Source organism: Lolium perenne, chromosome 6 (genome assembly GCF_019359855.2).
Source record: "Lolium perenne isolate Kyuss_39 chromosome 6, Kyuss_2.0, whole genome shotgun sequence".
Taxonomy (NCBI): Eukaryota; Viridiplantae; Streptophyta; class Magnoliopsida; order Poales; family Poaceae; genus Lolium; species Lolium perenne.
This window is the reverse complement of record NC_067249.2, coordinates 210,548,729-210,692,907: the sequence shown is the minus strand read 5'-3', so window position 1 is coordinate 210,692,907 and position 144,179 is coordinate 210,548,729. Positions and strand designations below refer to the sequence as shown.

Sequence of the window (144,179 nt, the reverse complement as noted above, 5' to 3'; positions counted from 1 at the left end):
ATGCTATGTCTAAGGATGTAGTTGTTGATTACATTACGCACCATACTTAATGCAATTGTCTGTTGCTTTGCAACTTAATACTGGAGGGGGTTCGGATGATAACCTGAAGGTGGACTTTTTAGGCATAGATGCAGTTGGATGGCGGTCTATGTACTTTGTCGTAATGCCCAATTAAATCTCACTATACTCATCATGATATGTATGTGCATGGTCATGCCCTCTTTATTTGTCAATTGCCCAACTGTAATTTGTTCACCCAACATGCTGTTTATCTTATGGGAGAGACACCTCTAGTGAGCTGTGGACCCCGGTCCAATTCTCTTCTTGAAATACAATCTCTTGCAATATTGTTCTCCTGTTTTCTGCAAACCATCATCTTCCACACCATCCGGTGAATCCTTTGTTACAGCAAGCCGGTGAGATTGATAACCTCACTGTTTCATTGGGGCAAAGTACTTTGGTTGTGTTGTGCAGGTTCCACGTTGGCGCCGTAATCTCTGGTGTTGCGCCGCACTACATCCCGCCGCCATCAACCTTCAACGTGCTTCTTGGCTCCTACTGGTTCGATAACCTTGGTTTCATACTGAGGGAAACTTGCCGCTGTACGCATCACACCTTCCTCTTGGGGTTCCCAACGGACGCGTGTTGAACGCGTATCAAGCAGCTTTTTCGGCGCCGTTGCAGGAGATCAAGACACGCTACAAGGGGAGTCTCCACTTCTCAATCTCTTTACTTTGTTTTTGTCTTGCTTAGTTTTATTTACTACTTTGTTTGCTGCACTAAATCAAAATACAAAAAAATTAGTTGCTAGTTTTACTTTATTTGCTATCTTGTTTGCTATATCAAAAACACAAAAAAATTAGTTACTTGCATTTACTTTACTTGATTCATCATGTTTCCTTTTAATTTTACCACAAAAGACATACCGGTAGGACGTGGGTCTATAGTTGGGAGAAATAATATAGAAGAATTCTTCAATCATGTTAGTACCATTGAAAATTTTGAAGATAGACACTTGGTAGACCTTGCGCCTACTTATGAAATTGCTGCTGCGCATTTAGTTCGCCTGTTGGAAACTAAATTTGTTAATCTTAATCCTATAATCCAACACATGTTTCTCACACTTGGTGATATGGAAGAAGGGGAAAAGAAAGATTTTGTTTTAGAAACCCTTCTTAGAGAATTTGGTGGTCTAGCAAGAGAAGCTAGAAAGGTCTTTGCTAAATTTAATATGCTTGGTTCGCATACTAATTTTGTTAGTCTCCTTGAAAAGATGGACATGGATAGAATAAGATACACTAATAATATTGATGATGGTGGGGAGATCAAAGCACCAATACCATGTAAGCTCCTAGCTATGAATGATGCACTAGAAAATAACTATGCTTGGCTTGTTCCTGAAAATCTGTTTGATGAGAGTAGCACGCCTAAGACTAATGAAAAGGGAGATGCTAAAACTTATGTATCTAATATACTATGCCTGGTTGAGAAAACTCCGCACCCCGCTGAGAATGCACCACCCTTCGATAATACTTGATACACACTTTCTGCGCCTAGCTGAAAGGCGTTAAAGAAAAGCGCTTATGGGAGACAACCCATGTTTTTACCTACAGTACTTTGTTTTTATTTTGTGTCTTGGAAGTTGTTTACTACTGTAGCAACCTCTCCTTATCTTAGTTTAGTGTTTTATTGTGCCAAGTTAAGCCGTTGATAGAAAAGTTCATACTAGATTTGGATTACTGCGCAGTTCCAGATTTCTTTGCTGTCACGAATCTGGGTCTACCTCCATGTAGGTAGCTCAGAAAATTAAGCCAATTTACGTGCATGATCCTCAGATATGTACGCAACTTTCATTCAATTTGAGCATTTTCATTTGAGCAAGTATGGTGCCATTTTAAAATTCGTCAATACGAACTGTTCTGTTTTGACAGATTCTGCCTTTTATTTCGCATTGCCTCTTTTGCTATGTTGGATGAATTTCTTTGATCCATTAATGTCCAGTAGCATTATGCAATGTCCAGAAGTATTAAGAATGATTGTGTCACCTCTGAATATGTTAATTTTTATTGTGCACTAACCCTCTAATGAGTTGTTTCGAGTTTGGTGTGGAGGAAGTTTTCAAGGATCAAGAGAGGAGTATGATGCAACATGATCAATGAGAGTGAAAGCTCTAATCTTGGGGATGCCCCAGTGGTTCACCCCTGCATATATTAAGAAGACTCAAGCGTCTAAGCTTGGGGATGCCCAAGGCATCCCCTTCTTCATCGACAACATTATCAGGTTCCTCCCCTGAAACTATATTTTTATTCCATCACATCTTATGTGCTTTGCTTGGAGCGTCGGTTTGTTTTTGTTTTTGTTTTGTTTGAATAAAATGGATCCTAGCATTCACTTTATGGGAGAGAGACACGCTCCGCTGTAGCATATGGACAAGTATGTCCTTAGTTTCTACTCATAGTATTCATGGCGAAGTTTCTCCTTCGTTAAATTGTTATATGGTTGGAATTGGAAAATAATACATGTAGTAATTGCTATAAATGTCTTGGGTAATGTGATACTTGGCAATTGTTGTGCTCATGATTAAGCTTTTGCATCATATGCTTTGCACCCATTAATGAAGAAATACATAGAGCATGCTAAAATTTGGTTTGCATATTTGGTTTCTCTAAGGTCTAGATAATTTCTAGTATTGAGTTTGAACAACAAGGAAGACGGTGTAGAGTCTTATAATGTTTTCAATATGTCTTTTATGTGAGTTTTGCTGCACCGGTTCATCCTTGTGTTTGTTTCAAATAAGCCTTGCTAGCCTAAACCTTGTATCGAGAGGGAATACTTCTCATGCATCCAAAATACTTGAGCCAACCACTATGCCATTTGTGTCCACCATACCTACCTACTACATGGTATTTTCCGCCATTCCAAAGTAAATTTCTTGAGTGCTACCTTTAAAATTCCATCATTCACCTTTGCAATATATAGCTCATGGGACAAATAGCTTAAAAACTATTGTGGTATTGAATATGTAATTATGCACTTTATCTCTTATTAAGTTGCTTGTTGTGCGATAACCATGTTCACTGGGGACGCCATCAACTACTCTTTGTTGAATTTCATGTGAGTTGCTATGCATGTCCGTCTTGTCTGAAGTAAGAGAGATCTACCACCTTATGGTTAAGCATGCATATTGTTAGAGAAGAACATTGGGCCGCTAACTAAAGCCATGATCCATGGTGGAAGTTTCAGTTTTGGACAAATATCCTCAATCTCAAATGAGAAAATTATTAATTGTTGTTACATGCTTGTGCATAAAAGAGGAGTCCATTATCTGTTGTCTATGTTGTCCCGGTATGGATGTCTAAGTTGAAGAATAATCAATAGCGAGAAATCCAATGCGAGCTTTCTCCTTAGACCTTTGTACAGGCGGCATAGAGGTACCCCTTTGTGACACTTGGTTAAAACATGTGCATTGTGATGATCCGGTAGTCCAAGCTAATTAGGACAAGGTGCGGGCACTATTAGTACACTATGCATGAGGCTTGCAACTTATAAGATATAATTTACATGATACATATGCTTTATTACTACCGTTGACAAAATTGTTTCATGTTTTCAAAATCAAAGCTCTAGCACAAATATAGCAATCGATGCTTTTCCTCTATGGAGGACCATTCTTTTACTTTCAATGTTGAGTCAGTTCACCTATTTCTCTCCACCTCAAGAAGCAAACACTTGTGTGAACTGTGCATTGATTCCTACATATTTGCATATTGCACTTATTATATTACTCTATGTTGACAATATCCATGAGATATACATGTTATGAGTTGAAAGCAACCGCTGAAACTTAATCTTTTTTTGTGTTGCTTCAATGCTTTTACTTTGAATTATTGCTTTATGAGTAAACTTTTATGCAAGACTTATTGATGCTTGTCTTGAAGTGCTATTCATGAAAAGTCTTTGCTATATGATTCACTTGTTTACTCATGTCATATACATTGTTTTGATCGCTGCATTCACTACATATGCTTTACAAATAGTATGATCAAGATTATGATGGCATGTCACTCCAGAAATTATCTGTGTTATCGCTTTACCTGCTCGGGACGAGCAGAACTAAGCTTGGGGATGCTGATACGTCTCCGACGTATCGATAATTTCTTATGTTCCATGCCACATTATTGATGTTATCTACATGTTTTATGCACACTTTATGTCATATTCGTGCATTTTCTGGAACTAACCTATTAACAAGATGCCGAAGTGCCGATTCTTTGTTTTCTGCTGTTTTTGGTTTCAGAAATCCTAGTAACGAAATATTCTCGGAATTGGACGAAATCAACGCCCAGGGTCCTATTTTGCCACGAAGCTTCCAGAAGTCCGAAGAAGAGATGAAGAGGGGCCACGAGGGGGCCACACCCTAGGGCGGCGCGGCCCCCCCTTGGCCGTGCGGCCCTGTGGTGTGGGGCCCCCGTGCCGCCTCTTGACCTGCCCTTCCGCCTACTTAAAGCCTCCGTTGCGAAACCCCCAGTACCGAGAGCCACGATACGGAAAACCTTCCAGAGACGCCGCCGCCGCCGATCCCATCTCGGGGGATCCAGGAGATCGCCTCCGGCACCCTGCCGGAGAGGGGATTCATCTCACGGAGGACTCTACGCCGCCATGGTCGCCTCCGGAGTGATGTGTGAGTAGTCTACCCCTGGACTATGGGTCCATAGCAGTAGCTAGATGGTTGTCTTCTCCCCATTGTGCTATCATTGTCGGATCTTGTGAGCTGCCTAACATGATCAAGATCATCTATCTGTAATTCTATATGTTGCGTTTGTTGGGATCCGATGAATAGAGAATACTTGTTATGTTGATTATCAAAGTTATATCTATGTGTTGTTTATGATCTTGCATGCTCTCCGTTACTAGTAGATGCTCTGGCCAAGTAGATGCTTGTAACTCCAAGAGGGAGTATTTATGCTCGATAGTGGGTTCATGCCTGCATTGACACCGGGACAAAGGATGAAAGTTCTAAGGTTGTGTTGTGCTATTGCCACTAGAGATAAAACATTGATGCTATGTCTAAGGATGTAGTTGTTGATTACATTACGCACCATACTTAATGCAATTGTCTGTTGCTTTGCAACTTAATACTGGAGGGGGTTCGGATGATAACCTGAAGGTGGACTTTTTAGGCATAGATGCAGTTGGATGGCGGTCTATGTACTTTGTCGTAATGCCCAATTAAATCTCACTATACTCATCATGATATGTATGTGCATGGTCATGCCCTCTTTATTTGTCAATTGCCCAACTGTAATTTGTTCACCCAACATGCTGTTTATCTTATGGGAGAGACACCTCTAGTGAACTGTGGACCCCGGTCCAATTCTCTTTACTGAAATACAATCTACTGCAATATTGTTCTACTGTTTTCTGCAAACAATCATCTTCCACACAATACGGTTAATCCTTTGTTACAGCAAGCCGGTGAGATTGACAACCTCACTGTTTCGTTGGGGCAAAGTACTTTGGTTGTGTTGTGCAGGTTCCACGTTGGCGCCGGAATCTCTGGTGTTGCGCCGCACTACATCCCGCCGCCATCAACCTTCAACGTGCTTCTTGGCTCCTACTGGTTCGATAACCTTGGTTTCATACTGAGGGAAACTTGCCGCTGTACGCATCACACCTTCCTCTTGGGGTTCCCAACGGATGCGTGTTGAACGCGTATCACTCCCCCAGATTCACGGAGACATGAACCCACTATCGAGCATAAATACTCCCTCTTGGAGTTACTAGCATCAACTTGGCCAGAGCATCTACTAATAACAGAGAGCATGCAAGATCATAAACAACACATAGACATGAATTTTGATAATCAACATAACAAGTATTCTCTATTCATCGGATCCCAACAAACGCAACATATAGAACTACAGATAGATGATCTTGATCATGTTAGGCAGCTCACAAGACCCGACAATTAAGCACAATGGGGAGAAGACAACCATCTAGCTACTGCTATGGACCCATAGTCCAGGGGTAGACTACTCACACATCACTCCGGAGGCGACCATGGCGGCGTAGAGTCCTCCGGGAGATGATTCCCCTCTCCGGCAGGGTGCCGGAGGCGATCTCCTGAATCCCCCGAGATGGGATTGGCGGCGGCGGCGTCTCTGGAAGGTTTTCCGTATCGTGGCTCTCGGTACTGGGGGTTTCGCGACGAAGGCTATTTGTAGGCGGAAGGGCAGGTCAAGGGGCGTCACGAGGGGCCCACACTACAGGTCGGCGCGGCCAGGGCTTGGGCCGCGCCGCCCTGTGGTTTGGCCACCTCGTGGCCCCACTTCGTCTCCTCTTCGGTCTTCTGGAAACTTCGTGGCAAAATAGGACCCTGGGCGTTGATTTCGTCCAATTCCGAGAATATTTCCTTACTAGGATTTCTGAAACCAAAAACAGCAGAAAACAAAGAATCGGCACTTCGGCATCTTGTTAATAGGTTAGTTCCAGAAAATGCACGAATGTGACATAAAGTGTGCATAAAACATGTAGATATCATCAATAATGTGGCATGGAACATAAGAAATTATCGATACGTCGGAGACGTATCAGCATCCCCAAGCTTAGTTCCTGCTCGTCCCGAGCAGGTAAACGATAAACAAAGATAATTTCTGGAGTGACATGCCATCATAACCTTGATCATACTATTTGTAAGCATATGTAGTGAATGCAGTGATCAAAACAATGTAAATGACATGAGTAAACAAGTGAATCATATAGCAAAGACTTTTCATGAATAGTACTTCAAGACAAGCATCAATAAGTCTTGCATAAGAGTTAACTCATAAAGCAATAATTCATAGTAAAAGCATTGAAGCAACACAAAGGAAGATGAAGTTTCAGCGGTTGCTTTCAACTTGTAACATGTATATCTCATGGATATTGTCAACATAGAGTAATATAATAAGTGCAATATGCAAGTATGTAGGAATCAATGCACAGTTCACACAAGTGTATGCTTCTTAAGATGGAGAGAAATAGGTGAACTGACTCAACAATAAAAGTAAAAGAAAGGTCCTTCAAAGAGGAAAGCATCGATTGCTATATTTGTGCTAGAGCTTTGATTTTGAAAACAAGAAACAATTTTGTCAACGGTAGTAATAAAGCATATGTATCATGTAAATTATATCTTACAAGTTGCAAGCCTCATGCATAGTATACTAATAGTGCCCGCACCTTGTCCTAATTAGCTTGGACTACCGGGATCATCGCAATGCACATGTTTTAACCAAGTGTCACAAAGGGGTACCTCTATGCCGCCTGTACAAAGGTCTAAGGAGAAAGCTCGCATCGGATTTCTCGCTATTGATTATTCTCAACTTAGACATCCATACCGGGACAACATAGACAACAGATAATGGACTCCTCTTTTATGCATAAGCATGTAGCAACAATTAATTTTCTCATTTGAGATTGAGGATATTGTCCAAAACTGAAACTTCCACCATGGATCATGGCTTTAGTTAGCGGCCCAATGTTCTTCTCTAACAATATGCATGCTCTAACCATAAGGTGGTAGATCTCCCTTACTTCAGACAAGACGAACATGCATAGCAACTCACATGATATTCAACAAAGAGTAGTTGATGGCGTCCCCAGTGAACATGGTTATCGCACAACGAGCAACTTAATAAGAGATAAAGTGCATAAGTACATATTCAATACCACAATAATTTTTAAGCTATTTGTCCCATGAGCTATATATTGTAAAGGTAGAGGATAGAAATTTAAAGGTAGCACTCAAGCAATTTACTTTGGAATGGCGGAGACATACCATGTAGTAGGTAGGTATGGTGGACACAAATGGCATAGTGGTTGGCTCAAGTATTTTGGATGCATGAGAAGTATTCCCTCTCGATACAAGGTTTAGGCTAGCAAGGCTATTTGAAACAAACACAAGGATGAAGCGGTGCAGCAAACTCACATAAAAGACATATTGTAAACATTATAAGACTCTACACCGTCTTCCTTGTTGTTCAAACTCAATACTAGAAATTATCTAGACCTTAGAGAGACCAAATATGCAAACCAAATTTTAGCATGCTCTATGTATTTCTTCATTAATGGGTGCAAAGTATATGATGCAAGAGCTTAAACATGAGCACAACAATTGCCAAGTATCACATTACCCAAGACATTTTAGCAATTTACTACATGTATCATTTTCCAATTCCAACCATATAACAATTTAACGAAGAAGAAACTTCGCCATGAATATTATGAGTAGAGCCTAAGGACATACTTGTCCATATGCTACAGCGGAGCGTGTCTCTCTCCCACAAAGTGAATGCTAGGATCCATTTTATTCAAACAAAACAAAAAACAAAAACAAACCGACGCTCCAAGCAAAGTACATAAGATGTGATGGAATAAAAATATAGTTTCAGGGGAGGAACCTGATAATGTTGACGATGAAGAAGGGGATGCCTTGGGCATCCCCAAGCTTAGACGCTTGAGTCTTCTTGATATATGCAGGGGTGAACCACCGGGGCATCCCCAAGCTTAGAGCTTTCACTCTCCTTGATCATGTTGTATCATCTCCCTCTCTTGATCCTTGAAAACTTCCTCCACACCAAACTTAGAACAACTCATTAGAGGGTTAGTGCACAATCAAAATATACATGTTCAGAGGTGACATAATCATTCTTAACACTTCTGGACATTCCACAAAGCTACTGAAAGTCAACGGAATCGAAATATCCATCGAACATAACAAAACTGGCAATGCGAAATAAAAGGCAGAATCTGTCAAAAACAGAACATTTCGTATTGACGAATTTTATCGAGGCACCAGACTTGCTCAAATGAAAATTCTGAAATTGAATGAAAGTTGCGTACATATCTGCGGATCACTCACGTAAATTGGCATAATTTTCTGAGTTACCTACAGAAAATTTTGCCCAGATTCGTGACAGCAAAGAAATCTGTTTCTGCGCAGTAATCCAAATCTAGTATGAACTTTTCTATCAACAACTTTACTTGGCACAACAAAACACTAAACTAAGATAAGAAGAGGTTGCTACAGTAGTAAAAAACTTCCAAGACACAAAATAAAAACAAAGTACTGTAGTAAAAACATGGGTTGTCTCCCATAAGCGCTTTTCTTTAACGCCTTTCAGCTAGGCGCAGAAAGTGTGTATCAAGTATTATCAAGAGATGGTGCATCTACAGCGGGATGCGGATTTTTCTCAACCATGCATAGTATATTGGATACATAAGTTTTAGCGTCTCCCTTTTCATTAGTCTTGGGCTTGCTACTCTCATCAAACAAATTTTCAGGAACAAGCCAAGCATAGTTATTTTCTAGTGCTTCATGCATTGCTAGGAGCTTACATGGTATTGGTGTTTTAATCTCCCCACCATCATTAATATTATTAGTGTACTTTATTCTATCCATATCCATCTTTTCAAGGAGACTAACAAAATTGGTATAAGAACCAAGCATATCATATTTAGTAAAGACCTTTCTAGCCTCCCTTGCTATTCCACCAAATTCTCTAAGAAGGGTTTCTAAAACAAAATCTTTCTTTTCTCCTTCTTCCATATCACCGAGTGTAAGAAACATGTGTTGGATTATAGGATTGAGATTAACAAATTTAGTTTCCAACATGCGAACTAGAGCAGCAGCAGCAATTTCATAAGTAGGAGCAAGATCTACCAAGTGTCTATCTTCAAAATCGTCAACGGTACTAACATGGTTGAAAAATTCTTCTATATTATTTCTCCCAACTATAGACCCGCATCCTACCGGCATGTTTTTTACGGTAAAATTAAAAGGAAACATAATGAAATAAGTAAATACAAGTAACTAATTTTTTTGTGTTTTTGATATAGAGTGCAAGACAATAAATAAAGTAAAACTAGCAACTAATTTTTTTGTATTTTGATTTAGTTCAGCAAACAAAGTAGTAAATAAAACTAAGCAAGACAAAAACAAAGTAAAGATATTGGGATGTGGAGACTCCCCTTGCAGCGTGTCTTGATCTCCCCGGCAACGGCGCCAGAAAAAGAGCTTGATACGCGTACAGCACGCGTCCGTTGGGAACCCCAAGAGGAAGGTGTGATGCGTACAGCGGCAAGTTTTCCCTCAGTATGAAACCAAGGTTTATCGAACCAGTAGGAGCCAAGAAGCACGTTGAAGGTTGATGGCGGCGAGATGTAGTGCGGCGCAACACCAGGGATTCCGGCGCCAACGTGGAACCTACACAACACAAACCAAGTACTTTGCCCTAACGAAACAGCGAGGTTGTCAATCTCACCGGCTTGCTGTAACAAAGGATTAGATGTATAGTGTGGAAGATGATTGTTTGCAGAAAACAGTAGAACAGTATTGCAGTAGATTGTATTTCAGTAAAGAGAATTGGACCGGGGTCCACAGTTCACTAGAGGTGTCTCTCCCATAAGATAAACAGCATGTTGGGTGAACAAATTACAGTTGGGCAATTGACAAATAGAGAGGGCATGACCATGCACATACATATTATGATGAGTATTGTGAGATTTAATTGGGCATTACGACAAAGTACATAGACCGCTATCCAGCATGCATCTATGCCTAAAAAGTCCACCTTCAGGTTATCATCCGAACCCCCTCCAGTATTAAGTTGCTAACAACAGACAATTGCATTAAGTATTGCGCGTAATGTAATCAGTGACTACATCCTCGAACATAGCACCAATGTTTTATGCCTAGTGGCAACAGCACATCCATAATCTTAGAGGTTCTCTCAGTCCCCCAGATTCACGGAGACATGAACCCACTATCGAGCATAAATACTCCCTCTTGGAGTTACTAGCATCAACTTGGCCAGAGCATCTACTAATAACGGAGAGCATGCAAGATCATAAATAACACATAGACATGAATTTTGATAATCAACATAACAAGTATTCTCTATTCATCGGATCCCAACAAACGCAACATATAGAATTACAGATAGATGATCTTGATCATGTTAGGCAGCTCACAAGACCCGACAATTAAGCACAATGGGGAGAAGACAACCATCTAGCTACTGCTATGGACCCATAGTCCAGGGGTAGACTACTCACACATCACTCCGGAGGCGACCATGGCGGCGTAGAGTCCTCCGGGAGATGATTCCCCTCTCCGGCAGGGTGCCGGAGGCGACCTCCTGAATCCCCCGAGATGGGATTGGCGGCGGCGGCGTCTCTGGAAGGTTTGCCGTATCGTGGCTCTCGGTACTGGGGGTTTCGCGATGAAGGCTATTTGTAGGCGGAAGGGCGGGTCAAGGGACGTCACGAGGGGCCCACACTACAGGTCGGCGCGGCCAGGGCTTGGGCCGCGCCGCCCTGTGGTTTGGCCACCTCGTGGCCCCACTTCGTCTCCTCTTCAGTCTTCTGGAAGCTTCGTGGCAAAATAGGACCCTGGGCGTTGATTTCGTCCAATTCCGAGAATATTTCCTTACTAGGATTTCTGAAACCAAAAACAGCAGAAAACAGCAACTGGCACTTCGGCATCTTGTTAATAGGTTAGTTCCAGAAAATGCACGAATGTGACATAAAGTGTGCATAAAATATGTAGATATCATCAATAATGTGGCATGGAACATAAGAAATTATCGATACATCAGAGACGTATCACACATCCAGAACCTTAGAACTTTCTGTCGCTGTCCCAGATTTAATGGAGGCATGAACCCACTATCGAGCATAAATACTCCCTCTTCGAGTTAAGAGTAAAAACTTGGCCAGAGCCTCTACTAATAATGGAGAGCATGCAAGATCATAAACAACACATAGGTAATAGATTGATAATCAACATAACATAGTATTCTTTATCCATCGGATCCCAACAAACACAACATATAGCATTACAGATAGATGATCTTGATCATGTTAGGCAGCTCACAAGACCCGACAATGAAGCACAATTAGGAGAAGACGACCATCTAGCTACTGCTATGGACCCATAGTCCAGGGGTGAACTACTCACTCATCACTCCGGAGGCGACCATGGTGGTGAAGAGTCCTCCGGGAGATGATTCCCCTCTCCGGCAGGGTGCCGGAGGCGATCTCCTGAATCCCCCGAGATGGGATTGGCGGCGGCGTCTCTGGAAGGTTTTCCGTATCGTGGCTCTTGGTACTGGGGTTTCGCGACGAAGACTATATGTAGGCCGAAGGGCAGGTCAGGAGGCATCACGGGGGCCCCACACGCTAGGGCCGCGCGGGCCCCCCTGGGCCGCGCCGCCCTAGTGTGGCGGTGCCCCGTGGCCCCACTTCGTCTCTCCTTCGGTCTTCTGGAAGCTTCGTGGAAAAATAGGCCCCTGGGCGTTGATTTCGTCCAATTCCGAGAATATTTCCTTACTAGGATTTCTGAAACCAAAAACAGCAGAAAACAGCAACTGGCTCTTCGGCATCTCGTTAATAGGTTAGTGCCGGAAAATGCATAAATATGACATAAAGTATGCATAAAACATGTAGATATCATCAATAATGTGGCATGGAACATAAGGAATTATCGATACGTCGGAGACGTATCACTGAGCACTTGGACTTCATGCTCTACCAGACTCAGAAGGACCTCGACGCCACTCGCGCTTACGCGAACCAGACCCATGCTCACATCATCGAGCAGGGTGAGGCGATCAAGCTACTCAACAACAACCGCAAGAGCCTTCGCCAGCAGTGTGCCAAGAAGGACTCGACGATTGCGCGCCTTCGCGCCAAGATCGCATCTCTTGAGGCCACTGTCAAGGCCCAGGAGGATCAGATTAGAGAGCTGGAGGACAACGACGGAGGTATCGACATTCAGGGAGGAGGAGCCTTCCGGAGCGACGACGATGACTTTGAGGAGGACGAGTTCACCGAGGAGGAGGACTACGAGTTCCTAGAGGCAGGACCTGACGACTACGTCCCGATCGACGTCGAGGATGAGGAGTAGTTGCACTAGTTTCACTTATGTGGGTGTGAGTTGTATCCCGTCCTTTGTATCGTAGCATGAGAATGGTTCTTAAAGCCATGGTAGTATGTGGGTGTTAGTTTGTACTATGTGATAAATGAATGAATGTTATGTTTGTTATGAAAAGATTACAAGTTTCAAATGTTCTCAAACTTACTCAAAACAAACCATAGAAATTTTCCCTCTTATCTCATGATCTTCTCTATCTTCAGATGGCCCCTCCCAATCGCACCAATGATGCGATGATGCAACTGCTGCAAACCCTGCTTGCCGACAGGGAGACAGAAAGAGCTGAACGTCAAGCCAACATCACAGCCTTGCAGAACATTGCCAACCAAGGCCCTGGAAATCATGACCACCCAGGGTCCAAGCTCAAGAACTTTCAGAACACCAATCCTCCGGTGTTTAGCAAGACTGAAGAACCCCTCGACGCCGACGACTGGCTCCAGACTATGGAGAACAACTTGGAGGTAGCCGGAGTGGAAGCCAATGAGAAGGTCTTGTTTGCAACCCACTATCTTGTCGGACCAGCCCGCGCTTGGTGGACAAGCACCCGTGCCATGAACGGAGGTCAGTTCATGACTTGGGAGGATTTCAAGCTCAAGTTCAGCAAGTAGCATGTACCCCCGGGTCTTATCAAGAAGATGAGGGATGAGTTCCGTGAACTGAAGCAAGGTCGCTTGACGGTGGTAGAATACCGCGACAGGTTCCTTACACTGTCAAGGTACGCCCCCGACGAGACCGACACCACCGAGAAGAGGCAGGAGAGATTCCTGAACGGACTGCATGATGAGATGCAGACTGTCCTCGTCAATATCCCCTTCGCCGACCTTGAAGCCCTTGTTGACTCCACCATCCAGATGGAGGGCAAGCTGAACCAAGCCAATGAGAACCGCAAGCGTCGTATGATGCACCAGAGTGGGTCTAGCAATGCCCAGAAGTATCGCCCCAGCTCAAGCGGAGGTTTCACTCCGAGAAACAACAACAAACCCCCGATGCAGAACTCGCACCCCGGTTATCAGAACCGGAGTGGAGGAAACTCCAAGCCAGGAGGCTACAACAACAACAACTACAACAACAACAACCACAACAACAACAACAACTACAACCGCGCTCCGCCCAGAGCCCCCAACAACAACAACAACAACAACACCAACACCGCTCCCAGGACCGAAAACAACGCCATTCCCGTTGCGACCAAGGACAAGGCCACCATCACTTGTTATGAGTGTGGTGTAGTGGGGCACTACTCCAACGAGTGTCCCAAGTGGCTCGCCAAGCTCGCAGGCAACACCGCTGCACCTGCTCAGCAGCAACGCCATGTCTCCACCGGCAAGAAGTTCGCCCCCAACAACCCCAATAACCGCAACGGCCGTCTCTACCACATGAACGCCGAAGAAGCCCAGGAAGCACCAGATGTTGTACTGGGTATGTTTTCTGTCAACCACATCCCTGCCAGAGTGTTGTTTGATTCCGGAGCATCTCATTCTTTTGTCACTGAAGACTTTGCATCAACAAGTAAAATTCAACCCATCAGTTTGAAGCATGTTATGATAGTTCAAATCCCCGGATCAACCACCAAAGCCAGAAAATTTTGCAAAAAAGTACCCATCAAAATCCATGATGTAGATTTCTATGCCAATCTAATCATTCTGGGAACCAAAGGTTTGGAAGTCGTACTAGGAATGGACTGGATGTCAAAACACAATGGATTGATAGACTGTGCCAAGAAAGCCATCACCATGACTACCAGCACCGGTATCGTAGTAGAACATGTCTCTGAAAGACTACCCAGAAAATTCACCTGCAACCAAAGTGTATCCAAGCCAACTCTGGATCAAATCAGGGTCGTTTGTCGCTACCCTGATGTGTTTCCGGATGATCTACCCGGTATGCCCCCGGATCGGGATATCGAGTTCATCATCGAGTTAATCCTCGGAACTGGACCTATAGCTCAGAGAGCCTACAGCATGAACACAACAGAGCTTGTGGAGCTGAAGAAATAGATAGATGATATGTTGGCCAAAGGTCTGATTAGACCTAGTGCATCCCCCTGGAGATCCCCAGTTTTGTTTGTGGACAAGAAGGATGGTGCCAATCGTTTATGTACTGACTATCGTAAGCTTAACGATGTCACCATCAAAAACAAATACCCCCTACCCAAGATAGAAGACTTGTTTGATCAACTAACCGGAGCCAAAGTTTTCTCCAAGATAGACCTTAGAACTGGATATCATCAGCTGAACATCCGAGCCACCGACATTCCAAAGACTGCCTTTACCACCAGATATGGGTTGTATGAGTACAATGTCATGTCATTTGTATTAACCAATGCCCCCGCTTATTTCATGAATCTCATGAATAAGATCTTCATGAACTTTTTGGACAAGTTTGTCGTTGTCTTCATCGTTGACATTCTTGTATAATCCAAGTCCGAAGAGGAACATGAACAGCATTTGGAGACTGTCCTAGAAACCCTTAGACATCACCAGTTGTATGCCAAGTTCAGCAAGTGTGAGTTTTGGTTGGAGGAAGTAGGATTCCTGGGACATATCTTGTCTGCAGGAGGAATTGCCGTAGATCCCACCAAGATCAAAACCGTTATGGAATGGCAAGCCCCAACCACCCAAACCGAGGTCCGCGCTTTTCTTGGATTAGCCGGATATTACTGCAGATTTGTAGAAGGCTTTTCGAGCATCGCTCGACCAATGACCCAACTGCTAAAGAAGGACAAGAAGTTTGAGTGGACTGACAAATGTGAAGCGAGCTTCCAACAGCTCAAGAGTAGACTGACAACAGCCCCAATCCTGATCATGCCAGACATCACCAAGCCCTTTGATGTATATTGCGACGCCTCCAAGACTGGTCTTGGATGTGTGCTTATGCAAGAAGGCAAGGTTGTATCCTACCTTTCAAGGTAGCTAAAACAACATGAACAGAACTACCCAACCCATGACCTCGAGCTTGCAGCCGTGGTCTTAGCCTTGAAAGTTTGGCGTCATTACCTCATGGGTAATCGATGCGAGATCTACTCCGACCACAAGAGCCTGAAATATATCTTCACCCAGAAGGAGCTGAACATGAGACAACACCGATGGATCGAATTGATCAAGGATTACGACATGGAGATTCACTACCACCCCGGCAAGGCCAATGTGGTAGCGGATGCTTTGAGTCGACTGCCGTGTCAGTTGAACTCCATGATCGCAACCGAGCAGCCCAGCCTGTATCAAGAGTTTGAACAGTTCAGACTTGAACTTGTTAGTGAAGGATTCCTAGCCAGCATAGAACTGCAACCCACCTTGGTTAGCCAGATCAAGGAAGCCCAGAAGGACAACGCTAGCATCGACGGAATCAAGAAACAGATAGCCGCAGGAAAAGCCCCCGGATTCACTGTTGATGAAGCCGGAGTTCTTTGGTACAAAGAGCGTCTCTGCGTACCATCGGACTCAGACTTGAAGCAAGTCATCCTGCAAGAAACCCTTGACACCCTTTATTCCATCCACCCCGGAGGTACCAAGATGTATCAAGACCTGAAAGAGCAATTCTGGTGGCATGGAATGAAGAGAGAAATCGGCAGCTACATCGCCAAGTGTGACATCTGTCAGAGAGTCAAGGCAGAACATCAACGACCCGCAGGACTGCTACAACCACTGCAGATTCCAGAATGGAAGTGGGACTCCGTAGGAATGGACTTTATCACCGGACTGCCCAAATCCTGCAAAGGCAATGATTCAATATGGGTAGTTGTCGATAGATTGACCAAAGTCGCCCATTTCATCGCCGTCAAGACCACATATCAAGGCCCAAAGTTAGCTGAACTGTACATCTCCAGAATAGTCGCCCTGCACGGAACCCCGAAATCGATAGTGTCAGATAGAGGATCACAGTTCACCTCAAGATTCTGGCAGAAAGTGCACGAAGGACTAGGAACCCGTCTGAATTTCAGCACCGCCTATCACCCTCAGACCGACGGACAGACTGAGAGAGTCAACCAGATATTGGAGGACATGCTGAGAGCATGTGTACTGGAGTATGGATCCAAGTGGGAAGACTGCTTACCTTACGCAGAATTCTCTTACAACAACAGCTATCAAGCTAGCCTGCATATGGCCCCCTTTGAAGCCTTGTACGGAAGGAAATGCCGTACCCCCCTGAACTGGTCAAAAGTTGGAGAAAGCCAAGTCTTTGGACCAGATGTTCTTCGTGAAGCCGAGGAGAAAGTGCACAAGATTCGCGAGTACCTCAAGACGGCACAATCAAGACAGAAGAGCTACGCCGACAAGAGACGTCGGGAGATGACCTTCGAGATCGGAGACTTCGTCTATCTCAAGGTATCCCCCTTGAAAGGGATGCAGAGGTTTCAGCTGAAAGGAAAGCTCGCACCCCGATATGTCGGACCCTTCAAAGTTCTGAGTCGCCGAGGCGAAGTATCTTATCAACTGGAGTTTCCAGAAGAAATGTCGGCTGTGCACGATGTGTTTCACATCTCACTCCTCCGGAAGTGCCTTGAAGTCCCTGAGAAGACCGAAGTGTTCAAGAACATCGATCACCGATCGGTGGATATCAACAAGGACCTGACATACCGCGAAGTACCGATTCGCATCCTAGAGGAAGCTTACCGAACCACCCGCACCCGAAGCATCAAGTTTCTGAAGATACAGTGGAGCAATCATACCGAAGATGAAGCCACCTGGGAACGCGAAGACTTCATGAAGAAGGAGTACCCAGATCTCTTTAGTACCTAACTTTCTTTTAGATCTCAGGACGAGATCTTTTGTAAGGGGGAAGGGTTTGTAACATCCCAAATTTCAATAAAAAGAAAGTTAGAAGAATTCCAGAAAGCAACATTTGCAAACCAACAAAAACTTTTTAAATTGCATATAGTGACATGCATAGGACTTGTGCATTTGAGTGATATGCCATGATGATTGCTATTATGTGTATGTGCTATACTCTAAAACCCTAATGGGATCATGTGAAGATCACCAACCAAATAAATCAAAAAGAGAAAGAAATCAAATAAAAGAAAAACCCTAAAACCCTCACATATGGCTTATGCCATTTTTATAAATTTTGACCCTAGACCATTTTGGTCTTCACCATTAGTTGAATAATGTTACTGAACACTTATTACAACTTTTGGAATAAAAGAAACACAAATCAAATGAATTTCAAACTCAAATTTGGATCACATATGATAATGGTCAAATCTGCCATTTTTAGTCTGATCACTACTTTGAGCCCCTGCAATTCAAATTTTCCAAACTAAACTTTGTCAACTCTTTACACCTCATCCAAGAGCACATCAAGGTGAACACTTTTTGTAAAGACCACCATGCCAAATTATTTTTAGATCAAATACTATGCTCATCCAAAGTTGGAACTTTTTATTAAGTGGAACATTCTCACACTTAGTGATTTTTGCAATTCTTTGAATTGAACAATTCCACCACCACCTCTCATCTTCTCTGGTCATTTACAACTCAACTAAACACACACATTTCAAATTGGGCAACCATTTGAACTCACTCAAAAATTGGACAAATTTGCAAATTGCAAATATGGAACTATTTGACACTATTTCAAATAGTGATCTACCCAACTCTAATCTACCCGAAACTACTCTACTTGGTCCCCTTGTCCCCTTTCTCACTCAATGCTGCATAGCAACCCTAAGGGGAGAGGCTAGCCAGCATGTGCATGGCCATGCCGGCCATGTCGCCACCATGCCGAGCCTCCCCTCTTCTCCTTCCTCTCCTGCACTGGCCCTGGTGCCAAACATCGCCACCGTGCTCTCCTACACCTCCCTAGCCAAGCCACGGTCCAGCTCGACGCAGACCATCGCCGGAGAATGCGCGCCAAGATCGCGCCAGGATGCCGCTCGCGTCGCGCGTGGACACTCCGCAGACCACCCTGGCCACGCGCCGTTCCACCAGCACGAGCAAGCTCTGGCCCCTCTCTCAACTCCTTGAGCATCGCAGCGCCACTTCAGACCCACCAGACACGCTCGGAACCAAGACCCTGGACCGCCGCCGCCGGAGACGACGACACGATCCCGTGAACGCCGCCGCCAGATATGGAAGCAATGCGAGCGCCACAGACGTCGCCCGACCATGCCGTCACCGCCATTAGCTTCGCCTGGACTCGTAGACTACTGCTGCACCGTTGCCTAGCCCAACCGCTCGCCGGAATCGCCACGCGCATGTCGCCCTCGACCCTGCCCCGCGGCACCCCAAACCCTCTATAAATACCGAGTTCCCCGAAGCAATCTGAGCACACCACCAGCTTCTCCTCTCATCCCTGCTTCTCCACGACCAAACCACACACCCAATTGACGCCGGAGCAGCCCCAATTTGGTGATCGGAGCCGCCAGTACCCGGAGATCGCCGCCGTCGATTGGAGCTTCCCCACGCCTCGCCACTACTACAGGCTGCCTCGCCATCGTCTACCACTTCCTCGCGCGCACTGCCAACCCTCGCCGGACCTCTGGTTAGCTCTCCGACCCCCTAGGCTCGCCGGAGAAGCTACGGCATCTCGTCGGAGACGACGATGCACGTGAGCCGTCCGATGAGGATCTAATCCAACGCACCTCGTTAGCTCATACCGTTTCGGGTTTAAACAGCCGTTGACCTGTGGCCCCCACACTGTCAGCAGGCCCACGCGCACTGGATGCATTGCTGGGCCGAATTTCTTTAATTCAAACCGTTTCGGCCCAGTTTCGTTTCCCGCCAGCCCAACAATTCAAATCCAGTTTTAATTCAATTCCAAACAAATTCAACACTGAACCCAACTTTTAAAATTCATAGAATCTGTTTGGCTTGGCCAAATTTAACAAATTTGATATTGTTGGAAAGCTAGTAAAAAGTTCTACAATATGCCACTGGTCCCACCTCAAGATCTGTTGTAGAATTAATCTGATAAAAAGATGAAGGCAGGGACTTTTCCACATTCAAATAATTATTGAAAATCAACCAAAATAGATATTAAGTTAATTCCAACTCCAATAGCTCACATTTGACTTACACTAATTGTTTCTGCAAGAAAATGGTGTGGTCACTTTGCATGATCATGCCCTAGTTTAATTAATGGACACTATGGCTAGTTTCTTAAAGTGATATTGTCCAAAACTATTATGCAAATCATATGAAGTATTTTAATTCATTTAAATCTTGTCCCAAATGAATTCATGTGATGTTTGAATCCCTGGTCAAACACTCTTATATGAAATACTTGGAGAATTAAATCATTTGTAGAATTATTAAATGGTATGAGGTGGTCTACCTCATTTAAATCATTTTCTCCAATGATGATAATGAATGTTTGACTTAGGTCAATATAAAGTCATGCCTGATTATTTGAGAAATTAAATCTTAAGAAGATTTCAATGAGAGGAAATTATTCCTCAAGAACCCTATGGAAACTATCATTTACATATTAAATAAAAGGAAATTATTTCTCCTCAAGCAACACAACCAATGCACCCTAATTAGATTAATGGTGTGCATAGAATCGTTTGTGTGAATGTATGTGATGTATGGAATAGCCATTGAATTAGTTGAGTGATTATACTCGTATTCAAATTTAGACGCTAGCACCGGAGAATACCCGGAAGAAGAAGGTTGCTACCAAGAGGAGGAGGAGGAGAACTTTGAGAACTACCAAGGCAAGCTAATATTCTTGCAAAGTGCAAAGCCCTTTGGGGCAAGGCACCATAGTCTTATCTTTTCTTACCATGAGCCTATCCCAAGTTTCTGCATTACAAGTTTTACTTGTTGTTTTCCAAGAGTTACTTTTATAGTTAACTTTGGTCAAAGTGAAGGAAGTTTACTAGAGTAGTAAAGTTAGTCTCAATCTAGCAAAGCAAGGTAGCACCCCTCATGATTTAGAGCTAGTGCTAATGAATTAAAACTTGACTACTCTAGATGGGAACAATGTGAATTGAATTGAATTTTGAAACCTTGGAATGATGAAGCATTCCATTGAATGATTTTTGAAGGTGAATATGACAAAGAGAAGATGGTGATTTTTGATAAAACTGATATTGGTTTGAATGCGATACCTTTCCAATATTGAGTACCCCCACAATACCTGATTATGGGTAGGGCTTAACTGGAAGTTTATGCATCTTAGTATGGGTTCCCTCTGAACACACATCATAGGGGTTATGCTTGAGGCTGCCTCCGTTGCTGAGAAATGATGTGAATTGAGGTGAATTGTACGGCCAAGCCCTGTGCAGTTCCCAGGTTGACAGTTGGTCTTCACTGGGAGGCCAAACTCATGGGGAGAGGTGCTCATACTAGGATTTGTAAGTGAAAGGTTATGGTTGATGATCCGCGTACTGTGTTACGATGATTCGGGGTAATCCCGACGGATGAAATCAAATGTTGTGGCACAAGTGTGCAACCTCTACGGAGTGTCAATCTATTCGAATAGCCGCGTCCACGGTTACAGACGGTTGGAAAGGCCATACAGTGTCCGATGTCAAATTCTTGAAAATGATGGTGAAATGAATTGTGAAGTGGTGAATTGAATTGAAATCACCACTTGAATGGTGGGAATGACACTAATGTTCCCACTTGAGTTAGTTAGCACATGAATAAGTTTTTACTCAAATACTTGTGAACTAAAATTGGCTTTATGCAAATAAACTAGAGCTTAGCAAACCTTACTAGAAATGTCTAGCACTTACACTAGTATTAGTTTGCGGGTACTTTAAGTACTCACGGCTTTGTCCCTGGCTATTCAAATGGCCAGAGTATGAAGATGAACCAGGAGATGACCAGCAGGACGTCTACGACAACTAGGAGTCTTCCGACGTCAAGCGTTGGCCTATGGACTAGAGAGTCCTTGTATCTTACGCTTCCGCTATGAACTTGTGTTTGTTCGTTGATCAATAGATCAACTATTCGTGTAATATGGATGATGTGATTCCAATTGTAAGACATTATGGTTTGTAATGAATGATGACTGTGATACTTAACTATTATGCCTCGCAACAACAATATTCCTGGGATTGCGATGTATGACATAATAGGCATCCGGACTTAAAAATCCGGGTGTTGACAGGAGGACGTTGAGGTGGAGGGTGACGAGGATGAAGATGACGACGACGAGGATGATGATGACGAGTAATCCCCTTGGGGCGCTAGTATGCTCCTTCTCCCTTTTTGGTGTCTCGATGCCAAAGGGGGAGAAGTTGATCTATTAGGACGGGAATTTGCATGGGGATGCCAAGGGCTTGGTGCTTCTTTTTGGTTCTTTCGGCCTTGGCATCAAACCTTCCCCTAGTTATTTGGAACTTTATCCGTATGTGTGCTTGCTACTCTATTTGTGGATCTCCCGATCCCCCGGTTTGTATTAAGACTTAATCGTTCGTAGCTTAATGGTCTTCACTATTTATCCTTTGATTGGCTACATCAATCCTATGGAGGCTCTCATTATTATGAGTTTGGGTTTTCTCAAGGCAAAGGTATGAAAAGTTTCACCCAAACTCCCCTATATGCACTTATACTTGCCTCCATAGTGTGCTTGTGCTATATGATCTTGTCATATGTTCGTCTAAGCACTTGTGCTTGGTTTGTAGAATCTAGGGGGAGTTTCTCTCTAGGATGTGTGCATTTTTATACAAATGCATATTCTAAATATGCACATATCTAGGGGGAGCTTCGTCTACTCTTGCAAACCAAATACCTTATCATAATATCCTATAAATTATTGCAAATTCGTGTGTTGTCATCAAACAACAAAAAGGGGGAGATTGTAAGAGCAAGATCTATATCCCTTGTTTTGTGTGTTTGATAACAACACTCGAACAATTCTAACCGTGCACAAAGTTTGTCATTGATAGTTTTGCAAGGTGTACGGTGCCCTCGCCGGACACATTATGATCAGAAGATCGAAGCGTAGTTCTTAGGCATTCTGGTTTTGTGTGTGTGTCGCGAGGTAAACATGGTAGGAGAGGAAAAGAGGAAAATGATGTTTTAGCCATAGCGGTACTACCGGTACCAGGAGCGGTAGTACCGCTACCCCTACTGGTACCGCTCTGAGATACCGCTCTGAGGATTGCACACGAGACTGACCCACAGGACAAGTTACGGTACCTTTACGGTACCTTGAGCGGTAGTACCGCTTGCAAGCGGTAGTACCGCCCACGGTACCGCTCAAGTACCGTAACACGTTACGGCAGTACCGCTTTGGTACCGCTCCGGTACCGCTTTGGATCCAGTAAGGTCTGGACCCTATTGCGGTACCTCGAGCGGTACTGTGAGCGGTAGTACCGCTATGTGTCCACGTGGACAAGTTATGTGGGGATTCGAACTCAGAGCGGTAGTACCGCTTCCCAAAAGCGGTAGTACTGCTTAGGCAAAAACAACACATAACGGTTGGATTTGGAGAACCTATATAAAGGCCCCTTCTTCCCCAGCTCGTTTTTAGCTCTTCTCTCTCTCTCCTCCATTGTTGCTGAGCTCAAAGTGAGGGGATCTCCCCATCCATCCAACCAATCTTGCTCATACTTTGAGGAGTGGTGGAGGAGACCCCGATCTATCATTCTACCGAGAGAAAGTTTGCCAATTCGTGGTAGTCCTTAGTGGATCTTAGTGGTAGGGTTCCTATGGTGGGACATTGGAGATGTGCAGCTATGGAAGCTAGCTTGGTGATGTACTAGCTCCATAGGGTGTTGGGAGCATCCTTTTGTGTGTGGAGCTCGCCCCAACCTTGTGAAGGAATCACCGCCTCGACCGGTGCCTTAGTGGAGAAGGGGGAGCACCTTCGTGGAGCTCTCTCGAGGAAGAAGGTGAGGCCTTCCTTCGTGGTGTGGCCGTCTAGTCTCTTGTGTGAGACTAGCACCTCCTCAACATAGACGTACTTCCTATTGTGGAAGGAACTGCGGGAAACAAACCTCGCCTCGTCTCCGCGCCCCCGGTTGTCTCGCTCCTTACTCTTACTATCTTGTTGATTCCTTTGCTTGTTGCACTTGTTCTAGGATCTTTGTAGGAACACTGCTATCGCTAAAACTCTCACCTTTATCTTCCGTTGCACTAAAAATTTAAAAAGGCTAAAACTTGTCGTAGCGCCATTCACCCCCCTCTTGTTCGCTACGATCCATTCACCCTCGTCGATTCGACGGAGGGGGTGCCGCCACCACCACCATAGCCAGGCCGGGACCGGGGCCATGGCCGGGGCTGAGGCCAGCGCCGGGGTCGGGGCCGCGGCCGGCAGCGGCAGGGGCTAAGGGCGACGGGCGGCGGGTGGCTGTGGGGCGCGAGGGGAGGAGGAGCCTCCGCCGGCACTCGGGAGGGGGGCAGGAGAGGAAGGCGGTGGGTTAGGGTTAGGGGAGAGGAGATCGTTTTTTTAGCAGTGCTTATGCGTTGATATCAATCTGGTTAGGTTCTCCCTTTTTCCTATTAAAAAGGCAGTCATTTCTCGACTTCCATAAGCACCATATAAAGGTTAGAATATTAGTAAGAAATACATGTGAATGAGGCAAGTTGCGTAAGTTCAGCAAAATTTGTGTGAAGGACTGATTATTTTGTGTTATGATTTCCGTTCTGATATACCATGGAGAGTTGAACCTTGCAGCCCTTGCGAAGTGACATGTAAAAAAGAGGTGAACATCATCTTCCTGTAAGCCGCACCTGCAACAATGTTTACTTATATGTTTGGAATACTTCCCTGCACGAGCTCTAGTAGGAATAGCTTTCCTAAGTTTTTTTGGTGCAACGGGTAAGAGCACAAAGTTTTCATTAAAAAGGAGAGAAAACCCGGTCCAAATTGTCGAGACCTAATCCAACCCCAGTTCAATTAGAATTTATCCTACGATAATTGCTAGGTATATTGTGGTAACTAAGTGTCTTGTCTCTCTGTAAGAGCATGTACAATGGTAGAGAAGACACACCTTCTCTTAGTCATCCACATCATGTAGAGAAGACAATAGATAAGTCATACAATGCATTCTCTGCTATTATCATTCGTTACAAATAATGAAAATTAATTAACTTATAGCAGAAAATTCTACCGCTAAGGGAAGACATGCAATACAATGGAGAAAATAGTCTCTTATTTTCTAAGCGATCATCCCTTCGCTAAAAGAATGCAACCTTCACTTTCTCAGTTGTCTCCAACTCAACTGAAATACAACGTGAAAACTCTAAGGGGGCAAGCCGACGATTACCCCATTGTGCATGCCCTAAAGATATGGCATTATTTATTGACCAAAACCTTCAGCCCACCAATTGCTTCCTCAATATGAAATATAATGTGTATCTCCACACAATCTGGTCCTTACCTTACCTTTTATAAGTGCATGATCATGTAGGTTCACGTATTTGGACATGGTTCGGGTACTAAACTTAGCCAATAGTAAATGTTAATTAGTGTCTAGCAAGATGTGCTGACTCCCGAGAAACTATAAGGATTACACTCAAGGCGAGCAAGTGTGAACTTTGTGTGCATAGCTCAATCACTCTTTCTCAAGCACATGACTCAAAACCCCCATGAACATAATTAAAATTTTCGAGTTCAGACACGATTAATCAACGGAGATATCTCTCACATTGTCGTGATCAAGACACACGAATCAGAAGAAACCTCTGCTTTCTGTACTGGCCTTTGCATCTATATATAGCTCCATCGCTTCCTCCATGACCATATGTTCCGATAAAAGTCGCGCTCTTTTCGTGCTTGAAGGGTGAGTAGAGATAAAATCAAAAACTCCCAAATCCCCACCTATCTTCCCTAGCTTTTCATAGACTGAAGGGGCTATATGTGGATCAAAACCAGTGGCACTTAGCAGTAGGATTCCAATATGATCTGCCTCTAGCTCCATCCTACATGGTTAACACGATAAAATAAGTTAAGATGGAATACTTACATGAGTCAATAAAGCTACAACAAGGTATAGAACTGTCCGTCACAATATAACTCAGGACATATGCCCCTCACAAAGGATAAAAATTGAAACTTCACTCGTTCCATGCTGCAACCACTAGTAGTTTTGTGTTTGTTTTGTTTTCGCTAACTAGTAAGTATCATGTGGGAGAACAAGCCCTATGTTGTGATGAAAGTAGAAAAAAGCCAGGAACATGTGCAAGCAGTTGCTACGCAAAACAAATATCACTAGAATTGAAGTAATTTGAAAATTTGTTACCCTCTAGTTGTTGGAAGTGTGACAATATTTTTTTGTAAACAAGTTTCTTCTTTATACCTCATTTTAAGCTTTAATCCAGTTTTTTTTTTCGAAATGGGGGTATACCCCGGCTTCTGCATCGTGGTGATGCACACAGCCTTTTATTGAATAAAACAGATCCGAGTATTAAAGTTTACAGAACATGCAAAACACCAGGGATTGATACAAGAATCAAACACCTAGCACACATACTAAGACTACATGTCAACATAGCCGTCTAGTATGACGCCAACCAGCCTGGCACAAGATATCCTGAGCGACCATCAGGAGCCGTGTGCATCCAAAAGCCATGGCATCCCGCTGTCCCACCGGAGAAAGCAGAGCCCAAAGTTGGACCCAATGGGAAACCATATGTATAACCTGCAAGAAATGAAAAGAAGTTTTTTTGTTAAAAATTATATCGTTCCTGAGTCTCCAAATAGACCAACACAAAGCAGCCACCCCAATTCGGATGTACCCCTTAGATTGTCTATCTACTCCATTTAACCAATTACCAAACATATTAGTAATATTGGTGGGAGGTGGAAGAGCATAAGTAAAGTTGACCGTACGCCATACTAATTTAGCTAACGGACATTCAATAAACAAATGTTGAATGGTCTCTTGTTCTCCACAAAAGACACATTTTGTACATCCATTCCAATGTCGTTTAACTAAATTATCTTTTGTTAGCAACACCTTATTACTCAAGAACCACATAAAATTTTTGATTTTTAACGGAATCTTAACCTTCCAAAGGTATTTTTTCAGGAATGGGGTATGATCACACATAAGATCTTCATACATTGACTTTACTGTAAACAAACCATTGGATGACAAATTCCAAACAAAACGATCATCTTCTTCGTTTAAGTGTACCATCATTAATTTACGACATAATTGCAACCATGAAGTCCATTTGGTACCATTTAAAATTCTCCGAAACGTAATATTCAGCGGCGACTGACCTAGTACCTGTGCAACTGTGACATTCTTATGGTGCACAATATTATAAAGAGACGGATATTGCTGAGCCAAAGAAGTTTTGCCTAGCCAGATGTCTTCCCAAAAACGAGTACTGCTACCATTACCCACTTGGAAAAAACCCCTAGCAAAAAACTCCTGTTTGACCTCCATTAGACCTTTCCAAAAAGGGGAATCAGTAGGTTTTGCTTGAACCTCCGATAACGTCTTTTGTCTTAGGTATTTATTAGTTAGCAATTCTTGCCATACCCCGTCCTCATTAAGAAGTTTAAAGAGCCATTTACTCAATAAGCATCTGTTTTTGATTTCAAGAACTTCAATACCTAATCCCCCTTGATCTTTGGGTCTACAAACAATATTCCATTTTGTAAGCCGGTATTTTCTTTTGTTTTCGTCGGACTGCCAAAAGAATCTTGATCTATAGAAATCCAAACGTTTCCTTACCCCAACAGGTATTTGCAGGAAAGACAACATAAACATCGGTAAGCTAGTTAATACTGAATTAATAAGAACTAACCTATCACCATAGGATAGTAACTTCCCTTTCCAGCATCCTAATTTACTCTCAAACCTTGTTTCTACCGGATACCAATCTGAATTTTTTAGTTTCTTGTAATGTATTGGAATACCCAGATATCTAAAAGGAAGTTGACCAGCATCACATCCAAAGATCTGTTTATACTGATCTTCCTCTTCTTTAGCCATTCCAAAACAAAAAATCTCACTCTTATGAAAATTAATCTTGAGTCCCGATAACTCTTCAAAGAGACACAAAATTAATTTCATATTAACAGCTTTGTTTAAGTCATGTTCCATAAAAAGAATGGTATCATCAGCATATTGTAGTATAGAGAGACCGCCCTCAACTAAATGCGGAATGAGTCCTCCAACTTGCCCATCCTCTTTGGCTCTTTCAATTAAGATGGCAAGCATATCCACTACAATATTAAAAAGCATTGGAGACAAAGGATCTCCTTGCCTAAGGCCCTTTTTTGTCTGGAAATAATGACCAATGTCATCATTAACCTTCACCCCAACACTACCACCTTGAACGAAATGTTTCACTATCCTTCCCCATTCAGGAGCGAAACCTTTCATTCTTAGCGTTTGTTGTAGAAAGGGCCATTTCACCTTGTCGTATGCTTTTTCAAAATCAATCTTAAATAATACCCCATCCATCTTCTTTGTATGTAATTCATGAATTGTCTCATGTAGTATTACCACCCCTTCCAAAATATTCCTACCTGGCATAAATGCAGATTGAGTCGGCTTTATGACTCTCGGGGCAATCCCGGATATGCGATTAGTACCAACTTTAGTGAATATTTTGAAACAAACATTTAATAAGCAAATAGGTCTATATTGTTGAATCTGAACCGCATTTTCTTTCTTGGGTAGTAATGTGATAACCCCAAAATTCAGTTTATAAAGAGGCAAATCCCCATTAGAGAACTGTGAAAATAAGGCCATCAGATCTTTCTTTATTACTTCCCAAATTTTTTGATAGAACTCAGCTGGAAACCCATCAGGCCCCGGTGCTTTATTCAGTTCCATCTGAGAAATCGCTTGAAAAACCTCCTCTTCAGTAAAAGGGGCAGTCAAAATTTCATTCTCGATTGTAGAAATTTGTGTGATACCATGAATCTCATCTTCATTTAACGAAATACTTGTTGGATTTGGTGCCCCAAACAATTTTTTATAGAATTCTGTGATATAAACTTTTAGATTATCTTCCCCAACAATAGTCCCCTCTTGTTGTTCAAGTTGGAAGATTTTCTTCTTTCGATGTTTACCATTTGCTATTAAGTGAAAATATCTCGTATTATTACCCCCTTCCTGAATATGTTTGACCTTCGCTCTCTGGGCCCATTTGGATTCCTCCTCCCTTCTTAATTTGTTCAGACTCTCATTCGCCTTTTTTAGTGTCTCCCTATCATTTGCATTTAAAATATTGGATTCAGCTTTCAAATCCAAAGTATCAATAATATTTAGTAGTCGCATTTTTTCTTGCTTATATCGTCCACTCTGATTCTTTGCCCATCCTCTAAGAAATCTTCTTATGTGTCTTAACTTATTCAACCAGGTCTCCATTGGATTAGCCCCACCAAGAACTGAGTTCCACTCCTTTACTACCATGTCAAAAAAACCTTCTTGACGCAACCAGTGTAGCTCAAAAGAGAATTTTGCTTGGTTACCCAGGTGTGCTTTCACTCCTGAGTCAATTAATAATGGAGTATGATCTGAATCAGCTCTTGAAAGGGCTCTAACAGTTACCAACGGAAACTTTTGTTCCCACGATATGGATGCTAAAACTCTATCTAGCTTCTCATATGTAGGCTCAGCTCTTCTACTTGCCCATGTGAATTGTCTCCCAGTGAGAGCAATTTCACGCAAATTCAAGTGCTCAATAATTGCATTAAAAACAAAAGGCCAACGCGGTTTGAAATTATTATTATTCTTCTCCTCTCGTTTACGAATAATATTGAAATCACCACCTACCAACATAGGAAGTGTTTCAGATTCACAAGTTCTCACTAACTCAGCCAAAAATTCTGATTTATGCTCATCTTGGGCAGCCCCATAGACTGGCACCAGAATCCATTCAAAGCCATCTCGCTTACACTTGATATGTAGTTTAACACAAAAATCTCCCGTACTTACTTTTAACACTTGTAACGTATCGGAGTTTATTCCCACTAGAATACCCCCTGAGCGACCATGTGGCGGTAAGCAAAACCAGGAGAAATTATACCCCGCCGCCAATTGGTTCAAAAAGGGAATAGAAAAATTAGATCTCCCAGTTTCCAACAAAGCTATAAAATCTAATTTATGCTCCCTAATCGCCTCTTTGACAAACAAATGTTTAGCAGTATCCCCAAAACCCCCTGGATTCCAATTGATACCTTTTAAATTCTGCATTATGAAAATTGTTTCTTAATTCTTTTCCTCGTGCTTTTGCGGATGTTATTAGTATCATAAACTTTCCTTTGCCTATTTTTCTTTACCTTCACTACTGGTTTAAGAAGGTCCAAGTGATCATCCAAATCAATTGTGTTGTCTTCATCATCAATAAGATCTTCACAGAGGGTGGACACTTTTGACAATACAAGAGTATCCATCCCTTCCTCTAGATTCTCAATATCATTCTTTTTTTTCTCTAAAATCGTTAAAATACGTTCTTCTTCCACCATTTTAATCCCTTTAACCGAGTTACCTATCTCTCCAACCGAATTACCTAGAGATATACCTAGGCGATCCGCTCGCCTAACTATCTCAGAATCGGGAATATTAATAATAGAATGCATGGGGATGATCAACTTACCTGAAGCAGCAGATTCATCACGCACCTGCGCCATCTTCATTGCCTTCTCCATCTGAGGCATGTCTGCATTAGGCTGGCCACCCAGCCTTGAACTCGACCTTACATCCATATTGGGCTTTGGAATGCCCCCAAATGCAATTACCTCCTCTATGGAAGGACAATGAGAGACAGAATCATTTTCCACTACAGATAAAGAAGGAGTGTGTATAGTAGTAATAGATGGGCTCACAAAATGTATAGGTAACTCACCAACATTATTCACCAATGAGGCATCCCTCATTTTATTCGGACAACCATGTGCAAGCTTCGCCCCTTTCATTTGGGCAAAAGAATTTCCCATATCTTCACCTATATGTGTATCACCTGGTTCCAAAGAATCAGCTCCATCAATACTACTTTCAGACTGTATAAAAGAAAGATCCAAAGCAGTTTCCGAATCAGAAGAAGCAAAATTCGGATTTAAAAGAGGCACACCAGGGGCCATACCATTAGCGAGCACATCCAATCCGCTCTGATTCTCAACCAGAGACCTCATCATTGGCTCATCATCGTCGCTATGATTGATCTGGACCCCGTAGTCTGCCGCTTTGGCAGATTGCACCGTTTGCATGATCGTCTGTGTCAAAACAGTAGGTGACAAAGAGCTTGACCCCGCTGTCATGACCACAGAAGATCCGGCCTTGATACCCATGCTGCTGCCACACAAGACCCCTGCATGGCCGACCGGCACAGACTGCAACTCCCCATTGGATGCTCGAGGTCCCTCTCCAGCATTGGCCGCGCTAGAGCCCTGCTCCTGGACAGCTGGCGGCACGACGTTGGGAGCTGCTGCTGCCAGCAGATCACCTGGTCGGCCACTTGGCTGATCACCGCTGCGGGAGACGTGTGAACCCCGGTCGGCCGACAGCGAATCACCGCAGGCTGCGGACGCCCTGTCCCTCGGCAATCCCGAGGAGAAAAGGACAAACGGCGAATCTGTATGAAAATCAGCACAAATTTTGTTGTTTAGTGACATATTTGGAGCATGCAATATAGGCTTAACAACAGTATTTATTCCAGCCAATTTTTGCTCAGAAATAGCATTACCTATCGGAGACAAAGGCACATTGAGAGATCCAATAGTAATTCCCTCTAGCTGCTCAATGCTCTCTTGCATCCCTTCTGCACCGTTTTGTACAACATTCCCAACTTGGCCATCCTTGTTGGAAGTTGCATTTTCCGCCCCTCCTCTAGCATCCATCTCCATGTCATTGTGTCCATTAAACTCCCCAAAACCATTGTTTGGATCACCTCCCCCATCCTTGTCCTGGTTTGCCTCTGTCATATTTACCTCCGGAATAATCTGTCTTGTCTCTACCTCGAAACGGAGTTTATAGAAACCCCTCCTAATGAAAACATCACTATCCGCTGGAATAAGATTACGGTCTAAGCATCCAATCTTGATCCTAAGCCTCTTATTCTTACGAGTAAAGGCCATGTCCACATCCAACGTTTTTCCAAAAAGGGAACCAATCCCCCAAAGAGACAGATAATCAGATCTCATGTCCGATGGAACCCCATCAACCCGTACCCACACCTCTGGCAGCATATATAAAGGCTCTTCCACCGAAGACCAAAAATCAAAGAACAGAACAGTCTCCTTCTGAGGGCATACATAAGACCCAAAATTCTTAAGTCTCTGTACCTCATGCTTACTTGGTAACTTCACTCTGTATATATTATCCTTATAGTGGAAAACTTCCCAGTGGAATTTCTCATATGGCACAATCTTCTTCATATATTCGATGATCTCTGGTATGGTCAATTCTTCCCCCTCAACAGACACTTTAGCAAGCTTAGGGTTTTCCACTTTGGATTTAAATGCTCCACATGGCATCTCAAAGAACATGAGGGCCTCATTGGCATATCCATGAAGAATGGCAGTTGGTTTCGCAGCTTGCAAGAGATGACATGCAGAAGAAACATGATGAACTGACTCACATAACTCACAGTATGGTGTAGTACAATCATCAATGAAGTGGCCTGGTTTTTTACAACGAAAACAAGCCTCCTTGTCTTCCTTTTTCTTCTTCGCAGGCCCTGCGCCATCATTCTCTTTAGCATTACCTTGAACCACCAGAGGCTCCGTCACCTTATCATTCTGTTGCGGCACTTCACCGAGAGCTCCAACAGAAACAGGCTGACCACTCGTACCCACTACCCCATTAGAAACTGGAACACTAGCAACATCAGTAACCTTCTGAGCCGCCGTAACTGCTGCAACTACGGCTTGAACAGTTTGATGGAGTAGCTCAGCATCAATTGGGCCTCTAGTCGGCACCCCCTCAGTATTCCCGCGAAATCTCGGCTGAAAAGAGCCTCCTCTTCCCCCATTGTTCTGACTGGACCATCGATGCTGATTGTTTCCAAAACCAGTCCTGTTATTGTTATAGTAATTGTTGCTGTAATTCCTCTGCCCCCCCCAATTGTCATCTCTGGAGTTCGTGAAATTTGCACCCGCTGCAGCTCCACTTGACTCCCCTTGAACAAAATTTCGCCCAAAGCCAGATTGTCCCATACCTTGATGACCGCGGCCAGTGTTGAAACCATGTCCGCCACGGCCGCCTTGTCCCATGCGACCACGCACATGATTGACAGCACGACCCCCGCGAGGTTGATGACCTCCGCGCCCGTGATTGAAACCACCCCTTCCAGGGTTGAAACCACCCTGAGTGCCATCTCCGCTCATCGGCACTGAAGACACCGGCGTCTGGACAACCTTCTCTCCTCGCTCAATCTTTCGCCAGGCAAACCCTAGCAGATGACGAAAAGCGTGTCCCGCGACAGCCTCCCCTACCTTAACACGGATCGGTCGATCGATCTCAACAGATCGATCAGAGACCGCCGCTACAGGCCTACGGGGTATCCGCCGAGATGGGCCACACCGAACCGATCCTGGGCAAGGCCTCAGGCAAATTGAGCCCGTTCCATGTAATTTTGAACGATCCGGAAAAGTTGGATCAGATTCCGGAAAATGCGCTTTCTTGCCGAACTCCGGCGACCAACGTCGCCGGTGTACCACAGTCCAACCATCTTGACCATCATCGGCGAAAACAGATGGTTCAAGCACAGGCAGAATAACAGTCTTTTTTGATCCCGACCTGCCCAACGGCGTCGACATAGCCGACAGCGACGTACCTTCCATTGCCATGAAGTCCATGGCTGCCTCTCTCTGCATTTGACGACGACGTACCCGCTTGATCGCCCGCCGTGCCGCCTCCTGGACAGAATCATTGAGATCCCTGTCCCCAACCTCCTCCGGCGTACGGCAGAGGTATCGCAAAGATCCGGCCACAGGTGATGGCGATGCAACGTCCATGGCGATCTCGTCTTCCCCTTCATCGTCCGACGGCGTCAAAACCCAGAAACGACCCCCGAAAGGGTGTTCAGTAGGCAGACCACCGCCGAGCCTGGTCAGTCCGGCCGCCGGAGAACGCGATGGGAGGTGGCCGCCCACGTCGTCCGTCGCGTCGCCAGCCTCGTCGCCAGACCCTTCCCTAACGGTCATATCGCCAAATTTGTCCTGGATCCAGTACTTACCCGATTTAATAATTTTTCCCAACTGAGCTACATGCCAGACCCTATGTGACACCAGTACACCACACGTATGCAAATCATAAAATACATATAAACTCCCTAATATTTAAAAATAAATCAGTTCTCACCAATTATAACTCCGAAATATAGTGACACTCTTTTTTAGAATTTGAATCCCAATCATGCTTTAAAAATATTAATGTTCTACTATTCTATTACAGTTTTTGAATTGTATAAATTTAAACCGAATCTCGAAATTCACAAATGGGTAATTAATGTTCTTTATATTATTATAATTATACTATTTGTTTGAAAAGGCAAACCCCTTGATGTATCAGATGGAAAATGCAGATTCATCATGAAGAAGAGATGGAAATGCAGAAGCCGGTACCTTCTTGAGAAAGGCAATCGGAAGAGCAGCGAGGATACTCTATCCAGATCCTTTGCGTCGGCGTCAGAGAAAATCTGGATGAAACACTCGATGATCATAATCCAGATGTTCGTGGTGATGTGCTCTGCGGCGTGCCTCGCAACGACGTGCCCAACCTACAAGAGAAAAAGGAGTATAGAAGGAGAGCAACCTCAGTTCGGATCCTCACCCAGGATCATCACACGTACGTGAGCTGGTCCAGTAAAATTACCTCATGCCCCAGCACGGTGGCGACCTCGGCGTCGGTCTTGAAGTGGTCGAGCAGGCCAGTGTAGACAATGATCTTGCCACCGGGCAAGCACATTGCGTTAACGCCCTTCTCCTGCACAACGATCACCTCCCAGTTGAGCCCGTCGAGATGCTTCGCCTGCAGCGGCGCTCCCTTGGCCTTCCATCGGCTCCGGCTCTGTGGGACCGAGACTGACTTGTCATCCAGAACCTCCTTGCCTCGCCGGGCGGCGGCGTCGGCCTCTGTATCATGGTCACCAGAAGAGATGCTCCCGTACGATGCGTTCACCGAGACCGACTTGTTATTCCGAACCTCCTTGTCTCGCCGGGCGGCGTCGTTGGTCTCTTGATCATAGCAACCAGAGATGTCCTCGTACCATGCAGGAGCGGGGCGGGCTGCTGCATCGGCATTGGTATCGTGGCTAGAAGGGATGCCCCCGTACGAGGCGTCACCGGCGTACAAGATCTCGCGGCTGGCAAGGCCGCGTTGCGCGGCGCCGACGATCTCCGTGACGAGGCGGTTGACGCGGACGCTGTCGGGGTGGTCCGGCGGGAGGATCTTCTTCTCCAGTTTCTTCTTCATCTTGCTGAACTCGCTCTCGCCGCGCGTGCGCTCCCAGCTGGGCGTGACCATGACGAAGTGGGTGCGGTTGGAGTAGGGCACGGTCTCGAAGGTTCCGAAGCAGAGGGTGAGCGCCACGCCGCAGGTGGTGGCGACCGCCGCGTAGACTATCTGCTGGTTCTGGTACCACTTCTCCCCGCCGCGGAGCGGGTTGCTGAAGAATGAGCCCCACGACAACGAGGAGTAGTGCCGAGGGAGCGCCGGCGCCGGTGTACGGCTCGCGACAGGGCTAGTTATGCGGCGAAGGAGTCCTGGGCTAGGCTCGGGTCGCCGCGGGGACGTGTGGTAGCACCGAGTTGACGGTTTTGGGGGCGGGGGCGGCGGCGGCTTTGGCCGGATGGCGGGACTGCCGCGGAGTATTGGGGAGAGCGCGTGGCGCAGATTCTTCAAGCTGTTCATGGTTTTGTGTCCGGTGATTGATGTCTTGGAATTATTGCCGGCTAGGTTGGCAGAGAGATTGATGGGCGCCGGTGCGTGACGACTCGTACGTGACCGCAGTCGGCCACTCGCCGTCGCCGAGACGTACGTACGCCTCTTTAGGGAGCGCTCCTCCTTGCAGTTTCGTCCCCGTCGTGTGGCGCGTGCTTGAGAAACTGCAATTGGTTTGCGACGGCTGTAGCTGTAGCCATATAGGAGATCCCGAGAAGACCTAACTTCATTAGGATTCGGACAGAAATCAATGACTAGGATCCCGAGTACGGCAGATGTATGCGAAATGTTTTTCTCCCAAGGCCCCGTAATCTTTGTTTTTTCGTGAGACCAAACTCGAATTTATTCAATTCAAACATTCAAACATCTAAACCACAACGCGAAGAAGATCGGGCGTGTGACATATCACTCTCCTCCCAGCCGCCGCCTCGAAGAAACTCTCGGCCTCCACCTTTGCCACTGCCATAGGCCGGTCCCCCCTCCTCCGGCCGGCTTGTTGAGAGTGGTGGAGGAACACAATCTGTGGGTAGAGTTTTTTTTTCTCCATAAAAGTAGTGTTTTAAAAAGATTAGATTAGGGTTTTGGTGTTCACCTTTTTTTTTACCTCCGTCTCAATGAATCTTCGGGCCTTCGATCGATAACGAGATCTCCTTCCCAACATCAGTGGTGGTTTTGGAAGATTACAGTTCTCTAGGTATGAGTCTTCAGCTGGTGGACCAACAACACCGCCGGCCGCCACCGCTGGTGGACCTGCCGGCCGCGCGGCGCCGCGCCGCCCGCGCCACACCTACCGCACCTGTGCCGCTCATCAAGCTGGAGGAGAGCAGCGACGATGAGTGGTATCGGCCAACGCTGCCACATGGTGACCCTGGTTAGGGTTCCAGCCGTTGGCACAAAGACGCCGGCCAGAGCAGCCAGCAAGCGCCGCCACCCGAGGACGCCGGCCGCTCTAGCGATGATGACGGCGGCGACTACACGGCGTTCTACCGCCATTTCAACATGTAAATCGCCGTCCTTTTAATTAGTTTATATTCCCTCTCGCTGAATTCAAATGTATTACGAATTCGGCCTATATATGTATGAACTCATCTATATATGTTAAATATCTCTAAATTTCACCTATGTTTGAACGTATTTCGTCTAGTTTTATCTGAATTCGCCTATATTTGTTCAAATTTTACATCCATCTTGAACTCGCCGTTGGGAATATGGGCCTCTCCAGGCTAAATTTTACATCCATCCGATGCTAAATAGGGCTGGATTTCGGTCTGGGAGCCAACACTTGCTTCTCTGTATTGTATAGTTCCAACGCCTCCTCCATGACCTTGTCTTGCAATAAATACTTTGCTCTTTTCTTACTTGATTGAAGGGTGAGTAGAAAAGCAGTTTTGCAATTCTGAGGACGTGTTTGATTTTTGCCCAGCTTAGCCCCGTCAATGCATAGGGTGCCAAAATTTTGGCGTGGCTTTCAACCGCCCACATCCAGCCAACTTTTTGGCGTGAAGTTGTATTGGATGGCTGAAGCAAAGCATGGGCACCCCAAAATATTGGTTCCAATCCAAACAACACCCATACACTTGGTCAACGCTAATTATTTGGCTGGGCAGCCCGTGGCTTTAATCCAAGCACACCCTGAATCTCCTCCGACCGCTTCTCTTCAACCTCAACGGCTATATATGTATGGATCAAAACCAGCCACAGCAAGTAGGAGCATTTCAATGCGATCTGCCTCTATCTCCATCCTACACAGGAAACATTGTCAGAAAAGTCTCTAAGCCCTACTGTTTTAACATGACATACTTGCATACATTTGATAATGTATTAAGAAGGTGAGAACTGTACAACATACAACTAAACAAGACCAATTGTCATACTCCCTCCTGCTCGAAATATGTTGCATATAGCTTTGGCCAAAGTCAAACTTCGTGATGTTTAATCATCTATATTGATAAAAATATAAACATATACAACAAAGTAATAATATTTTTAGAATTGTTATGAAATATATTTTCATATTATATGCATTTGACATGGTAGATCTTTGTATTATTATCTATATTCTTGATCAAAGATTGCACACTTTAACTTGCACGGAAAATAATGCACAACATAAAATGAGCAGGAGGGAGTAGATGGGATACATTAATTGCACTCTATACCACATTAGAGCAGCTGTATTAGGACATTAGGTTAAACCTGCCTTACTGGATCTCCCACAGATGGGAATAACGGCCTCAGTTTTGTGGAGATAGACAATGCAAAGGACTTGCTTAAGCATATTCTTCTAAAGCCTAGTACATCTTACTAGAATTAAACCATTCAATGAAAACAAAACGGAGTACTAGCATTTCTACATTATGCAAAGTGGGGAGTACATCAAGTGCCAAAGCAGTGGCTTCTAATCATAAGAAATACATCAAATGTTCTGATTCCGATTGCACCAGCGAACTTAATTAGTATTTTATCTAGGACGCCTTACCGTTATAATTTTACACGATATGAAATGTTTTGTCTTTGAACAAGATGCTTGTTTCAAGGAGCTAGAAATCCATATCACAGGCAGTGCTTCTTCAAACATATCCCGGGTCAAATGATATCTGATAGTACTAAGATGTGTAACTAGTTTGTCTCCAAAGGGATAAAAACTAGTCTATCTGCATAAATTCAGTGACAATAAAGCTTTAGGGGTAATAAAACGACGGACTTAAGAAATCCTATCTGTGGAACAAACAATCTCTTGCATATATGAACTCTAATTTGTACCATGATATGTTGACCTGACCACATATTGGATCGATTGCCCATACTAGTGTGTACGTCATTTGTGACCTTTCAATAATATTTCTAACTTAATTATAGCGTGCAGGATATGTACACATCACCATGAACAGTGTGAAACGCAGAAATGAGAACATACCTTCGTGATAAGGGCAGCTCCAAGAGTAATTTAAAAACGTATTTGACCAGACTTGGATTGTCAAAGAACTGCCGTGTGCCAGTTCGCATGAACATGGACACCAGGCTCTTGCTGGCCGCCTCTGCCGTATGCCTTGCAATAACGTACCCGACCTGAAAAAGATTTAGCCAACGACAATTTCAGTTTGGATCCACCCCAAATCACATAGGATTCCGATGAATAAAATCTACTACTACGTACCTCATTCCCAAGCACAGCGGCAACCTCAACATCAGTTTTGAAATGGTGGAGGAACCCAGTGTAGACCATAATCTTGCCACCGGCCAGGAACATCGAGTTCACGGTATCATCTTTGATTACAATCACCTCCCAGTCGAGCCCATCGAGGTGCCTCATCATTGGCGGCGCCTTCACGTGGTTCCGGTACCTCTTGGTTATCCATCTGCTCGCCTCGCTGGATAGGTACTACATGGGTGCGTTCAGCGGTGCTGGGGGGGGGGGGGGGGGGCAAGAGCAGGCCCAAAGACGTGGCACATTTACCTCAAAACCAAAAGAACACGTGGCACGAGCAGAAAAAAATCGAAATCGAACTGAGACAAATCTGGAGATAGCATATATGGACAACGACCGAAATTGCACAGTAACGGGAAACCGGAGCTTACCATGCCTAATAAAAAGGAAGCAACACGTGGAAACTAGGAAAAACCAGCAAGGATGAACAAAAGGGGCTAGGAGATTGCAAGAAATGTGGAATAAACAATGAAAATGAAAGGAAAACAAAAACTAACTTGTGCGTCTACAGTACCGAAATTGGGGATCTATAGTGGAAAATGCATGTGGCATTGTTGTGGTTTCAGCAGAATCCTGTAACTTTATATATGTAATAATGTAGGTTAATTATAGGTATTATTGTAAGCTAGAGTATTATGAACTATATTTCTGATCCTTGATAGCAATTCTATTGTAGGGGGTGGAATTGATCATGTAAAGTTTTGTAAACTGATGCTATAACATAACTCAATTAGTGTGTAAAATTTATCACCGTAATGTTTGTCATCTTTTAGTTGAATGGTTTGAGTTTAGGAGCTAAATGGTTGTCCAATTGCTTATGCCGTTTGGGCCTTCGTGTTTGTTTCTATTTCCCAGTGTTCTTTAATTATACACATGCACACATGACTTATTTAAATCTCTAAAAAGGTCATCATCACAAATACATAGTAAGGACTACGGTGAGTTCTATCAAGAACAAAGCTTAATAAGTTCATTTGTTTTCTCTTTATTAGCTACAATTTTGAACTAAACATAACATGTGTTCTTTAATTGTTTATTTTGTCGATAAAAAAAGAGCATCTCAGTGCATGATACTTAAGTGTGTCGAAGAATGGCTGGTTTGTAATTCTTAGACTGATATATATATATATATATATAACAATCTATTTATTTGCAAACCAAAGCATCAATTGTAATATTTGCGATGTTGTCAAGTCATTATGCATTGCTAAATATTTATATTTAGAACATTGCTTGAGAAGTGTGTTGCACTGCATGCTAACTAATCAGAACAAAAAGGTTCTGAATACTGAGCTTGGAACCAGATAGCAAAATGGGACATACATATGAAATAATCTGATATCAACATCTTGCTGCCTAATACAAACAGAAAATAATCAGCAGATTAGCAGGCTCATGGGATAGAAAAGCCGAAACCTACTAGAAATGTATGAGCTAGCTAGTCACTAACATATCAAATTCAATAATATTCATGCACTACAAACGTAAAGCAAAGAGATCATGGCAGCATCTTAATAATAACTGAGAATTCCATATTTCTATTGGTTAACTAGTAGGAAATTGCTCACTGGTGGCATGTGAGAATAATTTACTGTTCACGGCCCCAATTCATGACAGCTGTCGCGCCATTGGTTTATGTTTCCTTATCTCATGCGAACTCCTCTATTTCTCACATCAATTAGCAAAATTTTTCTTCCACACATTCTTAAATTTCTGTGCCAAAAACTTTACGGCCTACATTAAGAAATGGGCTACATTAAGAAATGGGGGAGTAATTATTATAACCAGCCAAATTATATTAATAGTGCCTAATTGCTAATTACAGATATATTTTCATCAATTCAAGGAGCAAACTAAAAAATGGATAGCACGCTAATTATTGTTAGCTTAACACATATTAAAGGATGCGAACAGCTTTCCATCAAGCAATCATCAGAAAATAACTTGGTTTTGTTAAATGCGTGTTGTACATGAATCCATGATATTACCTGCAACATAGTACCTTCGAATGGTTGCCAATGATGCGAGTTGATTTCCGGAAGTTCCTTAAACTGCAGTTGGTCAAGCCGAACATAGTAGCTATTGAACTCGGACAAAGCCCACAGGCAGAGGTCATCACTACTAGGCTCTGCCAGGCCGACATGGAACTCAAGGGCTCTATGATTTCCCAGTGACCAACATTTAAAGGGAATCCCAACAAGCTTGCTGGGATCAATCACGGTGGGGAGCATATATATGCTCATGAGAACCTCAGATGGAAGCGGTGTTTAGATGAGATTACCCCATACGCCGGTCTCCGACGAGTAAGTGTTAAAAAAGAACACCTGGAAGTGGTGTATGGGGTAATCTCATCTCAACAACGCTCCCACCCCAAGATGTGTGGAGCATGAGGAGGAATCCATGGCGGCATCTGAGGGGCAGGAAGCGGCGGTCGACGGCGTGAAGGAGGATCTGGGAGAGGAATTCGTGGTGGCGGCTCCTCATCTCTCGCACGCTAGGGTATGTGGTGGAGTCGTAGCATTAGCCTATATATAATGCAGAGGGTCGGCCCAAAGTTACAGTAATTGAACGCGGTAATGAAGCCTAATACTATTCTTAAAAGAAGCCCAAAACGGCTTTCTTAGAGAAAGCCCATGCATGGACAAATTTGGTGATAGGAAGGATATACGAAAATAATATTGCCTTCGAGATTTTTAAGTCGTATCTTTTACTCAAGCTAGGGCTCGTGCGCCGTCACTCCTTCGCTCCTCCAGGTGCGCAGCCCGCGGCAGATGGACGCCCACCCTCCTCCGCCTCCTCGCCCAAAGCCCCGCCTCTCTGCCACCACGCAGTCCTCTGCCCACACCGCCACCGCTGGTCAACCCGCCGGAGTAAGGTAATCCCTACCGCAAACTCTAAGTACCCCAAACCTAAAAATCTTTATGAAATTTAGTAGACTTAGGGCATGCTCGACTGTCATGCCTGCTAGGATGCGCAAACTAACCTAGCTGAGGAAAGGTATCTTGACAAGTCTTTTTGTTTGGTTCCCTTGCTCCCGATAGCGAGAATTTCATGGTTGTTCGTTTGGATCTCTTAACGAATATACATTCATCACGTTGCCATTAGGGTGAGGCAACCGAGTTACCTCCATCTGCATTTATTCGAGTATAACAGCTTCCAGATAGATATTTTTACTAGCTTTTCTGCAAAATCGCAGCCATTAGAGCTGATCTCTTAGTTTAGAAGTATCAAAGATGCTAGGATCAGTGCTAGCTTTTCACATCGGCAGTTCCTTTCTTTTGGCAGAAAGTTGGCAATTTCTGTTTGGGAAAAGGATCCAAGCACAAGCAGCCTCTTAGAGCATGTCTAGCAGGCCCCTCAAAACGCCGGTACCCCGTATTATTCCGGCGGGATAGGGGATGAGGGCGAAATGGGCCGTCTAGCAGGCCCCGTATTCGGGCCGGCCAGTATCGACAGAATACGGGGCCCATCAAACCCACCCCGCCGCCCCTACAAATAGAGGGTGAAGGTGCGAGTGGGGGTCCAACCCCTCACTCGCAACCCTAGCCCCGCCACGCGCACGCCGCTGAATTTCCACCGCCGCCAGCCATGAGCGCACCTCGTAGGAGCAGCCTCTCGCCCGCCGCCGGATCGAAGCGTTCCTGCGAGCCAGCCACGGTGGAGGAGGCGTGGCGCCGCCACTGTAAAAACTCCTTCGCCGGGAGTCGGCGTGCGGCGTGCAAGTACGTCGGGTCCGAGTGGATGCCACCGAAGCTCCGGGACTTCGCGGAGGGCGGCCGCTAGGTCGACCCGCCGTTGAAGCCGATGAGCGGCGGCGAATTCGAGAAGTGGCGGAGCGCGTGGGAGCAGGAGCGCGCGTGGAAGGCCGTGTGGAGAGCTCCAGCGGAGGAGGCGGGCGAGGGGAGCTCCTCGACGACTAGACGGTAGCGGCGGTAGCCATGGCGCATCCCTAGCATTGTAGAAGTCGCGATCCAGTAGGATCGCGTAATTTTGTGTATCCTCTATCTATGATCTATGAAGAACTATCTATGAGAATTCTCCCACGTTTTACATTTTTTTAAATACGGGGTGAAATAAGGGGTCTACTAAATGGAATGGTTCGTGCCCCGTGCCAATTTTTTTGATACAGGACCTGTATTCACTCGATACGGGGCGAGCGAATACAAGATCTATTAGACATGCTCTTAGATGTTTGCAATCGCTAAATAACCCCGTTTTCTTGTCTGTCATCTTATCCTGTTTTGCACTTTCTGTTCAGGTTAGGCGTTTGATGTCAATAGGGTTACTTTTCTCACTATTTGGTCATCACTTTTGTGTTTTTTCGTGAAATACTTGTATTTTTTCCTTGCTTATATATTATATTCTCCCTCCGCCGGGACTTTAGTTCAATCTAGTCCAAATTTGAACTAAAGCCCCGACACTTATATTATGGAAAGGAGGGAGTATTTAATGTCAATATGGTGTCCAGTATAATGGCTTTTACAACTACTCTACTTGTTCTTATAAATGCCATTTCGATTGTTTCATCATAGCAGGGTTGGGAAGATGCACAAAACCAAGAGCAAGGGAAGAGGCAGAAGCATAGCACACTTGAATAAAAAGCAAAATGCTAGCAGAGCAGCACTTCAGCAATGTCAGTTGTTGATTTTTTGTGCTTTGATTCCCCTGCAAACATTTATGCCGCCAAACTGTTGTAGCACTTACAACTGTTTACCTGTACCATGCATGTTTATATAATTAACTGGGATCCATCCATCTAGGTGCCTCTGAAGATCGATTTGGTAACTTGGTTAAATCCCGTGGAGATATCTCGAGCAATCTCACGAAACAGATAGTCTCAGAACTATCAGAAACTATCGTTTCTCTTGCTTCATTCAATGGTAAGTATATATTGGCATATGCTTACAATTTTCCATACCTGTATTTCAGCCATTAATGGTGGAAACTATTATCATCTGTAGGAGATGCGGTTGTATCTGAATGCACGGGAATATTTATTAAAAACTTATGTGCGGATACAACAACTATTCTGACTTCAGCTAATCTAGTTGGATCTTTATATGGTGGGATTACTGATAACTTGACGGTTGGTGCTTCCAACTTGCCTGTATTTCTTTTCCTTGCTTATTAATATACTGCCATCCAGTTAACCTATTCTTGCTTTATCGGTGCAGATTAAAGTGCGTCTTCCCAGTGATCGAGTTGTCATTGGCATTTTAGACCAATATAATTTCGATTATGATCTTGCTGTTGTGAAGATCAAGCGTGCACGTGGTTTTCAGGAAGCACATCTCAGTTCTAGCCAGCATATGCAATTTGAATCCAGTAGTGAGGTAGTAGCTGTTGGGCGTTGTTTCAACTCCGGCATGTTAAAGTTCATAAATGGGACAGTCTTTGGCCCTGCATGTCATGGACTCCGTCAGCTTGTGCTCTCCACATCTATAATTAACATGGTGAGCTCTTGTTTTTTAGTTCGCTGCTTGGTGGAAATAATTAGCTGTTTATATCTCAACCTACCGCATACGCACTGAACTAACAGTTTGAGACATAATCCCGTTTTCCTATGCAACTTGCTTCATTGTCACCTTAAGTTTTTTGCTAGGCTATGACTGGATGCCCCCTTGTTGATTTTGATGGGAACTTTGTTGGAGTGACCATGCGACGTTGCAATAGGACTGTATTTGTACGAATGAACAAAATTCTTGAATTCCTGCAGTACTCTGGGACAACTAGGTTGGTATTTCTATGCTTGCAATCGTGGCTTCTCTGGTTGGATTTACCATGCTTGTTCTCTCACTGCCCTATATATCCTACATTCCTGTCTGATTTGATTGTACTGTTTTGGATGCCAAACAGTATTTGAGGTCTGCCCAGTAGGTTTTTTTTGGTATGTTTCCATGTTTCTGCTGTTCTAGGTGCTTTGCGTTTGCTAATGGTTCTCCCTGTGGCCAGTAAGTGATGGTACTGCCTGGACACTTGTGTTCTTACCATCTGTAATGTTGACATGCTCTGGAGACTAGAATACAGTTTGCTAATTCAGAGTTTGTGTAAGCTCTTTTTCATGCCTAAGATTTACATTTAGCTGTACATAATTTGTGTTCCAATAACAATCTGCAACCTTTAGGATTTTTCACATTCTCACCATTCCAACATTACAACGTATCTTGTTTGGATATACTACCTCCATCCCAAAGCTTAAGGAATTTTTAGAAATTCAAACTATGTCAAGTCTGACCAATTTTTTATCAAAAATCATTACCATGCTACATACAAAATCAATATCATTAGATAGATAATGAAATCTATTTTCATATGGTATCAAAAAAGTATCATATTTGTTGATAGATTCTTCTAAAAGTTTGATCAAACTTTACTTGGTTTGACTTTTCAAAAAAAAAAAAAGGCTTAAGCCTTTGGAAGGAGGTAGTATGAAATAGGATAGTGCTGAAAATCCCCCGAGGCCTGGAAAATCTTCCTAGCGCCTGGGTCCTCAGCCGTTAAAACCGTTACAGACCGTTAGATTGGCTTCTATGTCCAGTTTTGTCTTAAATCCCGCTTTTGCTTTATTGTAGAAAAAAACCTGTTTTTTCATTATAGCAAAAAATGGTTTTGCTAAAAACAAAAAGAAAAAAGACCCGTCAGACACGGAGCTGGCCCAAGACTTCGCAGACATCGTCGCAAATAATTTGTGATATTGTAGCAAAATCAACCGAAACATAGAGGGAGACCTCGCTGGAGACTTCACCTGAGACTTTGCCGGAGACCTCGTAGCATAAATATTATGCTATTGTAGCAAAGAAAATGCTGGATAAAAAAGTTTAAGCCATTTTGTGGTACCGAGTCGAAGACCTCATGGATTCGACCTCTCCCATTTACTAATCCAATACAGTTTATGATGTTACAACTTTTTTTGTTGATTTTGTAGGCGTGTTGTTGATGTGAATGATAAACGTGATTCAAACATGTTTAAATGCTGTTTGTTTTTGCTTGTTTGAAATCCAATTAAGTTATACTAAAACTTCTGTTTGTTGATTTTTTAGGCATAGTGGTGCTGGTACTAATGATAAACGTGGTTCAAAAAGGTCTGAACACATTTAAATGCTGTCTGTTTTTTCTTGTTTAAAATCCAATTGAGTAATATGATCCTCCGTCCCATGAAACTTGTCTTAACTTTGTCAAAAGTTGGATGTATCTAGACACTAAATAGTAACTAGATACATCCAAATTTGAACAAAGTTAAGATAAGTTTCATGGGAGAGAGGGAGTAGTACTAAATTTCCTTTTGTTGATTTTACAGGCACAAAGCTGCTGATAATAATGATAAACGTGGTTCAAACAGGTTTGATCACATTTAAATGGTATTTGCTTTCGCTTGTTTCATTAAAGTTCAATAAACTGACCCTCGCCCGTTTCTGAAATTGTGTTCAGTGACCGCTGTACCCAGCATTATATGAGGATATATGAGGCTTTTGGTTTGGATTTTGATTTGTTCAAACAAGGCGAAGCTCTGTTCTGTCTTACGGAAGTGGATGCGCGGATGCGCGTGCTCTAGTCTGCTGAACCTATTTGTTGCTTATGTCACTCCACTCTATGAAGTATCGAACCATTTGCTGCTAATGAGTCTTTGTGAATGGCTACTGCTTGTTATCGTATATTTTAACCATGGTGTGCCAATGAGATGTACCTATTGTCCGTGTCCAAATGATCCTATTCTAAGTTGTGTAACATTGCTGCCTTGTCTAGGATGAATAATGAACCTTGTTGGTGTGTTCGGCCCTCTTCTTAATATACTGAAATGCTTTGGTGTGCCGATGAGATGTACCTATTGTGACCGATATATCCTTTCCATTGTTGCCTTGTCTAGGTATAAATGTACTTTCTTGGTGTTTTCTTAATACATTTCAGTCTAGCATCCATGCAAATATTGGTCTGATAATTTTTTATTACTACCTCTGACCTGTAATAAATGACATTGTTTTAACTTAATTTTGAACTAGAGTACTTAAATATATGGCAGTGTTTCCTTAATTTTGTGAAGTCTGTAATTTTGCTGACCCAAGAAATGAAGTATGGAGATTTCACACCATCTAAACTACTTAGACACAGTTATCTCCAACCAATCGCCTAGCCCTCCCGACCCGACCCTCCTCTGCCCCCGACCCGACCCTCCCAACCTAACCCTCCTCTGCCCCCGCGCCGGCGGCGCCGCGCCGCGCCGGGGCCCTCCTCCCCCGCAGCCGTCTCTTCTCCCTAGGGGCCCCCTCCTCCCCCGCCGCCGTCGCCGGGAGCGCTGCCGGGCAAAGCCCTGCGGCGTGGCGGCGGCGGCCTATCCTCTGGCCCCCACGACCTGGAGGGCACGGCGGCGGCGTGTGCCCGACCTCTCCTTGATGCGGCGGCGCAGGGAGGCGATGGCTATGGCGTCGATCTGCCGGCGGCTGGCGGCGGCAGCGTGGATCGGGTCCAATCTTGGTCCGTTTGGGCCGGGGTGGGTGACGATCTGCCTGTCGTGGCTCTGCCTCCTCGGCAGGGAGGCGTTCGTGGGCATCCCTCGCGTCATGAGGAAACCTGGGGCAGCAGCCCCGGGCATGGTGGTGGTGGTCATCTTCTTCGTCGGAGGTGGTCGGCCAGGCTGGTAGTCCTGTGTGGGGGATCATGGGATCTCACACAGGTTTCCGGCAATGGTGATCTAGTCCGGGGTGTCATGGCGGCCGGTGAAAACTGGGCCTCGACCTCGGTCTTGGCGGATGATGGCGGCGTCGGTCGACGTCGTTACCTTTTCGAAGGCGTCATCTTTGCCCGTCTTGGCACTACACTCGGCGAGTTGGGGATGCGCGACTGCCGGTGAAAACCGTGCTCCGACCTCGGTTGGCGGACAATGGCGACGGGTCGCGCCGCTACCTTCTTGAAGGCATCGTCGTCGCAGTCTGCGGTTTCTCACTCGTGTTGCTCCGGGGGAAACCCTAGGTCCGGGTCTCCCGGATCGGACGATGGCGGCGCGCCCTGCGTCGTTCTACCTCTTTGGGGCATCGTTTTTGGAGCAGCTGCTGGATGTTGGCGGATGTCGGTGAAGTGGTATTCATCTACCACATTGTTGGCGCTGAGGCTCGGTGGCATGGTGCTGCAGGGTATCGACGACAGATGCGGGATGATGTATGCGTGCAGGATGATGGAGCCGTCTGGAGTCATGGTGGCATCGACGTCAGGTCTTGCAAGGTTAATGCGATGATCTCTCTTGAAGATGGAGTCGAGAAAGACGGCGGTAGCAACTTATGTGGCGTGTGCGTTGGCATGCGCGGAGAGTCTGCTTGACTGGATGTGCTTCTCACCTGCTATTGGGCGGTTTGGGAAGGCATTTGGTTTTCGGATGATGTCACATCCCAGTGTAGGTCTAGTGAGGTGGCTTCGAGGTTGATTTTTTGTATTGCTTCTTGTAAGGTTTGCGAATAATCTAATAAAAAGCCGTGTGCATCCTTTGGATGCAGAAGCTGGGGCGATTTTTCCCCCTTTTCGAAAAAAAAACTAAACTACTTATAAAAGACTAAAAGAGCAAACTTGAATTATTCTACATCCATCAATTTTTTGTGTATACAGGACACTCAGCAACATCAGTCAGATCATTTCCACTTGATGAAATCTGACCGCCATGATCATACTGATCCTCACCTACGGTTGAGATCCCTTTGTTCCGCTTGGCAGAAGATGTTCCACCAACCTTAAATCGCATCGCGTTCCTGTTAATAGATCCCGTCTTCGATTTTCGTCTTAATGATTGGTTAACTAGTAGTTTACTGTTTTTCTTCAAAAGAAACATGATCACCCGTCTCCTGTAAAGGATCACAAGAGGCGGGCGGGTTTCACTGCCCCGTAAAAAGGTGTCGCCGACATACAAGTTCTCACGCCAGGCAAGGCCACGATGCGCTACCTTACATTTTTGTGACAAGGTCGTTGTCGCAGGCTCTTTCTGATGGTAGGCACTTCATTTTTCGATAAAGGGAATATATTAATATCAAAAGATACCAATTACACCCAGCCTCTACAACAACGCACCACCCTAATGGCACTACGGATGCACACAGCCGAAAAACGAAAAGAAAACTAAGAAACAAAAGTCCCGCTACAGTATCTCGGGCCTAACAACAGCAATATATCCACCGCCAAGACAACACCTGAAAAACAGACTCTCCAAAAACGATGCCTCCAAGAAGGGAACAGTGCTCTAACACCGTCATCGCCCGATAAAAAATCTTAGGTTTTCACCCTGAAGATAGTCCCCGCTCTCAAAACAATGCCTCCAACAAGGTCATTGCCAGGCACAACCAGTTAAGGCCAGACCTTGGGCTTTCACCCTGAAAGGTAGAACTCTGAACTTCACATGTGTTGTCGCCCCCACTTTCATACCGCTGCTGTGAAGCCCGGAACACCAAGCAAGTCCCTCAACAGCGCGGAGACTTGAACCTCCCTTAGCTAGTCCTCCCCTCCGGCCTTCATGAAATTCACTTCTTCCGACTTTCATCATGGATCCATAGTCACTTGATGTCAACACAGAAAAAGAGCTTCGCGTCGCTCCCTCCAGAACCAATCGGTCGGAACAAAAGCATGGGTGCGCTGTGCGCACGACCGAATACCACCAATCCAGCAAACTCCAGGCAATAGCACTGTTACATTTGCCGGCGGAGCCTTCCGGAACTCAACACTCCGGCCAGATCACGAGTCCAGGCCGCCGGTAGGTCCTCCTCTTCACGCAAGAGAGGCCCTAGGACCGCCGCCTTTATTCAGGTCGGACCCCCACGTCGGCGACCATCCTGGGCTGGCCACTCCAACCCTCCACCGGCGACACCATCGCCGGCTTCCAAGCCCCTCCATCTCGCCGCCGGAACGCGGTGATAGATCAATAGATCCACCACCACCAACCGCCAGCTCCTTCATCCGTTGAACTTGTTCTTGTCACACGCGCTCTCCCTTGGGGGTGAATGATGAAGTGGGTGTGGATGGAGTAGGGCACCGTCTCAAAATTGCTGCATCATGGGATGACCACTGTGTGAACAGAGACGTATTACACGACTTTGACCACCTGCTTGTATTATTACCACTTTGGTCTGCCGAGATGTGGGGTGAGGTACATAAGGTTCGAGATCTACCGATGGAGCGGCGCCTGCATCGGAGGTGGTCGATTACAGATGATGTGGTCTCGGCAGAAAATTCCACCTCGGCTAGAGCACAGACGATGCACATATAGGGAGCTGGCGGGCATGTGATGACGGTCGCTGTAGGATATCATCACTACGGGAGAAGCACCATAGTGATGCCTTGGAAATCTAAGAAATGTTTGCCGTACATTTTTATAACAAATATTGGCTTCATGCATCATCATGATTTGATTTCTTGGTCCTTGTACATGGGGATGCGCCTGCAGTTCTAACAAATTTCTGTACCTCTTATGCTTTAGCGAAAAGTGCCAGAAATTTGTAGTAACAAATAAACATCAATAATTAGAATTAATATTCTATACTAACATGCGAAAGCACCATGGTGATATATGTGTCCTTCCAATACGGATGGAGCAATCAAGTAAGATTTATCGGTCATTATAAAATTAGTCATGAGCAATTGACTAGTTGAGGATAACAAAAACTAATTGACACTTGATGTCGATATCGATAAATTAAGCGCATGTTTCTCTGCCAAGCTCTAGAAATATTAGCATCCGGTAGGAGAGTTTGAAAATCTAGGACCAAGAGGAAGCCTTCTCTGCCTTACTAACACTTGATTCTCTGCATAGTTCCAACGCCTCCTCCATGACCTTGTCTTTCAACAAATACTTTGCTCTTTTCTTACTTGAAGGGTGAGTAGAAAAGTAGTTTTGCAATTCTGAATCTCCTCCGATCTTTCCTAGCTTCTCTTGAACCTCAATGGCTATGTATGGATCAAAACCAGCCGCAGCAAGTAGCAGCATTCCAATGTGATCTGCCTCTATCTCCAACCTACACAGGTAACATTATCAGGAAAGTCTCTAAGTTTTACTGTTTTAAAATGGGATACTTGCATACATTATAGTGTGCCAATAAAGCTTCAGGGGTAGTAAAACGACGGACTTAAGATATCCTTTCTGTGGGGCAAACAAAACGGAGTGCTAGCATTTCTGCATTATGCAAATTGGGGAATACATAAAGTGCCCAAGCAGTGGCTTCTAATCATAAGAAATACAACAAATGTTCTGATTCCGATTGCACCAGCGAACTTAATTAGTATTTCATCGAGGATGCCTCGGAATACCGTTATAAGTTCACACGATATGAGATGTTATGTCTTTGAACAAGATGGCTGTTTCACGGAACTAGAAGCCCATATCACAGGCAGGGCTTCTTCAAACATATGCTAAGTCAAATGATATCTGATAGTACTACTAGTTGTTTAACTAGTTTGTCTCCGAAGGGATAAAACCTAGTCTGTCTGCAACTTCAGTGCCAATAAAGGTTCAGGGGTAGTAAACGATGGACTTAATTAAGAAATTCTTTCCGTGGGACAAACAATCTCTATGAACTCTAATTTGTACCATGACATGTTGACCTGACAACATATTGGATTGTCCATGTACTAGTGTGTATGTCATTTGTGATCTTTCAAATAACATTTCTAACTTAAATTATAGCGTGCAGAATATGTGAACATCACCATGAACAACATGAAACGCAGAAGTGGGAACATACTTTCGTGATAAGGGCAGCTCTTGGAGGAATTTGGAAACGTATTTGACCAAACGTGGATTGTCAAAGAACTGCCGTATGCCAGTTCGCATGAACATGGACACCAGGCTCTTGCTGGCCATCTCAGCCGTATGCCTCGCAATAACGTGCCCGACCTGCAAAAGATTTAGCCAACGACTGACGATTTCAGTTTGGATCCACCCGAAATTACTATATAGGATTCCGACCAATAAAATCTACCACTACGTACGTACGTACCTCATGCCCAAGCACGGCGGCAACCTCAGCATCGGTTTTGAAATGGTCGAGGAACCCAGTGTAGACCATAATCTTGCCACCGGGCAGGCACATCGCGTTGACGGTATCATCTTTGATGACGATCACCTCCCAGTCCAGCCCGTCGAGGTGCCTCGTCATTGGCGGCGCCTTCACGTGGTTCCGGTACCTCTTGGTTATCCACCTGTGCTCATGCTCGTCTCGCTGGACAGGTCCTACGAGGGTGCGTTCGGCGGCGCTGACGATCTCTGAGGTGAGCCGGCGGAGGCGGACAGACTCGTCGTGGTCCGGTGGGAGGATCTTGTCGGCTTCGTCCTCCTTGGTGTTGTCAAACAGGAGCTCACCGAGCCACCGCTCGACCCGCGGAGGGAGCAAGATGAAATGGGTGCGGTGGGTGTACGGCACCGCCTCGAGGGAACAGTAGTAGGCGGCAATGGCGGCAGCGCCCGGGAGGAGAAACCGCGCAGTCACCTTCCGCCAGTCGAGGAACCACGGGAGCCTGCCGACGCCTCGGGTGAAGTGGATGAGCTCCGGCCGCGGTGGCGAGGCCTGGTACCGGCAATGAGGAATCCACGTCCGCACCAGCGGCGCAAGTAGCCGACGGATGGCAGGGCATTGGCGGGTTAGTACTAGTGCTCGGCTTGGGGCGGTGATCTCCGAACGCTGCGGGTAGACGTGGTAGTGCCGGGTGGCAGTCTGCAGCGGCGGCGCCGGCTTTGGTCGGAAGGCCGGCTTGTAGCTGTAGCGCTTTAGGAGCCGGAAGAGGTCGGAGCCCGTTCTCCTCAAAATATAGTTCATGTTTCTTTATTTTTGTTGGGATTCTTCCACGAATTGATCACATGAAACTAGACACACAGATAAAACTTGAACACAATTAAGTAGCATGTGGAACCCTATAATTTTTCTTCTTTATTTCTCCTTTTCTCTCTCGCCTAAAGCTGCTCGTACCTCTAGACTCATATACAAACCGGACTCCTCGAACCTATTCTAGACCGATGATGACTCCACGATCACTTTCCTAAACAAAGCTAACCGACTCTAGTACTACACGGCTAATACGTATATTACTAGCTAGCTCATGAGTTCCAACCAAAATCTCACGCACGTATACAACTATGGCGTGTTTGGATACTCCTATGAGTTTTTGGCTATTTTAAGTTTTGACCGGGTGGATGCTGCATGAGAGAAAACGTGAGATGGGCCTGTTTCTACATTTCGTTTGGTTCCTAACAAAATATTTTGCTGCACTTTCGGTCCAATGTTTGCCCGTATTAGTGCATAAACATGGCTGTAGAGAAAAATTTGCGATACAGTATAGATAATTTCTCACCTCTAATATGCATTATTAACCTAAGCAAAGTAGGCAATAACTGAGTCCTCTTCACCCCACCCGCCGCGCGACGCGTGGGAAACCCTCATCGACCAACGAACGGAAGACACGAGGGTCCACATCGAATGATGTTGCTATCGATGACGGGAATCGGACAACATGGAACCCCGGGAGCTACGACAAGCAGCCCTCGAGTGTGGTGGAGGCTGCCTAGCCTTCACTCCCACTTTGCGACAGGTGCAGTGGCCCACGAAGTTCCATGCCAACTCCTTCAGTCAGAATGACGGGACCACCAACCCACGGGAGTTTCTTTAGCTCTACACAATCGACATGGTAGTTGTCGGGGCGAAAGACAAAGTCATGGACAACTGGTTCCCAGTGGTTCCGAAAACAATGGTGAGACCATGGTTGATGAACCAGCGGTCAGGATCCATCGGCTCATGGGTATCCTTCTGTCAGAAGTTCGTTGCAGCGGTTCCAGGGCAGATACAAACACCCAGGAACGATGAAAACCTCCACCTAGTAGTTCAAGGGCCAGATGAGAGACTGTGCAGCTTCATGCAATAGTTCTCTTAGGTTTCGCACAAACATCCAAATGCAGACCACGACATGATCATCGGAACGGCCGAGAGGAATCTGCGCGGCGTACAAATGCTGGAGAAGATGGGCAAGAATCAGAACTTCATCTGCACAACGCACGGCCTCTACTCAATCGCATACAAATGCACTCTCATGGAGGAAGGGCGTCTGGGCCTTGATCTGGCCGCCAATACCATCGTGGAGCCTGTGAACGCGGATGCATCATTGAGCAAAAAGCGGAAGCGAAACACGAAGAAGGGTTTTGTTGCCGACCCCAGTATCCCGGCAGAGCCCGCAAAGCCCGCGAAGTGGTGTCCGCTAAGCCTGCCAAGGGACCGTGGTGTACCATCCACGTATCCAGTCAGCATGACCTCAAGGACTGCAAGTCCGTCCAGGGCATTGTCGAATCTCGAAAGCGTCATCAAGCTGACGGGATAGCCGACAACGGCTTAGTCTACGGAGACCACATGGCGCGGTCATGCCCCGTTAGGGTCGACGGGGGAGGCCGCAGCAACGGACCAACGACGAATGAGGCAGAGCCCACGGAGGGCGTGGATGAGGACGTGGCAACCCAGGACGCCCTGCAGCAGCTCTTGGGGACAACCCGCGTCAAGTTGAAGAAGCAGATGATGACGCGGATGGGGACCAGGGCTTCCAGGAGGCAAGGGACACGGCCTGCATCCACAAAGGAGCTTATACCATGGGCTCTCACGGAGAAGTGAAACAGCTCTCCTGGGCTCTTTATTGCACGAGGTTTATCTTGAGGAAAGGGTCTCGTTTTGTTAAATGGCAAGTTCATGACGAACAGAAACCCATATACTAGGGTATTTACTCTCGGTATAAGAGGATTAACTGAACTAACGGAGTTTTTCGATAAGGGTATCATTGATGGAATTACCAATAGAGTGGTACTTTTTTTTTTCTAGGAGAAGAAATTAAATATGTAGGGGGAGGGTGAATCTCGTATTTTTTTAATGTTATGTATCCCTTTTTTATTCTTTTTTTATTTCTTAACTTAAGCTATTAATGAGTGTCAACTTCTCCAACACACGCAGAGACATAGGCAAGGACTCGCGCGGTCAAAAATAAAAAGAGAGCATCCGGCCTGGCCACAACTCGCCATCAGGCACCGGCATACCGATTTCTCTTCCAAGGCATTATTAGACAAAACATCCAAGAGATCAACGTATTAGAAGAACATGAACTGCTTGAAGAATCTTGTCTCCGGGCTACGCGGCCGGTGCAGCTCCGCTGTCCGCCGACCGCTGCGGCCGCCGACCACCCGGTGCTACAGCGCGTCAACACGGAGATCCCATGAGGTCTTGCAGTCTGGCCGAGGCCGACTCTTTCGCCGCAACCCTGTGGTCGTCTGTCGACCGCCGCCGTCGCATGCGCTAGTTTTCCCTCGGCACTACTCCAGCCGAAGAACCCCTTCTGACATCGAGATCCTCTTCCGGGTACTCGTCGCGGGGGGTGCCATTGTCTACGGCGTGGTGCTCACCATCCGCGACGGCACCTTCGAGATCGTGCCCTACACCAACCGCAGCCACCTCATCATCTACACACCCGAGCAAGAGCGCGCGCGAGCTAGGCGAGTCGTACTTCGCCAATCTGAAGAAGGAGCTGGGCAAGAAGATCCTGCCCCCGTCGCACCCGGACAGCGTCCGTGTCCGCGGCCTCGCCAAGGAAATCCTCCGCGCCGCTCACCGCGGTCTCGCAGACGCCTCCGACGCAGCGGCGAACCAGAGGAACAAGTCCCGGCAGCCGCAGACGAAGCATCTCGACGGGATTAACTGGGAGGTGCTCGTCGTCAAAGATAACGCTGTCAATGCATTCTGTACTCCGGGAGGAAAGATCGTAGTCTACACCGGCCTCCTCGACCGTTTCAAGACCGATGCCGAGATCGCCACAGTGCTTGGGCACGAGGTAATTATTAACACGCCTGATTTTTTGGCAGTGCTTTCTTCTGGCCGGTACACACGGTGGATTCTAAGTAACTGACGTGCGTGACTGTTGTTGCCTTTTCTTTTGTATCGTATGTAGGTTGGGCACGTCATTGCGAGGCACAGCATAGAGAAGCTCACCAAGAACATGTGGATCACCATCCTCAATCTAGTCCTTCTGCTGCTTGCTTTCGACGCCCCAAAAGGGCATACTAATGACGAGCTAATGAAGTTACTCCTCAGTTTGCCCTTCTCACGAAAGTACGTACATATCGGGTTATGCTGCTTCTGCATTGCACACAGTTCAGGAATACCAGCTTAGACATCACAAGTTTTAACCTAGCTATATAATATTTCCTCATATAAGTTTATTTTTCTCTGATCGATGTTGCCTATGCACGTAGGATGGAGACAGAGGCGGATCACATTGGAATCATGTTACTCGCTGATGCTGGTTTCGATCCACGCATAGCCCCTACATTTTATGAGAAGTTAGGAGAGATCAGTGGAGAAATTCATTAGAAAAGGAAGAGTACAAATCTACTCATCCCTCGAGCAAGACAAGATCGCGGCTTTTATCGAAAGCCAATGTCATGGACAAGGCGGTGGCAGTATATGCAGAAGCTAATTGCAAGAAGGAAACAGAAGGATTTTTCATTTTTTCTTCAGAAAAAGTTAGTTTCAGTTGATAGCTAGATTTTGCCTTGGAGGTGGTGGCCATGAATATCATTGGCTCATTATCGAATAAATGAATATCATTGGCTGGCACGGATGGTGTTTTACCACATGCTATTGTGACACTAGTGGAAAACAGGCCTAATGTCGCGGGTCGTATGACCCTTTTGTCGCGGGCGGCCAGCCGCGACAAGGGAGGCGCGACAAAAGGTCCCCCTTTTGTCGCGGGTGGCTTACGACCCACGACATAAGGTCCACCACGTGGCAGCCGCGGGGCGCGCAGGGGACAGGCCCTTTTGTCGCGGGTGGTATTACCACCCGCGTCAAAAGACCCTCTACGTGGCGGGCGCACAACGCTGCTGCTTTAGGGTTTGAGGGGTGCAGCACCCCCCCCCCCCCCGCCACCGACCGCCTGTTATTTCATTTTTTCATTCGAAAATAAAAGTTGCATATATTTGTACGCTACTAGAAGTGGTACACGTTCATTCATTATATATATATAGATCGATCAAACAAATATTGGAAGCAAAAGTCGATTCCCCTTACATGTAGATTCCCCTTACATATATATATACACTTAGCTCACGATCGACAAGCGGTACTAACGACCGTCTATTTGGAGGTAGAGCATCTATTTGGACTAAACAAGCCTTTGTTGTTTAGTACTTCTTTAACCAAAAGTCCCGCCAGTTCCTCCGCAATTCCTAGTAGGTGTTCCTTTGGTTGGAGTCTGTCCCGCATGTAGTCCACCTATATACGAAAATGAGATGAGTATGACTATATCAATCTTGATAACGAAATATTGACGATAATAAATAAAGTTCTGAGTGTTCGCGAGATGGAGAGGGGTGTCGGCGAGTGTTGTTCGCGAGAGGGAGAGGGGTGTCGGCGAGTGTTCGCGTCGGTTGTTCGCGTGGGTGGACGCACTGCTCGATGAGATAAAGCATGTAGCGCACGACGCCTTGTCGAAGGAACAAGACAAAGTAGAAGCGGTGCCGTGCCTATAAAAGGAGCATCGATACGCCTTGCCAAGCAGATCAACAAGCCAAGCACAGTTTCATTCCCATGGATGAAGGAAAGGGTTGGGAAATCTCCCGTGGCGCAGCTTCTCGAAGATGTCGTTGGTGCACACGCCCTACGGCATCTTCGGAAGCTACTCCTCGGAAATTTTTTCCTGCAAGTCCGTGAAAGACTCCCATGAACCTCTCGAAGGGGAAAGGGTTCTCATTATTACATAAATGTAGAGATTGTGTCTTGGGAACTATATATGAAGAATACATTATTACATCGCCATCTAGTGTTGTGATCTTCTACGCCGTAGCCATGGAGAATCTTCATCATTTAGTAAGATGCTTGGGTCAATTTTCACCGTGAAGGGCGGAATTTCTTTAAACTTATTCTAATCTTCTGACATGTCTGTCTTGTTATCCACTCCCACGATGTTTCTTTTCCCCGAAAGAACTATGTGGCGCTTTGGCTCCTCGGTTGATGTATTCTTTTGTTGATTTCTTTTTCTTGATTTGCTAGACATGTCCTTCACGTAGAAAACTTGAGCCACCTCGCTGGCTAGGACAAATGGCTCGTCCAGGTACGCAAGATTGTTGGGATCCACTGTTATCATACCGTACTTATCTGCATCATAAGTGTATCAGATGCAATCACCTTGCTAAAATTAGTATTGTACGGACTATGTATATACGAGAAAATAGTTGCTAACCTTTTAGGATCAAAAAGAGGAGAAATCTTATCAAATAAAATCAAGTGGCATCCCTCACAAGCATTCCATCAAACACCTCTTGTGCACATCAAGAAAAAATGAGCTAGCATACACCTCCACCTTTCACCACCAAGGAAAAAAATGTAGGGGGAGGTGGGGGGGAGGGGCTGGCTGCGTGTATATATAGGAATGGACCTTTTGTCGCGGGCCGTATTACGACCCGCGACAAAAGGGGTGCTGGCAGGAGGCGCCAGAGCACATACCCCTTTTGTCGCGGGTTGTGATATGGCCCGCGACAAAAGGGCGTGATAAAAGGCCCGGCTCGCTCCAAATGGTTTCGGGGCGACGTGGCCAGGCCATTTGTCGCGGGTGCAGGCACGCCCGCGACAAAAGGCTCCCACGAAAGTCCTGTTTTCCACTAGTGTGATATTAAGCAGATTAACTGAGTACCGAATTTGATGAAATTGAGAAGCTCCGTTGACGCTTAGCGTCTGTCCTTTTGGGAATGTGAATTGATTATTTGAAGAAGAAGAACAAAAAAAAGGAGGGTAGTACTCGTGCCGTCAAGAACAAGAAATTTGATGTTGTTTTTCTACATAATCCTGACTAGCCTAGGTAAGAGTATAAGATTGGAACATATTTTCGATAAAGAGAATATATTAATATCAAAGGATACCAATTACACTCAGCCCCTGCAACAACGCAATGCCCTAATAACATTACGGATGCACACAATCAAAAAAGAGAAAAACAAAACTAAGAAATGAAAGTCCCGCTACAGTATCTTAGCCCTAGCAACAGTAACACATCCACCACCAAGACAACACCTGAAATTCAGACTCTTCAAAAGCGACGCCTCCAAGAAGGGAACAGTGCACCAGCACCGCCGTCTCCCGATCAAAGATCTTAAGATAGTCTCCGCTCTCAAAATAATGCCTTCAACAAGGGCATTGCCAGGCACAACCAGTTAATGCCAGACCTTAGGTTTTCACCCTGAAAGGTAAGAGACTCCGAACTTCACATGTGCTGCCACCCCCCACTTTCATACCACTGCTGCGAAGTTCGGAACACCAAGCAAGCCCCTCAACAGCGCAAAGACTTGAACCTCCAATAGCTAGTCCTCCAATCCGATCTTCATGGTATTCTCTTCTTCTGACTTCACCATGATCAGCTGTCACTTGGTGTCAACACAGAAAAGAGCTCCGCGCAGCTCCCTCCAGAACCAAACGGTCGGAATAAAAGCATGCGTGCGCACGACCGAATACCACCGATCCAGCAAACTCCAGACAATAGAAGCACGGTTACATTCGCCGGCGGCGCCTTCCGGAACTCAACACTACGGCCAGATCATGAAGGGCAGGCCTCCCGCAAGTCTTCATCTTTGTCCAAGAGAGACCCTAGGACCGCTGCCTTTATTCAGGTTGGACCCCCATGCCAGCGACCATCCCAAGCTAGCCATTGTTGCCGCCGGAGAAACCAAGCAGATCGCGTAGTCCGGAGTCACCGCACACGCTTGGGCACCGCCGCATCCGAACACTAGCCCTCCACCACCGGCCGCCAAGAGGCAAGGAGAAGGGGACCTAGGGTTTCCCCCTGCAGCTCGCCCCCACCCCTCCCTGTGCCGCAGGCAGGGCTCACCACCGCCTCACCGTCCGTCATGCTGTCGCCGAGCCGAGGCCAGGCGCCGCCATCGAGGCCCCCGACGATATGGCCGCGCCCTGGCCCGAGGAAGGCTACCCGCGCTCGACCCCCGCGTGGGAGGGGACGATGAAATCCCCGCTGGCGCCGGCGCCGGGCAGGCTTTGCCTGACTGCGCCCCCTGTCGGCGGCGAGGGAGGGGAGGGGGGAGAGGGGGGAGGGCGACGTCGTGCTAGGGTCCCCCCCCCCCGGCCGCCACGTGAGGGCGACATGGGCGGAACGGAGGGGGACTGCGGAGAACACTCTTAGAGAAATAGCAGGAGATTGGAACACATGAAGCAGCTTAAGGTATATGTGATCCATTATCTTGTTTCCATGTTCTTTTAACTAGTTTTAGGGATCGATTTGTGTTGGATGATTGTTTCTTAATGCATGTGGCTTGTGCAATCTGTTTTTTCTGATTTCTGTGTTTGGACTTTGGAACTTCTCATCTGAGTTTGCTAAGGCAAACGGGTATTGCTAAGTTTAGTTGAGTAATGATTGACGAAAAATCACTTTTTATTTATCTTGGGTGTATATGCTCAGAAAGAACATTTTTAGATATCTAAAATTTTCGAACAAAAGTGTGACTCCACCAGAATAGGGACCCGACACGAACTTTCACGATACCTAAGAAGAGCGCCCCAACTCGTGGTAACTTCTAAGAGATCATCTAGTGGCCGAACCACTAGTAGAAAATGGGCCTTTTGCACCGGTTGGTAAGGCCATATGCACCGGATGCCCAACCGGTGCAAAAGCCCCCCGCCCCCCAAAATGCCTCAAAACGGTGCTGCGGTAGAACCCCGCTACCGTAATTCTTTTCGAATTATTTTCCACTGCATCTTTTTTCTTTTTTTTTCAAAATTTCTAATATTTCAGTTATTTCACAAGTTTAGTCCCTAACTACCCTTATCTCTAGTCCAATTCCTTACTCGTGCTCAAACTTCCCACTCGGTCACCCATCCTCCCACTACTATAGCACTAGCACGTTTAACTTTCAAGTTCCTTTCCGTCCCGCATCCAAGTGCTTCGCACGCATGTATGTGATACTAGTATCATATCAATTCTATTGACATGTCGGTCAATGTCATATTTCTTTATTGTTCGAATTTCAAATAATTATTTTAATAAACAAAAGTAATGATGTAATAATAATCTTGAATAAATAAATAAACATTAACTTTATAATTTGTATTATTTTTAATTATTTTTAGTTTTTAATTTTTTTAATTTTTTTAATTTTTTTTGCCAAACCTAAAACCTGAAAATTTAAAAATCTTATAATTTGCTAAAAGTAATAGTAATCTTTATGCAGGATGCAATTATTAATTTTAATTTTTTAAAAAATAAAAATATATAAAATCCTAAATTTCTAGCAAAAAACTAAATTCTTCCTGCTTTCATATTTTAATTTGGAATTTTGAGAATCTAAAAATTGGCTAACCGGGTAAACCCCGGTGAATGCGGATGCAACTTTTTCCCACAATCATTTTGATATATTATACGCTTTTTTCCGACGTCGTAGGCAAAAGTTAATGTCAGTTTACCTTTTTCTAAACTTTTTTTGCAAAAAAAATTGAAATTCAAATTTGTTAATTTTCCGTAATACTCCATCCGTTCCTTTCTATAGTGCCTATAGATTTTTGGCATTTGTTTGAAAATATAAGGTAGTAGATTGGCTTTTTTTTCAATTACCCCCTCCCCCGTTCAGCTCCCACACAACATGCGTGAGAAAAAATCCATGCAAAATTGGAAATAATTAATTGAGATTCCTAATGCATGGCCCATCCTTAAATTAGGCAACAATATTTTACTTTCCTTAATTGAACTTGGCTGCACATATATGGAGAATCAACAAGAGAGATTTGTGGAATTTATTATGATAAGTTAGGAAGATATGGATTTCCCAAATTTTACGTTGATCTCAAATCATTCAGCTAGTGGGTCTTGTCTAAAAAATACTCTTCCGCTAATTTCCATGCCAAAAAACTATAGGCACTAGAATGGAACAGAGGGAGTAGTAGGTTACACGAACTGGTGCAAATGCGCCGGCGGGTCCCGCACGAACCGGTACTAATGACCCCCTTTAGCACCGGTTCATCCTAAATCCGGTGCAAAATCTTTTTAAAGCAAAAAAAAAACCAAAACTTTATTTCTACTGGTGAACATGAACATCTTGAAGAACTTGCGCCCCGTGCTCTCCCGGTAACTCACGCCACAGCCGCCACCGCCTCAACAACTGGCCTACTTTCGGCCAGTACCACGCATCATCGCCGCGACCTGATTGAGGTGGACTCTTCCGGAGAAACCCCATTGTCTGCAGTATATATGCGCCTTGTTAAACATTGTATAGCTGTTGTAGATAGAGTTGTATATGGTCTCCTGTAATTGTACAAGTCCTTGGTCCACAAGGCACCGTGTAACCTGTCCTATATATAAACACACCTGGCGACCCAATTAGGGTTAACGCCGCACATATAGTTTTTACATGGTATCAGAGCGAGGCTTCCTAGATCGCATCTGACAAACGCCATGAGCTTCCCTTCATCCTCGTCGTCGGCGGCTGCCCCCGGCGGATCTCTGAACGGTGTTGTTTCAGAGAAGCTCACAAGGGAAAATTACTTGATCAGGCACTTGATGGTGCTGCCGGATATCCGTGGTGCCATGCTAGAGGACTACCTAGACGGAACGGCTAAGGAACCAGAGAAGAAGATCAAGACCAAAGACAGCGACGACAAGGAGGTCTCTGTCGTAAATCCTGAATATGCGCGGTGGATCGCTCAAGATCAGACTGTGCTTTCCTATCTCTTGCGGAATATGACAAGAGAGATTTTGACACAGCTCGTCGGCCTGAACACGTCGGCAGCAGTCTGGACAAAGGTGACGGAGATGTTTGCGTCACAGTCAAAGGCACGGATTGTGCATCTGCGAACTCAGATCAGCAAAACCAAGAGGGAGAATTTTTCCTCGGGAGCAACCTACTTTGATCGGATCAAGGCTCTGGCCAATGAGATGTCGACCGCTGGCAAGCCTCAAGACGATGAAGACATCGCCTCCTATGTGCTCGCCGGCCTTGATGATCAGTACAATGGCTTTGTTGCAGCGATTACTGCGTCAATCAAGTCTCAGCAATCTGTGAGTCTTGGTGAACTGTATTCACAGTTTCTCGCGTATGAATCTCGTCTGGATGATCAGCAGCCTGTCAGCGGCGATGGCGGTGATCTGTCAGCAAACGCTGCTTCCCGCGGCAACTATGGAGGTCGCAATAGAGGGGGAAGAGGTGCTGGACGAGGAAACACTGGTGGCCGTGGTCAGTATAGTGGCGGTAACCAGTATGGCGGTGGAGGCAACTATGGCAGTGGTAACTACCAAGGTGGAGGCTACCAGCAACGTCAATGTGCAGGCCGCAACGATAGGCAGGGTTCCTCTGTAGTCTGTCAGATTTGTGACAAAGAGGGACATCCTGCGTTCCGCTGTTGGAAGAGGTTCAACAAGAGCTATCAAGGTCCTAATTCTGAGCGCTCGGCCAATGCAGCAACAGGATCATATGGAGCTGAAGGTCCCTGGTTCATCGACTCTGGGGCTACTGATCATATTACTGGGGAGTTGGACAAGTTGACCACAAGGGAACGCTACAATGGACAAGAGCAAATTCATGGACCCAATGGTAAAGGTATGGATATACATCACATTGGCCAATCTTTATATCATACCCCAAATCATAGTTTCCAACTCAAAAATATTCTCCATGTTCCTGATGCCACCAAAAATCTTCTCTCCACTCATAAACTTGCATCTGATAATCATGCTTTTATTGAACATTGGCCTGATTTTTTCTCTATTAAGGACCAGGACACAAAGAAAATTCTCCTTCAAGGTAGGAGCGTGGGTGGTCTCTATCCTATGCCGGCTTCATCATGGTCACCCAATAAACAAGCACTTGGCGTCCAGTCTTCATCACATTGGCATAGGCGTCTAGGACACCCATCTTCAGCAGTAGTTCAGAAAATTCTTCGAGAAAATAATATTCCTTTTAGTGAGTCCAATAAAGAGTCAGTATGTGATGCATGTCAAAAGGCCAAGAGCCATCAATTACCTTATCCAAAGTCGTCTAGTGAGTCGTCTTTTCCTCTAGAACTTGTGTTCTCTGATGTATGGGGTCCTGCCTGTCCTTCAGTTGGAAGAAATAAATATTATGTCAGTTTTATTGATGATTTCAGCAAGTTCTCTTGGATATATATGCTTAAAAACAAATCTGATGTGTTTCAGCGATTTCATGACTTTCAACATCATGTTGAACGTCTCTTTGATCGAAAGATTCTTGCTCTCCAAACAGACTGGTGAGGTGAGTACCACAAACTTAATGCTTTTTTCCAACGTGTTGGGATCTCGCATCATGTTTCCTGTCCTCATGCGCATCAGCAGAATGGATCAGCTGAGCGAAAGCATCAGCATATCGTTGAGGTTGGCTTATCTCTTTTAGCACATGCCTCCATGCCTCTCAAATATTGGGATGAGTCCTTTCAGACGGCGGTTTTTCTGATAAATCGTCTTCCTAGTCGAGTCATTGGCAATCAAACCCCTGTTGAGCGTCTCTTTAAAAATAAGGGTGACTATTCATTTCTTCGAATTTTTGGGTGTGCCTGTTGGCCCAACCTTCGCCCTTATAATTCTCGCAAATTGCAATTTCGCTCTAAGCAATGTGTGTTCCTTGGCTATAGTGGACAGCACAAAGGCTATCGTTGTCTTGACATTGCCACTGGCCGTATCTATATCTCACGAGATGTCGTGTTTGATGAATCGGTGTTCCCTTTTTCCACCTTAAATCCCAATGCTGGTGCTCAATTGCCGCTCCGAAATCAGTGTTCTGCCATCCCATATTCGTCCTATGTTTGGGGATATTGATATTTTGGCTAATGATGATGCTAATCCTGCTAATTACCTAGCTGCTGAGTCCTTTGTACAGGATACAGATGATTCTCTGTTTAATACAGATTCTGGCGGGAACCAGGGGGACAGATTGGATGAATCTTCCTCGGGATTGCCCAGGCAATCTGCCTCTGATCAGGTGCAGCAGCAGACGGATCCAGGCGAGCTTCCCTCCTCTCCTGGCGTGACGCATGGCGCGACAATCTCCACTCCCGCCCACTTGCCTGGCTTGGCGCCAGTTCTGTCGTCTGGTGCGTCAGGCGCCGGATCGTCTGTGGAGCCCTCTGGTGGATCCTCTGATGCTGACAGCGCTGGATCTTCTGTTTCTGCTCCTCCTGTGCCTGAACCTGTTGCCAATCGTCCATGCACGCGCAACCAAATGGGTGTTGTTAAGCCCAAGATTGTCACTGATGGTCGTGTCAGGTATGACCGTATCCGTTTTGCTAATTTCTGTAGTACTGGTGAACCTAAGAATCTTCAGGAAGCATTGGATGATCCTCGTTGGAAGGCTGCTATGGATGAAGAGTTTTCTGCTCTTTCTCGCAACAATACTTGGCATCTTGTTCCTGCTGAACATGGGCGTAATATAATTGACTGTAAGTGGGTTTACAAGGTAAAGCGCAAAGCTGATGGCAGTATCGACAGATATAAAGCCAGACTTGTTGCTAAAGGATTTAAACAGAAGTATGGTGTTGACTATGAGGATACATTTAGTCCAGTGGTTAAATCTGCCACGATCAGGCTTGTTCTGTCTTTAGCTGTCTCTCGGAATTGGAAGCTCAGGCAATTAGATGTGAAGAACGCGTTTTTGCATGGTGTTCTGGAAGAAGAAGTTTATATGCGGCAACCTCCTGGTTATTTTGATCCCTCTCGCATGGGTTATATATGCAGGCTTGATAAAGCTTTATATGGTCTTAAACAAGCTCCTCGTGCGTGGTATGCTCGTCTCAGTTCTAAGCTTCATCAACTTGGTTTTTCTGCATCTCGAGCTGATACTTCGTTGTTCTTCTACAACAAAGGGGGAGTAACCATATACATGCTAGTCTATGTTGATGATATTGTTGTAGTCAGCTCCTCTGATTCAGCAGTTGATGCTCTTCTTCATGATCTCGGCATCGATTTTGCATTAAAGGATCTTGGAGAGCTTCACTATTTTCTGGGTATAGAAGTCAAGAAGGACACTGATGGGATTATTCTCTCTCAAGAGAAGTATGCTCGAGACATTATTGCTCGTGTAAACATGGCAGGTTGTAAACCGGTTGATACTCCTCTGTCAACCTCGGAGAAGTTGTCACTAGTGGATGGTGAGATGCTGAGTAGTGATGATTCTACTCGCTACAGAAGTATAGTGGGTGCTCTTCAGTATATTACTTTGACTCGACCTGATATTTCGTATTCAGTTAATAAGGTCTGTCAGTTTCTGCATGCACCCACCACTGTTCACTGGACAGCAGTCAAGAGGATTCTGAGATATTTGCAGGGAACAATCTCATTAGGCTTGCGGATAAGAAAGTCTACTTCTATATTGCTCAGTGCCTTTTCTGATGCTGATTGGGCTAGATGCCCTGATGATAGGAGATCTACTGGTGGCTTTGCTGTGTTCTTTGGGTCTAATTTGATTTCATGGAGTGCACGGAAACAGGCAACAGTTTCTCGTTCCAGTACCGAGGCTGAGTATAAAGCCTTAGCAAATGCTACTGCTGAAGTAATTTGGGTGCAGACTTTGCTAAAGGAGCTTGGAGTACCACAGCCTAGAGCTGCGTGTTTATGGTGTGATAATATTGGAGCTACGTATCTCTCTGCTAATCCTGTGTTTCATGCAAGGACAAAGCATATAGAGGTGGATTATCACTTCGTTCGTGAGAGAGTAGCTCGGAGACTTTTGGACATACGGTTTATACCTTCAGGAGACCAACTTGCAGATGGCTTCACTAAATCTCTCTCTTCAAGACAGTTGGAGGCTTTTAGGCGCAATCTTAACTTAGACAAGTTATGATTGAGGGGGAGTGTTAAACATTGTATAGCTGTTGTAGATAGAGTTGTATACGGTCTCCTGTAATTGTACAAGTCCTTGGTCCACAAGGCACCGTGTAACCTGTCCTATATATAAACACACCTGGCGACCCAATTAGGGTTAACGCCGCACATATAGTTTTTACACGCATATTCGGCACCACTACTCCAAGCAGCTCTCGGACATGATCCCCTTCACCCGGCGCCGCGGCGGGCCAGAGTGGTACCAGGACAAGCGGGTGATCAAAGCGGCGGCCTGCCTCTCTGGCTGCGCCGTGATCACCCTGTGCTGCGGCAGATTCGAGACCGTGCCCTACTCCAACCGCCGCCACTTCATCGTCCTCCCGCCATTGGCGGAGGGATTCCTGGGGAAGTGCTTCTTCGCGCGTTCCAAGATTGAGCTGGCCTCCAAGATCCTCCCTCCGGAACACCCCGACAGCGTTCGAGTCCGCAAGATCACCATGGACATCGTTCGCGCTGCAGAACGCGGACTCGCCGGACATCTCGATCGGCTCGACTGGGAGGTGATCGTCGTCAAAGATAAGCTTGTCAACGCGTCGTGCCTTCCCGGTGGCAAAATTATAGTCTACACAGGACTCCTGGAACAGATGGAGATGGATGCTGAGGTTGCGACTGTGCTTGGGCATGAGGTACGTACTATACTACTATAGGCAGGTTTGTTCATTGGATGGGCTAGGCTTTGGTATTCCAATGAATCTAAACTAAGATTTTGTTCACGTTTTTTGTACGTAGGTTGGCCACGCTATTGCAAGACACGTAGCGGAGAACATCACCAAGTTCATGTGGTTTGTCGTCCTGAAAATTGTTTTCCTGCAGTTTATTGACTTGGAAGAAGAAGATGAGTTGATTGATGGAATGTGGAAAGTATTGTTTCAGCTGCCCTTCTCCAGAAGGTACTCCCTCTTGTCCCTCTTGCTATATACTCCCTTCGATCCTTTTTAATTGACTCGGATTTAGTAAAAAGGAATCGGAGGGAGTATCTTTCATGGTGACCTTGCATCAAACATATCGAAATAAGATGCTCCGATAAGGCATGAAATTGCCAGGAATGAGATCGTGTTATTTGTGCTAAGAAAATGACAAATTCATGTGTCTATCCCTAGATAAGACTTGTTGGTCAGTCAATCCCTAGCTAGATCGAAGCCGCCGGCGCCGCAAGCTTCATGGCGTTCACGTCGTCTTCCTCCTCCACGACGACCGGCGCGGTAGCCCTCAACATCTCGATCTCGGAGAAGCTTACCCGAGACAATTTCCTGCTGGCAGACCCAAGTTCTGCCTGAGATCCGCGGGGCCCAGCTGTACGGTTTCCTCGATGGATCGGCGGTGGAACCAGAGAAGACCCTGAAGACGAAGGACATGGAAGGGGCTGAGGTGACAATTCCCAACCCCGAGCATGCGCGGTGGATAGCGCAGGACCAGACGGTGTTAGGTTTTCTAGTCAGGAACATGGCGAAAGAGGTCTTGACACAGATGGTTGGTCTTCCGACGTCTGCAGCTGTCTGGAAGGCTGTGGTGGAGATGTTCTCCGCCCAATCGCAGTCCCGTGTGGTGCATCTTCGCACCAAGTAGAATCAATGCCGCAAGGATGATAAATCTGGACAAGTTTATCTGGATGAGATCAAGAGCGTATCTGATGAGATGGCTGCGGCGGGAAAACCCCTGGACACGGTGGATGTGATCTCATACATCCTTGCTGGGCTAGATGATGAATATGACGGCTTTGTTGCTGCGATCAATGCACTTCTCAAGGCAGAAAAGAATGTGAGCTTGAGTGATGTCTATTCTCAGTTCATGACATATGAGTCTCGCATGGAGGCTCGGAACAACGGTGGTGGATCATCGGCGAATGCTGCAACCCGTGGTGGTCGCGGTGGTGGCCGTGGACGTGGTCCTTCTCATGATCAGTATCGTGATCAGCAACAGTTCCAGTACCGTGACCAACGGGGTGGCTATGATCAACGCAACAATAACTACCGTGGCGGCTACAGAGGTGGCCGAGGCAATGAAGGTGGGCGCAACCCACAAGGAAATCGTCCCTATGGAGGTGGGCGAAGTGATGGCATCTGTCAGGTTTGTGGCAAGTCTGGCCATATGATACGTCCCCGACGTATCCATAATTTCTGTTGTTCCATGCTTGTTTTATGACAATACTTACATGTTTTGCTTGCATTTTATGATGTTTTCATGCATTTTACGGAACTAACCTATTAACAAGATGCCACAGTGCCAGTTCCTGTTTTCTGCTGTTTTTGGTTCCAGAAAGGCTGTTCAGGCAATATTCTCGGAATTGGACGAAATCAACGCCAAACCTCCTATTTTTCCCGGAAGCATCCAGAACACCGAAGAAGAGTCGGAGATGGGCCAGGGGGCCACCACACCACATGGCGGCGCGGGCCAGACCCTGGCCGCGCCGGCCTAGGGTGTGGCGCCCCCAGGTGCCCCCCTGCGCCGCCTCTTCGCCTATAAAACCCCTTTCGACCTAAAAACGCAGTACCAATTGACGAAACTCCAGAAAAGTTACTGTGGCGCCGCCACCATCGCGAAACTCCAATTCGGGGGACAGAAGTCTCTGTCCCGGCACCCTGCCGGGACGGGGAAGTGCCCCCGGAAGCCATCTCCATCAACGCCATCGCCTCCGCCATGCTCCGTGAGTAGTTCCCCCATGGACTACGGGTTCTAGCAGTAGCTATGTCGGTATACTCTCCCCCATGTACTTCAATACAATGGTCTCATGAGCTGCCTTACATGATTGAGATTTATCTGATGTAATCGGTGTTGTGTTTGTTGGGATCCGATGGATGATACATTATGATTAGTCTATCTATAAAGTTTGTGAAGTTATTGTTGCTGCAATCTTGTTATGCTTAATGCTTGTCACTAGGGCCCGAGTGGCATGATCTTAGATTTAAGCTCTATACTTATTGCTTAGATTGTATCTACAAGTTGTATGCACATGTCACTGTCCGGAACCAAAGACCCCGAAGTGACAGAAATCGGGACAACCGGAGGGGATGGTAGTGATGTGAGGATCACATGTTTTCACGGTGTGTTAATGCTTTGCTCCGGTACTCTATTAAAAGGAGTACCTTAATATCCAGTAGTTTCCCTTGAGGCCCGGCTGCCACCGGCTGGTAGGACAATAGATGTTGTGCAAGTTTCTCATTGCGAGCACGTACGACTATATATGGAAAACATGCCTACATAATTAATAAGCCTGATGTTCTGTCTTAATGCTTTGATTCCTATCAATTGCCCAACTGTAATTTGTTCACCCAACACTTGTCACTTATTGGAGAGTTACCACTAGTGTAGATCGCTGGGAACCCCGGTCCATCTCTCATCATTATATACTTGTTCTACATGTCATTGGAAGTAGTATCAACTATCTTCTGGTGCCATTGCTCTCATATTGCTATTACTGCTGCTGTGTTACTGTTACTACTGCTCTCATATTACTGCTACTTTCACATCACCCCTGTTGCTAGTGCTTTTCCAGGTGCAGCTGAATTGACAACTCAGTTGTTAAGGCTTATAAGTATTCTTTACCTCCCCTTGTGTCGAATCAATAAATTGGGTTATACTACCCTCGAAGACTATCGCGATCCCCTATACTTGTGGGTCATCAAGACTGTTTTCTGGCGCCGTTGCCGGGGAGGCATAGCTCTACTCATAAGTTCACCTGGGGAGTACACTCTACCTCTTTCTCTGTTTTATTTTATTTTGTTTTGCTTAGTTTACTTTTGTCTAGTTTATTTGTGCTTAGTTTATTTCTGTCTAGTATTAGTTTGCGTAGTTTACTTTTGTTTAGTTTATTTTTGTCCTGTTTTATTTGTCTCATATACCCAAAAATCCATAAAAATTTGAAAAACCGAAAAATTAAAAACTGCTGTTATGGGAGAACCTACAACCTACTTGGAGCTTATAGAATGCTATAATAATTATAGAGAATCAAGAACTGGTAAAATAATGAGTGCTATGATAGAAAAATTGAATACAATGGCTAGAATCTTGCTTAGACGCCATGATATAAACTGTTGCTCTCAACAGGATACTAAACATCTTAAATTTCAATGTGGCTTTAGTGAGGAATTTTTTATTAAGAACTATAACCGGAATTGCTATATTCATTATGGGTTCGAAGAGGTAGAACAATTTGTCTTATTTATGGGAGCCTCTGAGATAGAATCCTTCATGGTTGAGAATTATGAAACTTGTGCTATTTGTAAGGACCTTAAAGATTATGTCTCTACTATCCTTAATTCTTGCATAGAATGCTACAGTAGGAATCCTTATATCCTTGATTATAAAGAGAGACACATTAATGCACAAGAATGAACTCACAATTTGCAGGAACCGGTGGAAGAAGAAACTGATGAACCTGAAAGCTCATTGGATGAAAAAGAGGAGGAAATTGATGAACCTGAAAGCTCATTGGATGAAAAGGAAGAGGAGAGTGACGAACAAAAGGAGGAAGAATGGATTAGCTACCCATGCCAACCTTCTAATGAGAGTAACTCTTTATCTCTTACACTATTTGATTGTCCTCCATGCTTACCGGAAGAGGTTGAATGTTATGTTCCTGTGGATTCTCTTGAAATAGTACCTACGAGTAAAACTTGTGAGAATAATTATGCTACTGTTATATATGATAATCCATGCTACTTTGATAAATCTTATGATAAGGCTTTGTTTGTGCCTGATGTCGAAATGCATGGTACTAAAGAATTTTGCTTAGCAAATGTTTATGATAAAGCTCTAGATGATGGTCCTATGTTACTTGATACTATTAATTGTACTACTAATGAAAATGGGATTGGAGAGTTATTGACTTTATCTATGTGTCCCATATCTCTTGAGATTGATCAACTACCTTGTTATATTATTAATAAAAGTAAGTTTGAAAGTTTTAATTCCACTATTCTTGAACTTGATAAAAATTATATGTTTGGAAATCATGAGAAGCATGCTGCATGTGATAGTTATATTGTTGAGTATGTTCATGAAGCTACTGAAAATTATTATGAGAGAGGAAAATATGGTAGTAGAAATTTTCATGGTACTAATACACCTCTCTATATGCTGAAATTGTTGAAATTACACTTGTTTTATCTTCCTATGCTTGTTACTTTGCTTTTCATGAACTTGTTTATTTACAAGATTCCTTTGCATAGGAAGCATGTTAGACTTAAATGTGTTTTGGATTTGCCTCTTGATGCTCTCTTTTTCTTCAAATACTATTTCCTGCGAGTGCATCATTAAAATTGCTGAGCCCATCTTAATGGCTATAAAGAAAGCAACTTCTTGGGAGATAACCCATGTGTTATTTTGCTACAGTACTTTATTTTATATTTGTGTCTTGGAAGTTGTTTACTACTGTAGCAACCTCTCCTTATCTTAGTTTTGTGTTTTGTTGTGCCAAGTGAAGCCTCTAATCGAAGGTTGATGCTAGATTTGGATTTCTGCGCAGAAACAGATTTCTATCTGTCACGAATCTGGGTCTAATTCTCTGTAGGAAACTCAGAAAATTATGCCAATTTACGTGCGTGTTCCTCAGATAAGTACGCAACTTTCATTAGTTTTGAGTTTTCTGATTTGAGCAACGGAAGTATTTTATTAAAATTCGTCTTTACTGGCTGTTCTGTTTTGGCAGATTCTGTCTCTGTTTTTTGCATTGTCTCTTGTGGACTTTAAGCGAGGTTTTCTAGACGTAGAGAGCTGTAGCTGATGTTTTATTGAGTTCTTGCAATGTGCCACTACAGGACCAAGGTGGATTCAAATTTTTTGAGTACTAACCCCTCTAATGAAGTTTATGAGAAGTTTGGTGTGAAGGAAGTTTTCAAGGGTCAAGAGAGGAGGATGATATATGATCAAGAAGAGTGAAAAGTCTAAGCTTGGGGATGCCCCCGTGGTTCATCCCTGCATATTTCAAGAAGACTCAAGCGTCTAAGCTTGGGGATGCCCAAGGCATCCCTTTCTTCATCAACTTATCAGGTTCCTCCCCTGAAACTATATTTTTATTCGGTCACATCATATGTGCTTTACTTGGAGCGTCTGTGTGCTTTTATTTTTGTTTGTGTTTGAATAAATTCGGATCCTAGCAATCCTTGTTTGGGAGAGAGACACACTCCGCTTTTTCATATGAACACGTGTTCTTCGTTTTACTTTTAATGTTCAATGATAAAAGTTGGAAGCTACAATACTTATTATTATTTGGTTGGGAAAAGAAAATGCCTCATATGTCTTGGATAATTTGACACTTGGCAATTGTTTTGAGCTCTCAAGTAGATCATGATTAAGTTTTTGCATGTGGTTTAAACCTATTAGTGGAGAACTACCGTAAAGCTTGTTAAAATTGGTTTGCATAATTGATCTCTCTTAAGGTCTAGATATTTTCTAGTAAAAGTGTTTGAGCAACAAGGAAGACAGTGTAGAGTATTATAATTCTTGCGATATGTTCTTATGTAAGTTTTGTTGTACCGGTTCATACTTGTGTTTGCTTCAAACAACCTTGCTAGCCTAAGCCCTGTACTGAGAGGAAATGCTTCTCGTGCATCCAAAACCTTGAGCCAAAACACTATGCCACTTGTGTCCACCATATCTACCTACTATGTGGTATTTCCTGTCATTCCAAAGTAAATTGCTTGAGTGCTACCTTTAAACAATTCAAAATGCTTCTCAATTTGTGTTAATGTTTTATAGCTCATGAGGAAGTATGTGGTGTTTATCTTTCAATCTTGTTGGGCAACTTTCACCAATGGACTAGTGGCTTCATCCGCTTATCCAATAATTTTGCAAAAAGAGCTGGCAATGGGATTCCCAGTCCCAAATTAATTAACAAAAATAGACACTCCTCCATGGTATGTGATTGTTGGACGGCACCCGAAGGATTCGGTTAGCCATGGCTTGTGTAAGCAAAGGTTGGGAGGAGTGTCATCATAATAAAATTAAAATAAAAAGGCACTCCTTCATGGTATGAGATTGTTGGCAGGCACCCGAGGATTCGGTTAGCCATGGTTTGTGAAAGAAAGGTTGGAATGAGTGCCACTCAAAAATAAAATAAAATGGGAGCCGCTCTTTGAAGGTTTGTCTGGCAAGGGGGTTAGAGTGCCCACTACCATTCGTTGACAACAACAAACACCTCTCAAAACTTTATTTTTATGCTCTCTTTATGTTTTTAAAATCAAAGCTCTAGCACAAATATAGCAATCGATGCTTTTCCTCTTTGAAGGACCATTCTTTTACTTTATGTTGAGTCAGTATACCTACTTCCTTCCACCTTAGAAGCAAACATTTGTGTTAACTGTGCATTGATTCTTACATACTTGCATATTTGCATTCATCATATTACTTTATGTTGACAATATCCATGAGATATGCATGTTGAGAGTTGAAAGCAACCGCTGAAACTTTAATCTTCCTTTGTGTTGCTTCGATGCTTTTACTTTGAATTTATTGCTTTATGAGTTAACTCTTATGCAAGACTTTTGATACTTGTCTTGAAAGTATTATTCATGAAAAGTTTTGCTATATGTTATCTACTTGTTAACAACTATAGATCATTGCCTTGAGTCACTTCATTCATTTCATATGCTTTGTAATAGTATGATCAAGGTTATGTAAGTAGCATGTCACTACAGAAATTATTCTTTTTATCGTTTACCTGCTCGGGACGAGCAGGAACTAAGCTTGGGGATGCTGATACGTCCCCGACGTATCCATAATTTCTGTTGTTCCATGCTTGTTTTATGATAATACTTACATGTTTTGCTTGCACTTTATGATGTTTTCATGCATTTTCCGGAACTAACCTATTAACAAGATGCCACAGTGCCAGTTCCTGTTTTCTGCTGTTTTTGGTTCCAGAAAGGCTGTTCGGGCAATATTCTCGGAATTGGACGAAATCAACGCCAAACCTCCTATTTTTCCCGGAAGCATCCAGAACACCGAAGAAGAGTCAGAGATGGGCCAGGGGGCCACCACACCACATGGCGGCGCGGGCGGACCACGGCCGCGCCGGCCTAGGGTGTGGCGCCCCAGTGCCCCCCGCGCCGCCTCTTCGCCTATAAAACCCCTTTCGACCTAAAAACGCAGTACCAATTGACGAAACTCCGGAAAAGTTGCGTGGCGCGCCGCCATCGCGAAACTCCAATTCGGGGACGAAGTCTCTGTCCGGCACCCTGCCGGGACGGGGAAGTGCCCCCGGAAGCCATCTCCATCAACGCTATCGCCTCCGCCATGCTCCGTGAGTAGTTCCCCCATGGACTACGGGTTCTAGCAGTAGCTATGTCGGTATACTCTCCCCCATGTACTTCAATACAATGGTCTCATGAGCTGCCTTACATGATTGAGATTCATCTGATGTAATCGGTGTTGTGTTTGTTGGGATCCGATGGATGATACATTATGATTAGTCTATCTATAAAGTTTGTGAAGTTATTGTTGCTGCAATCTTGTTATGCTTAATGCTTGTCACTAGGGCCCGAGTGGCATGATCTTAGATTTAAGCTCTATACTTATTGCTTAGATTGTATCTACAAGTTATATGCACATGTCACTGTCCGGAACCAAAGGCCCCGAAGTGACAGAAATCGGGACAACCGGAGGGGATGGTAGTGATGTAAGGATCACATGTTTTCACGGTGTGTTAATGCTTTGCTCCGGTACTCTATTAAAAGGAGTACCTTAATATCCAGTAGTTTCCCTTGAGGCCCGGCTGCCACAGGCTGGTGGGACAATCGATGTTTTGCAAGTTTCTCTTTGCGTGCACGTACGACTATATATGGAAAACATGCCTACATAATTAATAAGCACGATGTTGTCTTAATGCTTTGATTCCTATCAATTGCCCAATCGTAATTTGTTCACCCAACACTTGTCACTTATTGGAGAGTTACCACTAGTGTAGATCGCTGGGAACCCGGTCCATCTCTCATCATTATATACTTGTTCTACATGTCATTGGAAGTAGTATCAACTATCTTACGGTGCCATTGCTCTCATATTGCTATTATCGCTTTCTTTGTATTCTTGTTACTCTTGCTCTCATATTACTGCTACTTTCACATCACCCCTGTTGCTAGTGCTTTTCCAGGTGCAGCTGAATTGACAACTCAGTTGTTAAGGCTTATAAGTATTCTTTACCTCCCCTTGTGTCGAATCAATAAATTGGGTTATACTACCCTTGAAGACTATCGCGATCCCCTATACTTGTGGGTCATCACCATACAGCGCTGAACTGCTGGAAAAGGTTTCAGAAGAACTATCGGGGCCCTGACAAGTCTGCTGGAGCAGCCTATGGGTCTGGATCCTATGGAGTTGATACCAACTGGTACAGTGACTGTGGCGCTACGGATCATGTCACGGGCGAGCTAGAGAAGCTTCATGTTCGTGATCGCTACAATGGGAACGAGCAGATTCATACAGCTAGTGGTGCAGGTATGGATATTCGTCATGTTGGTCATTCTGTAATTCATGATTTGCATCTCAAAAACATCTTGCATGTTCCTAAAGCCACCAAAAGTCTTTTATCCACTAGTCGTCTTGCTACAGATAATCATGCCTTTGTTGAGTACTGGCCTAACTCTTTCTTTGTCAAGGATCAGGACACGAGGGAAATCCTCCTACAAGGTAAATGTGTGGGAGGCATCTATCCCATGCCGGCGCCATCATCTTCCACTTCTGGCCGGCAAGTTCATGGTGTAGCAAAGTCGTCTTCTTCGCTTTGGCATAGGCGTTTAGGTCATCCTTCTTCAGCTATAGTTCATCAAGTCCTTCGTGAGAATAATATTCAGTTTAGTGAGTCAAACAAAGAGTCAGTGTGTGATGCTTGTCAAAAGGCCAAGAGCCATCAGCTACCTTATCCTATATCATCAAGTGTGTCTACTTTTCCCTTTGAACTTGTATTTTCTGATGTTTGAGGTCCTGCTCCAGGCTCTGTTGGAAGATATAAATACTATGTTAGTTTTATTGATGATTATAGCAAGTTTACCTGGATATACCTTCTGAAAAATAAATCTGATGTGTTTCAGAAGTTTCATGACTTTTAGCATCTTGTTGAGCGACTCTTTGATAAAAAAATTATTTCCATGCAAACTGATTGGGGTGGTGAGTATCAGAAGCTCAATTCTTTGTTTCAGAAGGTTGGGATCTCCCACCTTGTGTCATGTCCTCATGCGCATTAGCAGAATGGTTCAGCTGAGCGCAAGCATAGGCATATTGTTGAGGTTGGCTTGTCTCTCCTAGCTTATGCATCCATGCCTCTGAAGTTTTGGGATGAGGCGTTTCTCACGGCGGTCTATCTTATTAATCGTCTTCCTAGTAAGGTGATCAACTCTCAAACTCCCATTGAGCGTCTCTTTGGTCATAAAGGGGATTATAGTTTTCTGCGGATTTTTGGGTGTGCTTGTTGGCCAGATCTTCGACCATATAACAAGCGTAAACTCGAATTTCGCTCTAAGCAATGTGCTTTTCTTGGGTATAGTAATCAACACAAAGGCTACAAGTGTCTTGATATTTCATCTGGTCGTGTGTACATCTCACGTGATATTGTGTTTGATGAATCAGTGTTTCCGTTTGCCTCTCTCCATGCCAATGCCGGCGCACTATTAAGAGCAGAAATCCTCCTTCTTCCTTCCTCCTTGCAACCTACCCATATGCATGATCATGAGGGGGATGATTTACAGTTTGTTGCTGACGCTAATCCTGCTAATAATAATAATGTTCCTGCTGAGTCCATTGTGCAGGAATCTGACCAAAATTCTGGTCCGGATGGCTATTCTGGTGATTTTTCAAGTGCTGGCACGCATCCCGGAGCAGATTCTCCTGCTGTTTCTCGCCAATCAGCTTCCCTGGATACTCCTGCACGATAATCTTCAGGATCTGGGTCGCGATCCTCCTCGGATCAGGTGTCGCCAGGGTCTGCCGCAGATTATGTCCGCGTGGCGGACAGCGGTTCGTCCGCCAGTGTCCCGCCTGGCCCCCGCGATGGCCTTTTCCCGCCCGGCGTGCGCACCGATGCGCCAGCTGCGCGTCACGACGCGGTGTCGTCGTCAGTCGCAGGATCTTCTGCGGCGTCTTCTTCAGCTTCGCCCGGGGACACAGGATCGAGTGCGGCCACTCTGTCTGATGCGGCAGACTCACCCGGATCTGTGCATGGTGCTCCTGTAGCTCCAGCTGTGCCTGTGCCTGGCCGCCCGCATACACGACTTCAGAGTGGGATCTCTCAGCCCAAACAAATTACCGATGGCCGAGTTCGGTATGATCGTGTTCGTTTTGCTAACTATAGCAGTACTGGGGAGCCTACCAGTACCTCTGAAGCACTTAGTGATCCCAAGTGGAAAGCAGCTATGGATGAGGAATATTTGGCATTGAAAAAGAACAACACTTGGCACTTGGTTCCTGCTCGTCGTGGTACTAATATCATTGATTGTAAGTGGGTTTATAAAGTGAAGCAACGTGCAGATGGGACTGTTGATCGGTATAAAGCTCGGTTAGTTGCCAAAGGGTTCAAGCAACGATATGGCATCGATTATGAGGATACTTTTAGTCCTGTGGTTAAGGCGGCGACTATTCGTTTGGTGCTGCCCATTGCAGTCTCTCGTGGATGGCATCTTCATCAGTTAGATGTGAAGAACGTGTTTTTACATGGTGTTCTGGAAGAGGAGGTCTATATGAGACAGCCCCCTGGTTATGAGGAACATCCAGGGCTTGTGTGCAAACTTGATAAAGCTTTGTATGGCTTGAAACAGGCGCCTCGAGCTTGGTACTCTCGGCTCAGTTCTAAACTTCAGTCTCTTGGGTTCTCTGCATCTAAGGCTGATACTTCTCTATTTTTCTACAATAAAGGGGGAGTATCTATATTTTTGCTCATTTATGTTGATGACATTGTTGTTGCTAGTTCATCAGAGAAGGCTGTGACTGCTCTTCTTCATGATCTTGGTCTTGATTTTGCCTTGAAGGATTTGGGAAGTTTGCACTATTTCCTTGGTATTGGGGTGAATAAGGTGCATGATGGTGTCATTCTTTCTCAAGAGAAATATGCTAACGATTTACTTAATCGTGTAAACATGAGGACATGCAAGCCGGTTGATACACCTCTGTCAGTGTCTGATAAGCTGTCAATGGCTGATGGTGAGGTGTTGGATAGTGAGGATTCTACTCGTTATCGGAGTATTGTTGGTGCTCTACAGTATATTACATTGACAAGGCCAGATATTGCATTTTCTGTAAACAAGGTTTGTCAGTTTTTGCATGCACCGACTACTGTTCACTGGACAGCTGTTAAGCGGATATTGCGATATCTTCGAGGCACAGTGGCTCTTGGTTTGCGATTGAGCAGATCTTCCTCTACTTCTGTTAGTGCCTTTTCTGATGCTGATTGGGCTGGTTGCCCTGATGATAGAAGGTCTACTGGTGGGTTTGCTGTGTTTTTGGGGTCAAATCTGATCTCATGGAGTGCACGGAAGCAAGCTACAGTGTCTAGATCAAGCACAGAAGCTGAGTATAAAGCTTTGGCATTTGGGTGCAGAGTCTACTGACTGAACTGGGCGGGTCACAGAGTCGAGTGGCGAGTTTATGGTGTGATAATCTAGGGGCTACGTATCTCTCAGCTAATCCTGTGTTTCATGCGCGGACAAAACACGTTGAGGTGGATTATCATTTTGTACGTGAGAGAGTAGCTCAGAGGCTGTTGAACATACGGTTCATCCCTTCAGGAGATCAAGTGGCTGATGGTTTTACAAAGTCACTTTCGTTAAGACAGCTAGTGTCGTTTCGTCGCAATCTTAACTTGGACAAGTTATGATTGAGGGGGAGTGTTAAACAACATAGTCTAGCTGTGTATATCTGTATAGGTCTCCTGGTCTATTTCGTATGTATCTCTGTATAGAGTCCATTGTATGTACGTTGATGTATGCCTCATATATAAAGCACACCCGCGGCCCTTGTTAGGGTAATGCCGCCCATATTGTTTTATAAGTTGCTCTAATATCTATGGTGAACTAAGATGTTTCAGCTCCACGAGATTCATTCTTCAATTTATTACTGTAGTTGTATAGTTGTCGACCTTATTGTTTGCTTATCCCATCATCTAACATTTTCAAGTATTTCTTGCCATAAGCTCTTCTGATAGTGTCATCATTGTAGGATGGAGATGGAGGCAGATCACATTGGAATCATGCTACAAGCTGCTGCTGGTTTTGATCCACAGATAGCTCCTACAGTGTATGAAAAGATGGGAAAGATCACCGGATCTGACTCTGAACTTCAAAATTACATCTCTACTCATCCTTCATGCAAGAAAAGGGCGCAGATCTTATCGCAAGATAGGGTCATGCAGGAGGCGATGGAATTATATAGGAAAGCTAGAGCTGACAAAGATTTTCTCCTTCAGGGATAAATGGGACTCATGGGAGAGGTGTTTTGGAACATGGGTGCATATGCTCCCTATATTTTGAAATGTATTTTATACAAATTTTAAATTTTTTAGTAAAAAAACAAAAAAATCGCATGCACATCTTCACGTGCTACGCGCTCACAAAGTCGTTTCATAAAAAATCGACGTATCACGTGACGTGTGTAAAAAGACAAAAAGTGCTAAAAATAACGCTTTTCACAAGATAAACTTTCTACTTTTTTTACATAGACCACAAAAAATATTGGTTTTTCGTGAAACTTGACGAATGCACATATATTATGAAGATGTACATGTAGAATTTTTTGTCCAAATTTTTTGACATTTCGAAATATAATTTTTTGGTAGAGGGAGCATTACGCATCCAGGAGCCGAGTTGAATTTTTGCTCATTCCAATTGATCACTAATTATTGTACCAGAATGATTTGGTCGCCTTATTTTGGCATGTGATGTTGTTTATCTTACATACTAATTTGTTTTTATCATGGACCAGTAATCAAGGCAGTACCCAAACCCTAAACATCTTAGCTAGCCCCACCTGCACGTGCTTGTGCTACTCTACATGTTGCGAAATGTGGAGTGTATTCTTAAATTCTAATTTTAAACTTCCAATTAAACTTTAATACTCCCTCCGGTTCATATTAATTGACTCTAATATGGATGTATCTAGACACATTTTAGTTCTAGATACATTCATATTGGAGTCAATTAATATGAATCGGAGGGAGTAACATCAATTGAATCAGAGTATATATATTATGACACACATCATTAACAAGTATTAAAATTCACGTGGAAAGTTAAAATTCCTCATAAGGTTAAAACATTTATCTTGATGGTTCTGAACACCAGTATACTGACATGAGATGTTTTGCTCGGGAATTTGCAAAAAAATCAGCCTATTTATGGGAAAGATGAAACAAGTAACCACCTTTTTTCTGAAATGCCCCTTGCCCGCTACATCTGGAGTGTTGTCAAGTGTGCAACTGGCTACAAATGTCAATTTTTGGATGGTGGTGTTTGTTTCGTAGAATGGCTAAGATGATTTCCTGGAAAAAGGAGAAGACTTGCTAACTGTTGGAAATTTTGCGGTTTTCTGGGCTGTCAGGTGAGGTATGTGGTAATGCCCCTTGTCTGCTACATCTGGAGTGTTGTCAGATCCTCTATGTTTTCTTTTAGATCTTGCTGGAGTTTCTTGTTCTAACATTTGGAGTAGATGTTATAGGTTGATTCTGTTAGATGCAATCTGTTTGTATTTTCTCTGTCAATAAAGTATCCATGATTAATTTAGTTACGGTTTGTTTGTCTTCTCTGTCAATATTAGCATTTCCTCGCAAAAAAAATAAAAAAAAAATTAGCATTCTTTGGACTGGCAAATCTGATCGCTTGGTATTACTCAGCTCGATGAAGCTTAGCAGCCATAAAAAGTTTGTAGCTGGAATATACTTGAAGAAAAATTACATGGGTAGGGCAAGAGAATTACAATCCCGCCCAACGAGCAACCAAAGGTTGTTCTCCGACGCACAAACATGCTGACATAATCTAGGTCTCAAAACCATCTAAAACAAACTCGACGTCGCAAGCCACATACCAAAGTCCAAATAAGGTCGAGGAGTGATCTTCATAGTAAAAAAAAAAAAAAAAAAAAAAAACCGTTTCGTCCCTGCCCGCTCCCGCGAGCGGCAGGGCGAAACCCTAGCCGCCGCCTCCTCCTCCCACCCTCCTCCCCCTCCTCCCTCCCTCGCCGCCGCCGTGAGCGTCGCCGGAGCAAAGCCCCGGGCGCCGGCGGCGGCGCGAGCCTCTCCTTCCCCTCGCGCGGCGGTGGCGGCGCGGGCCGAGGCTTGTCGCCGGGGGCGCCGTCTGGTCGAAAGCGCAGGCGCGGCGGCTCGTCCGCGGTGTGGAGGCTCCAGTGCTGGGCGTGCTCGCGGCGGCGGCGTTCGTTGCGGCCGTCGGCGGGCGACGCGCGCAGGGTAGGTCGGACTTCGGGGGCCGATTCCGACCCGACGCGGGCGTGCGCGGCCATGGCGGCGCGGCGATTCCGGGCGGCGATCGACGAGGCCGGGCAGGGTGGCCTTCTGGCTGCCATGTGCAGGGCCGGGGCAGGGGCCCCGGGGCCAAGTGCTTGCCCGCCTCCGTCCCAGATCCCTAACGCTGGCAGCCAAGGGGGCTGCTTGCCGTCGATCTGGAAGGGGATCCCCTTCCCCGGCATCTCCGGCCTCCGGAGACCTCTCGGCGGTGAAGACCGGTGCTTTGCAGGTCGTAGGGTCGCCTTGCGTGGTTCCCGTGGCGGCGGCTCTGGACGGTGGGTGGCGGCGTCGACCGGAAGGCGGGTGGCGCTCGCTGGTGTTGGCTGGTCTTCTTGGTCGTGTGGACGGCGAGGAGCTGGCGGAAGTCTTGTCGCGGCGTAGTGGTGCCCTGGCGCTTTCTATGTCTGTCCTGTTTATGTCTCCATGGCTCTTCTTCTCCGCGCCGCATCCAGCTTCGATGGTCCTCGGACCGACCGATCCGCATCCGTGCGAGGCGTTCAGTGGTTTTCCGGGGAAACCCTTGGCTGGCAAGTCGGCCACATCCGCAACGACGACTTCGGTCGCCGTTCTCCTTCTTGAAGGGCGGATGAGGTTACCTTACCTTTCCCTTCCCCTCCACCCCGGGTGAAAACCTAGGCTTTGGCCGAGCGACGACGGCGCTCCGCGTCGTTCTCCTCCTTGGAGGCGTCGCTTTGGGATGAGGGGACGGAGGAGTTGACAATTTGGAGGCTTGGACGATGGTGCGGTGTGGGCATGGTGTTGGCAAGGTCGGAGGCGCTTCCCAGCAAGTTCAAAGCTTTTTGGGTGCTACACCACTTCTATGTCCTGTTTTGCTGGTGGGTCGACACCCTCGAGCCTGGGTGAGGAGGGAAGGGTCCCTCCTCCGGCAGCAGCACGGCGAGGTGGTCTCTGAGCCGGTTCTTCATCCTTTTGGCGCTGGCGCTTCTCCTCTTTGCTTGGCCCTTGTCCCTTCCGTCCGTGGCAGTTCTTAGTGGCTTGTGCAAGATGGTGTTTCGATGGTGCGGCTTCACGGAATTCGGCTCCGAGTGCCAATGTGCAGTCTCCTCCACAGCAGAGGTTGGGCAGTCTAGGGACGCAGGTTAATTCCTGCCAATGTCCAAACCTGCACTGGATGTGCAGGGGCACTCCAGGACTTGCTGCTGTTGCTTCGGCCCTGCTTGCGGCTCCCGGTGCTCTTAGTTCCTATAGGGCTTTGCTTTTCTTTTAAACTTGTTCAAGTGCGTGTAAGCAACACCGTTGTATCCTAGCCGGTTGAGGGCTTTATTAATTTAAAGTCGGGCCCTTTAGGCCTTTTATCTAAAAAAAAAAGTGATCTTCATAGGGCAAATCACATTCTTCAATATCGCACCTTGCAGATTTGCCAGAGGATGATCATGACTACCACATCCATGACAAGATAGGGAGAGGTGACAAGAGGGATTTCAAATTTTGATTCTTGGAAGGGTCCAACCTGCAAAGGAAGAACATGTCGCATGACCACAAGAGGGCTTTAGGGAGTTGCAACGCTCAGAGGAGTATGATGGCGAGCAATTTTTTGCAAAGAGGCTTTCATGAGTGATGAGGCAATCAATGGCAAACAAGAGCATGAAGATATTTATCTTGTTTGGCATAGTTGAGGACCAGACCGGTCACCCCATATCGTTTTAATTTAGTGCCTCAAAGTAGCACGGTAAACTGCAGCCCCCATAGAGAATGAGGTGGACTTACCCTATGCCGTCGAACTGGAATCAGGGCTAGTGGAGAAGGTTGCACTGGAAACAATCTCCATGATGGATTGGAATTCGACCCACAAAAGGTTACGTACCATGCTGACCAAACGTCCACCATGAGCAGAAGTAACAGAACTGTTGTGTTGTGTGCTTTTGGAAAGGAGAGCGGCTAAAATAAGAGGCCAACTAGCAGCCAATAGCCAACTATTGGGCAAAAACCAGGCGGCCATCACAATTTTGACGACGGTGAGGAGGGAGAGGAGGGGTCGCCAATATCGCAAGAGCAGTTCCGAAACATCAAATATTTATGTTTTCAAGTTTATAAACGAAACAAAGGAGAGGACGAACGTTTGCCTCCTCAAATCGTCCCTGTCAAAACAAAGCTTATGCAAGAGATTAGGCTTATCCCAAGAGATTAGCCAGCAAGAGCATTGCAATGGAGCCATTGCAATGACCCATACTGGTCCAGAAGAAGAGCTTATCACTTTCAGACCCTTCTCCAGAGGTCTGGTTCTACAGACTGAGGAAACCTATTAGTTCGTATTCTTTTTCATTACTTCCATCTGGAAGTTTTTTCGTGTTTACTTACCAATTACCTGAGCTCAGCGCTAGCGCAAGAATCTATCAGAGTTAGCGAGCTAGAGGGTCCATGCCATTGCGGCAAATCCCTTCCGGCTTTCAGAGATGCTAGCAGCTTAAACCTTGCAGATACAATATACTGCTATATGTTAGCAGTTCAGATGTTATCCTAGACAGGAAAGACACCAAAATCATTCGTATAACTAAACACCAGCACATCATGAGACTTCATCAAATTACTGCCAATCGCGTATGCTGGTTCTGCTTGATGAATAGTCATGGGAGCAAACTCAGACTCATCCAGCAAGCCCAGTCTAGAAAACACTATACTCTAATGGATCACGTTTTCAAATATTTCCAACTTCGGTAAGCAACTACCCTTGATCTCCTGAAGCACAAGAGCACAGATGTGGACCAATTCACTAATGATCAGAGAAATAGGCGCCAATTCAGAATTCACTCTTCAGTGAAAAATGGAAGATATTTCAGGTTAAATTAACTAGAAATGTACACAACGTGGAAGACAGGGGATGAGCAAATACTGAACTCATGAAGAGGTTGCAACAAATTGCTTCAAACTGACACCAGCCACATGAAAGATGATGCAAATATTAGAAACACTACTCGATCAACTTTCATCCAAACTTAATGCACCAGTCCATCAATCATTTACTCAACCAAACATATGAATACCCGTCTATCTTAGCAAATTCAGATGAGAAGTTCCAAACACAGAAATAAGAAAAGCACCAGCCACATGCATTAGAAGAACAATTACGCACAAAATAAATCGCTAAAACTAGTTACAGGAACATTTGAAACAAGCTAAACAGGATCAGATTTTCCAATATTTCCAACTTCTGTACTCTTACCGAAGCTAACCAGAATAATGCAGAAAAACAGGATCAGATTTTCTTCTTGCTCATGATGGGTAAGTTACTAACATCTTTTTTTTTCCCTTCACAAAATAACAGGTCTAGGCTGTCTAGCACTTAACCTCCAAAGGCTGCTCGATTTCATCAAATTCGTTACTTGCATATAATTCCAGTCTATGCTTAATTTCACAAGCATCTGATAAGACAAATCGTTAAGCAGCACACAAACATTAAGAAATCATAAAATTAAAAACATGCATCGAAGAAGTATCAGGTGACACAAATCAACTCGAGAAATAGTTATAGGAACATGCAGAAGAAACTATGATCAAATTTTCTGAAGCTGCTTCAGATATTCCAATCTTTGAACTAGTACTATATCATTTTTATTCTGGTTTGCCAAACGGTGAAGCCAACCTATTCAAACTACCTAATCACCCAAGAAGGAACAGGGTATCCCTCTTTAACAGCAAATTGCACTTAACATTTCACATAAATGAAATCGAACTCTAGAGACAGCAGACATTAGCCCCATCGAAGCTTTTTCACTTCCGTTAAATTCAAGAATCAAACACAGATTCCAGTTCCCGTGCAGCCAGGTCTACAAATTTCAGAAGCATGTGACATGACAGATCGAACAAGAATTATTGTAAAGACATGAAAAATATGATCGCAGATATCCAGATTTATGCTCGGGGGTGACATTCGTAAGGACATTTAGAATAACACTGTTCTTCCATAACAATCTCGAGCGCATAATTAAAGGAAGGCCTATTTTACTCGAAGTAGATCTGGTTCAGATACTAAACGCTCATGAAATCCGGATCACGATCTCGAACATCCACACTACAACATCAAGAAAAAAAACACGGAAACATGCATCACAGGACTGATGTATCTAGTAGGAACATAAACGAGTAATAAAGAGGAAGAAACATCGACACCGTCGGACCGCGGCGGCGGCGGGGAGGATGAGATCAGTCGTCGCGCTTCTTGAGCCTGTCGACGCGGTGCTGGAGCGCGTCGAGCTTGACGACGAGGGAGGTGACGGAGAAGAGGATCCAGTAGAGGAGCAGCGCGGCGAGGATGAGGAGTCCGTTGCGCTGCGACTTGATGATGGACTTCTGGTGGCGGAGGTGCTCGGAGGGGGTGCAGGCGTGCTCGTCGCCGCAGGTGGGCCGCGTCTCGTACTTCCAGTAGATGTCCATGAGCAGGAAGAGGCAGAAGGGCACCACGGACATCATCGGCTTCAGCGCGCCCCGCACGACGGTGATCATGCCGTGCCGGAGCGCGTCGAGGCCGGGCAGGGTCAGCAGGAGCAGCATGATCGCCTCCGCGCCCGCCGCGTACCCCAGCACCACCCACTCTAGCGCCATCGTCGACGGATCGGCTCGACTTTGCTTGGGGTTGGATTCGCCGGAGATTTTCTTGGTGGAAGGAGGGATTTGGGAGATGGGGAAATTTGGGGTCTGAGATTTCAGATTTAGCGAGGGGAGCGGAGAGGTGGGCGGTGGGGAGTTTGGGGGTGGAAAGGGTCTATGGGACGGGTCGACGCGATGCTGGGAGAGTGCGTACGTTTGCGAGCGGTTCTTGTAGACGCGGTGCAGGCAGGTAGACCGGATCTAGATGGACGACACGTTCGAGGTGCTCGATGGCTGAGTCAGTACGGGGCGGATGGGCACCAGAAGCTTCGTGCCGACCACCGAAATACTCGTGGACGGTCCAGATCGAACAGGAGGGCTCGTATAGTCCATCGAGAAAGAGAGATTCGTACACGGAGGACAGGAAGCAAAGGATGGGATTTTGCTTCGCTGTTAAGGTTGGGATCTCGGCACGACTGACTAGATTGTTTTCGATACTTCTAGGATCTCCTATGTTAATCTAGCCAGTAAATAAATATCGGCATGCCCCATGTAACTGGTGCGTTTTATTTTTGCCTCATGTACGATAATAGTAACATTATATAATCGATCAGATGACATGTCTTCCAAATGGCAAATTGACATGATATAATGTTACCATCATATAACCATCATTTCCTATCAAAAAGTAACAACCTTTATTTGTTGACAAAATTATGATAAGAATAAATCCATTCTCTCGTGTAACTGATGTAGTAAAGTTTGACATGTTCAAGAAAATAGTAAGCTTGTTAAACGAATTGGTTTTATTTCGTGCATAAACCACGGCATGCCATGTCGTGGAAGTTACAGGGAGACATTCGATAGCTTATTTCATAAATGAAAAAATCGTTAACTATAATCTAATATGACATGACCGGAAACCTAATATTCATGTTTTTATATGTACATTTTAAATACATCTCCAGAATAATCTTGATTTGACTAATCAATTCGTAAGTATTGGGCTAGCAGATTACCAAGATTAAATTTGCAGTATGATTGGGTAGGCTTCGAACTGCTCATGTATCTCACTAGCTGTGTGCATAAGAATTCTGCAATGGCCAAGGCGACAAATTCTCGAAAAATGTCACTTTGATAATTTTGTTAGCCTCTGTGTTTTGTTCATATTTAAGAGATCTATGACATTCTTACATTAAATTAAAGCTAAAAATCTTTGCTCGAGAAATAAATGATGCAGTGATTCTTACAGCGAGCACCTATGTTAGTATGTAAAAATGTCTTCACTATTTTCATTCTCAAAAGGCATCTCTCCACCGATGAAGTGATGAAGAAAAAAGCTAATACTAACTTGACATGTGGCTATACTAAATGAAATACAATATATTTGTTTACATCAACCATCTACACTACTTAAAAAGGAGGAACGTGTTCCTTATTCTGCCCACCTCTCGATACGTCTAAATTTTCGTCATACCCGGAGCATTTCTTTTCCGCACGGACTCACCTGGGCCGAAGCCCCAACCGCACCCGAAACCCTACCGCCGCAAAATTCCTCATCGTACCGCCGCCTTCCCGCACGTCTCGGTCCCATGCCGGCGCCCGGCCGCCGTCTCCCTCTGCCCCCGCCGCCCCCGCTCGGTGCGCCTCTACCACGTCATCCCCGCCGACGTCGCCGAGCTCGGCCTCGGCGCGGCGGGCTCCTGTCCGCCGCCATCGAGCACGTCGAGCGCGAGCCCGCCGCGCGGCCGACGACAAGGCCCCGCTCGCCGATGTCTCCCCGCGGGAGCTCCAGCTCGTGCTCGTCTACTTCACGCAGGAGGGCCGCTGTCAACACCCGGATCTTTAAGTCCAGATGCCTATTATGCCATTCATCGCAATCCCAGGAATATTGTTTTTGCGAGACATAATAGATTGATATCACAACACATCATTCATTACAACACCTAATTGTCTTACAACAAGGGATCCCATGATCCAGTCTCATTACAATAATAGTTGATCTATTGATCAATTACAAAACACATAGCGGAAGCGAAGTAGCGTAGTAGTAGTCCATCTATTCCACAGGCAACTGTTGACGTCAGGAGTGATCCTAGTTGTCGTAGGCGTCCTGCTGTCCTTCTTCCGGGTTCCGGTACTCTTCTTCATAGTCTGGCCATTTGAATAGCCAGGGACACAGCCGTGAGTACTTTAAAGTACTCGCAAACTAATACTAATGTAAGTAGTATCAACTATAATAAGGGGGTTCTAAGCTCTAGTTTCATTTGCATAAAGCCAGTTTTATTTCATAAGCACTTTAGTAAACCAAAACCTCTTCATTTGCCTAACTTACTCAAGTGGGAACATTAGTGTCATTCCCACAACTCAGTTGTGATTCAAGTCAAGTCATCCTTCACCATTCAACGTTTTCAAGAAATTCTGACACCGGAAACTGTATGGCCTTTCCAACCGTCCGTAACCGTGGACACGGCTATTCGAATAGGTTTACACTCTGCAGAGGTTGCACACTTGTGCCACAACATTTGATTACATCCGTCGGGGATAACCCCGAATCATCGTAACTCAGTACGCGGATCATCAACCTTAACCTTTCACTTATTTATCCTAGTATAGGCACCTCTCCCCATGAGCTTGGCCTCCCAGTGAAGACAAACCGTCATCCTGGGAACTGCACAGGGCTTGGCCGGACAATTCACCTCATTCACATCATATCACTTTCGACGGAGGCAGCCTCGGCGTAACCCCTATGGTGCTTGTTCAGAGGGAACCCATACTAAGACACATAAATTTCCAGCTAAGCCCTACCCATAATCAGGTATTGTGGGGGTACTTGTAAATTGGAAAGGTATCGCATCCAAACCAATATCAGTTTTAAATCAAAAATCACCATCTTCTCTTAGTCATAAACACCTTTCAAAAATCATTCAGAAACACTTTACTTCACTAAGTTCCCATCTAGAGTAGTCAAGTTTTATTTGTTAGCAATAGCACTAATCATGAGGGGTGCTAACTTAGCTTTGCTTGTTCTAGTCTAAGCTTGGTATTCTTAAGCTATTCTAGACCAAGTGAAACATGAATCCAAAAAGTAACTTTGAAATAAATCAAAAGTAGTAAAACTTGTATAGTAAAACTTGGGATAGGACCACTAAGCATAAAATAAAGAGGGGGATGCATTGCTCTTGAAGAGCTTTGCAATTTCCAAGTGTATTAGCTTGCCTTGGTTGGGGAAATGATCAAAGTGATCTTCTTCTCCTTCTTCTTGGTAGAATACCTCCTCCTCCTGATAGTCTCCGGTACTAGCGTCTAAAATCGAATACGAGGTATACAATCACCACACTAATCTTAAATACTAAACTAAGCACAACATAAGTCACACAAGCTAGGCTAGCATCACATACTACTCTTAAGTTGGTGGATTGGTTTTCTTATTTAAGAAAAATAATTTCCTCTCATACTAATTAAGGTGCTTCTTTTCCTTCTTTAGAGAAATAAATTCCTCTCATTATCTTATTAAGATTTAATTTCTTTCATGAATAATATATGACCTAGGTTGACCAAAGTCAACCTCTTCATACTTATCATTTAAGAAAATGATTTAAATAAGGTGGAGCACCTCATACATTTTAATCCTAACATGGTGATGATTTAATATCATCAAACAAACCATATGATAACTAAATGACCAGAGTCTCTATCTCATAATGGAATGTTTGTGACGAGATTTAAGTGAGAGACAAACTCCCATAGTTTTGGACAATATCTTTGACTAGAAATAGCCAAATAGACCTCTAATTAATCTAGGCTATGATCATTCAAAGTAGGCATGGCATATTTTTGCAAAAACAATTAGTGTAAGTGAAATGTGGATTATAGGAGTTGGAATCAACTCAAAAGCATTTTTGGTTGAATTTTAACAATTGTTTGAAGTCAGAAAAGTCCCTGCCTTATTTATTTTGCTACTTTAATTCTACAACACATCTAGGGTTCAAACCAATGGCATTGGATAGAGGAAACTCTAAGCTTTCTAACAATACCCATTTCATAAATTTTGGCCCAGTAGATTTGGAGATAAAGAATTTCTAGCAAAGCATCTGAGAGCAAATATCACAGAAAATAAATAAACGGATTTGAATTTAAACCGCAGGCGGGAAACGAGATTGGGCCAGGGAGAGGTTAAATGGGCCGGCCTAGCTGAGCTGCCACGCGGGCGTGAGGGGCCTGACGGCGGGGTCCGCTGTCAGTGGCTCGTAGCCGTTGCCGAAACGGTACGTGACCACAGCCGTCCGATTAAAAGGAAGATCCACGGTCCAGGGTTCATCCTCGTCGGGGACGAGCTCCGGCGAGCTCTAACCCTAGCCGGCGGCAGAGGGGTCGCGGCGAGGGGCTTACCGGCGTCCGGCGGGGTCGGCGAGGCGGGCAATCGACGTTGTCGATGACGACGATTCGAAGGAGGGTCGGGAGAGGTGCTGAGAGGGTCGGAGTCGTCGCCTCCGTCGGGCTGCTGTCGTGGCGGACTCCGGTGAAATTCCGGCGGGAGAGGCCAAATTGGGAGGAGGGGCTTAGCTAGCTTGATCAGGGGAGAGAGGGGACGAGAATGGTGTGAGAATTGAGGGCTGGGGTGGCCGCTATTTATAGCGCGAGGTGGTGGCCGAGGGTGCGGAGCAGGTGAGTGATGACGCCGGCGATAGAGGTCGCGCGGGGCCAGGGGAGTGAGCGTGGACTGTTGGCGACGTCGAGGCGGTCACGACGCGCGTCAGGGCGCTGAAAACGGAGGACGGAGCAGGTCAGGGGACGTGGTTTACTGGCGCTGTACTGGCGGACGGTCGCCGTCCATGGCATCGTCTACAGGGCACCGGCGAGCCAATGACGATGTCCAGGAGGTAGGTGGTGCCCTGGTGCGTGCGTAGGAGAGAGGAGAGGGCAGGAGATGGCCGGGGTCAACGGGGCGGGTGCGTGCTCTGGCGTGTCCAGTGACACGTCCTGGCGTGCTCTGGGCATCGTGGGCACGTCAGGGCGCGCGTCGTGCTGGCGTGTGTGGCGCGTGTTTTCGTCGATGGCCTGTACTGGCTGGTCCAGGAGAGTGAGGGGAAGATGTGTGACAAGGTGGTGCACGGTAGAATTGCTCAGAGAGGGGAATGGCAATGTGGTGACCATGAGGGCCGGCATGGCATGTTCTTGATGGCTTGGGTCCGATTTCAATGTCTCTGAGAGCATGGCAAGCAGTAGTGAGGTGTTAGGGGTTGGTTTGGCAAGGTTAGCATGGTGCAAAGGGGTCTAGAGCTTGTACAAGTAATTGTTGCCAAAGTTGTAAGTGACATAGACAAGTACTTTGCATAGTGGTGTGTCCTTGTGCTAGGTGAGCATGGCTAGGTTAGGTGAGGTCATTGGTGAGTACAAGGCACTATTGGTGAGCCAAAGAGAGAGGGGGTGAGAGGTGGTACATAGTTGGTGAGGGGTTGTACCCTAATGTTTACTCTATGTGCTCCACATATAATACAAGCAAAGGTGTCCTATGGGTGGGATTTTGACTAAAATTCTGCATGGATGGGTTCTAAATAATGTTTGGCACTCATTGGTGGTCTTGGTTTGAGGTTTGGAGTTGGTTTGCAAAATTTCTAGAGTTTGAGAGAAACTAGAATTGGGTTCAAAGTTGCAACTTGGCTTGACTAATGTGAGCAATGGTCAACTCTCTGGTCAAAGTGGTCAACATCAAAAGTGTTCACCTTGATGAGGTCTTGGATGAGGTGCAAAGAGTTGGCAGGGTTTGGTTTGAAAATTTCTTAATAGAAGGGCTCAAAGTGGGTAAGATATTAAAATTGTCACATGTGACCATTATCACATGCAACTAGGTTTTTGATTTTTCTTTGATTTGATTTTGGTTTCTTTGATTCAAAAAGGATCCTATTGAGTTTAAAAGGGTTTCTCAACCATTGGCAAAATTTTATATGGCCTAGGTTAAAGATTTTCAAAAATGGCCATAAACCTTATGTGAGGGTTTTGCAATTTCTCAAATCTTTTTCTTTCTTTTTCTTTGATCCAAAGGATCATGATTTTGGGTTCAAAAGAGGTTGGTTAGGGTTACTCATGGTTTCCAACCATTTGGGTAAGGCAAATAGGGCATAGGTCAAGATTTGGTAAAAATGGCTAAGGGCCACATATGCCTCTATGCATATGTTTATTTGAATTTTGTTTCTCACTTGATTTGGTTGGTAGGTACTAGGTTAAGTGTGTTGATGTTTTCAAAACATCTAAACAAGGTAGAAAGGCCTAGGTATAAGTTTTATCAAAAATAGTATAGGCACATAGGCCCTTTTCTTATTTAATTTAATTTCTATTTATTTTGTTTATAAAGGATGGTGAGAAGAGGGGTGATGTTTAGGGTTTGGAAATATGTTCAAAGTAATAAACAAACAATCATGGCAATGACACAAGTATTTGGTGTGAGCACTATGCATAGCACCATATGTAATAAAAGTTTTTGTTGGTTCTCATATTTGGAAAAAGGAAAAGTCATTTTCTTCTTTGTCTGAAAATTTGGGATGTTACAGCCGCGACGCCCCTACTGCGCGCTCCTTGAGGTCTTCGACTGGCTGCATCGCGCCGACTGCATCGACGGCGAGACCATGGAGCTCATGACCGCGCCATCGCCTGCGGCTGGATCGAGCGCCTCGTGGTGGCCGGCGGCGACGTCTCCGACGTCTCCGCCCTGCTCGGGGAGATGGACTGCGTTGGCCTGCGCCCTGGGTTCAGCCGCGTCGAGAAGGCCGTCGTGCTCTACTGGGACCGCAGCGAGAGGGCGCATGCTGTCGAGTTCGTTAGGGACGTGCTCAGGAGGGGCAGTGTCGGCGCGGGAGCGGACTACGACGGCGAGACTAGCGATGGCCAGTGCGGAGTTCAAATTCCACCGTCACCACGCAATCCAATTCCCCTCTCCCCAAAACATGCCAAGTTCATGACATCCCTCGCCCAAATATTATCACTAGGGTTCGTGGCCAGGAATCGAATTCCAGCACCCAGCGTTCCGCAGCGCAGGGCCCTCCCAGGGATTCCTCGGCATGGGCTCCCCGCAGGACACCTGTTCTACATCGACTGGGAGGAGATCCTCCGCTTGGTAACCCTCCTCCCTCTGAAAATTCGTCTTGTGTTCATGTGTATGTTCACCAATGACAACAGAATAATTGGAGCATGTGTTTGTTCATGTTTGCATGTCATGCCCATCTGCTGCCAATGCCCATTTATTTGTGCTGCTACTTGCATACTGAGTTACTAACATGTAAATACTGGTTCTGTAACTTCTGTAGTTTTGTAGTCCGTCAGATTCTTTGGTAGTGTATGGCTGAGTGAGGCATGAGGGAACCACCGAATGAACATATGGAAAGATTTATGATGGCTGGAATAGGATCAGAAATTTGTAGGCAGACTATATGCTGTTACAAAGAATGTCGATCCAATTTAAACAATCCAATTATCCACTGTCTGATGGGCTTGTGGAATGGGGTGTGTAAGGGAGGTTCTCTTGTTGTATGCTAACGACATCTCGTTTATCTCTGCGATCATTTTGATGACTTGAGAGAAGAAGAATTACGAGGAAGGTTTTTAAATGATTTGTTGCTAGCTTGTTTAGGAGTACTGTAGAATGGGGATATATGCGTAAGTATATACATGTGGATTTTAGCCAAGCTTTCTTAATACCAGATACAATATACACCTAACTGGTCCGCTTTATCTGGTAATCTAAGGCCTCTTCGACTGGATAGTTTAGAAGGAAAGTTGTTACCGTGTGGAAGCTACTAAGTCTCTTATAGTTTCAGAATATTCATGTATTTATCTATCCGGTTAATTATGTTATTCCTGAAGAGAAAGCTAATCTACAATCTACATGTATCTTGGGCATTCTTCTTCTTTTTGGTCTGAGGATAAGGACCTTTCTTTTGCAGATTGGTCAGCTGCAGACTACGTTCCACTTATGGGAGCAAGTTGCATCAATCACCGGAGAAGATGTTCAAGGTATGCAAATAGAAACACAAGAAAAATGATGCTTATATTCATCGCTTTTGTTAAAATTTCTTTTACTTCTATTGAATCCTAATCTTATGCCATATCGAGTCTTAAGTTTCAGTGGGAGCCCTATACTTATTCTGGACTGAGACTGACTGGTTATTGTTTACGTTGAAGGTGGACGAGCAGGAAAAGAAAATTTCAGTTGCATCAAGAGATCCATCACGTTATCGACTTGATGAAGTTGAACTCTCTTGTTGTATCCAGGAATGATTTGTATCCTCTTACATACTTCTTATCTACCGTTCTAATTTGGAGTCCACATGAAGTAATGTAGTATATTTAGTTGATGCATAGGTCCACATGTTGTTGTAGTGTATGGCTATATAGTTGTCAAAACAGCTCAAATTCTCCATGTGCATCGCACTTATTCAAATATTCTCAGATAATTATTACTCAAGTGCCATAATGTGGTAGATCTCTCATATAGTCATGTCATATTTAATGCATGGTTGACCTCGTTACTTTATGTTCAATAAGAGATGGAGAAAGATGAATCTCTATAGGTTGTTGAAGGCTAGCTTTTTGAAACATTGATTATTTGGCAACAGGTGTCGATGTATTGTCTGAAATTTGATTATCCTGGATCCAAACAGAACTACACCTGGTTCCAGTAGGTCAGGTTTCTTTGCATTTTCTTTTTGTTCCATTCAAAAGTTTCCGTTGATATAGGTTTGACTATCCAGGAGATCCGAAGACACATGCTGGTGTCTTGATGAAATAGCAAAGCTTCACTTGTTTTCTCTTGAAACTTTTGGGCACTAACCAGTTAGATATGTCAGCCGTGGGTATTTAATTAAATCACAACACTAAAAATATACTTATTTCCACATCGCAAAAACCTCCTTTTCAGCTTATTTTTTCTAATCACTGGCTATTGTGTTTATACTTGGTCTACCTATTGCAACCTTTTCTGATATCGGAAACACCAATGTTCGATGCTGGTCAATATCGGAAACACTAATAATTGTTAGGCCAAAGATATAGCGGAGTTGGGCGGTCTCAAGGAGGCATGAAGTATTTACAGCTTTTCGATATCTGATGTATTTGAAAAAGCTTAGTACATAAGAAAACAACATAATGCTAGCCTTGCCTCATTGTGCAGTGTAACTCTGGATTTGTGATTTTACGGCTTACAATTGAAATTTATTGATGATCATAATAATAGTGGTGTGATATTTTACTGCATGGAAGTTTTAAAAAATAATCAGCTAACAGGAATAGCAGAGGCTTCAATGAGTTCTGAGATGCCATTACATTCTGTTTTACATCATGCTTTAATTTTTCTTATATCTTTGATATTATATAATTTGTAATTGGCTAATGCAATAGTTTTATTTTTTTCGATAAAGGAAATATATTAATAATGCAACAATTCTCCGGCACATATATGCACTTATAGTTTACCCGCACCTATTGAACTTTCATCCTTCTAACCTTGTGTACGAAACTTCTCAGCTGCTAAGGCCGATGTGCACAAACATAGGAATGCACTGGGACTGAAAAGCAAATAAAACCACAAAGAACTTGTCTACATGGCTTATAGCATATCGACAATACGGCGGGTTCAAGCATGTTCACAGAGTTACACAGGTAATCAGTATTCTCTGCCTGAAAATGCATGCTTCATTACTTCCAAAATTTCTCGAATCATTTCATACGTAATACTATGAAACAAAGCACTTGTGATGACAAGCTGTCTATTTAATGATAATTATGTTATTTGTTCCACAGATGACGGGGCTGCTATCCATAAAGATGGAGCTTAGAGACCATTTTTAGAGCTCTGGTCTTCTGTATCAATTTAGTGTGAGCAATCAGGAAATGCCACAGGCTCTATTAGCATTGTTCCATGCCTACGCTGACGATGTTTTGAATCGGATTTTCATGTTGTTTGTCTTTGGATTGCAGGTGTAGCAGTTGCTGAGCTACAATTCTGTCACCCTGAGGATATACCAACATCAGAGAGCTTCTGGTTTCCACTTGTGGGTGTGACATGGACATTCGGATCAATCTTCCTCCAATCCCCACGAGCAACAGAGTTGTATGCAAGAATTCCTTGGTAGCCAGGTCATGCAATCCAGAGAAAGGTCACATACAATATGTTGGGGGAATGACCCCCGGTATGCCAAAGGCATGCCAAACCGGATGGTTTGAGCCATCAAGGTACAGGTTTAATGTTTATACCGAAGGACAAAGTTCAATATTTGGCTAAGTAAAGCTGAGCCGGTATCCCCCAGAGGGGTATACCGGAACCGGATAAAGAAGACACCGGACTACCGGTAAGAAGAGCATGTCGGCAAAGCTGGTCAAAGATTCTCTTCAGAGCTAGAAGACAAAGATGAGCTAAGCAAAGTAGCTTTAAATGAAGGCCTGACGATAAAGAGGAGGATGACGCCAAAAGCAACCGGAGGACGTCAGCCTCCCTGATTAAAGACACCGGCGCCGCCGTTTATGATTAAAGTAGCTTTGTAAAAGTAGTTTGTCTAGTCAAAGATGCCATTAGGGTTCCTTGTTCTGTAAGCAACCTCTCCCTATATAAGGAGAGGGGGTAGCCCATTACGCGGGCAGGTTATGTAAGGCTCTGTCTCCCAAAATATTGTATCCTGTTGAAATCAATAAAGAAAAGGATCTAGAGCAGAGTTCTTCCTTGTGTTCTTCTTCTTGCATCGCTTCCTTTGGTTGTGTTCTTGAGGAAAGCATCCGGAAGTTCGTCCAATCTAATCAAAAACCCTCCCCCGAATCCTCTAGCGCACATTCGGCCCCAACTTAAGCCATCCCATGGCATCTGCTCGTTCACCACGACGACAGTTGGCGCCCACCGTGGGGCTAGCAGCTGCGCTTGCTGGAGTTCATATTCGGGCGGGCCTCCTCACCATCGACAGCGAGCGTGTCATCACCGCGCTCGTCGACCGCGTCCTCGACATGGACCTCATCAACGACAACACAGGCTACTTCGCCAGCGGCGGTAAGTTCCCCAAGAAGAGGCACACCGTCGAGCTCGGGAGCTTCCGCGTCTACTACGGCACCGTCCCCGAGCGCCAGTACCTCTCGCCGGTGCTGGTGGCTCCGGACCCGCCAAGATCTGCACTTCCCAGCGGCCGCGCCGCCGGCAGCATCGAGGTGCTGGTCGTTGGCGCAGGCGACACCGGCAAAGGACCTGCGGCGGAAGGCGCTGGAGCGACGAAGTCCACGCGCTCGGCCAAACCGCCGACCGAGCGTGACCAGGTGGTTGCGGGTGCCTCCGCGCTACCGGAAACTCCTCTCGAAGCGGCCATGAACGTACTCGCCACGCCCATCGCGCAGAACATCGACCCGGCAACGGCTCAGGCGGAGCTGGAAGCAGAGCGCCAGAGGCTGCTCAAGAACGGCAACGACATCATCCGGGCGCAGCGCGAGCTGAACCTAACCCTACGTGAGTATCACGCTGCCCATGGCTTTCCTTCTGTTAGCGCTCATCCGGCTAGGCAACCGGAAAACCGGCTTAGAGCTCGCAATCTAGACCAGGATTTGCGTAAGGAAGTTCTTACCGGAAAGAGTGTCTCTGCATCTGTGAGCATCATAGAGAAACCTAAGTACAGTAGTCCGGATAAAACCATAAAAGCTGCTAAGGCTGCTGTAGAGCTATGTGAATCGCTTTCCGGGGACGCTCTGGAAAAGCAGCAAGAGCGCGTCCGGGAGCTGCTTGAAACCATCGAGCAGCAAAACGCTGAGCAGCTGGCTAAGCTGAAAAAGGCTGTGGCTTCAAAATCCGCGCGTTCGATAAAGAGTGCCGGTAGCAAGTCCCAAGGGCAGGCATCGTCCCCCCATCCGGAAAAGAGAAAAGAAAAAATGAATGCACAGCAGATGACTGTGTACGATCCGGTGCTTGCCGGAAAACAACAAGCCGGGTGGCACGAGGCCGGTAGAAAAAATCAAGAGGCAGCAGGTGGCTATGCCAGAAACGGTTACACCGCAAGAGATTATGCCGGAAAAGAGCAAAGTGGGCAAAATTTTCGCGCTGCAAGAGCAGCGTACGTGGAAGAGGAAATGCCTCCGCCAAGGTACCGGCAGGCAAGAGCCGCGGTACCGGAAAGATATGAAGAGGTTGACTCAGGAGCTGAAAGAATTCCAGCTTACCGGAATCCATTGGGAGACCGGTTAGGCGAAAGATGCCTACCAGACCGGGATGCGAGGCACAGGCTGGATAGGGTGTACTTGTCAGAAATAGTGGAGGCAGAAGGTCCTCCAGGCCCCAAGTGTTTTGGTCCAAGAATCATGAGAGAGGAGCCACCGGTTCGCAACTTCACGTTGCCCCGTGACACAAAAACTTACGATGGCACCACTGTAATGTCCCAGGTTTAGAGACGATCGAGGGGTAGATTTTAGAAAGGGATGTGCATTGCATCGTAAATTCCGGGGAAATTTCGCGCTTTTAAAACAAAACTGCATCGGAGGGGGACAGGTTTCTCTCTCGACACCTTACAGGGTTAGGGTTTCGAGAGTGCGACAAACTTGTTCCTACTTAACTAGATTAGGGTTTTGAGAAGAGAGAAGAGAAGATGCATCACAATCCTAAGTTGCATGATTGAATTCAAAATTAAGTTGTATGATTGAATTCAAACCAAATTTGAATTTGAATTTCAAATTCAAACATCAAATGGATATCACATAATTCAAACTTGAGATAATTTAATAAACAATTATCATTAATCAAGAATATAAATAATACAACAATTATATAAAGCTCATTAAGGAAAATGGGAGCTTTATTGATAATCACACACAATACAATGTCATTTACAATATCCAGAATAGTAATATCAATTATTACAACACATTACACAAATTGGAAAAAATATAAAAGAAAATAAAAAGAAAGATTACAAAGGAATGATTCTATCCTAAATACTACAAAGTAGTCTTCATTTGATCTTGGACTTGATCATCTTCAGGATCATCTTGATCAATTGCTTGAAACCTGCACACACACAAAACCAACACAATATTAAGCCAAGTGGCAATGCCACTTGGCAGGTTAGCAAAGAAATGAAACAGAGAGGATATGAACAAAGATCAGCCGAGCTGATCCTCTCCAAGTCCAAGTGCACAGCACCAAGCTACACACACACACACAGCCTGCTCACAAGGCTGTGTGCATGCAGCACACACACACAGTGAGTCACCAAAGGGAAAGGTGGAGCTGTCGACCAGAGAAGCAAGGGCCAACCATATAAAACCTTTTCCACAGTAAACCCTAGCTCAGTCATCGACCAAGCAGCAGGGTAAGTCACCAGGCACCAAGAACAGCCAAGAACACCAAGAACAGGTGAATAGCTAGAGCTGTTTCACCTATTTCCAATTACCAGAAATAAACCAAGATCACAAGCTCACAAGGAGGAGCAGGACAAGCACCAGTTCATCACTGAAGCAAATCAACCCAAACAGAAGCTATCCTCTACACCAACACCCATTTCTAGGAGTTGGAGAGAGGTATACCACAAATCATGAGCAAGCAGGGTTTTGCTCATACAATCCATCATTTGCACAAGTCACAGAAAGCAAAGTGGGTAGATACCCTGTTTGTGTCATCATCTGGCTACTAAGCCATTTGGTGCAAGCAAATATGGTAAAGGCCATTAGGAAATCATCCTATGGGAACAACAGCTATGTAAATTAATGCATAACTGAAGAAATCCAGCAAAAGATGAGGACACAGCTAGCCTAGCCACATACTTAGCACCTATAGCTATTGATGCCATCAGACTGATAGACAATCTGTGTCTATCCATGATTGTCAACATCAAAGTCCACTGGGAATCCATCAAGGGATTAACCAGTACTGCATTCACCAAATTACAGCAAGCCAAATGGGTGGGAGCTACCCTACCAGCAAAGATTTGCTGTCAGGGCCACCTCAACCACTTCACCAAATCCCACAGAGAAACCAGCACTTATATCATTACCCAGAAGGGTTCAAATGGAGCTAGGGTCCCCAATAAATTATTGGCATCCCTCTAGCTCAACTAAATCAACTCATATGATCATCACTGCAAGGCAGTTCACATCATTTATCTATCTAATGAATCAAAACTACACAGATAAATGAAACAGAGAGGTAAACTATGCACCAGGCCTTGCAGATGATCCAATGGATCATTGCAGATAGGCACAGGCAATGAGCAAGCATGCAAGCAACAAGCAAGTGGTGATCAATTGATCACCAGAGCCTGCTGGAGCATGTCAAGGCATGCTAAAATCAACCACTAGCATCACACATGAATTGTAGGAATTAAACAGCCACCGTTAATCAAGAGATGCTTCACAGATAATCAAATAATAACTCATGATTGTATCCAAAGCACATCAAAGGCATGATGAGCCACTGGATCAAGGTGCACAAGCAAGGCACACATCAAAGCATGATTGAATAACACTGTAAGCTCACAGCAATGCTCAATTGAGCACAATCCTAATTCTGAGCACCAGAATAAGCCACCATGGCTCTGGCACTTACAACTTTGCAAGAATTGCACACTGCAATTAAGCCAGAGAATCATACATGAACACACTTGAGCTCTGGCAAGTGTAGCAACTAGAATAGAGGCACAGAACAGGAATTCAAAAGGAATAGCTAGCACTAGCATGGACTAGGCAGCACTGGCCAAGGCCAGTAGGGCCAACAGCAAGAACAGCAGCCGCAGCAGCACAGCTATGGCTATGGCATCAGAGCAAGAGCAGCAGTTAGACAGAAGAGCAGCAGCAGCACACACGCAGGCACAGCAAGCGCAAGCAGTGGCGCACGGCACAGCCTCTCCATGGGGAGAGGCAGGCCAATCACTCAAGCAAAAGCGCAGAGAAGGAAGAAGGAAGGGATAGGTGGAGGCGCGTACCTGGAGCGGAGCACCCGACGTGCCATGGCGGCACAGCGGCACGGGCCACCCACGGCAGCGCCAAGTCGCGCCTGGCCTGGCATCGCCGAGCGCGAGCGCCCCAGCACCGCCACGGCAGCACCACGGCGGCGTCACGGCACCAGATGCGCCGGTGAGCAACGCATCACCGTGCGGGCGAACGCGATGGGGGCAGACGAAGAAGTTGGCCGGAGTTGGCCGGAGATGGCCGGAGCTGGTGGACCTGATGCGCCGTCGTGAGGTGGTTCAGATCCGCCGCATCCCGTCACCGGAGTTGGCCGGAGATGGCCGGAGAATCTCGGCGAAGGCGACGGCGACCACGGAATCGCCAGAGAGACGCGAGGGGATTAGGGTTTCGGTGCGAGGAGAAAGGAGAGAGCGAGTGGGCCGACTGAGCCAACAGAGTGGCTCGGGTGCGACCTAACCCGTTGGGCCACCCTGACAGGTGGGGCCCAGGGGCATTATGGTCATTTCACAAAATCAGTTAAAAAAAGAAACTTTGAAATTACATAAGAAATGTTTAAAAGCTCTAAAAAAATAATTAAAAATATGAAAATTGATCAGCATAAAATTCTCTATCTAAATAAAATATCAAAGAGAATTTTTGAAGACAACTAAGAATAAGTCTTAATTTGATGATTTAAATAATCATTCAAATCACACATATTATTTTCAATAATGAAAATAAGTCCATTAATGCATTTGGACTTTAAAAACACCTTGACAACATTTCAAGGTTGTATTTACCCTAAATAGAGTATCTCCAAATCAATCTTAGTATTAACCTCTTACATGAAATAATAGTGTCATCGGAAGGGGGGAACAAACCCTAAAACTGGAATCATGCATAATTGCTTCTTTAACCATTGCCCTTATCGGACAATGATGCTATTTTTCAGAAATAGAGGACAAGGGTCAGTCCACACCATCCAACTGCAAAACTTTGCAGTGTTCAGGCAAGTTCATCACTTGCTCATGTCATTTGAGTATTTCTATCAAATTACTTGCAAAGTACTATGGTTATCACTATTGCATAAAAACCAAAACCACTATTTTCATAACTATGAATATGACTATGTGGTTGGCAATGGAACCATGGATTGTGTTGATATGGTGGAGGTTCCATTGCAAGGGTTTATATCCATCTAGGATTAAACAACAAATGTCGCCAGTGATTCTTGTGCCGTAATAACCGTGTTAACCATAAGATCCGGAGTGGGACGGAATAGTCAAAAGTGTTTCCACCTCTCGTTCATCAACGGATGCGCTTTACCGTAGTACACTTGTAATCCAAGAGGGCAAGCGGTGAGGCTGGGGAGTCCTAAGTCCCCACGGCATTGTCCGTAGTACACTTGTCGCTCGAAGGAGCAAGCGGTGAGGCTGGGGAGTCCTAAGTCCCCACGGTATTGCGGTCTATGATGGGTTGCAGCTACCGGCGTAGGAATGTATGGTAGAGCCCTGCATTGACGTCGTGGTCGGGGTCCACCCTGAAATCTACGGGAATAATGGGACCGGCGTGGACCCAGGGTCGGGGCATGCAACAAAGGGTGGGTGTTCAAGGCAGCGGAGGAACATGATTGGCTAGACCTTATACCGGGCCTCACACCATAGGAAGTGTGAACGGGAAAGCTGCCCGGTTGGCACCAAGGTTAAGATCTCTTATGGGTAAAGCAACACACCTCTGCAGAGTGTAAAGAACCGTGACCTGTCACTTGCTGTTCCGGGATATGGAACTGCGAACGCGGTCGGAAAGGAGCTCCATGAAGTTCTAGTAAACCGGTGAAGGCTGACGGATATAGCTCTTTGAAATAAAAGCAATCTCTTGAAGAAATGTTTATCAAAACCTGCATTGGTATTAGACTTTCTGGTCTAATATCGTAGCTAGTGCATTAAACACCTCTTATCTATAATGAACTTGTTGAGTACGCTCGTACTCATCCCACTCTTAAATCCCTTGCTTAGATTGTCTGAATCGTCTGGAGGAGGACTACGACAACCCTGAAGGAGCCGAGATCATCGGCTATGAAGAACCAGACCTCTCTGGAGGTGTTGAAGGTGTAGACTACCTTATAGTCTACGGAACCGGGGAGGCTTCCGGAGGAGATCAAGCCTAGAAGCACCGAGTAGTAGTAGTAGCCGAGCAGTGCGAACTCTTAGTATTTAGCTGCTCGAGGTAATAAATGTATAACCTAGTGAAACTTCTATATTGTAAGTTAAGTTGGGTTCGCCTCGAACCCAGGAGTTTCCCTCTTAGGACCCAAGAGGAGCTCCGAGACGATATGCGTATTATGCTTGTAATAATAAATGAATGAGTTATGGACCTGCTATGTTCTGTTGTACTACTCTAAGGGATGTAATATTTGCGGAATGGTACTTCGTGAATGTTATATCAACGACTGGCATACTACAACATGCAGTGGTATGCAGGGTCACCACAGTTGGTATCAGAGCAAAAGCTTTGACCTTAGGTTGGAACCTAGTAAATGGGACGAAACGTTAGGAGTCAAATAGGATTAGTAAAGAATTCTCTAAAAAGATGGTGTATGTTCACTTGAGAATAAAACAATCATATCTTTTAGTGCGATAATTCTTTATTATCTCTATTATGATGCATTATTACTAATCTTATATATTATTTCTATTCTACAGCCAACAACGGCAAGTTCACGTCCAGGACGAAACGTGAAAGTGGTGGACTCAACACTGAGTGAATATGATGGAGGGCTCGCAGATATTCTGCGTGCCATGTTACTTGAATTTGGGTGCGATCCCCAGATCCAAGTAAAGAAATACTAGTTCTACGACGAACCCGTATTGGCTAAGTGTAGGGTGGGATTAAGACTTCCTGAATCCCTAGGGTTGAGCATAGTAATGCTAGCAGGGGAAGCCAGAACTATCCAAACAGCCTACCACATTGCAGTCATGAGAGCCATTACTGATATTAGGGAACATAAGACGAAAGAGCTTATTGGTTCCGAATTTAGCCACATTCCACACCTAGAGGAGCAAGATGACCCTATGCTTAATCACTTCAAGTATGCAAAACGGAAACCAGCAGAAGCTACCAAGTACATGGACAATAGCCGCAACCTACTATCATTGTTCTTTCAATTGAACCAACATTTGTCAAGGGCAATTGCTACAATGTTAGAAGAGTTCACTAAGCCCAATGAGGAGGCGAAAGGGAAGGAACCAGTGGAGGATGAGATTCATACACCAGTTTATTCAGCTGGTGATTACATTAGTATTGACCATCCTGAACAACAAACCACGCCAATTACACCTAGGTACTTTCCTAGTAGTTCCCACGGAGGATATGAGGGTGGAGAGGAATCTGGGAACCATCAGCGTTCCGAGACTCCTATAGAGAACTCAACAGGTTGGCGTTGGGGGTCAGACACAGGAAACTCCGGCAATCCAGTCGGAGATAATGCGGATATGAATGAGGACGCCACAAACCAGTTCCAGAACAATCAGTATAATAGGGGAGAATATGAGGAGTATCCTATACTGATCGAGTCGGATACTGATGGTGGTAACACCTATGGCGGAGACATCGGAGAGTACACCCGATGGGTGGATTATGATGCATTGAATAATCAGTTCATGACCACATATTTTTCTCTGGGATCATCTTCTGATTCCGACTACCAGCCAACGGGAAGACCCTACGTTCCAGGTTTTGTCAGGAGGACTACACGTTCGACCGGATGGAAGCCTGGGATGTACCGGGAGTGAAGATCGACTAGAGACCACCAAGGGAGGCGAGACTACAATACACATGTACCACGTGTATTGTAGTGTGTAATATTTGTAGAAATTTGTACATATACTTCAATAAGTGAGTTTGCATACTCACATCGACCTGAGTATTGTAATAAGACCACCTAAGTATGTATATACATGGTATATGTTTTGTATGATTTGGATTTGCTTCTTGATTTCCATTGCGTGACTAGTTCTGTGCACAAAGTTGAGCTCAGAAAACTTGCGCATGGAGTAATTATGAGTATCATCTTGTGTTGCAGAACTAGGGGGTTATGTCGGGACCGGTAGGTGAGGAGACAGAAGTGCAGTGCATGGAGCGCGAGGCGAAACAGAAGGAAGAGGCTGACGAAGCAGCCATGAACCAGTTTCCACCACCACCACCACCCATGACGCAGCAGAATTTCGTCCAGTACATGCAAATGATGGAAGAAATGCAACGTATAACGTTGGAGCAGCAGAATAAATTCTTCCAGGAGCTGCTACAACAGAACAGGGTGGAGAGGCCCGAAAACCAGGGAGTCACCTTGTCAGACTTCCAGAATACAAAGCCTATATCCTTTGCATACGCGCCCGAACCAATGGACGCGGAAGACTGGCTTATGGACACTGAGCGAAAGCTCAACACTGTTGGTTGCAACGACCTGGAGAAGGTCCGTTATGCTACCCACTTGTTGTGTGGACCTGCCGCATCATGGTGGGACAACATCGTAGCCGTTTATCCAGCTGGAAAAGTATTCACCTGGGAGGAGTTTGCAAGGAAGTTCAGGGAATCCAATGTCCCTGAAAGCATTGTGGAATTGAAGCGTCGAGAATTTGAAAGTCTCGAGCAGAAGGATAAGGCCATCCTGACTTATGTCAGGGAATTTTCAAAGCTGTCCCGGTACGCTGTTGAGGAGGTCAACACCGAGGACAAGAAAAAGAAGAGGTTCTTGCGGGGGTTAAGTCCCCAGTTCAAGGTTCAGCTCCGGATGATGAGAGCGACTGAGTTCCAAGAGTTGGTGGATGCAGCCATCACTCTTGAAGATGACTTCAAACAGCTGCAGGAAGAGAAGAGGAAAAAGGCCAAGTTTGAGCCTAAGAGGTTTGTCAGTAATAAGCCCAATACCAGCTTGAGTTTCAAGCCAAGGTACAACAACAACAACTACTACTACTACTACGGTAGCAGGAAGAACCAAGCATTTCAGACTGCAAATCAAATAGTTTGCAGAAGCTGTGGACTCACAGGACATTTTGCCAAGGATTGCAAGAAGCCAAGGATCATATGCTTTGGTTGTCGCCAGGAGGGGCACATGCTGAAGGACTGCCCCAAGAGAAATACTGGAGGAGGTCAGTCAGGAGGAGGAGGAAGCCGAGGAGGAAATAACGGAGGGAACTAGAAGAACAAGAAACCCTTCGGCAAGTTGAACTGCACCAGCCTGGAGGAGGTGGTTAACTCCGATCAGGCAGTGATAGGTACGCTCCAGATACTCACTCATCCTGGCAAAGTACTTTTTGATACTGGTGCAACTACATCATTCATTTCTCAGCAATTCATCATCAAACATGGGATTAGTTGCACTAAGTTAGAAACACCCATAACCATACTTTCCGCGGGGGGAACGATAGTAGTAACCCATACCAAACAAAAACAAGTCATCATGATCAATAAGTGCGCGTTCGACGCAGACCTGTTCATTCTACCGATGAAGGACATTGATGTCATTCTTGGTATGAACTGGTTAGAAGCTAACGGAGCATTGATCGACTGTGTGAACAAGACCGTGTCTTTGAAAAGCCCCGATGGAAGTAGAATGATCTACCAAGGAGACAAGCATACACAAATTGAAGTCGAGCTACAGCTGAACAGCATGAAGGAGGTGAAGTTGGAGGATATACCTGTAGTGAATGAATTCCAGGATGTGTTTCCTCAGGAATTACCTGGAATGCCACCAGACAGGGAGATAGAATTTACTATCGACCTAATTCCAGGAACAGCTCCGATTGCTAAAGCACCATATAAGATGGGGCCTAAGGAGTTGAAAGAACTAAAGTAGCAACTAGATGACTTGGAACAGAAAGGATTCATACAAGAGAGTGTTTCCCCATGGGGATCACCTGTGATCTTCGTGGATAAAAGAGATGGTGGTAGAAGGATGTGCGGAGACTACAGGAATTTGAACAACGTCACAATCAAGAACAAGTATCCACTTCCAAGAATACAAGATCTATTCGATCAAGTTAGAGGCGCGGGAGTCTTATCCAAAATTGATCTAAGATCCGGTTATCACCAGATAAAGATCAAGAAGGAAGACGTTCCGAAAACAGCCTTTGTCTCAAGGTATGGACATCATGAATACCTTGTAGTGCCTTTTGGATTAACCAATGTCCCAGCAATTTTCATGAATCTCATGAATAAGATTTTCATGCCATATCTAGACAAGTTTGTCATCGTATTCATTGATGATATCTTGATATACTCCAAAGATAAAACAGAACATGCTGAACATCTGAGGTTAGTGTTGCAAACACTAAGAGAACATCAACTCTATGCCAAGTTCAGCAAGTGTGAATTTTGGCTAGATCAAGTGGAATTTCTTGGTCATGTCATTAGCAAAGATGGAATAGCTGTTAACCCAAGCAAGGTAGCAGCAGTTTTAGAATGAGAAGCACCCAGGACTGTCAAGGAGATCCGAGGATTCCTAGGAATGGCAGGATACTATCAGAGATTCATTGAAGGATTCTCCAAGATAGCAGGACCAATGACAAAGCTGTTAAGAAAAAATACACCATTCGTGTGGTCAGAGGAGTGTGAGAAGGGTTTTCAAACTCTGAAGGAGAAACTCACCACGGCACCGGTGTTAGCAGTTCCTGAAGTTGGCAAGGATTACACCGTGTACTGTGACGCATCCAAGCATGGATTGGGTTGCGTACTCATGCAAGATCGGAAAGTAATATCTTACGGATCAAGGCAACTCAGACCTCATGAAGTGAACTATCCAACACATGACTTAGAATTAGCAGCAGTCGTATTTGCACTCAAAACATGGAGATATTTTCTCTATGGAGCCAAGTGTGAGCTCTATACGGATCATAAGAGTCTAAAGTACTTCTTCACTCAGAAGGAGCTCAATATGAGACAGAAAAGATGGCTAGAACTAATCAAGGATTATGATTTGACCATCAATTATACTCCAGGAAAAGCTAATGTTGTAGCAGATGCCTTAAGTAGGAAGAGCACTGGAAGAGTAGAACAAGAGTTATCACCAGAGTTGAGGAAGGAAATAAGCCAAGCCCAAATACAACTTTGGGAGAAAGAAGCTCATGAAGGACTATCGGCTTTACAAGTAGCCGATGAGCTAAATGTTAACTTGAAGAATGATATAATGATGGGTCAGTTGGACGATCCATTCATCGTGGAGGAGATGAGAAGGGTAGATGAAGGAAGACCATCAGAATTTCACCGAGGAGAATCAGGATCATTATGGTTCCAGAAGAGGATTTGTGTTCCGGATATTGCTGAAATCAAGGAAGTAATACTCCGAGAAGCCCATCAAACACCATATTCCATTCATCCAGGGAGTACAAAGATGTACATGGATCTAAAGGAGCTATTCTGGTGGAACAATATGAAGAGAGAAATAGCACAATATGTGGCGGAATGCCATACCTGCCAAAGGGTGAAGGCTGAACACCAGAGTCCGGCAGGAAAGTTACAACCTTTACCCATTCCAGAATGGAAGTGGGAGGAGATAGGAATGGATTTCATCACCGGACTACCCATGACCAATAAAAAGAAGGACATGATATGGGTAATCGTGGACCGGTTGACGAAAAGTGCACACTTCTTAGCGGTAAATCAGCAGGATAAAGGAGAGAAACTCATCGATCTTTACATCAAAGAGATCGTGAGTAAACATGGAGTGCCCAAGAAGATCGTGTCGGATCGAGGATCCGTGTTCACTTCAGCATTTTGGAAGCAACTACACGAAGCTTTAGGATCCAAGTTGGACTATAGTACCGCCTATCATCCTCAGACAGGTGGACAAACCGAGAGAACTAATCAGATCTTAGAGGATATGCTTAGGGCTTGTGCCCTAGACTTCGGAGGATCATGGGAAGAGCACTTGCCACTAGCAGAGTTTTCATACAATAATAGCTATCAAAGCAGCATCAAAATGGCACCGTTCGAAGCTCTGTATGGAAGAAAGTGTAGATCACCCATATGCTGGTATGAAGCTGGAGCAAGTAAAGAGTTCAATCCTGATTATGTCAAGGAAAAGCAACAAATTATTGACATTATAAGAGATAGGCTCAAGATCGCCCAAAGCCGACAGAAGAGTTATGCCGATCAGAAGAGAAGAACATGGGAGCCACAAGTTGGAGACATGGTATATCTCAAGGTGAGCCCGATGAAAGGACTTCAGAGATTTGGAGTAAAGGGAAAGTTAAGCCCTAGATACATCGGACCTTTCAAGATTCTGAGTCAAAACCGAGGGTTAGCCTTTGAATTGGAACTACCGGGAAGGTTATCTCAGGTTCACAACGTATTCCATGTGTCGCAACTCAGAAAGTGATTAAAGACCCCAGATGAGCCAGTATCACATGAAGAACTCGAGTTACAACTAGATTTGACATACATCGAGAAGCCAGCAAAGATTCTCGAGGAGAACTGGAAACAACTCAGGAATCGAGCCATAAAATACTGCAAGATACAATGGAAGCATCATCCCGAGAGGGAAGCCACCTGGGAAAAAGAGGAACACCTGAGGAAAACATCCCCCGAACTCTTCAGGTATTACAACCACAACTTCGGGACGAAGTTTTCTTTAAGGGGGAAAGGCTGTAATGTCCCAGGTATAGACACGATCGAGGGGTAGATTTTAGAAAGGGATGTGCATTGCATCGTAAATTCCAGGGAAATTTCGCGCTTTTAAAACAAAACTGCATCGGAGGGGGACAGGTTTCTCTCTCGACACCTTACAGGGTTAGGGTTTCGAGAGTGCGACAAACTTGTTCCTACTTAACTAGATTAGGGTTTTGAGAAGAGAGAAGAGAAGATGCATCACAATCCTAAGTTGCATGATTGAATTCAAAATTAAGTTGTATGATTGAATTCAAACCAAATTTGAATTTGAATTTCAAATTCAAACATCAAATGGATATCACATAATTCAAACTTGAGATAATTTAATAAACAATTATCATTAATCAAGAATATAAATAATACAACAATTATATAAAGCTCATTAAGGAAAATGGGAGCTTTATTGATAATCACACACAATACAATGTCATTTACAATATCCAGAATATTAATATGAATTATTACAACACATTACACAAATTGGAAAAAAATATAAAAGAAAATAAAAAGAAAGATTACAAAGGAATGATTCTATCCTAAATACTACAAAGTAGTCTTCATTTGATCTTGGACTTGATCATCTTCAGGATCATCTTGATCAATTGCTTGAAACCTGCACACGCACAAAACCAACACAATATTAAGCCAAGTGGCAATGCCACTTGGCAGGTTAGCAAAGAAATGAAACAGAGAGGATATGAACAAAGATCAGCCGAGCTGATCCTCTCCAAGTCCAAGTGCACAGCACCAGGCTACACACACACACAACCTGCTCACAAGGCTGTGTGCATGCAGCACACACACACAGTGAGTCACCAAAGGGAAAGGTGGAGCTGTCGACCAGAGAAGCAAGGGCCAACCATATAAAACCTTTTCCACAGTAAACCCTAGCTCAGTCATCGACCAAGCAACAGGGTAAGTCACCAGGCACCAAGAATAGCCAAGAACACCAAGAACGGGTGAACAGCTAGAGCTGTTTCACCTATTTCCAATTACCAGAAATAAACCAAGATCACAAGCTCACAAGGAGGAGCAGGACAAGCACCAGTTCATCACTGGAGCAAATCAACCCAAACAGAAGCTATCCTCTACACCAACAGCCATTTCTAGGAGCTGGAGAGAGGTATACCACAAATCATGAGCAAGCAGGGTTTTGCTCATACAATCCATCATTTGCACAAGTCACAGAAAGCAAAGTGGGTAGATACCCTGTTTGTGTCATCATCTGGCTACTAAGCCATTTGGTGCAAGCAAATATGGTAAAGGCCATTAGGAAATCATCCTATGGGAACAACAGCTATGTAAATTAATGCATAACTGAAGAAATCCAGCAAAAGATGAGGACACAGTGCCTAGCCACATACTTAGCACCTATAGCTATTGATGCCATCAGACTGATAGACAATCTGTGTCTATCCATGATTGTCAACATCAAAGTCCACTGGGAATCCATCAAGGGATTAACCAGTACTGCATTCACCAAATTACAGCAAGCCAAATGGGTGGGAGCTACCCTACCAGCAAAGATTTGCTGTCAGGGCCACCTCAACCACTTCACCAAATCCCACAGAGAAACCAGCACTTATATCATTACCCAGAAGGGTTCAAATGGAGCTAGGGTCCCCAATAAATTATTGGCATCCCTCTAGCTCAACTAAATCAACTCATATGATCATCACTGCAAGGCAGTTCACATCATTTATCTATCTAATGAATCAAAACTACACAGATAAATGAAACAGAGAGGTAAACTATGCACTGTGCCTTGCAGATGATCCAATGGATCATTGCAGAGATAGGCACGAGCAATCAGCAAGCATGCAAGCAACAAGCAAGTGGTGATCAATTGATCACGAGTCATTGGAGCATGCCAAGGCATGCTAAAATCAACCACTAGCATCACACAGGAATTGTAGGAATTAAACAGCCATAGTTAATCAAGAGATGCTTCACAGATAATCAAATAATAACTCATGATTGTATCCAGAGCACATCAAAGGCATGATGAGCCACTGGATCAAGGTGCACAAGCAAGGCACACATCAAAGCATGATTGAATAACACTGTAAGCTCACAGCAATGCTCAATTGAGCACAATCCTAATTCTGAGCACCAGAATAAGCCACCATGGCTCTGGCACTTACAACTTTGCAAGAATTGCACACTGCAATTAAGCCAGAGAATCATACATGAACACACTTGAGCTCTGGCAAGTGTAGCAACTGGAATAGAGGCACGTATCAGAATTCAAAAGGAATAGCTAGCACTAGCATGGACTAGGCAAAGACGGCCAAGGCCGATGGGGCCAACAAGAAGAACAACAGCGGAAAGACGGCTATGGCTATGGCATCGAGCAAGAGCAGCGGCTAGATTAAGAGCAAGCAGCAGAAGACACACGCAGTACGGCAAGCGCAAGCAGTGGCGCACGGCACAACCTCTCCATGGGGAGAGGCAGGCCAATCACTCAAGCAAAAGCGCAGAGAAGGAAGAAGGAAGGGATAAGTGGAGGCGCGTACCTGGAGCGGAGCACCCGACGTGCCATGGCGGCACGGCGGCACGGGCCACCCACAGCAGCGCCAAGCCGCGCCTGGCCTGGCGTCGCCGAGCGCGAGCGCCCCAGCACCGTCACGGCAACACCACGGCGGCGTCACGGCACCAGATGCGCCGGTGAGCAACGCATCACCGTGCGGGCGAACGCGATGGGGGCAAACGAAGAAGAAGGCGAGGTCCAGATCGAGCTGGTGGACCTGATGCGCCGTCGTGAGGCGGTTCAGATCCGCCGCATCCCGTCGCCGGAGTTGGCCGGAGATGGCCAGAGAATCTCGGCGAAGGCGGCGGCGACCACGGAATCGCCAGAGAGACGCGAGGGGATTAGGGTTTCGGTGCGAGGAGAAAGGAGAGAGCGAGTGGGCCGACCGAGCCAACAGAGTGGCTCGGGTGCGACCTAACCCGTTGGGCCACCCTGACAGGTGGGGCCTAGGGGCATTATGGTCATTTCACAAAATCAGTTAAAAACAGAAACTTTGAAATTACATAAGAAATGTTTAAAAGCTCTAAAAAAATAATTAAAAATATGAAAATTGATCAGCATAAAATTCTCTATCCAAATAAAATATCAAAGAGAATTTTTGAAGACAACTAAGAATAAGTCTTAATTTGATGATTTAAATAATCATTCAAATCACACATATTATTTTCAATAATGAAAATAAGTCCATTAATGCATTTGGACTTTAAAAACACCTTGACAACATTTCAAGGTTGTATTTACCCTAAATAGAGTATCTCCAAATCAATCTTAGTATTAACCTCTTACATGAAATAATAGTGTCATCGGAAGGGGGAACAAACCCTAAAACTGGTATCATGCATAATTGCTTCTTTAACCATTGCCCTTATCGGACAATGATGCTATTTTTCAGAAACAGAGGACAAGGGTCAGTCCACACCATCCAACTGCAAAACTTTGCAGTGTTCAGGCAAGTTCATCACTTGCTCATGTCATTTGAGTATTTCTATCAAATTACTTGCAAAGTACTATGGTTATCACTATTGCATAAAAACCAAAACCACTATTTTCATAACTATGAATATGACTATGTGGTTGGCAATGGAACCATGGATTGTGTTGATATGGTGGAGGTTCCATTTCAAGGGTTTATATCCATCTAGGATTAAACAACAAATGTCGCCAGTGATTCTTGTGCCGTAATAACCGTGTTAACCATAAGATCCGGAGTGGGACGGAATAGTCAAAAGTGTTTCCACCTCTCGTTCATCAACGGATGCGCTTTACCGTAGTACACTTGTAATCCAAGGGGGCAAGCGGTGAGGCTGGGGAGTCCTAAGTCCCCACGGCATTGTCCGTAGTACACTTGTCGCCCGAAGGAGCAAGCGGTGAGGCTGGGGAGTCCTAAGTCCCCACGGTATTGCGGTCTATGATGGGTTGTAGCTACCGGCGTAGGAATGTATGGTAGAGCCCTGCATTGACGTCGTGGTCGGGGTCCACCCTGAAATCTACGGGAATAATGGAACCGGCGTGGACCCAGGGTCGGGGCATGGAACAAAGGGTGGGTGTTCGAGGTAGCGGAGGAACATGATTGGCTAGACCTTATACCGGGCCTCACACCATAGGAAGTGTGAACAGGAAAGCTGCCCGGTTGGCACCAAGGTTAAGATCTCTTATGAGTAAAGCAACACACCTCTGCAGAGTGTAAAGAACCGTGACCTGTCACTCCCTGTTCCGGGATATGGAACTGCGAACGCGGCCGGAAAGGAGCTCCATGAAGTTCTAGTAAACCGGTGAAGGCTGACGGACATAGCTCTTTGAAATAAAAGCAATCTCTTGAAGAAATGTTTATCAAAACCTGCATTGGTATTAGACTTTCTGGTCTAATATCGTAGCTAGTGCATTAAACACCTCTTATCTATAATGAAGTTGTTGAGTACGCTCGTACTCATCCCACTCTTAAATCCCTTGCTTAGATTGTCTGAATCGTCTGGAGGAGGACTACGACAACCATGAAGGAGCCGAGATCATTGGCTATGAAGAACCAGACCTCTATGGAGGTGTTGAAGGCGTAGACTACCTTATAGTCTACGGAACCGGGGAGGCTTCCGGAGGAGATCAAGCCTAGAAGCACCGAGTAGTAGTAGTAGCCGAGCAGTGCGAACTCTTAGTATTTAGCTGCTCGAGGTAATAAATGTATAACCTAGTGAAACTTCTATATTGTAAGTTAAGTTGGGTTCGCCTCGAACCCAGGAGTTTCCCTCTTAGGACCCAAGAGGAGCTCCGAGACGATATGCATATTATGCTTGTAATAATAAATGCATGAGTTATGGACCTGCTATGTTCTGTTGTACTACTCTGAGGGATGTAATATTTGCGGAATGGTACTTCGTGAATGTTATATCAACGACTGGCATACTACAACATGCAGTGGTATGCAGGGTCACCACAACCACCAAGCCGGAAGACTGGCTCGCGGATTACGTGACCGCGGTATATGTTGCCGGTGGCGGAGGAACTGTCACTGGTGGAGGGAACCGGCGCTGGGCCGTAAGAATCGTACCATCTTTCCTGGTAGGACCAGCGCGCATCTGGCTAAACAATTTGCCGGCAGGAAGCATCAATGGCTGGCTGGACTTTGAAGAGGCCTTTGTAAGCAACTTCAGTAGCACCTACCGGAGGCCAAACAGGCCGCAGCAGCTCGCTTTATGCGTGCAGCGTTCCAATGAGACAGATCGAGATTACCTAACCCGGTGGAACTCCACAAGGAACTCCTGTGAAGGTGTGATCGAGGCACAAGCCATTGCGTGGTTTTGCAACGGGTGCAGAAGAGGTTCACCTTTGTGGCAAAAGCTACAGAGAAACATGCCGACAACGTTGGCAGAAATGATACATGTGGCAGATAGCTACGCATTGGGAGACCCAATGCAACCGGCAGTACAAGCTGAGCCGGAACAAACAAACCAGCCTCAGCAACGCCAAGAGCAATACCGGGATAGCAGGCAAAACAAACGAAGGGAAGAGTTTCCAGATCGAAGGTATGGTCCACAACAAGTAGCCGCGGTGCAGGATAATTCCGGCCCCAGCGGAAGCCAAAGGCAGAAAACCGGATCGCAGCCGTGGGCGGGTCCAAAGAAACAATGGGTTGAAAAGAAGCCATGGCAAAACAATGAGGAGAGATACACCATGGAATCCGCTATGGATCAACCATGCCGGTGGCACACACCAAACCCCGGAAGACCGGCAAACCACTTGACAAAAGATTGTACTTGGACCAGAAGGTTAATGGGCCAAGGCACAGCAAAAGATGCCGGGAAGCTATGATACGTCTCCGACGTATCGATAATTTCTTATGTTCCATGCCACATTATTGATGATATCTACATGTTTTATGCATACTTTATGTCATATTTATGCGTTTTATGGAACTAACCTATTGACGAGATGCCGAAGTGCCAGTTCCTGTTTTCTGCTGTTTTTGGTTTCAGAAATCCTAGTAAGGAAATATTCTCGGAATTGGACGAAATCAACGCTCAGAGTCTTAAAACTCCACGAAGCTTCCAGAACACCCGAGAGCCGCCAGAGGGGGGGCCACAGGAGCCCCAGATGACAGGGTGGCGCGGCCAGGGCCTGGGCCACGCCCCCCTATTGTGTCATCGCCTCGTCGCCCCTCCGACTCCGCCTCTTCGCCTATATAAAGGTCCCTGACCTAAAACATCGATACGGAAAAGCCACGGTACGAGAAACCTTCCAGAGCCGCCGCCATCGCGAAGCCAAGATCTGGGGGACAGGAGTTTCTGTTCCGGCACGCCGCCGGGACGGGGAAGTGCCCCCGGAAGGCTCCTCCATCGACACCACCGCCATCTTCATCACCGCTGCTGTCTCCCATGAGGAGGGAGTAGTTCTCCATCGAGGCTAAGGGTTGTACCAGTAGCTATGTGGTTCATCTCTCTCCTATGTACTTCAATACAATAATCTCATGAGCTGCCTTACATGATTGAGATTCATATGATGATGCTTGTAATCTAGATGTCATTGTGCTAGTCAAGTGGATTTTACTTATGTGATCTCCGGAGACTCCTTGTCCCACGTGTGTAAAGGTGACAGTGTGTGCACCGTGTGGGTCTCTTAGGCTATATTTCACAGAATACTTATTCACTATTATGAATGGCATAGTGAAGTGCTTATTTATATCTCTTTATGATTGCAATGTGTTTTGTATCACAATTCATCTATGTGCTACTCTAGTGATGTTATTAAAGTAGTTTATTCCTCCTGCACGGTGTAATGGTGACAGTGTGTGCATCGTGTAGTACTTGGCGTAGGCTATGATTGTGATCTCTTGTAGATTATGAAGTTAACTATTGCTATGATGGTATTGATGTGATCTATGCCTCCTTTCGTAGCGTGAAGGTGACAGTGTGCATGCTATGTTAGTACTTGGTTTGGTTATGTTGATCTGTCATGCACTCTAAGGTTATTTAAACATGAACATTGAATATTGTGGAGCTTGTTAACTCCGGCATTGAGGGTTCGTGTAATCCTTGTCGTGGTATGGTCACGGCATATGCCATAGGGTGGCTAATCGAAGTGGTTCCTGAGGGATCTCACGGCGGTATCCGGATGCGGGTATGGGCACGAGCGACACGGCGACGTACCCAGGTTCGAGGCCCTCCGATGGAGGTAAAACCTCTACTCCTGCTATGAGTGTATATGATGATCACACAATACAATGGTGCTCCTAGAGCTATGTCCGGCTGCTCCTGGGAGGCTAAGGGAGACGATGGTCTCTCTCTCAGGGCAGCTCTAGGGGTGGAGTGAAGTAAGAATGATCGATCCCCTGCACGAGAGGGGGTAGTGCGGCTTATATAGGCACCGGCACTTTACATATAAGACCCTATAGTTTACTGGCCGGCTTGGCCGGCTTCGGCTTCCGCTCCTTCCCGAGGCGGTGACGTCAGGAGCAGTTGAGGCATCGTGGCCTGTCCCATCCGGCTGCCACGGTCAGCGGTATGGAGAGGAAGTGTCCCTGTCGCCGTCAGCCACTGTAACCAGTACGGATCGTCGTAGGCCCTGACGGCCTGTCCGGCGCGCGTCACTATTGCTCCACAGTGCCCCGCGCTTTACGGAAGATGGAGTCAGCGTGGACTTTAGGAACCCGGATCACCAACCCGGTTCCTTCTAGTGCAAGACTCGCCAGCCTCGAGTCGGTCTGAGGTACAAACCCCAGTCGGATATGGCTTGTAGAAGCCGGCCCAGCTACAGCATTGGTGGCCGTAGCCAGGCCGACTAGGACCTAGAGCCAGCCGGCTTCCGGACCAGCCGGCCACGGCGCCAGCCGGCCTTTGCCGCGAGCCGGCCAGTGGCCAGCCGGCCGCTCCGCGTCCATTGCCCTATCCGGGGTCTTCCCCCCGACATTAGCCCCCGAAGCTGGCAAGGTCCTGCATCTAGAAGGACCTAGGCAGGTTTTCCTGGCTTCTCGAATACACTTGACGGCACTTGGAGGGGCCGACTGAGAATTTCCATTCAGCCGGCTGCGCCCTCATCCGGCTCGTTCCTGCCGGCTGCTTCTGGCCGGCCGCTTTTTACACTTATACAGCTTTCGCTTTCTCGCAAGTTTTGGCGGAGTCTCCGCCTTGTTGACGACTTTTAGTCCGGGTTGAACTTATTGTCTGGCTCCGGCTTGCGGCGCGCCGGAACCTCCGCCGCCTCGGGTCCCGCGCCCGACTTGACCGGTCTGACGCCTGGCGCTGCGGTCGGTTCGTCGGGTCACATCAATGTTCCTCCGGATCCGGTGCGGTAGTGGGCGACGTGGTGTGGCCGTTTTCGGTAACCGTCGTGGTCGTGGGAGGAGTTACGGCGCAGTAAATCCCGATCGTGGCCCACGATCGCCACGTGGCCGCGCAACCGGCGCGCCAGGCGGCTATAAATGCCCCCGGTAGCGGTACCGAGGCGCCCTTCTTCTTCCTCGCATTCTTCGCTCAGACTTCTTCTTTTCTTCGCTCGAGCGCTCCGTCGCACGCCAACACTCCTGGCGAACTCCGGCGAGCAGCTGCCCCGACGTTCTCCCGCCGGGCCGCCGCCGCCACTCCACCAAACCGGCGCTACGGGGCCGCGCGTTTCCACGGAGCGTCCTCAGCCGCCGTCGTCGCCGCCGCCGTCGCAAGGCTCTTCGTCGCCGTTTCGCCTCTCCTGGACTTCTTCCTCTTCTGCTTCAACAATGGCCTCCCCCAGCGGATCGTGGAGGGGCTCATACATGCGGGAGGATGACATCGAGCGGCTGGTGCGCCTCCGCCGGATCCCGTCGGCGGTGGTCTGGCGGGCGCTCGGCGAGGAGATGGAGCCCGAGCCGCGGCCCGGCGAGCGCGTCGTCTTCGGCGCGCATCTGGATCGCGGGCTAGGCCTGCCGGCCTCAACCTTCTTCCGGCAGTTCCTTGATAACTTTGGCCTGCAGCCGCACCACCTGCCGGCCAACGCGTGCGTCCTCCTCAGCTGCTTCGTGGTGTTCATGGAGGCCTACGCCGGCTTATGGCCAGACATCGACTTCTGGAGCCGGCTGTTCTACTTGAAGGCGCAAACCACCGAGGGCCGCCTGCGGGCCTGCGGCGCCGCCTCGATCTACACCCGGCCTGGTACGCCCTTTCCCAAGATCCCCACCATTGACTCGGTGAAGAACTGGCAGATGTCGTTCTTCTATGTGCGCAACGAGGGGCAGCTCGTCAACCGGATCAACCTGCCGGAGTACAATCCGGCCCCTCCAGTCGGCCGGATCAACTGGAGCTACAACGCCCGCACGTCGGATCCGGACGCCGAGGTGAACCAGCTCTGGGACTTCTTGGGGGCAGCCGTCGAGAACGGGCTGACTGCGGAGGATCTCCTCTGCACCATCGCTGAGCGCCGGGTGCTGCCGCTCCAGAGGCGCACCCACAAAATCGGGCACATGTCCGGCCGGTTCGACCCGAACCGGACGTCCAGGGCGGTGCTCACCAAGGCCCAGGTGGCCAGCCGGGTGAACAACATCACCAAGGCGAACGTGGCGGACGACTGGAGCTACGGGCTGGCGCCCCACGACAGGGACCACCTACCCAAGCAGGTAAGCTTGTGTTTTTCGCCGGCTTCCGGCTTGCGGCTGCGAGGCCGACTTCCTTTTGCTTCCGCCAATTTTTGGCTTGTTGTTTGCTCATGCTTTTTCTGTCTTTCTAGCTCTTTGAGCGCCAGAACACCGAGGACGGCGACCTGGCGACGAGGAGGTGGACGCCGGATCACGTCGATCCGGCTGACCAAGCCGGCGACCAGGCCGGCGACGACGACCTGCTGCAGGCGCCTGATCTAGGCGGCCAGGGGGAGCACAATCCGCCCCCCTCACCAGAGCAGCAGGAGGACGAGGAGCCGGCGACGTACGGCACGGGGCCGATCCCGGCCGTGCCTCTGCGCGCGAGGCCGCCAAGCACCACGGCGACTTCGACGCGCCAGGGGAAGAAGCGGGCCAGCGAGCCTCGCTCCACTGCCGCCTTGGAGGCGAAGGCGAAGAAGCTCCACCGGCAGCAGCCGAAGAAGGTTCCGGAGCAGGCCGGGTGAGTTCTCTTTCTCTTTCTTGTTTGATTCCTTTTCTTTCCTTACTTTTTATGCTTATCTTCTCTTTGTTTGTCCGGCTAGGGCTCCCATCAAGTTTGCCCAGGGTGGCGGCTCCCGGCAGGCTCCGCGCGTCGCGTCGCCGCCGCTGCGCCAAAGGAGGGAGCCGACACCGCAGCCTTCATCGCGCGCTCCTACGCCACCGCCGCCTGCGGGTACTGCGCCCTCCGCAGGGGCACCTTCCTTCGCCGTGCCGCTGGCCTCAGCGCCTGATCGCGGCACGCGGGTCGAGCCGACTCGGCAGCCGACGCCGGACGACATGTTCCCGCGCCGGACTCGCCTTCGGACCCCGCTGCCGGGGCCGGCCGGGGCATGCCGCCTTCACCCGAAGCCGAGCCGGAAGGGCTGCACCGTCCGCGACCGGAGCCGGAGCCGGCAGAGCTGCGCCGCTGCGACCGGAGCCGGCGCCCGCCAAGCGTGGTGGTGCTGGATGAGAGCCCGGAAGGGGCACCTCAGGCGCCGGAGCCAGCTGCGCTGGCTGGGCCATCTGCTGCGCCCGGAGCGTCGCCGCCGCCGGAGCCGACGAGGGATGAGCCAGCCGGGCGGGAGCCGGCAAGGGATGAGCCGGCGCGCACGGCGGGCGCCGACTCGCGCGCACTGGTGAGGACGGAGACCCCATCGGCGTCGCAGCAGGGCCTGCATGTGGCCAAGGGCGCACTTCTTCTTCAGGTGCCGTCCGCCTCCGACTCCAGCCTCGGCTCGGCTGCCACCATGGAGCAGGCGTGGCTCCGCGCCGACTCCTACGAGGTGACCAGCCGGGAGGAGAACCCTGGCCAAGCATCGGTGGAGATGTTCTTCTCCAGCCTGCAGGCCCACCTCAAGGCCAGGGCTGCCGAGACCGCGGCCAGCGTTGCCAAGGTGGAGGAAGCCGGCAAGGTAAGCTTTATCTGTTTTTTTGATTTGGTTATCATCCTGGTAGCCCTCCGAGGCATGGGCCGGCTGCTTGGAGCCGGCCCGGGTTTCGCCTGTTCGACTGACTTTCTCTTTTCCTTAGGCTGTGATGGATCGGCGCACCACTCTGTATAATCGCGCCGTCACTCATTACCACAAGGCCAAGCTGGACCGGGCCGACTTGGCCCGTGAGCTGGAAACCGCCAAGGGTGAGCTCTTGCTTCTTTCGACTCGATGTCTTATTTTCTTTTGAATCTTCATTGGCTGACGTTTATTTCCGGCTGCCTCGCAGTTGAAGCCGCCAAGGTCCCGCGGCTGGAGTCGGATCTCCGGGCTGCTCGCGCCCAGTGCGCCGAGAGCGAGGAGGCGGGCCGTTCTTCAGCCGCCAAGCTCAAGCTAGCTGAGCAGGAGCTGACACGGCTGCGCCTGCTGGAGCAGAACCACCTCTCTGAGCTCAACTCCCTTAGGACGGCGGAGAAGGAGAAGGTGGACGATCTAAGCCGGCGGCTATCGGAGGTGGAGAAGCAGCGGCTTGTGCTGCAAGAGGAGGTCACCGCCAAGTCCACGGAGCTGAAGGCTACCGCCAAGCGCTGGACGGATGAGATTGGCGCACTTGATCGCGGCTTGGCGGGTGAGTGCACCTTAATGTCCTTTCCCTTTGCCGGCTTTCGGCTGTCGGCTGCCGGCTTTCGTTGGCAGCCGGCAGCAGAAACTTCTGATGTCTTTGCTATCTCCATCTTCGGGCTGGTGGCAGTCGGTTCTTGCCGGCTGCCGCCAGGCTTTTCCTTTTGGCTTAGGACTTCGAAAATTTGCATTTTTCAGCTTATTTCGGCTTCGATGATTTCTGACTTGCTTCTTCTTGCAGCGGCCTTCCCGGAGATGCAGGACGCGGCTTTGGCAGCCGTTGGCGTTGCGCGCGAGTCCAGGGGGCAGGAAACCGGCGAGGGCAGCTCGGAGTATTTCTCCATGGAGGATCACATGGCGTCCATGGCTGCCCGCGTCGAGCCCATCACCAAGCTCGGCTGGGAGCTCCGGAAGGCGGTTGAAGAGCTGGCGCCGATGCTGTGGCCTGAGGAGGCGGTGCCGCAGGATATCTCCAGCCTCACCTCCCTGATGGAGCGGGCACCGGATCGCTTCCTCGACTGGAAGGAGTCGGCCACGCGCGCTGGCGCCGACATGGCGCTGTCCTTCGTCCTCTCTTGGTACAACGAGGTGGACCTGGGGCAGCTTGAGTTCCGGCGAGCCGGCGTGGAGGACAAGCTCCCAGCCGAACTCAAGGCTGCCCGTCTTGCCCGAGCCAGCGCCATCGCCGACTTCGTCGACAAGGGCGCCTTCGTCGCGGACCCGAACCCTCCTGCATCCGATGAAGATTACATGGAAGATGAGGAGGCGGAAGACGCGCCCGAGGACGACCCGGCAGCCGGCTCCGCTGATGCCCCTCCGGCTTAGTTTACCTGCTTTTCAGTTGTTCTTTTGCCAAGACAATTTATTAAATCCCCGGGATGCCGGGTGCGCATGTATGAATATTATCGTCCTTTAATTATGTCACACTTTAATGTGTTTGTTAATCATTTGTGTGCCGAGTTGCTTTCTTTCGACTCGTTCGCTTTTTCCCATCCGCCCCACTCTTTGGCTGTGCTCTTGCCGGTCGTACGTTCGACTTGCGATCCGTCGCCGGATCAAGAGCGGGCCGCTGGGTGAGGCTGACAGTATTTCAGTCGAACGAGCTGAATTCGGCGATCCGGCACTTTCATGAAAAGTTGCAAGTCAACTCGCTTTTACTCTTTCCCTTAGTCGTTTTTCACGTGTCGGCTCCCTAGGCCTTGCTCCCGCCAGCCGGACAGCCGGGTTGCGGTCTGTAGCTGGATCGGAAGCCGGCTGTCGGAAACCAGATCACGTTACTGAGCCGACTGCGTGAGAGGGTTCAAGCCAATTGGCGAAACAGAGGTAAAGTATGCGAAAAACTTGTCGGAAACGGCGCTCTTGGCGCGTGCTTTTTCATAGCTTACAAAAGGGATACAAGGGATACATACATTCCTGCTCTCATGTGTAAAATGGGCGGAGTAAGTTGACATTCCAGGGACGTTTAGTCTCCTCGTCAGCCTTGTCCGCCTTGTTTTTCTTAGCCTCTTGGGCATCTATGAGATAGTAGGAATCATTGCCTACTGCCTTGCTCACGATGAAGGGACCCTCCCATGGGGATGACAGTTTATGCTGTCCGGCTGTCCGCTGGATCAGCCGGAGCACTAGGTCTCCTTCTCGGAATGCTAAGGGCTGGACCTTCCGGCTGTGATAGCGTCGGAGGCTTTGCTGGTAGATAGTAGATCTAGACGCAGCCATCAGCCGGGCCTCTTCGACCAGGTCAACTCCATCTTCGCGAGCCTCTTTGGCCTCGGCTTCAGTGTAGAGCTTGATCCTTGGCGCGTCGTGCTCGATATCAGTCGGCAGGACGGCTTCGGCCCCGTATACGAGGAAAAATGGTGTGAAGCCGACTGAGCGGTTTGTCGTCGTGCGCAGGCTCCACAGCACATTGGGCAGCTCTTCAATCCAGCAGCCGGCTGCTCGCTCGAGCGGCTCCATCAGCCGGGGCCGGATGCCGGCTAGGACTAAGCCGTTAGCCTTTTCCACTTGTCCGTTGGACTCTGGATGCGCCACAGAAGATAGGACCATCCGGATCCCCATTTCCCCGCAATAGCGAGAGAAGATGCCTTGGGAGAAGTTGCTGCCGTTGTCAGTGATAATGCTGTGGGGGTAGCCGAACCTCACGATGATTTCCTTGAGGAATGTGACGGCTGTGGACCCGTCCAGTTTCTTGATCGGCTTGGCTTCAATCCACTTGGTGAATTTGTCAATCATCACCAAGAGATGTGTCATGCCGCCTCGCGCCGTTCTGAATGGGCCTACCATATCCAAGCCCCATACGGCAAATGGCCATGTGATGGGGATGGTTTTTAAGGCGGAAGCCGGCTGGTGTCTCTTCTTTGCGAAGCGCTGACAGCCGTTGCACTTCTTCACCAACTCTTCTGCGTCTTTGAGCGCAGTCGGCCAGTAAAAACCGTGCCGGAAGGCTTTGGCCACTATGGCTCTGGATGAGGCGTGATGTCCGCACTCTCCTTGATGGATTTCCCGTAGGAGTTCAATCCCTTCAGCCGGCTCGACGCACCGCTGGAACACCCCACTTACGCTGCGTTTGTACAGCTGGTGGTTGATGATGGTATAGGCCTTGGCCCTTCTCTCAATCTGCCTGGCCTGGACTCTATCCTCAGGCAGCACACCGTCGGTGAGGTAGGAGAGGAATTCTTGTGCCCATGAAGGTACGCATCTTATCTCGAATACGCTAACCAACAGGGCCTCCTGCGTGGGAGCTTCCGGATCCGACTGCATGGTCGCCGGGTTCGGCTTGCTAGCCGGCGGGTTTGGCTTGCTAGCCCCCGAGTTTGGCGATGAAGCCCCCGGGTTGGACTGAGAAGTCCCCGGGTTCGGCATGGTAGCCGGCGGGTTCGGCTTGTTAGCCCCCGACTTGGGTGATGAAGCCCCCGGGTTTGGCTGAGAAGCCCCCGGGTCAGCCGGTACGAATATTGAATCCGAGTCCGGTGACGGTATGATGGCCGGTTTCTTGAGAACCGCCAAGGCGATGCCCGGCGGAATGGCTTGCCGGGTTGAGCCAATCTTGGACAAGGCATCAGCCGCCTCGTTGTTTGCCCGTGGCACATGGTGGAATTCGCAGCCGTCGAAGAAGCCGGATAGCTGCTGGACATGGAAGCGGTATGAGGCCATGTTGGCGTCCTTCGCGTCCCGCCGCGAGATGCTTGTTGTATGACCAAGTCGGAGTCGCCGAAGCAGAGTATGCGACGCACGCCAATCTCCTTGGCCAGCTTCAGCCCATGAATGAGCGCTTCGTACTCCGCCACATTGTTGGATGCGGCGAAGTGGATCTGCAGGACGTAGTCCAGCCGGTCTCCCTTGGGAGAGGTGAGGACGATGCCGGCTCCCAAGCCGTTGCGCATCTTCGAACCGTCAAAGTGCATCTTCCAGTGTGTGGAATCCGGCACAGGCGGTAGGTACTGCATCTCAGCCCAGTCGACGAAGAAGTCCGCGAGGATCTGCGACTTGATGGCTGTGCGTGGCTCGTAGAGGATGGTGTGGGCGGCTAGCTCCAGGGCCCACTTGGCAACCCGGCCGTTGGCATCCTTGCTGCCTATGATTTCCGCCAAGGGTGCTGTGGCAACCACTTTGATGAGGTGCTCTTGGAAGTAATGCTTCAGCTTCTTGGCCGCCATGTAGACGCCGTAGGTGACCTTCTGGTAGTGGGGGTAGTTTTGCTTCGACTGGGAGAGCACTTCGCTAAGGTAATAGACTGGACGTTGGACCAGCTGCTCCCTGCCGTCTTCTTTGCGCTCCACCACCAAAACAACGCTAACCACTCGATTGGTGGCTGCGATGTACAACAGCATCGGCTCCATTGAAGCCGGCGTTGCAAGGATTGGCGCGGTTGAGAGCACGCGCTTCAAGTCACGGAAAGCTTCCTCCGCCTGCGGTGACCAGACGAACTTGTCCGCCTTCTTCATCAATTGATACAGGGGCAGTGCCTTCTCCCCCAGCCGGCTGACGAAGCGGCTCAAGGAAGCCAGGCAGCTAGCGAACTTCTGGACGTCCTTGAGGCACTGCGGCAGTTCCATCTTCTCCAGGGCACTGATCTTGTCCGGGTTGGCTTCGATCCCTCGCTGAGAGACGAGGTAGCCAAGGAGCTGGCCAGACGGCACGCCGAATGTGCACTTGGCCGGGTTGAGCTTCATCCGAAATCTTCTCAGATTGGTGAAGGTTTCTCTCAGGTCATCAAGGAGGGTAGTCGTCTCCTTGGTCTTTACAACGACATCATCCACATATGCGTGAACGTTTCTGCCGATTTGATCCTGCAAGCATTTTTGCATGCACCTTTGGTAGGTGGCGCCTGCATTTTTCAAGCCGAACGGCATAGTCGTGTAGCAATAAGCCCCGTACGGGGTAATGAACGAAGTCTTTATTTGATCAGCCGGATTCAAAGGAATCTGGTGGTAGCCTGAATAGGCGTCTAGGAAAGACAACAGTTCACAGCCGGCAGTCGAGTCTATGACTTGATCTATGCGTGGCAGGGGGAAGGGATCCTTCGGGCACGCCTTGTTCAGGCTGGTGTAGTCGATACACATGCGCCAGGAGCCGTTCTTCTTCAAAACCAGGACCGGGTTCGCCAACCAGTCCGGGTGCAGCACTTCCATGATGAAGCCGGCAGCTAGGAGCCGGGCGATTTCTTCACCGATGGCCTTCCTTCGTTCTTCGGCGAAGCGCCTGAGAGGCTGCTTCACCGGCTTGGCTTCAGGCCGGACGTGGAGGTGGTGCTCAGCCAACTCCCTCGGCACACCCGGCATGTCTCTTGGAGTCCATGCGAAGATGTCCCGATTCTCACGGAGGAAGCTGGTGAGCTCGCTTTCCTATTTCTTGCTCAAGCCGGCACCGATGGTGACGTACTTGTCCGGCTGCGCCGGGTCCAGCAGGATCTTCTTGGTGTTGTCGGCCGGCTGGAAGTGAGTCGTCCCAGCCGGGTTGCCTGCAGCCGGCATGTCTGTCTGCGCGGCTTTGGCGAGGGCGACGGCGTCGCGGATGAGCTGCTTCTCGGTGGCGATGACCAGCGTCTGGGCCATCTTGGAGCTCTGCGTGGCGCAGTCCATGGAGCGGCGATAGTCGCCGGCTACGGTGATGACCCCCTTGGGGCCAGGCAGCTTCATCTTCAGGTACCCATAATGGGGCACCGCCATGAACTTGGTCAGGGCCGGCCTGCCCAGGAGGGCGTGGTAGGGACTCACGAGGTCCACCACCTCGAACTCGATTCTCTCGGTGCGGAAGTGATCCGGCTTCCCGAACATCACCTCCAGCGTGATCCGGCCGATCGGCTGGCAGCAGTGGCCTGGCACGATGCCGTGGAAGATGGTGGGGGTGGGGCGCAACTCGGCCTCCTGGATGCCCAGCTTGCGGGCGGTGTCGCGGTAGAGGATGTTGATGCTGCTGCCGCCGTCGATGAGGACGCGCGAAAAACGCACGCTGCGCCGGGTTGTGCCGATGGTGGGGTCGAGGACCATGGCGTAGCTGCCCGGCTTCGGCAGGACAGCTGGTGTGTCGCGGCGATCAAAAGTGATGGCCTGCTCTGACCAGTTTAGGTACTGGGGGACTGGCGGTATGACCGCATTGACCTCGAGGGAACGGCTCTGCTGGCTCGTCTTGTCCTCGGGCTCGGAGGTGAAGATGATGTAGGTAGCATCTTCGGCCAGATATCGGCCGCCATGGTGCACTTGGTTAGCCTCGTGGTGCTCGAGGTTGGCGTTCTCTGCGCCGGCTTGGCCACCCGGCCCGCCGGCTGGTGGAGGCGGGGGGGAGGCGGGAGGGGTTCACCGCTTGTCAGCCGCTTCATGAAGTGGCAATCGCGGGTGGTGTGGTTGGAGGGGTTCTTGCCGCTGTGGTACTTGCACGGCGAGTCGAGCATCTGCTCGAAGGTGTACTTCGGCTTCCATTGCCGGTCTTGCTTCTGGCGGCGGCTGCCGCCTGCCGCGTTGTCTGCCACGGCGGCTACGTGGGCGGAGCCGTACCGGCGGTCCGGCTGGTCACTGTGACGCTTGCCGCGGTAGTTGTCCCGCCGGCTGCCATGCGAGGCGCCCTCGGCCGGCTTGTTGTTGTCTCTTCTGGCGGGGGCCGGCGAAATTTCAGCCGGCGCCTTGCTGGCTTCCTCAGCCAGCGCGTACTTGTCGACGATGGCCATCAAGGCGGCCATCGACTTGGGGTCGCTGCAGCGCAGCTTGTGCCACAACATGGTGTTGGGCCGACAGCCTCCCATGAAGAAGCTGATGGCCTGGATCTCGTGCACGCCCTCGCAGGAGTTGCGCATCTCGCACCAGCGCGTTAGGTACGCGCGATCCGTCTCGTCGGGGCCCTGCTTGCACATCTCAAGCTGCTGGGGGCGACCCGGCCGGCGGTAGGTGCCGGTGAAGTTGCTGATGAAGGCCGCTTCGAAGTCCAGCCAGCCGTTTATGCTGCCGGCTGGCAGGTTGTTGAGCCATGTGCGGGCGGAGCCGACCAGCATCAGGGGGGAGTAGCGCACAGCCCAGCACTTGTTGCCTTTGGCGATGCCGACTGCGGTGGAGTAGTCCTGCAGCCAGTCCTCCGGCTTGGCGGTGCCGTCGTACTTGGGGGTGTCGCGGGGGAGCGTGAAGCCCTCAAGCGTGGGCTCGTTGGCGATGCGGGGCCCGAAGCACTTTGGGCCGGCTGGAGCTTCTTCTTCCGCAATGCGGGATTCGACCAGCCGGTCGAGGCGATCTCGGGCGTCGGCGGGCTCGATGCGCGGGCCCAGCCGGGAGTGTGCCGGCTGGCGTGTGCCGGCTGCTTCTGGAGCCGGCCGGTGCTGACGGCGGGGCTCGGAGTCTTGCTCCTGGTTCCGGCTTGGAGGAGGCCGGCTGCGGCTGCTGCCGCCTGGCTGGTGGCTCGGCCTGCTCGAGCTTGCGTGCGTGGCGCGGGAGTCGCGGTGCCGGCTTGGCGCTGGGGAGGCGGACTCGGCCGAGTCCCTGGCGCCTTCCCTGTCGTTGCCTGCAGCTCCACAAGCGTGAGAAGCTCTGGGGGCATTGACATACCTGGGGTTGGCCGCCTGCCTGGTGGCTGCGTTGAGCAGCTCAGTTACCCGCTTGGTCTGGCGGCGTAACTCTTCGCCCTGAAGGCGGTTCAGCTCTTCTGCGGCGGCTTGTGCCGCGCGCATGTTCTTGTCGGGGGTGTTGTAGACGGGGAGCTCCGCGGACGGAGCCGGCGAAGGAGCGCCATCGCGGGCGATCTCGGCGCCGAGGTCACGGCCCCTGCGGCGGATGTGGCCGGCTCGGCTTGGCTCGTCGCCGCCTGGAGTGAGGCCGTGGGCGCGGTTGTACTCGCGCTGGGTGATCTCCATCTGGCGCTTAGCAGCAGCCAGTTCTTCGGTTTGCTTGAGGAGGAGCTGGCGGTGCGCCTCCAGATCCGCCTCGACGGTGGTGGGGTCGCCGCCAGGCGTGAGCGGGGTGCTCAGCTTCGCCCGGACTTCGTCCAGCCGGGACGGTGGCGGTGGCGCCTTTGGGCCCGAGCCGGAGGCGTTGGGGTCGACGTTGCGCTCCAGGTTGGGGCCGCGGGTGCGCGGGTTCTTGGTGGGGAGCTCCTCGCCAGCCATCATGACTTGCACGACGATGGGGCTGGCGGGAGCGCTGCTGCCGGCTCACGGAGGAGGGCTTGCGCAGCGTAGGACCTGCCGCGGGTAGCGCGGCGGTGCGACGGTGGCGACGTAGACGTCGTGGCCACCGAAGGAGATGACGCTGCCGCCGGCTGGGAAGGGCCGGTCAGCGAAGCAGCCAGCGTTGTCGCTGACGCAGTCGAGGGAGCCGAATCTCCAGATCAAGCCTGAAGCGACTCGCTCGCCGGTGGTGATGGTGAGGCCCGTCCGGATGAAAACACCGGCCGAGGATGCTGAGGGCCCCACGGTGGGCGCCAAATGTCGTGGTATGGTCACGGCATATGCCATAGGGTGGCTAATCGAAGTGGTTCCTGAGGGATCTCACGGCGGTATCCGGATGCGGGTATGGGCACGAGCGACACGGCGACGTACCCAGGTTCGAGGCCCTCCGATGGAGGTAAAACCTCTACTCCTGCTATGAGTGTATATGATGATCACACAATACAATGGTGCTCCTAGAGCTATGTCCGGCTGCTCCTGGGAGGCTAAGGGAGACGATGGTCTCTCTCTCAGGGCAGCTCTAGGGGTGGAGTGAAGTAAGAATGATCGATCCCCTGCACGAGAGGGGGTAGTGCGGCTTATATAGGCACCGGCACTTTACATATAAGACCCTATAGTTTACTGGCCGGCTTGGCCGGCTTCGGCTTCCGCTCCTTCCCGAGGCGGTGACGTCAGGAGCAGTTGAGGCATCGTGGCCTGTCCCATCCGGCTGCCACGGTCAGCGGTATGGAGAGGAAGTGTCCCTATCGCCGTCAGCCACTGTAACCAGTACGGATCGTCGTAGGCCCTGATGGCCTATCCGGCGCGCGGCACTATTGCTCCACAGTGCCCCGCGCTTTACGGAAGATGGATTCAGCGTGGACTTTAGGAACCCGGATCACCAACCCGGTTCCTTCCAGTGCAAGACTCGCCAGCCTCGAGTCGGTCTGAGGTACAAACCCCAGTCGGATATGGCTTCTAGAAGCCGGCCCAGCTACAGCATTGGTGGCCGTAGCCAGGCCGACTAGGACCTAGAGCCAGCCGGCTTCCGGACCAGCCGGCCACGGCGCCAGCCGGCTGCTCCTCAGCCGGCCTTTGCCGCGAGCCGGCCAGTGGCCAGCCGGCCGCTCCGCGTCCATTGCCCTATCCGGGGTCTTCCCCCCCGACAATCCTACACAGTTAGTGGTGTTCATCATCCAACAAGATGGTGTAGAGTCTAGCATCTATCTATTTATTCTGTTATGTGATCAAAGTTGAGAGTGTCCACTAGTGAAAGTATGATCCCTAGGCCTTGTTCCTAAATACTGCTATCGCTGCTTGTTTACTGTTCTACTGCATTTGTACTGTCTGCAATATTACCACCATCAACCACACGCCAGTCCTGGGCAAAGCACTTTTCTGGCACTGTTACTACTGCTCATATATATTCATACCACCTGTATTTCACTATCTCTTCGCCGAACTAGTGCACCTATTAGGTGTGTTGGGGACACAAGAGACTTCTTGCTTTGTGGTTGCAGGGTTGCATGAGAGGGATATCTTTGACCTCTTCCTCCCTGAGTTCGATAAACCTTGGGTGATCCACTTAAGGGAAACTTGCTGCTGTTCTACAAACCTCTACTCTTGGAGGCCCAACACTGTCTACAAGAATAGAAGCTCCCGTAGACATCAAGCACTTTTCTGGCGCCGTTGCCGGGGAGGAAAGGTAAAAGGCACTCATACTCCGGTTTCAGGTAACTAAGTACTTTTCTGGCGCCGTTGTGTGTGTGCTCGAAGCTATTTCCTTTAGATCCTGCAATTGCATCTTTTTGTTTCTTGTTTACACTAGTTAGGCATAATGGACAACAATGAGCTTCTTATTCTATTTCCTGATTTAAGACATGGATGGTTTGATCCGAAAATTAAAAAACCCATGGAACATATTAGCATGAACACATTGAACACTATTGTTGCTAATGCTATGGAAAATTCTAAGCTTGGGGAAGCTGGTTTTGATGAGCATGATCTTTTTAGTCCCCCGGGCATTGAGGAGGAAATTTTCTTTGATGATACTTTGCCTCCTATTTATGATGATTATAATGATATTGGTCTTTTGGTTCCACCTGTTATGGAGGATAAATTTTATTATGATTACAATATACCTCCTATATTTTATGAAGAGAATAATAATGATAGCTACTTTGTTGAATTTGCTCCCACTATTACTAATAAAATTGATTATGCTTATGTGGAGAGTAATAATTTTATGCATGAGAATCATGATAAGAATGCTTTATGTGATAGTTATATTGTTGAGTTTGCTCATGACACTACTGAAAGTTATTATGAGAGAGGAAAATATGGTTGTAGAAATTTTCATGTTACTAAAACACCTCTCTATGTGCTGAAATTTTTGAAGCTACACTTGTTTTATCTTCCTATGCTTGTCACTTTGCTCTTCATGAACTTGTTTATTTACAAGATTCCTATGCATAGGAAGCATGTTAGACTTAAATATGTTTTGGATTTGCTTCTTGATGCTCTCTTTTGCTTCAAATACTATTTCTTATGAGTGCATCATTAAAACTGCTGAGCCCATCTTAATGGCTATAAAGAAAGAACTTCTTGGGAGATAACCCATGTGTTTATTTTGCTACAGTACTCTTGTTTTATATTTGAGTCTTGGATGTTGTTACTACTGTAGCAACCTCTCCTTATCTTATTTTATTGCATTGTTGTGCCAAGTAAAGTCTTTGATAGTATGGTTCATACTAGATTTGGATTACTGCGCAGAAACAGATTTCTTGCTGTCACGAATCTGGGCCTAATTCTCTGTAGGTAACTCATAAAATTATGCCAATTTACGTGAGTGATCCTCCGATATGTACGCAACTTTCATTCAATTTGAGCATTTTCATTTGATCAAGTCTGGTGCCTCTTAGAAATTCGTCTTTACGGACTATTCTGTTTTGACAGATTCTGCCTTTTATTTCGCATTGCCTCTTTTGCTATGTTGAATGGATTTCTTTGTTCCATTAACTTCCAGTAGCTTTGAGCAATGTACAGAAGTGTTAAGAATGATTGTGTCACCTCTGAACATGTGAATTTTTGATTATGCACTAACCCTCTAATGAGTTTGTTTTGAGTTTGGTGTGGAGGAAGTTTTCAAGGGTCAAGAGAGGAGGATGATACAATATGATCAAGGAGAGTGAAAACTCTAAGCTTGGGGATGCCCCGGTGGTTCATCCCTGCATATTTCAAGAAGACTCAAGCATCTAAGCTTGGGGATGCCCAAGGCATCCCCTTCTTCATCGACAAATTATCAGGTTCCTTCTCTTGAAACTATATTTTTATTCGGTCACATCTTATGTACTTACTTGGAGCGTCTGTTTGTTTTTATTTTTGTTTTTGTTTGAATAAATGCATGCTTGTGTGGGAGAGAGACACGCTTCGCTGGTTCATATGAACACATGTGTTCTTAGCTTTTAATTTTCATGGCGAAGGTTGAAACTGCTTCGTTAATTGTTATATGGTTGGAAACAGGAAATGCTACATGTAGTAATTGGTAAAATGTCTTGAATAATGTGATACTTGGAAATTGTTGTGCTCATGTTTAAGCTCTTGCATCATATACTTTGCACCTATTAATGAAGAAATATATAGAGCATGCTAAAATTTGGTTTGCATAATTGGTCTCTCTAAGGTCTAGATAATTTCTAGTATTGAGTTTGAACAACAAGGAAGACGGTGTAGAGTCTTATAATGTTTACAATATGTCTTTTATGTGAGTTTTTCTGCACCGCTTCATCCTTGTGTTTGTTTCAAATAACCTTGCTAGCCTAAACCTTGTATCCTGAGGGAATACTTCTCATGCATCCAAAATCCTTGAGCCAACCACTATGCCATTTGTGTCCACCATACCTACCTACTACATGGTATTTCTCCGCCATTCCAAAGTAAATTGCTTGAGTGATACCTTTAAAATTTCCATTCTTCACCTTTACAATATATAGCTCATGGGACAAATAGCCTAAAAACTATTGTGGTATTGAATATGTACTTATGCACTTTATCTCTTATTAAGTTGCTTGTTGTGCGATAACCATGTTCCTGGGGACGCCATCAACTACTCTTTGTTGAATATCATGTGAGTTGCTATGCATGTTCGTCTTGTCTGAAGTAAGGGAGATTTACCACTAAAATGGTTAGAGCATACATAATGTTAGAGAAGAGCATTGGGCCGCTAACTAAAGCCATGATCCATGGTGGAAGTTTTAGTTTTGGACAAATATCCTCAATATCATATGAGAAAATTAATTGTTGCTACATGCTTATGCATAAAAGAGGAGTCCATTATCTGTTGTCTATGTTGTCCCGGTATGGATGTCTAAGTTGAGAATAATCAATAGCGAGAAATCCGATGCGAGCTTTCTCCTTAGACCTTTGTACAGGCGGCATAGAGGTACCCCTTTGTGACACTTGGTTAAAACATGTGCATTGCAATGATAATCCAGGCAATCCGAGCTAATTAGGACAAGGTGCGGGCACTATTAGTATACTATGCATGAGGCTTGCAACTTGTAAGATATAATTTACATAACACATATGCTTTATTACTACCGTTGACAAAATTGTTTCTTGTTTTCAAAACCAAAGCTCTAGCACAAATATAGCAATCGATGCTTTCCTCTTTGAAGGACCTTTCTTTTACTTTTATTGTTGAGTCAGTTCACCTATCTCTCTCCACCTCAAGAAGCAAACACTTGTGTGAACTGTGCATTGATTCCTACATACTTGCATATTGCACTTGTTATATTACTTTGCATTGACAACTATCCATGAGATATACATGTTACAAGTTGAAAGCAACCGCTGAAACTTCATCTTCCTTTGTGTTGCTTCAATACCTTTACTTTGAATTATTGCTTTATGAGTTAACTCTTATGCAAGACTTATTGATGCTTGTCTTGAAAGTACTATTCATGAAAAGTCTTTGCTATATGATTCATTTGTTTACTCATGTCATTTACCATTGTTTTGATTGATGCATTCATTACACGTGCTTACAATAGTATGATCAAGGTTATGATGGTATGTGACTCCAGAAATTATCTTTGTTATCGTTTACCTGCTCGAGACGAGCAGAAACTAAGCTTGGGGATGCTGGTACGTCTCCGACGTATCGATAATTTCTTATGTTCCATGCCACATTATTGATGATATCTACATGTTTTATGCATACTTTATGTCATATTTATGCGTTTTCCGGAACTAACCTATTGACGAGATGCCGAAGTGCCAGTTCCTGTTTTCTGCTGTTCTTGGTTTCAGAAATCCTAGTAAGGAAATATTCTCGGAATTGGACGAAATCAACGCCCAGAGTCTTAAAACTCCACGAAGCTTCCAGAACACCCGAGAGCCGCCAGAGGGGGGCCACAGGGGCCCCAGATGACAGGGTGGCGCGGCCAGGGCCTGGGCCGCTGATAACCCACAAGTATAGGGGATCGCAGCAGTCTTCGCGGGTAGTAAAACCCAATTTATTGATTCGACACAAGGGGAGGTAAAGAATACTTATAAGCCTTAACAACTGAGTTGTCAATTCAGCTGCACCTAGAAAAGCACTAGTAACAGGGGTGATGTGAAAGTAGCAGTAATATGAGAGCAGTAGTAAAAGTAACACAATAGCAGTAATAGTAACACAGTGGTAATGGCACCAGAAGATAGTTGATACTACTTCCAGTGACATGTAGAACGAGTATATGATGATGAGAGATGGACCGGGGTTCCCAGCGATCTACACTAGTGGTAACTCTCCAATAACAAGTAACAAGTGTTGGGTGAACAAATTACAGTTGGGCAATTGATAGGATTGATAAGGCATTAAGAAAGAACATCAATTCATTAATCATGTAGGCATGTTTTCCATATATAGTCGTACGTGCTCGCAATGAGAAACTTGCACAACATCTATTGTCCTACTAGCTGGTGGCAGCCGGGCCTCAAGGGAATCTACTGGATACTAAGGTACTCCTTTTAATAGAGCACCGGAGCAAAGCATTAACACTCCGTGAAAACATGTCTCCCTCACATCACCGCCATCCCCTCCGGTTGTCCCGATTTCTATCACTTCGGGGCCTTTGGTTCCGGACAGTGACATGTGCATACAACTTGTAGATACAATCTAAGCAATAAGTATAGAGCTCAAATCTAAGATCATGCCACTCGGGCCCTAGTGACAAGCATTAAGCATAACAAGATTGCAGCAACAATAACTTCACAAACTTTATAGATAGACTAATCATAATGTATCATTCATCGGATCCCAACAAACACAACACCGATTACATCAGATGGATCTCAATCATGTAAGGCAGCTCATGAGATCATTGTATTGAAGTACATAGGATAGAGAGTACCAACTAGCTACTGCTAGAACCTGTAGTCCATGGGGGAACTACTCACGGAGCATGGTGGAGGCGGTGGCGTCGATGGAGATGGCTTCCGGGGGCACTTCCCCGTCCCGGCAGGGTGCCGGAACAGAGAGTTCTGTCCCCCGAATTGGAGTTTCGCGATGGCGGCGGCGCCCCTGGAGTCTTTCTGGAGTTTCGTCAATTGGTACTGCGTTTTTAGGTCTCCAGGGCTTAAATAGGCGAAGAGTCGGAGTCGGAGGGGCCACGGGGCCACCTCACACTAGGGCGGCGCGCCCCCCTCCTGGGCCGCGCCGGCCACACGTGTGGGGCCCCCAGGGCACCCCTCTGGCCCCCCTCTGACTTTCTGGAAGGTTCCGGGAAAAATAAGATGTTTGGCGTTGATTTCGTCCAATTCCGAGAATATTGCCCGAACAGCCTTTCTGGAACCAAAAACAGCAGAAAACAGGAACTGGCACTGTGGCATCTTGTTAATAGGTTAGTTCCGTAAAATGCATAAAAACATTATGAAGTGCAAGCAAAACATGTAAGTATTGTCATAAAACAAGCATGGAACATCAGAAATTATGGATACGTTGGAGACGTATCAGCATCCCCAAGCTTAGTTCCTGCTCGTCCCGAGCAGGTAAACGATAAAAAGAATAATTTCTGTAGTGACATGCTACTTACATAACCTTGATCATACTATTACAAAGCATATGAAATGAATGAAGTGACTCAAGGCAATAATCTATAGTTGCTAACAAATAGATAACATATAGCAAAACTTTTCATGAAGAGTACTTTCAAGACAAGCATCAAAAGTCTTGCACAAGAGTTAACTCATAAAGCAATATATTCAAAGTAAAGGCATCGAAACAACACAAAGGAAGATTTAAGTTTCAGCGGTTGCTTTCAACTTTCAACATGCATATCTCATGGATAATTGTCAACATAAAGTAATATGATGAATGCAAATAAGCAAGTATGTAAGAATCAATGCACAGTTGACACAAGTGTTTGCTTCTAAGATGGAAGGAAGTAGGTAAACTGACTCAACATAAAGTAAAAGAAAGGCCCTTCGCAGAGGGAAGCAGGGATTAAATCATGTGCTAGAGCTTTTTAAGTTTTTGAAATCATATAGAGAGCATAAAAGTAAAGTTTTGAGAGGTGTTTGTTGTTGTCAACGAATGGTAGTGGGCACTCTAACCCCCTTGCTAAACAGACTTTCAAAGAGCGGCTCCCATGAAGGACGTTATCTCTACCAGCAAGGTAGATCATCCTTCTTCTCTTTTGTTTACACATGTACTTTAGTTTTATTTATGGTTGACACTCCTCCCAACCTTTGCTTACACAAGCCATGGCTAACCGAATCCTCGGGTGCCTTCCAACAATCTCATACCATGGAGGAGTGTCTATTTGCAAAATTAAGTTGCTTACTGATGAATCAGAGCAAAACATGTGAAGAGAATTATCAATGAAGTTAATTAATTGGGGGCTGGGAACCCCGCGCCAGCTCTTTTTGCAAAATTATTGGATAAGCGGATGAAGCCACTAGTCCATTGGTGAAAGCTGCCCAACAAGATTGAAAGATAAAACACCACATACTTCCTCATGAGCTATAAAACATTGACACAAATAAGAGATAGTAAATTTTGAATTTTTTAAAGGTAGCACATGAAGTATTTACTTGGAATGGCAGGAAATACCACATAGTAGGTAGGTATGGTGGACACACATGGCATAACTTTTGGCTCAAGGTTTTGGATGCACGAGAAGCATTCCCTCTCAGTACAAGGCTTAGGCTAGCAAGGTTGTTTGAAGCAAATACAAGTATGAACCAGTACAGCAAAACTTACATAAGAACATATTGCAAGCATTATAATACTCTACACTGTCTTCTTTGTTGCTCAAACACTTTTACCAGAAAATATCTAGACCTTAAGAGAGACCAATCATGCAAACCAATTTTAACAAGCTCTACAGTAGTTCTCCACTAATAGGTTTAAACTACATGAAAAAACTTAATCATGATCTACTTGAGAGCTCAAAACAATTGCCAAGTGTCAAATTATTCAAGATAATATGAGGCATTTTCTGTTTCCAACCAAATAAAAATAATTATTGTAGCTTCCAACTTTTATCATTGAACATTAAAAGTAAAATGAAGAACAAGCGTTCATATGATAAAGCGGAGCATGTCTCTCTCCCACACAAGGATTGCTAGGATCCAAATTTATTCAAACACAAACAAACGAAAATAAACACACAGACGCTCCAAGTAAAGCACATATGATGTGACCGAATAAAAATATAGTTTCAATAGAAGAAACCTGATAAGTTGATGAAGAAGGGGATGCCTTGGGCATCCCCAAGCTTAGACGCTTGAGTCTTCTTGAAATATGCAGGGATGAACCACGGGGGCATCCCCAAGCTTTGACTTTTCACTCTTCTTGATCATATATCATCCTCCTCTCTTGACCCTTGAAAACTTCCTTCACACCAAACTTCTCATAAACTTCATTAGAGGGGTTAGTACATAATTAAAAACTCACATGTTCAGAGGTGACACAATCATTCTTAACACTTCTGGACATTGCTCAAAGCTACTGGAAGGTAATGGAACAAAGAAATCCACCCAACACAGCGAAAGAAGCAATGCGAAATAAAAGGCAGAATCTGTCAAAACAGAACAGTCCGTAAAGACGAATTTTTAATAAATACTTACGTTGCTCAAATCAGAAAACTCAAAACTAATGAAAGTTGCGTACATATCTGAGGAACACGCACGTAAATTGGCATATTTTTCTGAGTTACCTACAGAGAAAACAGCCCAGATTCGTGACAGATAGAAATCTGTTTCTGCGCAGAAATCCAAATCTAGTATCAACCTTCGATTAGAGGCTTCACTTGGCACAACAAAACACAAAACTAAGATAAGGAGAGGTTGCTACTGTAGTAAACAACTTCCAAGACACAAATATAAAACAAAGTACTGTAGCAAAATAACACATGGGTTATCTCCCAAGAAGTTCTTTCTTTACAGCCATTAAGATGGGCTCAGCAGTTTTAATGATGCACTCGCAAGAAACAAGAGTAGAGGTAAAAGAGAGCATCAAAAAGCAAATCCAAAACACATTTAAGCCTAACATGCTTCCTATGCAAAGGAATCTTGTACATAAACAAGTTCATGAAGAACAAAGTGGCAAGCATAGGAAGATAAAACAAGAGTAACTTCAAAATTTTCAGCATATAGAGAGGTGTTTTAGTACCATGCAAATTTCTACAACCATATTTTCCTCTCTCATAATAATTTTCAGTAGCTTCATGAATAAACTCAACAATATAACTATCACATGCAGCATACTTTTCATGATTTCCAAACACATAATTTTTATCAAGCTCAAATATAGTAGGATCAAAACTTCCAAACTCACTTTTATCAATAATATAACAAGGTGATTGGTCAATATCAAGAGATATGGGACTCATAGATAAAGTCAAGAATTCTCCAATCCCATTTTCATTAGTAGTACAATTAATAGTATCAAGTAACATAGGACCATCATCTAGAGCTTTATCATAAACATTTGCTAAGCAAAATTCTTTAGTACCATGCATTTCGACATCAGGCACAAACAAAGCATTATCATAAGATTTATCAAAGTAGCATGGATTATCATATATAATAGTAGCATAATTATTCTCACAAGTTTTACTTATAGGTAATATTTCAAGAGAATCCACAGGAACATAACATTCAACCTCTTTCGGTAAGCATGGAGGACAATCAAATAGTGTAAGAGATAAAGAGTTACTCTCATTAGAAGGTTGGCATGGGTAGCTAATCCATTCTTCCTCCTTTTGTTCGTCGCTCTCCTCTTCTTTTTCATCCAATGAGCTTTTAGGTTCATCAATTTCCTCCTCTTTTTCATCCAATGAGCTTTCAGGTTCATCAGTTTCTTCTTCCACAGGTTCCTGCAAATTGTGAGTGCATTCTTGTGCATTAATGAGTCTCTCTTTATAATCAATGATATAAGGATTATCACTGTAGCATTCTATGCAACAATTAAGGATAGAAGAGACATAATCTTTAAGGTCCTTGCAAACAACACAAGTTTCATAATTCTCAACCATGAAGGATTCGATCTCAGAAGCTCCCATAAATACGACAAATTGTTCTACCTCTTCGAACCCATAATGAATATAGCAATTCCGATTATAGTTCTTAATTAAAAATTCCTCACTAAAGCCACATTGAAATTTAAGATGTTTAGTATCCTGTTGAGAGCAACAGTTTATATCATGGCGTTTAAGCAAGATTTTAGCCATTGTATTCAATTTTTCTATCATAGCACTCATTACTTCACCCGCTCTTGATTTCCTATAATTATTATAACATTCTATGAGCTCCAAGTAGGTTGTTGGTTCTCCCATAACAGCAGTTTTTTAATTTTTCGATTTTTCAAATTTTTATGGATTTTTGGGTATATGAGGAAAGTAAAACAAGACAAAAAGAAACTAAGCAAAAGTAAACTAAGAAAAATAATACTAGACAGAAATAAACTAAGCACAAATATACTAAACAAAAGTAAACTAAGCAAAACAAAATAAAATAAAATAGAGAGAGATGTAGAGTGTACTCCCCAGGTGAACTTATGAGTAGAGCTATGCCTCCCCGGCAACGGCGCCAGAAAATAGTCTTGATAACCCACAAGTATAGGGGATCGCAGCAGTCTTCGCGGGTAGTAAAACCCAATTTATTGATTCGACACAAGGGGAGGTAAAGAATACTTATAAGCCTTAACAACTGAGTTGTCAATTCAGCTGCACCTGGAAAAGCACTAGTAACAGGGGTGATGTGAAAGTAGCAGTAATATGAGAGCAGTAGTAAAAGTAACACAGCAGCAGTAATAGTAACACAGTGGTAATGGCACCAGAAGATAGTTGATACTACTTCCAGTGACATGTAGAACGAGTATATGATGATGAGAGATGGACCGGGGTTCCCAGCGATCTACACTAGTGGTAACTCTCCAATAACAAGTAACAAGTGTTGGGTGAACAAATTACAGTTGGGCAATTGATAGGATTGATAAGGCATTAAGAAAGAACATCAATTCATTAATCATGTAGGCATGTTTTCCATATATAGTCGTACGTGCTCGCAATGAGAAACTTGCACAACATCTATTGTCCTACTAGCCGGTGGCAGCCGGGCCTCAAGGGAATCTACTGGATACTAAGGTACTCCTTTTAATAGAGCACCGGAGCAAAGCATTAACACTCCGTGAAAACATGTCTCCCTCACATCACCGCCATCCCCTCCGGTTGTCCCGATTTCTGTCACTTCGGGGCCTTTGGTTCCGGACAGTGACATGTGCATACAACTTGTAGATACAATCTAAGCAATAAGTATAGAGCTCAAATCTAAGATCATGCCACTCGGGCCCTAGTGACAAGCATTAAGCATAACAAGATTGCAGCAACAATAACTTCACAAACTTTATAGATAGACTAATCATAATGTATCATTCATCGGATCCCAACAAACACAACACCGATTACATCAGATGGATCTCAATCATGTAAGGCAGCTCATGAGATCATTGTATTGAAGTACATAGGATAGAGAGTACCAACTAGCTACTGCTAGAACCTGTAGTCCATGGGGGAACTACTCACGGAGCATGGTGGAGGCGGTGGCGTCGATGGAGATGGCTTCCGGGGGCACTTCCCCGTCCCGGCAGGGTGCCGGAACAGAGAGTTCTGTCCCCCGAATTGGAGTTTCGCGATGGCGGCGGCGCCCCTGGAGTCTTTCTGGAGTTTCGTCAATTGGTACTGCGTTTTTAGGTCTCCAGGGCTTAAATAGGCGAAGAGTCGGAGTCGGAGGGGCCACGGGGCCACCTCACACTAGGGCGGCGCGCCCCCCTCCTGGGCCGCGCCGGCCACACGTGTGGGGCCCCCAGGGCACCTACGGCCCCCTCTGACTTTCTGGAAGGTTCCGGGAAAAATAAGATGTTTGGCGTTGATTTCGTCCAATTCCGAGAATATTGCCCGAACAGCCTTTCTGGAACCAAAAACAGCAGAAAACAGGAACTGGCACTGTGGCATCTTGTTAATAGGTTAGTTCCGTAAAATGCATAAAAACATTATGAAGTGCAAGCAAAACATGTAAGTATTGTCATAAAACAAGCATGGAACATCAGAAATTATGGATACGTTGGAGACGTATCAGCATCCCCAAGCTTAGTTCCTACTCGTCCCGAGCAGGTAAACGATAAAAAGAATAATTTCTGTAGTGACATGCTACTTACATAACCTTGATCATACTATTACAAAGCATATGAAATGAATGAAGTGACTCAAGGCAATAATCTATAGTTGCTAACAAATAGATAACATATAGCAAAACTTTTCATGAAGAGTACTTTCAAGACAAGCATCAAAAGTCTTGCACAAGAGTTAACTCATAAAGCAATATATTCAAAGTAAAGGCATCGAAACAACACAAAGGAAGATTTAAGTTTCAGCGGTTGCTTTCAACTTTCAACATGCATATCTCATGGATAATTGTCAACATAAAGTAATATGATGAATGCAAATAAGCAAGTATGTAAGAATCAATGCACAGTTGAACAAGTGTTTGCTTCTAAGATGGAAGGAAGTAGGTAAACTGACTCAACATAAAGTAAAAGAAAGGCCCTTCGCAGAGGGAAGCAGGGATTAAATCATGTGCTAGAGCTTTTTAAGTTTTTGAAATCATATAGAGAGCATAAAAGTAAAGTTTTGAGAGGTTTTTGTTGTTGTCAACGAATGGTAGTGGGCACTCTAACCCCCTTGCTAAACAGACTTTCAAAGAGCGGCTCCCATGAAGGACGTTATCTCTACCAGCAAGGTAGATCATCCTTCTTCTCTTTTGTTTACACATGTACTTTAGTTTTATTTATGGTTGACACTCCTCCCAACCTTTGCTTACACAAGCCATGGCTAACCGAATCCTCGGGTGCCTTCCAACAATCTCATACCATGGAGGAGTGTCTATTTGCAAAATTAAGTTGCTTACTGATGAATCAGAGCAAAACATGTGAAGAGAATTATCAATGAAGTTAATTAATTGGGGGCTGGGAACCCCGCGACTCTTTTTGCAAAATTATTGGATAAGCGGATGAAGCCACTAGTCCATTGGTGAAAGCTGCCCAACAAGATTGAAAGATAAAACACCACATACTTCCTCATGAGCTATAAAACATTGACACAAATAAGAGATAGTAAATTTTGAATTGTTTAAAGGTAGCACATGAAGTATTTACTTGGAATGGCAGGAAATACCACATAGTAGGTAGGTATGGTGGACACACATGGCATAACTTTTGGCTCAAGGTTTTGGATGCACGAGAAGCATTCCCTCTCAGTACAAGGCTTAGGCTAGCAAGGTTGTTTGAAGCAAATACAAGTATGAACCAGTACAACAAAACTTACATAAGAACATATTGCAAGCATTATAATACTCTACACTGTCTTCTTTGTTGCTCAAACACTTTTACCAGAAAATATCTAGACCTTAAGAGAGACCAATCATGCAAACCAATTTTAACAAGCTCTACAGTAGTTCTCCACTAATAGGTTTAAACTACATGAAAAAACTTAATCATGATCTACTTGAGAGCTCAAAACAATTGCCAAGTGTCAAATTATTCAAGATAATATGAGGCATTTTCTGTTTCCAACCAAATAAAAATAATTATTGTAGCTTCCAACTTTTATCATTGAACATTAAAAGTAAAATGAAGAACAAGCGTTCATATGATAAAGCGGAGCATGTCTCTCTCCCACACAAGGATTGCTAGGATCCAAATTTATTCAAACACAAACAAACGAAAATAAACACACAGACGCTCCAAGTAAAGCACATATGATGTGACCGAATAAAAATATAGTTTCAATAGAAGAAACCTGATAAGTTGATGAAGAAGGGGATGCCTTGGGCATCCCCAAGCTTAGATGCTTGAGTCTTCTTGAAATATGCAGGGATGAACCACGGGGGCATCCCCAAGCTTTGACTTTTCACTCTTCTTGATCATATATCATCCTCCTCTCTTGACCCTTGAAAACTTCCTTCACACCAAACTTCTCATAAACTTCATTAGAGGGGTTAGTACATAATTAAAA

The 144,179-nt window shown here is 46.2% G+C and overlaps 5 protein-coding genes, 1 long non-coding RNA gene, 1 other non-coding gene and 1 pseudogene across 7 annotated transcripts; 6 read left to right on the top strand and 2 right to left on the bottom strand.

The window, feature by feature from the left end:
• The first annotated feature begins 41,650 nt into the window (after positions 1–41,650).
• On the top strand, positions 41,651–45,926 carry LOC127306221 (uncharacterized). The gene is made up of 7 exons (XM_071822414.1): positions 41,651–41,806; positions 43,467–43,564; positions 43,692–43,811; positions 43,893–44,017; positions 44,106–44,384; positions 44,534–44,664; positions 45,857–45,926. The coding sequence occupies exons 1-7, from the start codon at positions 41,703–41,705 to the stop codon at positions 45,924–45,926; spliced, it is 927 nt and encodes a 308-aa protein (XP_071678515.1). The 5' UTR covers positions 41,651–41,702.
• Positions 45,927–45,943: 17 nt separating this feature from the next.
• LOC139832137 (uncharacterized) lies at positions 45,944–46,740 on the top strand. The gene is made up of 3 exons (XR_011746771.1): positions 45,944–46,013; positions 46,229–46,270; positions 46,360–46,740. It is a non-coding gene; the product is annotated as an uncharacterized lncRNA (long non-coding RNA).
• A 3,916-nt stretch (positions 46,741–50,656) lies between these two features.
• Positions 50,657–52,709, bottom strand: LOC127309337 (mitochondrial metalloendopeptidase OMA1-like). The gene is made up of 3 exons (XM_071822413.1): positions 51,894–52,709; positions 51,639–51,790; positions 50,657–50,912 (listed from the first exon to the last, which is right to left on the bottom strand). The coding sequence occupies exons 1-3, from the start codon at positions 52,707–52,709 to the stop codon at positions 50,657–50,659; spliced, it is 1,224 nt and encodes a 407-aa protein (XP_071678514.1).
• Positions 52,710–55,019: 2,310 nt separating this feature from the next.
• Positions 55,020–56,452, top strand: LOC127310071 (mitochondrial metalloendopeptidase OMA1-like; annotated as a pseudogene).
• Positions 56,453–66,959: 10,507 nt separating this feature from the next.
• On the top strand, positions 66,960–68,364 carry LOC127310072 (mitochondrial metalloendopeptidase OMA1-like). The gene is made up of 4 exons (XM_051340772.1): positions 66,960–67,424; positions 67,528–67,688; positions 67,842–67,851; positions 68,059–68,364. The coding sequence occupies exons 1-4, from the start codon at positions 66,960–66,962 to the stop codon at positions 68,362–68,364; spliced, it is 942 nt and encodes a 313-aa protein (XP_051196732.1).
• Positions 68,365–68,451: 87 nt separating this feature from the next.
• On the top strand, positions 68,452–68,599 carry LOC127311003 (small nucleolar RNA Z247). Its single transcript, XR_007857498.1, has one exon. It is a non-coding gene; the product is annotated as a small nucleolar RNA Z247 (small nucleolar RNA).
• A 17,518-nt stretch (positions 68,600–86,117) lies between these two features.
• LOC127306222 (uncharacterized) lies at positions 86,118–86,938 on the bottom strand. Its single transcript, XM_051336849.2, has one exon. It carries the CDS (start codon positions 86,792–86,794, stop codon positions 86,396–86,398), a length of 399 nt encoding a protein of 132 aa, XP_051192809.1. The 5' UTR covers positions 86,795–86,938; the 3' UTR covers positions 86,118–86,395.
• A 6,397-nt stretch (positions 86,939–93,335) lies between these two features.
• Positions 93,336–95,240, top strand: LOC127306224 (uncharacterized). The gene is made up of 3 exons (XM_051336850.1): positions 93,336–93,893; positions 94,720–94,789; positions 94,958–95,240. Exons 1-3 carry the CDS (start codon positions 93,501–93,503, stop codon positions 95,017–95,019), a joined length of 525 nt encoding a protein of 174 aa, XP_051192810.1. The 5' UTR covers positions 93,336–93,500; the 3' UTR covers positions 95,020–95,240.
• Positions 95,241–144,179: the final 48,939 nt, after the last annotated feature.

Bases quoted from the DNA above. Each gene is read 5' to 3' on its own strand.
- LOC127306221 (XM_071822414.1), top strand. From the start codon at position 41,703: ATGGACGCCCACCCTCCTCCGCCTCCTCGCCCAAAGCCCCGCCTCTCT. The intron at 44,385-44,533 runs GTGAGCTCTTGT...GTTTTTTGCTAG, and splicing joins CCACATCTATAATTAACATG to GCTATGACTGGATGCCCCCT. The intron at 44,665-45,856 runs GTTGGTATTTCT...TTGATTTTGTAG, and splicing joins CAGTACTCTGGGACAACTAG to GCGTGTTGTTGATGTGAATG.
- LOC127309337 (XM_071822413.1), bottom strand. From the start codon at position 52,709: ATGAACTATATTTTGAGGAGAACGGGCTCCGACCTCTTCCGGCTCCTA. The intron at 51,791-51,893 runs GTACGTACGTAC...AATCTTTTGCAG, and splicing joins CCGCCGTGCTTGGGCATGAG to GTCGGGCACGTTATTGCGAG. The intron at 50,913-51,638 runs GTATGTTCCCAC...TTACCTGTGTAG, and splicing joins GAGCTGCCCTTATCACGAAA to GTTGGAGATAGAGGCAGATC.
- LOC127310072 (XM_051340772.1), top strand. From the start codon at position 66,960: ATGATCCCCTTCACCCGGCGCCGCGGCGGGCCAGAGTGGTACCAGGAC. The intron at 67,425-67,527 runs GTACGTACTATA...TTTTGTACGTAG, and splicing joins CGACTGTGCTTGGGCATGAG to GTTGGCCACGCTATTGCAAG.
- LOC127306222 (XM_051336849.2), bottom strand. From the start codon at position 86,794: ATGGCGCTAGAGTGGGTGGTGCTGGGGTACGCGGCGGGCGCGGAGGCG.
- LOC127306224 (XM_051336850.1), top strand. From the start codon at position 93,501: ATGGACTGCGTTGGCCTGCGCCCTGGGTTCAGCCGCGTCGAGAAGGCC. The intron at 93,894-94,719 runs GTAACCCTCCTC...TTTCTTTTGCAG, and splicing joins GGGAGGAGATCCTCCGCTTG to ATTGGTCAGCTGCAGACTAC. The intron at 94,790-94,957 runs GTATGCAAATAG...TTTACGTTGAAG, and splicing joins CACCGGAGAAGATGTTCAAG to GTGGACGAGCAGGAAAAGAA.